This window comes from Dromaius novaehollandiae, chromosome 5, assembly GCF_036370855.1.
Source record: "Dromaius novaehollandiae isolate bDroNov1 chromosome 5, bDroNov1.hap1, whole genome shotgun sequence".
Taxonomy (NCBI): Eukaryota; Metazoa; Chordata; class Aves; order Casuariiformes; family Dromaiidae; genus Dromaius; species Dromaius novaehollandiae.
Window position 1 is genome coordinate 22073684 of NC_088102.1, and position 111869 is coordinate 22185552.

At 39.0% G+C, this 111869-nt stretch overlaps 1 protein-coding gene across 9 annotated transcripts; it reads right to left on the bottom strand.

Annotated features, from left to right (window-relative positions):
• Window positions 1-40926: 40926 nt before the first annotated feature.
• On the bottom strand, window positions 40927-104391 carry FLRT2 (fibronectin leucine rich transmembrane protein 2). Of its 9 annotated transcripts, none has more exons than XM_064512222.1 (3): window positions 102949-104391; window positions 90078-90204; window positions 40927-47932 (listed from the first exon to the last, which is right to left on the bottom strand). In XM_064512222.1, exon 3 carries the CDS (start codon window positions 47510-47512, stop codon window positions 45524-45526), a length of 1989 nt encoding a protein of 662 aa, XP_064368292.1. In that variant the 5' UTR covers window positions 47513-47932; window positions 90078-90204; window positions 102949-104391; the 3' UTR covers window positions 40927-45523. The 9 variants fall into 9 exon arrangements, with proteins under 9 accessions (XP_064368292.1, XP_064368293.1, XP_064368294.1 ...); XM_064512223.1 differs by lacking the exon at window positions 102949-104391 and adding an exon at window positions 101228-101425; XM_064512224.1 differs by lacking the exons at window positions 90078-90204; window positions 102949-104391 and adding exons at window positions 59690-59915; window positions 99965-100595.
• Window positions 104392-111869: the final 7478 nt, after the last annotated feature.

Sequence of the window (111869 nt, forward strand, 5' to 3'; positions counted from 1 at the left end):
TTTCATTTAAGACAATTCATAATTTCACCCAGAGTGTCAGACAATCAAAGCCAAATTACATCAACCAAAAATATCAACTATAACATAGTTGATATACGATGCAATATTTATAATCCTCCTGGTGCGAAGGTATATCCTATTCCTATCTCTATTATTCTGTCTCTTAATCCTGCAAGTGCTCTGCAGGTGAAGCTCCTGGATGTAACATCCAAAGGCTCAGAATATACTTACCAAATATCTTAATATATAGAAATGAAGCGAATTATGCATGTTGTTTTCAGGAATGTCAGATGAATGGACAGTGGGCTGTATTCATATACAAATATCTCATATACTTTTGGACTTGTTCACCTGCTCAGAATTCACTACACACAACCAAGCTGAGCCAGCAGAACCAGATAGCACTGTGAAGACTAATTAGCATGAGTTTAGAATCAGGTTTGCTGTTTTCCTCACCTGTTGTGAAGCTCACGGTCATAGGTGCAATGCTAGGTTCTAAACCTGAGCCGCCCTGGATGAAGCCAGCTACAAGAGCTACCCTGTATTGGGCTGCAGCTAGGATAGTTAAAATCTCCATCTAACATCAAACAGGGGTCTATTTAAGTATATATATATCTATTTTAATAACTCTTGCTGGATAGGTCCTTCATCAAATGACAGGATATTAAATCAGACACTTCAGATAAAATAAGATTTGGCATAGGAAAAAAAAAGAAAGAATATTCTTTGAAAGTAGGAAAAAAAATCAGGTGGGTAAGATGGGATTTTCAAAAGCATGGAGTGTAGGTCTCTGATTGCCCTGAAGTAAATATTAAAATATTCAATAACTTCTACTGGAGCAGATTAAGTACAATGCTGATCACATTCGTAAATCCCACTCATAAGTATTTTTATATATCTGAGAATAAAGAAACATAGTATGCTAATGGCTATTCAGTTATTCTAGGATTTCCTTAAATTTTATTTGTAAAGCATATGTGTACATCTATCCTATAAAATATTGGCTACGCCCAACTTATTTGCCTGGTGCTTGATAGCAATATAATTGAAATGATGACCAAATAGGTAAGAAAACCTTTTTAAGCACTTAACATGCTTTTTAATAAATTTCTGTTCTATTTGGAAAAATGCATTTTTTAAAAAAATGTTTCCAGCAATTCCTTTAAGCTTGCTTTGAAAATCCTTTTAGAGTAAATACTGTTGAATCAAACAGTGATTTTCCAGGGCGGACAGTCAGGGGATGCTTACATATCCCTCACTGACAAAACTATAATGAAAAGTGCAAAAAACATGCAAGGAGAAAATTCATAAAGAACTGCAAAAAATACACATTCAGACACTACACGAGGCAATGTTGAACCATATATTTCACCAATCTCACCTGCAGCATAGAAAACTGCTTAAAAGATGCTTATTGACATAGCTGGCAGGCCAATGTTAATAATAATAGTACTTTGCATATTATTATTGTTTACAATGTGTTAGCTAATTATATGGTATAGACATAAGTGTAGATACAGCCCCTGAGAGTGTAGCTTTAATTAGGCTGAATGGCAAGCTCAGATTTAACAGTTCAAAATAGAACTAGATTGAGCTTGGATGTGATGTGAAGTGACAAGGAAGTACCACCAAAAGAATCACGCTGCTTTTCAGCAAGGACAGGGAAGGATGCAGGTGACGCCCTCCACCTCCATGGCAACAGAGCTGAGGTAAAAATGTATTGCACGTTCTGTCCAGGATGCCTGTGTAATAAACTTCTTTTATATCAAATTAATTAATGCTGTGTGCAAATAATTTATTTTCTCATGTAAGAAGTAGAAATGAAATAGTAGGAGGACAAACTGTTGCACTTTTAGTTAATGCCGGTGGAATATGGGTCACAAAACCAATCACATCCTGGGCAGAGTAAATTGCCATCATAAATAATAATCCATTCAATGCCCCTCACACAGAAAATGTGAGAGTCTCACAGAATGTCAATAAACTAATTGTGTTTGAACAAAAAAAGGGCGAAATTTCAATAGAAAACTGCAGACAGAACTAGACAGGATCTAATTATAAGGTTTTAATGGAAATATGAATCTGATTAACTGCAGTGTAACAAATATTAAACCCAAAGCATCAACTAAGATAGTCTTCTGAAACTTTCTTACTGATTGGAAAGTTAGAGGGCAAAACAAGGAGAGATTGAATAAAAAGAATAAAATAACAGAAACCAGAAATCAAACATGAGAATTATTACATCAGAGTAGACTGGCACTGCACCTACTCTACTATCCTGTCCCTGAAGAATACATAGGACAACCCTTTTTCTTCACAGATCTTATTTTGGTCTGCAGTGGATGCCTCTCTGCAAGGCCAAGAATACACAGAAAGTGAGAACTGTATGTGTCAGTGAAAAAGCAGAGAGGCAAAGAGTTAGGACTAGATCAACATGTAGCTTAGTCCATCTTCTCCAGCGTAATCAGCTTCTACTGCCGAAGTAGCTAGAGCTTGCCCTTCATCTACATGTCGCTGTTTACTAGACCTTGATCTGTTTTGCCAGAAGTCAGTCATGAAGAAGTTAGGATGTGGAAAACAAGAAGCGGCCACATTTTTTTGTGTTCTCCAATCAGTGTTTAACAAGGCTACTTGTGTCTAAATTAATGTCCATGCACCTTGTAATCAATTATTTGGATTTTCTATAGAATCATACAAATATTTAGCTATTTAGCTCTCTATCCATCTATTTATCTAATTCACTAGTTCTCTCTGTTTACCAGTGCTAAACTGTGAACTTTGCTCTGTCATGGTAACACTGCAGTTCTGGTTTCATCGAGTTAGAGGTGTATGCTATGGTTTTAGGGCTTGGACAGTCAGACACAGCTTTACGACTGCTATTCAGAATCCTAAGTGCTTTTCCAGGTGTGATGTTTTGTTAATAGAGTGAAATTATTATTACAAAATATTGTAGGAGGGTTTACAACATATTGTCTCTCTGTAAGAAGTCCCAAGTTTCCAATTTTCTTTGGCCTCCACATAACATTACAAGTATTATCTAATTTTTAGTCCTATCCCCATTAACGAGAACTCTTTAGGCTTTGCTATTTGCCAGATTTCACTCATATATTGAATATTTAAGTTTTGTCTCGTTTCTCTGTAAGCGTATTACACTGCATTTTTCCAGGGTGAGTTAAGTATCTTAATTCAGTTAAGTGGTCCCACTGAGGTCAATGACCGTATTTTCAAAAGAGCTCAGGTGTCATATAGGTATCAACATGAATTGTCTAGATTTTCCAAAGTACTCATTGTGCCAAAGTCTACAATGATCTTCTCATTGGAACTTCAGACTTCTTGATAACCAGGTCTTAAGTAACCACAATTTTTAAATCACTCTCTTCTCTACCCTGATCAACTTTATTCCAGAGATTTTTCTGTCCCCTAAATTCTGACTTGATACATATGCACAATGCCACAAAATCAGTCTTGAATCATGTGCTTTACCATATAATTTACTCCCTTTTCAAACATGAAATTAATGTACTAAATAATTCTGACTGAAAATCAGTGCTTTAATCTCTCTTAGCTTGATGCTCTACTGCATGCTCTCTATTTCTGTCCATGGAGCTGTGGCTCATCTTCAGTCCAAGGCTAAAACTGCTCTATTAAATTGGCTGCAAGATGTTTTTAACTTCAATCCTTCTAATGCCAACTGCTACAACAGTTTCCTAAATATCCCAGCGTTTCCTTAATGCTCAGCATATCTTAAATTAGTATTTATACCAGTCACCCAAATGCAAGCATTGAGAACAGCAGAGACAGAATTCATCTCAAGCTGCACCTGCTCCTAATGATATTTTATATCAAATAAAGGAATTTGATAAGACTGGATCCAGACCCTGGCATATGTTATTTGATTCACATGATTATTTGCAAAACATTTCTTTTTAAAAATCAGGTATGGCCAGTTATAATTAAGGAAGCAGAAGCAGTTGCTTTTAGATTGTTAAGAAATAAAGCACTTAGAAAGCTGTTAAATTTCAGTGGCTGCTCACTGTGAACTTTGTGTTGTTCTGTCAATATACTATTCCTTAAGTCTTGGCAAAGAAGTTTTATCTAACAGTAAAACAAAAATCTAAACAGCCCTGGAAAAGTGTGGGTCATGAAAGAGCTTGGGTTCAGCTAGTTCTGCCTCAGCTAAGCCAAATATTTTCTGTGATGTTACACTGCCACGAAGCACATCAAATTCGTGATACAGATGACACTAAGTAGCTACAGGGAATGTCAGTCTCTTTCCTGAAGCCACAATCAAAATGTCCTATGACCCTAGAGACAAAGGACTAAGGATTCATGCATTGCCAAATCTTCTCTGGAGCATGTAGGGCAAAACAGGGGCATACTGGGCAAAATGCCAGGAAGAAAACTGTGTTTACAGGTTTATAGATCCGGAATCTTCAGAATTATGTTCATCCAAAATTTTCAGGACAGATTTTGCAAGCCACTGTATACAGGAGAGAGAAGATCAGTTTCATTTACCATGGTTCACCTGCTTCATCCAAAGTCCTTTCACTTTCAAACTGAGAGAAATAATTATACTATTGTATAATACTGTGGTGGAATATCAAGTTGCATTGCAGCTCAGGTGACTGAAGTTTGCTTTTTACAGCCTGGTCATGTGAGAACAGCTGTTCATTTGAGTTTAAGCCTTGGTCTATACCTGTATTACAACCCACGTCCAGTTTACTCAGCTATAAATAGATGTCTTGTTATTTGGGCTGGGGAGTCAAAGATGGTCAGAATATGAAGCAAGGCACAACACTCCCTTGGGTGCTGTTGGTTACAGAACCTGGGATGCTTTATGGCTTTCTAAACACGAATGAACTTTGACCATATGCATTGTAGCAGTCAGTATCTTCAAAGGACTGGCGGTATATTAGCTCTCATTCCTATCCTATAAACTAATGAAGTAACACCATTCCCAATTTTTTAGCTGAGGAAATTGAGATAGCGATAAGGAGTATACAGGTTCATGGTTTTCTGTAAAAAGTCATGGAGCTCAAATTGTGGAGAAGCTGGATCTTGTACCCAACTTTGTGTTTAGTAGCTGGGGGATAGATTTTCTGTCACTTATAGCTTCTCCCTACTTTGGCGGTATGTGAAACCAAACACGGCCTCAAAAATCTGAATTCCAAAGTGCCTGTGAGAGGCAGAAAGCATCTGACAACTGAATTCTACTTACATACTTATTTGGCGTTAGTGATAACTCTTGCCATTTCAATGGCTGAAACTTCAAGGCAATAGTAATATGCTTTCAGCTGTGGACATATAAAGCGTTAACTTAGAAATGCAGTAAATGGTATCAGTCCTTCATTGTGATGTTAAATAATACAGCAGACAAAAATCAATACATATGAATACATTATAATGCATTTTTATAGTGAAATCATTTATTTTGCTTCTAACAGGGGAAATTTCATTTTGGCAAGACAGCCAAGGATCTTCAGAAGAATATATGCAGGGGATAACCAGTGGAGGCAATGGCACTTTATGATTCACCCTCTTCATCTAACCCATAGTGCATCTGAATGCAAGATTTGTCTGTATCATTTAAGATTGCTCAAAGCCCTGGAAATTGTGTGTGGTGACTTTGAACCGAGATACCCTCTAGTGGTTACATTTTCAATATAGAATGGAAATCACTTGCTCCTCAGAATGGAGTATTTACCTAAGAACTAAAGAGATGAAAAAGAGCATTCCCTCTTTTCCTTTGCCTCTGTATCAGCAAGGGAAAATAACCTTGGGTTTCTCTGATATCTGACAAGTTAATTGCATTCCTTCTTTTATCGCCTCAAGTACAACACTGGGAGGCTTTCTAGTCTCTTGGCCCTGTTCTGGACAGATACGACAAAATTTAGTCTCCTGAAATAGATGTAAAATCGCCTTTTGGCCTGTTTTCTGAGAAAATATTTTTGACTTCATTTCCTTTGATGTCAATGCAGAGTGGAGTGGATAAAAATTATTGCAGAAATGTTTTCTATAGTTGGAGTAAAGGGCTCGCATCTAGGGCACTGGATTTTACTCTCAGGTCTATCACTGAATTTAACCTTTGACTAGACATTTAAACATGCCATGCCTCAGTTTGAAATAGGTGTAAAAACGCTTGCTTCATTCACAGCATTTTGATGAACATTAGTTACGTACTTGTTAAATCTGTTAGGTTTGACCACAGAGTCAATTACATAAGTGATGTTCATCAAATGCTGTGAATGAAGCAAGTATTGTTACGCTTATTTCAAAAAAACAAAGAAAAAAACCCACAAAAAAACAGCAGTTGACACTAAAGTCTGTTCAGAGATGAGGCTCTCTGAAAAAATGTAGCCAGGGATCTTCCTTGCCTTTTTTTAGGATGTATATATTCCTGAGATTGTCAGGGGATCCAATCTATCTCTATCACACAGGCAATTTGGTCCTTTCTTACCCTAAGCTGCCAGAAGTTATTTCAGCCTCCAGCAATGACTGAGAGAGAGAAAAAAATAGCTGCAATTCTATACCTTCAGCTAGCACAATAAAAAGTTCTCATAGGATAGCAAACGTCCTCTATGTACCACTTCAATGCCCTGTAGCCACTGAAGGTAGCATAAGGTAGCTTAATTAAGATAATTTTCATTTACTTCAGTATGCTGCAAGTACTGTAGACATGATTCACCTACTTGTAACAACCAGCTACCTGTGGCATCTTGTCCATGTGTGAAAATCATGTAAAAACTCCTGATCTACAATTACGGGTGATTCACAGATATCATCAGGCAGAGACTTCTACAGGGACAGGCTGCAGCCCCTGACGTAAAGATAGCTTGTGGGGGAGTTTCCACAGCAGCCCACACTTTGCTTTGGCAACCTCTTTGCAGCCCCACCCTTCCTAAGGGTTTCAGGTCTCTTGCTCTTCTAATCCAAATCTAACCTTTTTGTCTGGGTAAATGTTGGGGGACCGTGTCTAAGGCTCAGTCTTCAGTTAGGTGTAGGTTTAGGGTTAGGGTTTGAGTTAGGGTTGAGAGACAGAAAGCCAAGATCTCCATCTGGAGTAGGGCTGGAAAGGGGCTGCCGGAGGACAGGTCCCTTTGCAGCCTACCACTTCCTTTGGCATGCCCTTTCCAGCTCTGATCCAGCTGGAGCTCTGGGCTTTCTGTTGCTCACAGCCGTAACCCTATCACTAAACCTTACTCTAATCCCAGAGCTAAGGACACTGAATTTCACTCTGCAGTTCTTGGGCACATGTTATTCACCAGGCTATGCTGTGCATTGTGATAGTACCAGTCGCCTCTCCTCTGGCAGCTCTGTTTTTATACTGAGGTCCACAATCAGTCCTCTCAAAAGGAGAGATGTTGATATCTATTCTGAAGGAAAAATCTGAGTTCTGGATCTTATGAAAACAGAGGTTTCCTGTTGCTCCTGGACTGGATTTAGCACTTTTTATTGGCTATCTTTAGGCTTTTCCCGCTTTGTGTGTGTGCAGGGAGAGGGTTAGTGAGGAGGGCAGATTGCGCTGTGACTCAAAGGTAGATGTCTCCCCACACGCACTGTAGAGGAAGCCAAGGTCCGTTATTCAGGATTTGGGATTCTGTTCCAGGTGCCATACAGCTGGGCATTTCATTGTGTAGTTTGCAGGTGAATAAATGTGTTATTGGAACATAAGTATCCAGGGTCTTTACGAATTCATTCCTCGACGAGACCGCAGACTTCATCTCAGATAGGCGATCTGAGTACTGGCACTACTGACACTGAAAACCATGGCTGACAGTCAGAAGAGTGACTTTAGTGATGAAAGATTCCCTGTCTCGTTATGTATTCCTGGGTACCCAGTCACTAATAAGTTATTTAATATACTAAGACCTTCACTCTGGCAGGCATTATTCTGAGCTACATTTCTCCATTTTTTTGTCTGTTTTTTCAGATAAGAGCAATACATTTGTCTTACATCATAATTAATCCAAATTTTTGACAAAATTGTCCCTTGAAAAAAGTTAATATGCTCTTACTCTAGCCTTTTAAACATGATTCATTTAACAACCATGATATTAAAGCTCCAGTTACGTAGTTCAGTGTTTCTGTTGCATAAGAAACATACGCATTCATTTTATTACTGAGACGTGCCTAGAAAAGAAAACTTTATAAAAATGTAATTAATTGCACACTTTAAAGGTCACTATTAATAAAAATGAACATGTAGATTAATAAACCCATAGAGAGAATCATTAGTGATACTTTCAGGTATTGTTAAAACCAAATATCCTAAAATGCAAGTACAATGCATTTTGTCTGAAAGATACAGCAGATTCCTTGTCGCCTGTCACAGAGGAAAGACATTCATAACTTAATGTGGCTACCTCACTAGTTGAATTATGAGGTGATAGAGAGAAGCTGCTTCATAAATTTTAGTCATTTTAGTTGCTCATAATGTATCCTTCAGTGTTTCATCAAAATAATCCATTTTCCAGGGTTATTATGAAGCTTCTTTTATTCCCAGAAAGAATGATGACTTTTGGGAAATTTTTCACTTTTTTTCCATTTCTCTTTTTTCCCACTTGTCATCCTGAAACTGTCACCAGAGAACATTAGTATGGTAATAGTTCAAGGAATGGCAGAAACATCATTAGTACCCAACTTGTCTATTAAGAAGGAACTTAGAACTGCTAATTATTCCCAATCAAAATTGTTATTAAAGTTAATCTACTTGGTTTCCCACTGCCTTGAAAATTTCAGGTCCACCCACCTAATCTTTCTCTTTTTCTTTTATTCCATAATGGAAATAAGCTGTTGGATATGTATGGTTGATTTCATTTACTGTTGATTCAGAGTAAGAATCTGGTACACTTAATCTGTAAGTAGTCCCAGAAGTCAAAATATAGGGAGTTAATGTATAGCAAAGATTTCCAAAGAAACATAATCCCAAAATACGTTGGCCCTGACTCTTATTTACATAAAGGCCCCTTTACACATTCTGGCAGCAGCAAAGAACCCTAAAGTGTATTTAAATATAATTTATGCCCACTCTAAGACTTTTTATGCTGCCAGGACTGTGTAAACGAAAATCAGGTCCATTATGTCTGAGCTTTTTTTTTTTTTCTTTCAACTGTTGTATGGTATATATCTTTAAAAGCATTTCTTTATGTCTTTGTAACTCCTACACTATCCTTTCCAAAGACATTAATCAATGCCAACAAAACAAATCTGGGATTTAAAAGCCAAATAATTTCTGGAGTTAAAACAGGGAAGAAAAGTTAGGATTATTGTGTTTTGTGTATAATAAAAACTCAGTAGATTTTATGAAATACAATCAATTTTAAATGCCTTCCTTGATTTCTCTTTTAGTCTTCTGCGAAGCTATGATGTAGCATGTTATATACCAGGGAGATTGCTTTTGGAGGAGGAGGAAAAAGGGACTGGCTGAAAGATGGCTGGCAAAAAAACAAACTTGTAACCATTCTTAACTGTAGAGCGGCTATGGCTGTTTTATAGTGAAAAATGAAAATCATGGAAAGAACCATGTTAAGCAGCATGTGTAGGATGGCTGTTCATTTCTCTTGAAGGACATATTTTATAGGGGCAAATTTTTAAGGACTCTTTTAGGTTTGCTCTGATAGCACATGCTTGGAGCTCTGTGGAACAGAGAGGCCAGGGAATTGCATCCAAAATGTAATAACTTTGGCCTTAGAGTTAATTGAAGATAAGTAACAATATTTCTATTTGACCGCAGCCCAGTTCATGGGCAAGTTGCACATAGCTTGAGTTCAGGGATATGTACAGTCTCCTCTGAGGGTCTTTTCTCCAGACCTTCTCTTACCTGCAGTTCTGGGCCTTGGCCTTACCCCATTTTTAATTTGTTTTTCCTTACTTTTATGCCAAGATTCCAATGGATTCCAGCCTTTTCCTCTGCAGCAAAATCCTCTTGTTTTCATTCCCAGAGGAACCTAAAGCCATAGAAAACAGAAGAGAGCTTAATTCTTTAAGGAGAAACTTTTTTTCCTGCATTAATTTGTCACTGAAGGCATTAGGTTCCAAGTCTGTGATGTACTGAAATTTCCCTGTTATTATCTGAAACCTATAGAAATTGAAAACCTTCAGTGCTCTTTGGCAGTGTGCTCATACTTTGAGATTACTTCAATCAACTCCACAAGCGCTGGCAGCAAAGCAGTGTGTCCTATTGGTAACCTTGATTTGTACCGCTGTTGCAAAGAGCACAAAATTCTGGCTCTGCCTCCTCTCCCTCTTTTATCCATTATTCCTGTCTTAACTTTTGCTTACCTCCCCGATTGCCCATTATTGCTAAGACACCTGTGGATGTACTATGTAGCTAATGAACCCTCTGTTCTGGCAAGGACTCTTTCGGGACAGCTAAATGCCCATGAACACCAGCCAGGTTTGAACTAAAAGGAAAGTTTTCTCCAGCCACTGAAGTGGACTCAAGTCCGTAGCTTCCTGGACTCAAGTCTAAGGAAAGTGAGCACCTTGGCTGTTTAAACTGTTGGTGGTTTGTGTTCGTGTCTTTGACCAGCAAAGGATAAAGTAAAACTTAGATTCTTAATCCCATTATCTTTCTTGGATTTTCTCCTGACATTATTGTTAGAGATCTTACAGCAGTGAGAGAAAAATTGATGCTGCCGACTATCACGAAAAGAGTGTGGAAACATTGCCTCTAAATACAAATGATTTGTATCCTCACAAAGACTTACAGAAAAAAAGTGTTGAAATGCCTTGGAGAACATCCAAATGGCAGTGTGAAGTGGAGGAGAATGGTAAACAGTCAACCCAAGAACAAAATATTCAGACATAGTTATAAAAAAAAATAGCTTTATGTATAAATCAGAAACATCTAAAATGTAGGTTCTTCTCCTATCACATGGAAACTTTACTATGGTTTGTGTAATATGAGTCTGTTCTTTTTTATTTTCTCTGTCTCCCTTTGATTGTTTATCCAAAAGATTTCTTTACTGCTTTCAAAATTCCTATTTCAATTACATTTTAAGTATGAGGATTCCAAAAGTATTTGGACATCAGTAATGGTTGCTATCACTACTGGTCTTTAATCATCAGAGATAAGCATATATACAACATGACTGGACTTGAATTATTTTGTTCAATATGGACCCAATTCTACCCTACCATTCAGCTGGCTGGCTTCAGTAATACTCCCAGTTAAGCTTGCAAGACATTTACTTTCAAACCAAGTGACCCATTTTCCTGTATTTCAAACTTATAATAGTTTGTATAAGGTTTGTATTATTTAAGTACAATACATTACAAGTATTTAAATATGGACTTTTAAGATTTAAGTGTCGTTGGCTTGAACCTTATTCCATTTTAATTGTCAAGTTGATTCAAACCCACAATGAAAGCCATTTAATGTGTGGTGCAGTTGCCACAAATGAGGGAATGGTTCTCAGCTGTTTTGAATGCCCCAAAGTTCATAATCCCTAATCACCATTACAGTTCTCACTTTATCTGACAGTATTGGTTCTATCTGACAATGAATAGCTGAGGAGACTGGATTCCTATGCTACTTTAAGGTGATTCACAATGTTTCTGAAACTTAGAGAGTGAAATGGTTTAGACAAGCTGATACTGCTCTTACTGTATTTTCTCCTATAAGAAAAAGGTCCTGGATATATTTCCTTATACTTTATTTTTGACCATTCTGGCAATCCCTTAGCAAAACATTTATCCAGTTTATTAAATATTACATAAGTAGGGTCTGTGTACATAAGCTTTTTGAGTGAGTGGCTGTCAGAGTCCAGTACTCTCTGATCAGGTTCTTTTAGATATTCCACACACAGAGAGTGTAATGTTTAGTATGAAAGTTTACTTTGAAGGTATTTGATGTTACACAGGATTTTTGATTTAGCAGAGTGATACAGCAATATACAATACAATCTCAACACAAGTGAATACACTTAGCAAAATATAGCAATTGCAATATACAGTTCAACCACAACAACAATGTGATTCCCATTACTGGTCTCTATAATATGTTCACCATCGCAATGCTGGATGTCCTCAGTTGCCGGGAAGGAATACGTGGGTTGAAGCCAGCTCAAGCCCATTGCTCACTTGGAAATTCTTTTGCTAGTTGCTCAGTTTTTATACTCCATGTTGGGCTGAGCTACCTATACACTTCCCCCCATGCTGGTCTGGCTAACTCAGGGAGACATTCACACTCTTTTGATAAACTCAGGAAGAAACTTTTACACCAGTTGATCCACTCAACAGATACAGCTGCTTATCTAAAACAAAGGTCACCCTCTGGTCCCCTTTGGGCTGAGACAAAGTCAGCTTTCTGTGCCACAGCTGTGGTTAATGAGTGGCACCTACATTCCTCCTGAGCTTCATGGGCACCTCGCCCTTGCCCATCTCCTCTGAGCCTTCCCCCATTGTAGGAGTTTATGGGTTGGTCACACTGATGGAAACAGGGTTGTTCTCATTGATCAGGTCAAGAATTGTCCCTAGTGATACCTGACTCTTTTTTCAGTGAACCTCAAAATTCCTTTAGGATGATTATCGCCATTTTTGTATGGGCAAAACTGAAGCACAAATAAGGTAATTCACTGTTGTCTGAGAGCTTTAAAGTTCTGCTCATAGACATGCCGTTGTGCTAAGCACAGCACACTATACAACTGAGAGACGCAGCCACAGAGGCAACTAATAGATTCAGCCAGACTAAGGAGCACAAATAAAGAGTGAAATTATTTATTAACATGATGGGTGGTTTTCACTCATCATGCCCACCATTGTGGCAGCCTGAGTTTTAAGGTTTCTTGTAGGTATCATGGCACAAAAGGGTTTCAAGTGGAGTATCAGTGGGAGAACACTGGTTTTGTGAATCTTTAGAGAAGAAGTATGAAGATTAAGCAGGCACAAAGGAAGAAAGCATCTAGCTGAAATCTGAGGAGTGGACACTGAAGGGTCACCCAGGTGACTAGAAGTAAACCCAGAAACTGTCAGGTCTTTAGATTTCATCCTTTCTTCAAATCCATTAAGCCACATTGCAGAACAATCTCCTGAACTTCACACAGGAAAAACAGAAATAATCAGCAGACCTACCAGGGCAATGCTTTAGTTGACGAAGGATTTCTTCTGTTTTAGTGATGTAGTATACATCACAGCTAATATAGAAGGAGCTACAAAAGTCTGGGAATATCGGCAGAGTGAGAATCAGAATGTTTAAGACTGAGTGTGAACCCAAAGCAGCCTGGTTATTGGTCAGCATTACTTATCATCAGTAGCTCTCTAGACAGATATTCAAAAACAGATGACATGGTGCTGTATGCAGTGCAGAATTACAGGACTGCAAGCATAGACAATATGATGTTACAAAAAATTAAAAAATAAACAAAACCCACAAAACCAAACACAACCTTATTTCAAAGGCACAAAAGTAACTGATATAACAGTTTTAGTGCTCTAGAAAAGAACTTACTTACTTAGCAGGATAGGTGAACTCAACCCAAACCATACTATAGTTTTGTCAGATTACATTGTTCACAATGTGTTTGTTCCGATACTAAAATTGAATGTCGTCACTTTATGCTAGCAAATAATATTCCTTCAAAGCACACAGAGGTTCCAGGAGAACAAGGTTTCTTCCCTACCATTAGGAGGAGAATGGAGACAGGATCTAAATATTTAAGAGCACAAGCTTTTACAAGTTTAGCTAAAATAATACAGATCTTACCTGGACTAAACTGAAGCAGGTAGGCTACATAACAGTTTAGACCCTGAGTCTCTCGCTACTCTGCAAGCTTTCTCCTAGCTCTCTGCGAGCCAGACCCGCGCAGAGAAGGAGCCGTTGCAGAGGGGAGGGCCTGCGAATCCATACTGCAGCCAGGAGGAGGACCGGAGAAACTGCTGCGTGCAGCAGCAAGTCTGCTAATCTTCTGGCTCGCTGCTCCAAGCCGATGAAAGGCTCTGAAGGATCTGAGCCCTCTCAGCATTTGCTTTGGAGAGTTGAAGACTCATTACCTCCAACTACAGATGCACCATTTTATCGGGGCAAAGACCCTTTGTGATATTGAGCAGAACCAGAAATCAGGTCCCTTATAACAATGTTTACATATTTCCTACAAGGCTCGTTTCCCCTTGTAAAATGCACATCTCATTTTCCCTGACGTGTGACATCACAGACTTTCGTAAACGTCTTTCTTTTACTATCGTCCAGGTGTAGGTGCTCACCTGAGTCAATATATCTAACACAATTAATTGAAATAAATCTATAAATTTTGAACAGCTGCAGCTTTGTGGGAAAAAAAATGCTTTATGGACACAGATCTATTGTCACCCCCCGCACAGTCACATTTTCACCTGCCCACATAAACACACAGACAGTCATCGTACACGACTCTGCAGCCACTCTAGATAGCCCTCATTCCACTTTAAACCACCTGTCAAAACAGTCATCTAATTAGGTTAAGCTGTCTGGCTTTGTGAAAAGGTTTTACTGTACTCTGTTGTCCTTGGTCTAAAATTAATAGTTTGACCAGCTTCTAAGGGGGATAGGTTTTTGCACTTGTGAAAGTCAAATTAAAGCCACCTTTGCCAAACAGGATAAAAAAAAAAAAAAAAAAAAAGATCTTGGTGTTTGAAACCTTGAAAGCAGCACTTCATTTATTATAATCTTTTTCTAGTGCCAAAACACAAATTATGTAAAGAAATGAAACTGCAGCTGCAAGGAAGCCAAAACTGTAACATGTAGCACATGTCACCCTTGCAGCTGGTAGGGCAGTTGCAAGATAATGAAGAGATCGGAGCACTTGCACTTCACTCTGCACAACCTATTTATTGGCCAAGTCACTGAGGAAGACCGAGAGCCTGTGCGCTTCACTGTGATCTCACTTACACTTGGCTAAATGAGAGACCTGATTCTTGTGACTGTCAAGGTAACTTTGTGCTGGCCTTGTGAGTCACAAGCTCCCTGAATACCAGCTTAGCTGGGAATTGGAAATACTTCAGTGATACTGAACCATCAGAGTAGCCTTTTTGTCAAGTGACAGCGCTCAAAACGAGGCAGTGTAGGAAGAAGGGAGTGGGGGTAGGTTGTGATTACATCCTGGTAACTTCCAAGGAATACAGAATACTACCTCCAGAAATAAGCTTATCTCGGTGGGAGCAAAAATGCCCAAATTCCCACTTTATTAATTCTAACTTGATCTGTCTGGGTTTCCTTCAGGCTTGTGAGGTTTTTGAGTAGAATTGGAGAAAAGCTTCCATTTATTATGGTAGTTAATACTGATGTCACTTGCTAATATTTTTATTACAGTACTATGTTGAGGGTCTACTTAGAATGTGGGCCAGGATCTATGAAATTATTAAAAAGTTAACACAATCATTGAGGATCCTACAATCTATTTAAGAAAGAGGTAGGAAAGGAAGGGAAAGAGGTAATCAAGTAAAGCTTAACTGACTATGCATGTGCAGGTTTTATATTTTATTTTAGTTTTGTACTAACTGATTACTTATATGCACTGAATGGTTAGATTTTGGCTGATTTATTTAATTTTATGGTAACTTTGGTCAGAAATTTTGTTTTATGTGAATGATAGCACCTACAGTGCCTCGGTCGTTAGGCACTTCTCTAACTCCATCTTCAAAAAAAAATTACAATTGGCAAAAATTCATCTTCTGATAGTTACCCACGCTTTTTTCTTGAAAAAAATCCTATTTTCATCCATAATTCTACTTAGCTGATATCAGTTTTATGAATTCAAGTAGAGTTATACTGCAGCAAAGTTGATCTCATTGCTATTAGGCTTTTGCTTGCTTGTTTTTTTTGCTGGGAAAATGGCTGAATCGTTCTGCTTTGTAAAGTCTTTTTTATAGACTACTATACCAGGACTTCTTGATGTTTTTTGTTTTATCTGATCTTATTAAGATGATAAAATGTCACATTTTGATATACTCTCTAAGAGGGCTTTGCAGAAAGGGAATTTCACACACACTATGCTCCTAGGCATATGCTACTGCAGTTTGTGTCAGGTCTGATGCTTTTGTTAGGCCCAATGACCACACAGCTACAGGATAAGTTGGTCTAGTGAGCTGATTTGATGGACAGACATATCCCAAAAATAAATAGTTCTGGTATTTCTATGGAGAAACGTGCCCTCAAAATTGACTTTGAGTCCTGCAAATCTTTTTAAAATTCCATGAGAATCTGTATGATACCTCTTGTGTGGAAGACATAGGTCTTTCCCTGCAGCATCATTTCCTAAAGGAACAGTGAAAGCACCAACTGCTGCTCTCCTTGACCTGACCTGCCAGCATGTCGTACATTGAACACACTAGCCACAGAGGAGAGGTCCTTCAGCTGGCCACACTTCCATCCTGTACTTTTCTACCCATGTGCACCACACCCAGGGTCAACAAGTTTAAATCAAGCACCTCAAGTTGCTATCCTGCATGCTCCAGGCAGCTAGCTTTTGGGCACCCATTCTCTGGTCATATATTTGGCTTCACTGCTATACTTCAGAAAGTGATACCATTTAGTGACACCACTTCTGTCATTTCCTCACTACTCCATTGCAGCACTCTCGTTTCAAAGTAAGCAGTGTATTTCTAACATCATTTTATACGAGAGCTTTAATAAGTTCATCTTACTTTCAGACCGAGGTTGGATTTTGGTTTGGTTTCCTTTCAGAAATTGAGAACTGTGCTGGAAAGAATAAACAAGACAGGGATTTGTTAGAACGCTTTTCTAATGTACTCCATTCTCAGCAGCTCAGCTCATCACACAGAAAGTGACCGAGAACCTGTGTCCTAGAGGCATTTTCTGTTCTGGATTCAGATAGGGACAATGCACTACTTACCTAACAGTGCATGAATGTAAAATAGCAATTAGATTTAATATAGCTGAATTTGTGAGAGCAAGCAATCCAGTCTGTGCCTGAGCTGCAGAGTAAAACTCAATTTTCTTGTATCCCCTCTTCACTTGCCCAAACAATCAGCCCAGTGGTGCATAACCTCATTCATTTAGCAGAAAGTCTGTGCTGGGTGGTATGATGACTCAATATCTTATTCTTGCTATTTTCTTATATCCTGGCAGCTGTTGCACTACTGCTGCTAAAGTTTTAATTTTGTACTGGTTCATGGTGTGATTGTTAATGCTTGTTCTTCATCAAAAGTGTAATGGATGTGAACAATAATCGCACAGAGTTAAAAGGGGTTAATTGGGCACACAAGCTTCTCTGCAGGTCATCTACTTGGCTACAAAATCCAGTGACACTGCGAAAAGCATCTTCTCAGTAAAAATACAAAGCCTCTACATAACACGTAAAGAATACTGACATCATTCTGACAGCTAGAGTACTATGCTCAGCCGTTATTGCCATGCAGAATTTTTAATAAATATCTATAGAGCACTTAATTCATTTTGTTAGTGCTCATTTTTATGACAGTGAAAGACAGAGGGAGAAAAAAATCTCCCCATAAACACCTTGCTCTTAGAGCATATGGCATGTATTTTATAATTCAGTGAATGCAATGGAAAAAGACTGTGTGCTTGCATGTGCATGTGACAAAAAGACGGAAAGAGAGAGAGGACAAAAAAAGTTTCTCTGAATTTGCTGGATTATCTGTAGATTCTTTTCTCTGTCACATTTCATCCATCTAATTTTCACTTCACAGGTTTGCAGGAAAACAGTGATCAGTGCCTGAAAATCATAAGGCACTGAACAAGCACTTGGACAATGCTATATATATGGCTGTAGCTACTGCTACATGAGAAGTTTGCTTGGGCATTCAGCCTATAAAGGCTCCCTGTCTTGACAACCCTCAACTACTGTGACTGATGGCACAGGGGCAGGTGCTGACACTTCTCACAGTGTGAAAGGCCTCATGCTATGCATGGACTGACATTAGTGGACTTTCGGTGGCATCTCTGTGAGTAAAGCACTATGGAATGAGAGTCAAAGATTCAGATTCTGGTCCATGTTATAATCTAAAATGAAATTGCATCCTTTAGCCTTCTGTGGATGTCAGAAAAAAAGGATATATTATGTAACGGTGCTTAAAGGTTGGAGTGACTTTGCAAAAGGGGAACATGGTTTCAGGGATCTCCAAGTTCAAGGCATAATAATACTTGCACTCCTTAGCTGTACAAGAAGCATTTCTACATTATTAAGTTTATAAACAACACTACATAAGACTCTTGCGGGGGAGGGAGCTGATTTCTGTATGCATATGGGTAAGCAGCTGCAGCGTGGTTGTTTACTCACACGTTCACTTTCCCACCTGAGAGCCAATCAGATGAAGAAGCTACAGACAACATCCATGATATCTAAAGATAAAATGTGAGTCAAGTCAGTGGATGTGAGTATAAACACAGCAGACAGAACTACACTCTGTACACACATTAGAAAGGATTGTTGTAATACAGGTACAGGAGCTCTGCCTTTATTAAAGAATTTTGCACTAGAGGAATTAAGTGCTGCAAACTTCGGCCTTTGGTGCACTTCAGAGCAGCAACGCAAGCTGGCAATGATGCTTTTAGTGCATTTTCTCATGCATTCTCATTCAAGCATCCCTCTCTGTTTTGATACAAAACATCTGGAGTAGGGATTTGAACCAGAATATTGACATTGACAGAGTTTTGTTGACACAAATTTCCTTAATATACACAAGGCCTTAGTAATTTAGGACATTTAGTTCCATCCAAGGTAAAATCAGTCAAAGTGCTCTTCATGAAGTAATTTAAAATATTATGAAACAACAAAAAAAATGTTGGGCACTTTAACATTATCCACTTGTATGCTGTATATATTTTTTGCTAGAGTAAATCATGGAATAAGTAGCAAGTCACTGGAGGAATCCCTGCTTGTTTCACCGTATGCTAGAACTTATGTTGGCAGGATTTGTTATATGCCTCAGCAGGGAGTTACAACTCATAATAGCAGTCAGTGTCATTTTACTCACTTTCTTTAAGCCAGCACTCTCTGAGTATTTTATAAATGATGATTAAAGCTCGCATCCTCATTGGGCTAATAATAAAGTATTATCTGCCTATCATACAGAACTGATGTTTAAGAGAAAAGTGCAGAGTCTGGTCTTTCAGTTCCCTGCTGTAAAAAAGTCAGGCCAAGATAGCTCTGAAGAAATGTTTTTTTTTTTGTTGTTTTTTTTTTTAAACAGTCCTCCTGGGTATAGCTCCTCTTGTATTAGAGGTGCAAGCCAACGGTTAATAAAGTGGTTCATGAATGTGCAATGTCTTATTTGGCTGTAGAAATGATGCAGCATCTTCAACGTACATAGACTGTGATTGTACTGAAATGAAAGTAAAAGGACATGATCGGCTTGACATCTAACCAATTGCTAAATATGAGCTAAAACTGGTTCTACAGACATTTACAGGAGGCTGGCTGCTTCTTCAAAATTGTATGGAGATTACTTGCAGGTAAATCAGATATTTCTGGCTGATTCCTGGCAGGTCATAATCCCAAATTTTTTTCTGCTTTGACCACTTTGAGGTTCAAAGAGTTTAGATACAGAACCATTCCTTTCCTACAGAGAATAGCTGTTCTATCTGTACTTGTACAAACATTAAAAGGGTGAAAAGACCTCATGTTCTCGTCCTCTCATGCCATGCTGCATGCCCACACAAAGAACAGACACTATCTGTGCCTGGAGGAATAGGGGGGAACCAGAGAGAAAGAAAAAAAAAAAAAAGAAAAAAAAAAGGAGAGAGAGAGAAAAAGTGTTTTCTGTTCTGTTCACCTACAATAAAAAATGTTAGGTCTCTGCAGATCTGATCCCCTGACACTGCTGTAAACAGATAGGATTGTGCATATATAGACACACTACATTCATCTGATTGTGGAGGCTGTTTCTTATCAACTTCAAAATAACAGATATTTGTTGGGTGGTACTGTGAGAAAAATAAAAGATTTTAGGAATCTTCCCTTGAAGTAAAGTTATTTTTATGAATAAGATAATTACTTAGCATTGTTTTCTAATATTTTAATGTATGCTCAAATCATAACAACAGAGAAAATTTAATCCTCTCTAATGTCTGCAGTATGCTGGACTTCCTCTAGCACCTTCAGTTCAAGTCCTTAAAATGTCTGTCCTACGTAACTGGAAAATTGTAACAAAAACTATTAGTCAGTATAACAGCCCTAAAGGTAAACATGGATTAACTGTTAAAATATTCTGGAGAATAAATCTTAGAGATGGCTTTTATCTTTCAGATTTTTTTTTTAGGTACCAGATACAAATTCAGAAAAAAATATTGAGAGAGGCTGAAATAAGTAAATAGAGAAGATGCAGCTTCTTTTTACATGTAGTCACCTTTCGGCAAGTAGGGCTGGAGTGACTGCATTGTGCCAAGCACTCAGAGGGGCCTCCCAGGGCGTCCGGAACAGAACAGCACAGAAAAGCCTGCCCTGGCATGTGCTGTGACAAATCACCCTTTCCTTGGACAGTACTACGATGAGTAAGGGTGAAGAAGTGGACCTTAAAATCTCTGGCACATCCATACCTGAATGTACATTTTTAAATGATGAACTCCCAGGGGATTTATCTAGTCCTCTCTGGGTTATCTGCGCAGTGATGTTGACTCGGGCTGCTTACACAGTTAGTGTTTATACAGTGAAACTTGTCTGAAGTTCTGCCCCGGAGCACGGGAAGATGTGCTGCTTTGCAGAGACGGTCTTTAGGTAAAGGTCAGATAAAATGGTACAAGAAACCTGGGGGATACTTTAAAGTAGTTCCTTAAGAGAGGGAGCTGTTTACTGGACATGGGATTCTACATGAAACTTGCACTGCTTTTTATAAAAGTCAGGGTTTAGGTGAGGTGAGCTTTCAGCTGGGGGAACGCAGACTTCTCTGAGTGGTTATTCCACCTCCAGAGGTGCCTTGAGTCAGTGAGTCCTCAGTGTTACAGGCCAGGAAAAAAAAGCCATTAGGCTCCAGCACAGGATTACTTGCAGATTTAAAAAAGCAGAGGATCTGAATAAAAGTAAAATTAAAGCTCTTGTCATCAACACAAGAGCAGGTGTACAAGATAATAATATGACAATTCCTCTAGTTATTTCCTTTGTAATATGCAGAAATAATTGGTGTCAGCAGAAGAATGCTGTCACCAGTGCATAAAGGTCCACCTCATGCTCTTCCTGAGCTTTTGGCTGCATGGTGTCTCAGCTGGCAGTGCATTTTTATGGCATTCTCCTGTAATGAAGGAATAGCATCCTAATAAATGTTCTTATCTAGGCTTAAATGTGAGCATCTTCCTTTGTATCTACGTAAGCCTTACTTCCAAGCTCCAGTGGAGTTGCAAAGCTCTTCAGAGCCACGGACAACAGCTCAGTGTGACATTTAAGCGGACTCTGTACTATGCTTGCTTGTACCCTGAGTGGCCAGAGACTAGCCTTTATGCCATTTGTACATTCTGAGTCACTTTTGTCTGCCTTTGAAACTAGTGTCCATAAAATGAAAGATTAATGAGATCATCTGCAGCCATCCCTCACGCAAATAACATTCATCCCCTCATCACGTTGCCTCTACAGCAGTGACATTTAGCCCGCTTCACACAATGCTGTCTGATATTAGAAATTGTGCAGGGTCACTTCCCCCAGCCTCCCTGTCCTAAAACTCTTGCACCTGCACAAAAGTAAGTGTGATTCAGAGCCAGTAGGGATTTTTGAAAATTCATTCCCCTGCATAAAGTGCTCAGCCGAAATGCTTACTCAGAGGAAAAGCCAGAAACAATCCTTCTGCTAAAGATCAGCTCTTACCCTTGAAAGAGTTAATTTCTTCCTATTTTTCACAATGCTTCTTCCTATTTTTCACAATGAAGCTATTAAAACACTCTTTAACAAGACACAACAGACTAACAAAATAATTATTCTAAGAAGACTAATTTTCCAAAATTATTTCCTGATTTTTTTGCTCATTATTTTGGTTTTTGTTTTTCTTTTTTCTGAAAACTGATACTAAATATAACATCTACATCTGGCATAGAGGGAGGTTTTGTAGAAGAAGAGAGACAGAGAGACAGAAAGAAAGAAAGAAAGAGAAAAAGGAAGGAAGGAAGGAGGGAGAGAGGGGAAGAGAAACTGCACCATCCTACTTACCCAGCAAACTCTTGTGTTAAGTGATTTATGTTAAAGTTGCATCCAGCTAAATGTTCACAGAGAGTGTCTATTTTGATTATGAAGGAAACCACAACTCTGCAACTCATAACTCATATAGCTCCTTTTCTCTTAATTAACTATTTACCTAAAAAACATCTGGTAACCTGCCATGTGCAATCAACTCACGCTTCAGTTGTTCATTGTAAATACTTTGTCATTGTGATATCCAAAAGGCCCTTTTTAAAGGGGGAAGGAAATTAATCCATGTCCCATTGTTCCCCCTTGCATAAGACTCTAAGTCCTATGCTTCTTCCCTCATCTGGGAATTTCTGTGGTGCAAGACAGAGCATGCATTAAAGTAGAGATATTTTAATGGATTGTTAGTTTTCTTACTGGAGATTTCAGCAAAGGAAATATTTTGCCGTGGTCACTGGTGAGCACAATATGTATTAAGGGATATGACACAGATGTTTTTACATGGAAGTTGTTCTGTGCTCCTACAAAATCCAATGCTTTAACTGAGAAGCTAAAAAGAGACTAATTTTAGGGCCTACTATTTAGAGCATTTGCCTTGGTTAAAGAACAGCTGGAAGTTCAAGTTCTAGCCTTAATTCAGACCATGAAAGGTAATTAGGGTCCTCATATGCTCTCTGGTTACCAGCAGTTATTCTATGATAACTGTCCTCTGTTTTGGGGGAATGTGCTCTCTCACTCCCTCTCTCGTACTCTATCTTGCTCACTCACTAAGTCTGCAGTTGGAATGCAGTAAAAACATTTCTCAGCTAGCATGAAATTATATTTTTTACTAGTTTTTGACATTTCCATGGCCTGTGGTCACAGCAGAATTTTCTCCATAAAGTGATACTATCTCCACATGAAAAAAACAGAACTGAAAAACAGGCTTAGCAAGAAAACATGCTAAACGTTGCTGACCACACCCTTATATCAGGAAAGGAGGTGAATTGAGACAGCCAACCAAGGGGAACAGGTGGAAGGGGATGAGACTCCTAACTGGAGTATAAATGGTCTGGTTCATATTTTTTTAAATAGCTTGTGTGATCTCTAGTGGCCTTTGCTCCCTTCTGGGTCCCTGTGTCATCGTCACCTGAACCTACGGATGCAGCATCATCTTTACATGGATGTTAGCTCTTTTCTGAGGGAATCAGTTCAGCCAGAGGTTTGGGATAGATCTGACTATAGTTCTTTTCTTAAAACAAACACAGCAAAAAATATATTTTTATTTTAATAAACATAACAGCCTCCCTTCCAAGACAGAATCACAGCATAGTTGAGGTTGGCAGGGGTCCCTGGAAATGGTCTAGTCCAGCCCCCTGCTCAGAGCAGGGTCAGCTAGAGCAGGTTGCTCAGGGTTGTATCCGGTCAGATTTTGAATATTTCCAAGGATGGAGACACCACAACCTCTCCAGGCAACCTGTTCCAGTGTTTGACCACCCTCATAGTATTTTTTTTTTATGTTTAAACAGAATTTATTGTATTTTAGTTTGTCCCCATTGCCTCTTGTCCTTTCACTGGCTGCCACTGACCCAGCTAATGAAAGTTTTCATTAGTACATAGAAGTAATATGCACAGTAGAGATAGGTCAAAATAAAAGGTTTAAAAATTCACGTCCCCAACATATTTTTGCAAGGTAAATCTTTCCTGCATTCTTTCTTTCAATCCAGCAGCTTTCAGGGCCTCTTTGAGCTGTAACGAACTCTGCACAGCCCTCTGTCTGTGTTTGTTTGACTTGGCTGTGTATTTGCTTCCTACTCCTCTCAAGAGCACCCTCATCTCTGCTTCTCTTGGATGCTCCCAGCTTGCCCCTTCTCTCAATCTCCACTGACCCCTCACGCACTCTGCACCCTCCCTCACTTCCACATGTACAGTTGCTCTTAAAGACGCATAATCGCACCCTCGGTCTCCAAAGAGATCCAAAATTCAGCAGTTTGAAAGGTCAAACAGGTGGTCTTCTTCCCTGCCATTCAGCTACAATTTTTTTAACGGAACATAATATACATAACACACTGCAGAAAATGGACAAACAAACCAGATACCGTCCATTACTACAGTGTATGGCGAATGTTAGGTAAGGTCGATAAACATTACTGCTAGCTTTTCAGTATACTGGTGTGCTTAGATTAGGCTGGGAAAACGTCCAAAACTCCCTGTGAAAAAGATATATTAATCCAAACCAGGATGGTTTGTGTTTTGAACTTAGTATTGCATTACACTGCGAGCAGATAGTGGGACTGTTGTACAGTGGGGTATACCCTGACAACTGACGTGTAGAAGGTATAACCCTCTATTGCTTTTGCTAGAGTAATTATATGTATTCAGATGGTCTATCAAAAAAATTAGATGTTAACAGACTTAGCTTTATAGCTCTTTTACAGTGGATATTACTCTATTGTCCTATTTTACACAGGCAGCAAATCCAAGTCAAAGACAATAATAAAGATCATTATAGAGCTACCACATGCACTAATCCTAGAGTTTATGTTACAGTGAAAGTTTGAATGACTTGGCTAAAGCAACACAGGAAGTCTGTAAGAGAAACAGGATGATATTCCAACAATTTTTTTCCATATTTTTTTTAACCACAGGGTCTCCATCTGCTAATGAAGAAATGAAAGATTTAATTCCACTGGGTACATCCCTATGTCACCAACTTTGATTGGCTTTAAATAACGAGGATGAGGGTGAGAGAAGAATCTGACCGAAATGCTATCAGAAAAGCTTAGGTGAAACTGGTTTACCTATATGTATGAGCAGGAGCATTTCCTGTACACAAGAGTACAAGAGTACAAGAGTATTTCTGAAAGTACAGGTCTTTTGCCATCACAGAAAAGTTACAGTAAACAATAAAACAAATGAAAAACCAACCCAACATTCATCCCGATCATTAAAATATATTTCAAACCACCAGCTGTTGAGCTAGCATGGGTGGTTTTCAACCTCGAGGGATATTAGCTTTGACCCTTTGGGCCTTTTGATTTAATAATTTTACAGTGTGATTGAATTCCAATATTCAGGTGTCTGGGAAGACATGGCTGGTGCTGAGCTGGTAGTGCTCAGGCTGAGCAGATGGCACGCACTGTGTCTGGGAAAAAGAAGCTGATATTTCTCGTTAGTTATGTTTGCACTGTGTTGCAATTAAATAAATGCAGCAAAAATACTCACCTAGTCTTTTGTTTTTGTTTTTTTAAAGAAAGCAGATTCCTCATCTGTTTGTGGGAGATAAGCTATAATGTATTTTTAAAGTACAGTTTGTATCTCTGCTCAGCAATAAAGACGGTTTATAAACGATATCCCTGCCATAAGGTAAGCAAAGATAATAGACCTGATTTGTAGGCAGCATATGGGCCCTTGGATTCAATTTATTCCCTTTTTTATTTCTTGTATTTGCCTAAGGCCTCTGTTCTGTTTGTTTGGGGTTTATTCCAAAAATGAATCTTAAAGACACCTCTTCAAATTATGTATTGCTTCTATTATTAACAAAATGTGATTCAGACGTCAGTTAAATTGTCCCCAACATAGTCTTGAGAGAGACAAAATTAACATAGCTCTAGCCAATTATTGCGCTAATTCTACAATCATTAATAGAAATATCACACAGCTGAAAAACAGCTTCTGAAATTTAATCATGTATCTAGAGAAGAAGCATGGTTCTTTTTTTGGCTGATGTATAAGCATTAAGCATGCCTTTTGGATTATGCCTCTTTTTTCACATAGCATTTTTATTTAACACAGAAGTATAAAGCTAAATTAGTATAGTTCAAAGAAATCTACAAAACAACTTTGTGAGTCCACTTTCTGCCTAATTGCTGAGAGAGATGCCAACATCCAAACCTTCTAAAGGTTTCTAAAATCTTCACTAAGATGTTTCTAGCCCTGGAAGAACCTAAATTCTCTCTTGGTAGGGACCACTGTGTTTTGGGAAGTTTTGTCTGCTTATCAGATAGCAGTACTTTAAAGAAAAGAATTAGCACTTCCTTAGCTTTTGCAACAAAGAAATTTGCCACTTAGATCAGCATTTGCTAATGGATTCAGTGGTCTCTTAGATTTAATTTAAGTCTTAATCCTAACACAATCAGCAAAAGCTCAGTCATGTCTCTTAAATGCCACTGCATCCATCATCACCGGAACAGTTTAAGATGCCACAGTCGCTGCCCTTGCATTGTTGCCTGATATTATGCCTCAAATGGAAGTTAAAACTGAATCACAGTAACTGATGATGTGTCCACTTGAATCCGTTCTCAGACTAAAGTAGGATAAGTTACCTTATATTGCTTTCACTTATTATTTTGATTAAAGTAGTTTTGCTCTGAAATGGACAAAATACACTCATACAGTCTATGACAGCAGCTCAGTTCCAGAAAGAATAACTAACTGCATTTTTTGCTCTCCTTTGAAATCTTAGTTCCACTGAAGTCCATTAGGACTCCATTCAAATTTTCTTTTTATAAAATTCTTCTTGATTTCCAAGGCATGAGGATTCTCTTTACTGTGTCAGATTTTACCAGACAAATAAAAAATTATATTTTTTTCCTTTTTCTTCAGTGCAAAATAAACCTACAACCTGCTTTCCCACTTCCTGTCTGGAACTTTTCCAGTAACTGAAGCCTCAGTGCAGACTATGATTTATTTGCCACAAATAAGGCAAAAAATCCCCCAAACTATGATTTTTTTCCCTTTCAGATTAGCAGATAGAATATAGAAATGCTAAATGTCCTTAGCTACCAGGCCTTTAGAATAATCAGAGAGGCCTTATGCAATACATAGAGGAGGTCAGCGACCTCTTTTGGTACTTTGCCTAAGGGAGAGGTCTTGCCTTTCCATTTTTATGTGCCAGGTGACTGGATGAAATAAGAACCAGGGCTGGGCTCTGAAGAAAAAAGAAATCTATAGTCAGAGGCTTTTAAATTTTCATTGATCCTACTTCAGGAGAACAGCGACCAGACAACGGGCCATTGTCTCACAAGTCCATTGCTACTGAGTGTTATGATGAAGCTAAGTTCTGCCAGCCATGAGAAGATCGAAAAAGAGACAGCTGAAGGTTCGATGGACGATTAAGTGCCTGTATCCCATCTGGGTCTCTAGAAAGTTTCCTTTGTGAAGAAGGATTCCCCTCTAAATGAAAATTGGTGTTGATAACTGTAAAGCAAGACATGAGGGAAAAAAATCAAGCAATTACGCACAAAGAAAAATTCAACTAGTAGTAGTCTCGGCAGAGCTCTTAAAGTTATTACGAATTTTTCTCTGAGGACTTCAGCTCAAAATCCACTCATGATCAAATGCAATTTCTGGAATGAACATGAGAAGAACTGAGAAATGGTCAGCATGCAATTTTTTGAAGCTACATTGCCCCAGCATCCTGAGTAAGTTTCAACAAGTATATACTAAAATACCTGAAAAGCATCAAGAATGATAACAAATATGATTAGAGATAAACATCTGAGGAGAGCCCTAACTGGATTAGTTCTCTTCAAAGTGAAAAGAGATGATGGGGACAGAAGACAAGGAATATGATAATGGCTTGTATTATCATGAATAGCATGTTTCAATATGAAATGATTAATTGCTGTTTTCCTAACATAATAAGAAAGGGACACTCAATTAACTCATCAGCCAGTAGGTTAAAAACAAACAAAAGATAGTATTTCTTTCACAGAATGAATAACTAACTTACAGAACTTGTTGTTACAAGCAGCCGCAGATGCCAAAACAAGAAGTGGGTTCAAAAAAAGAACTAGACCAATTTGTAGACAGTAAGTCTATCAAAGGATGGCTAAATACACTAGTTTAGATGTAACCTTCAGTGCAGGAAGTCTCTGAGATGCAGATTGCTGGAAGCTGGGCAGCATAGAAAGGAAGGAACAAACTATAATTTCCTTGTTTCTTACACCCTAAGCATCTGCTATTAGATGCTATTTAAGAAAGGATATATGTCTTGCTATAGTGACAGCTATAACAAATGGTATGAAAAAAATAAATATGCAGTTCCAGACAGGTAAGTACAAGCTGATCAGCAACAAATCTTTGCTAAAATTTAGGGAAGAGAAGAAGGGTTGGTTCTGGAGGAGAGGATGTGATCACAAGTTGAACATGAATCAACAGTGTAATGCTGTTGTGAAAAGCAAAATGCCAAACTGGAGCAACATCTGTAAAAGTGATATCATTTTCTGATTTCCTTAGCACTGCTAGTATCTCAATACGTATTTTATGTCATTTTATGGTGATACACTTGAAGAAACAAATAAACTACTGGGAGAGAGTCACGAGGAAAGAAAAGAATGATTAAAGACATTAGAAACATGAACTACAAGAAATGATTGAAAGATCTGGCCTTGCTTAGTTATGACAGAGGCTAGACATACTAACAGTTTTTAAAATGTAAGAGGTCTTGCAGAGCAAATAATAGATTTTATTTTGCTCTCCAGGTCCAGAGTTAGTAGGATAAGAAATAGTTTCAGCAAGAGTTTAGATTGGGTGTTGGGAAAATTTAAATAGCGGTAGAGGTGTTTCCTTGAGACATTACATGTTGCACTAAGGCTTGAACACACATCTATCTGGAATGTTATGAAAGCAGGAGAGAGGGAAGAATTACAGGGTTTAAAACACCCTCCCCAGCCTTTTTTTCAATAATTATATCTGCATATGTTTCAAGTTCTGTTTCAGGAATTTTAATCTCAGCACCTAATCTCAGTAGTTGTACAATAGTTCAGTTATGACTTTAATTATAACATTTCCAACAAAATAGCTTTGTTTGTTTTCTTGCTGGAAAGTGCCAGTTCAAGGCTTGTTATGAATTGCTCCAGTGTCCCTCAAAGACTAGTGTGGGGAACACTTATCCCAGGCCATTATCATTCCAAAGAGCTGATTAATGTCATGTCTGGTTACGAGCGGGTAATGAATGGCAGGCACTTTTTCCACCTATAAGCTTGAATTAAGTATGTTTGTCAGTTTGCAAGTTGATATCAAATAGAAGGTTTTGTACCTGGAGATACTTTACATTGGAATGTACACATTTAGTCATCAAAGGAGAAGAAAGCACCTTACTCCTTTAAGAGTTCAAGAAAAGTTATTAGGCAAATCAAGCACAAGTAATTTGGCATTTCCAAAGAATCAAAAAACTAGTCTATAATTTAATAGGAATAATGTCAAAGCTATATCCTAGATCATTACAGATGAACAAGCTTTGGGGAAGAGAAAATTATTCTGGAAGGGAAGCCCTAGAGGATTCCAAGAAATGGCTGGCTCGAAAAGTTCTTAGGAAAAGATTCACACTGACAAAGCAAAATGAAGAAAACTTCAGCATTTCTTAGAAAGAACTTTTGATGCTGCAGTAGGAAGCTCTCAGAAAGTAGTTATGCAGAAAGACAGAGATGCGTTTGGGTGAGAGAGGGCCTCCAGGTGAATATAGGAAATGTATAGAAAATCTGGGGTTAATGTAGCTAAATTAAGAGTATTTTCCTTTTGTCACCTGTCTTTTATAAAATTTATAGTATTGTTGTACATTTTAGAGGTTTAAATGCCTTTTATTTGCATTTTGTCACAATCTAGTTCAGACTGTGATCATTAAAATACATATGGTTAGCAGCAAGCCATTCTATGTCAACAGATGTGGTCCTTAAAACAGGGGTCCTAACAAGTTCACAACTCCCCTAAATAATGATACAAGAAATTCAAAAGGTAAAAAAAAATATTCCATGTAAGCTACATAGATAAGAAACTATATCACAAGAACATGAGAGGAAAAAAGTATTTTTCAGTAATAACTGTGTGGCAGTGTAGTAAGCAGGACACCTGAAACCTGAAGATCCCAAGGGAATTGTGCAAGAGTGCTATAATCAAGGTAGTTTGTGTTCCTACTGCCCAGCCGCTTGAAACAGTCTATTAAACATGTAATAAAAAGTGTTTTGAAGGTATAGTCAGGGAGAGGAATTCAGTTTACTGAACACGTAGGAGAAAAAAGAAAGTTTTAGCAGAAGGTTTTTGTTGGAGAATAAAAAATTGTAAATCATAGGGAATTTGCAAAATAAAAAAATTCTTTGCCTGACTAAGGACTTCTTCACTCAAGACAACAGTTATGGCTCTAGCTATAACTGCAAAGAGAGAAACGACCTGTTGCTCCTGAGAACAGTTAAGTTTATAGTCCTGGAAAAGACCCTGAAGAATGAGAGTGCTGTTAATATAATATGCTTGGAGGGATCTGCTGGGGTAGAGCAGGAATTTATCCTTGAGTGGGAAGGTGTAGAGGGCCTCTCGCTAGTGGGAATTCTGCACTATATACTTGCAAGCGTGCTGCCTGGAAATGACAACTCTTCTGCCATGATTAACGTAGAATGGCTAAAACTAGACAAGTTGCAGATACAGCTGCCACTGTCAGCAGGCCCAAGGGAGCTAAGGACTAGGATCTGCTCACTGACACAAATACTGGGAAGTCTGAGGAGGTGTGGGATAAGGATCAGCCCTGCTGAATGAGACCACCCTCAACACATAAATCACACAGTGATTTTATATGCCAGGAAATGAACTTTTTTGTGTAGAAAACTTCATGCTAATATGCCATTGCAGGCAGAAAATCACAGAGAAATTCCTCATGGAAAATTGTGTCTATGCAGAGAAGTACCACAATGATGCGGGGGATTGTCAGGGAGAGACCTGTAGACCTTTATAATTGTACAATACTTATACAGCTACTACATTACTGTTTTCATTTAAAGACAAGACTGCTTCTGAAATGCTCAAGAAGTGATTCTTTCTCATCCTAGCAGGTTGGGTGAAGTACGTACTGCTGCAGTTGCTGGGACCAGACCACAAAAGCTGACAAGGATATTTGCTTCATGGGAATTCCCACTAACCTCCTTTCTCATATGGTCAAAAAGCCACTTTAAATGGTCCTCATGGTCATTATGAGTGCATTTCCAAATCAGACTAGATGGAGAAAAATACCCTGCCTGTAATCCTAGCAAGAAATTCTGCTACCTAACATCTAAAAGCAGCTGCTTTTTGTAATATGGAACCTGAATTCTTAACACAAGTCCTGTTGGATCAATCTCCCAAGAGAAATCTTTTCAGATAGAATGACAAATTTATGATCCTTAAAGAATTATAAAATAATGAAATTGGCTTCCTATTACCCAGAAATACATCACTTAATAGCCATTTTCATCAAAATGATTAAAGTTAAATTGCAAATACTTATATATATAACCAAAAAGATTGTGATAGCAGCATAGTGTTACCTTATTTATTGTCTGCCTACCACAAGTTACTTCAGGAGTCTACATTGTTTATCAGTTTAAACAGCTTTACAAAATAAATACCAGAAGTCTTCAGATGTCAGTGGAGATTTTTTTTTGTGAAAATAACATTGGATTGAAAGAAGAACTTCATATATTCAGAGGATTATGTGGTGATTTAAAATCCACACTAGACTTGATGCAACAAAATATGATCAAAGTCTGAAGGAGTGGTACAGCTGGAATAGTTGCAAGAATTCTTTTGAAGGGGAAGGCTTGCTGTTAGTCTTAATCCTTGCAAACTTCTTTAAGATGCAAAATTCTTGGGGGGGAGCCTTTAAGGAAATGAGCAGGTTAATGAATCGACCTACAATGTCAGGAAATGGCACAGTCAGGCTGTACCACAAACTGTGCACATTAATAGTTTGAAAACCTATTACAGACGGAAAGAGGTTATAAACATGGCATGCAGGAAAGAGAAGGGGTCCCAAACTCCTCTTCTGCCAGATTTACTCACCAATAAAAGGGAATAGAAATAGAAAAATTTCTTTCAATAGAAAGAAATATTTTTGATAGAATATCAGGCTTTGATGAAGATATCCTATCAGACAAAGTTGCAGCCAGGAATATCAGGTCATAGAGTTTTGAAAAGCAACTCTTTGAGCATTGCAATTAAGGACAGGGGCAATATTAAACAGCCCTGGTGATATTATAGGAACAATTTGGAAAAATTAGTTTTCATACAATTTGCCAAAGGCTCAACAAAATAACAATTTTTGATTTATTTCTTTTTTTCAGAGTAGATAATTTACTAGAAACTTAGAACAGCTTCAGCCATCTCAGCCAAACTTCCATTGGATTTGATCAGCTTAAATTGGTGGATTCTGCTCAAACTGTTCACATCTATATCCATTACAGATAATATGGGGATCCATGCCGAATTTTCGTTTCAGAAATCAACCATACAAGAGTTGGGAGGACTGCATTATTTTACCTGTGAATATTTTGGTGACAATTGTTTACAAAAGCAGCTGCAAAGAACACACACAACAGGTTGGATTTGTCTTTGAAAAACTATATTCTGGTTATTAGAAGAGGATCGGAAGCAATCACAGTTAATCACTTGGGCCAACAGCCTGAGGAAAGCAAAAGGGGAGGGAATTATTCCCTTGTCCCAAAGGGAAAGACACTGCAGATTGCGTTACTGAAAGCCAAAAATCAATGACAAAGAAAATTCTTTGGATGGTGGAACCATGGCGAGGAGTGTGAATCTTGTACGTGTCAAGTAGGAACCAATTTTTCTTATCCAGTTTTACAGGAAGTTATTTCAACAATATTTTCAGCATGAATAAATAAATGTGACATTCACCTCATAAAACTGTAGGAATGAATGACTCTGTGAAAGTAGGACAGTGCAATAAGGTCACAATGAAAATGTGTTGTTGTTTTGGGTTTGTTTTTTGTTTTTTGTTTTTTGTTTTTTTTCCTTTCTTGGATATTTATGGGAAATTGCTGGAAAATGTGAAGCTTTCAGCTTTTTATCTTGATTTAAGATACAACAAAATTTTGAAATTTAACTATGCCCTTTCAGACTATAGTTTACTTTTCCTCCACAGTTCTAGGCTTGACTTCAGTGGAATGACTTCTGATTTAGCAATATAGCAATGAAATCAATATTATATCCTCCTTTTGGAAATTGTTTGTTTTGATAACTCTTCATATTTCTTCATCAGTAGCACAACTAACAGGTTTGGCATTTTGCCATCTTTTTTAAATAGTATCAAACAAAAATATGTAATCGAGATTTTATATTTTTGTTTCACACTTTAAAAGCATCTTTGTAAAAAGGTTTGAAAATCAGTCCTGATTGCCCTCCCAAATGTTCAGTAGCAAAAGCAAAACAAGGATCTGACAAAACATTTTAAAAAAATCATGATTTTTATACTTAATTTGAATATTTGATGGCTTGACTCATCGCTTTTGTAACCCATGGGCTTGGTAATACTTTCACTGAATCAGTTCATTCCATCCTGGATGGAGACATTCCCTTCCCCAATTTCCTGATCCAGCAAGGCAGAGTTAAACTGCATTTTTGTTTCTTAGATGATACGTGAAGTTTTAAAAATTATTTAACATAATGGTTTTTTTGTGTGTTTCTAGAAGTGTTGTTATTAGTTGGAAGTTTAAATAAATTCAAAAACAGAAATGTAAACATATTCCGAAGCACTGAAAATGGCTTGCATTCAAGGCTGTGATATACAATATTGAGTATTACATAGCTTTCAACAAAGCTTCTGTTGAGAGGCCCTTCAAACCATGGGTTAATTAAAAACTACGTTTAGATCTTAACATCTTGGGCACATTGCTTTTATTTAACTTATGTCAAAGTACAGGCTATAAGGTTTCTTTGTAAAGGATTCTCTCTAAATGCTTTCATAAATACTATCCAACCCTTAATGTTTTAACAAGAGAACCATGTGATGAACATGGGGTGAACTACATCCCCTGTTACTATTTTCTCCTATTTATTTCTCTTATTCCCTTCTGGTTTTACAATTTTCAACCTTTATGCCTAAGTGAGGCTTATTCAATCACTCTGTTTTTATAATATGTGGCACTGCCATTAATACAACTCCGAGTGGAATTTGTTTCGTTTTCTTTCTGCTTTATCATTGCAATGCACTGTTTTTCCCCACTCAGCATGGTCTACAATTATTTCACAGATGGTTTTCTTGCAATACCACTTCATTTTGTGTCCTGTGTCTGCCCATTTGACTGTCACCTGTAATTTTTTTTAATTCATTGGTCATTTTTAAACAAGTGTAAGGTCTTAGAGACAACCAGATGCTCACAAGTGTGTGAAAATTGAGTATAAAGACTCTCTAAATGATGCTTCACAAGGAAAGCTAGATGGAGCTCAGCCAGCTGGGCACTGCACAGTCATGCACTGGCTGGCTAATCACTACATGTGTATCTTTGAATCACCTAAGCCATTTTTTGCCTTTTACCTAACTAGCTCCACATTTAAATGGTGATTGGTAACATGGAAGGAACTTGGAGACATCTGCAAGCACAACCCAGGTATTGCAGAGGTGGACACTCAAGCAAAAGAAGGCACATCATGGAAACAGGAGGGGAAAAGGAAGGGACAGAAGAATGGAGAAAAACGTGGGCATACAAAATTAATTCATAGAATTTCGGGTTCATTAATTGTCCATAAATCACTTCTTTGTGGAGGGAGAAGCCCGGCTGTGAACTTATACTTTACAACAGCTTGGAGTACCTTTGGGGGAAGAATTCTGTGATATCATCACTCAAAGATACTACAAAATCAGAGTTAAATAAAGGAGGCAACAGGGAACTAGGAGGAAGAAGAAAGAATAGGAAGAAGCATGAAGAGAAGCAGATACAGACTTGCAATACTTCTTTATGCTTGGAATACCACATCTTCCACATACCAACTGTGTGAACACCAGGCAGAAGGGAAATTACTGAAGTACCAAAACTAAAAAGTTGCTAATAAACAGACTTTTTCTTTGACAAAAGAAAAACATTTAAAATAACTAACATTTAAATCCGGTAGCATAGTAGAGAGATATTCTAAGTCAAACTGAGCACAGCTTTGGGGAATATACTTTAAAGAACCCTTACCAGGTAAACTGACAAAATGATCTAATGCTGTTTATAGACATATGTACATGGATCATAAGGTCACAGAAATGTGTCTAGAATTTACTCTTCCATCAGTTAAAAACTTAATTGTCTAAGCTTAAAAAAAAGTGGTTTTGTATCATTTCTGGGCTGGAAAAAAAGGTCACATTCAAGAATAAAAGTGAAAAGGAGTATGGGGGACATGCAGCTGAGCAGTGATCAGAAGCAAAGCAGTATGTTCTGGAGTTTGTTTTTGCTGTATTAATAGTCTGTTTTGAAAACAACTTCAAATTATTCCATTTGATCATTGAACAAATGAAAGCAACACTAGCAGGCTTTTCTATCAAATTCTATTGACATTTTCTTCAGCTTTTTTAAACTCCAACTTCCGGAATTTTAGAGGTGGGGTACAAATATATATTCAATTATGTTAGCTATTTGAAAATTCAATAGAATTAGATTCCAGTGATTTAAGATGTTTTTTTATGAAGGTTTACTCATTTCAGCACTATCTATTCAGGAATATATTTTCTTTAAAAGTAGAAAGTCTGTGAACTGTAAGTAGAGGCAATAATAATATAAAAATGCTTTCTTTTTCTCTGCAGGTTTTCCTCCTTTAAAAGAGGAAGCATTTTCTTTGCTGTGAAGGCTAGTTGCTTTTAATCACCTAATGACACTTAATTAGATGAAAACAAAGCCCATTACCCACTATAAATCTACAAAAACACCCACTGCCTTTTCCTACATCCTCTTCTGCATTTAGCTTAACAACCACACATAACAGTCCTGCTATAAACTGACTCTTCAGCTGTGCTTTGTGCATTGGAAAGTGTATTTCAGAATGTGCATAGCATTCACTTTCATGGGCTATATTAATCTTCTACGTATTATTTAAGTTGTAGTGCACAGGCTCTCAAAGTACACACATTATTAAAAATATGCTCTCACTAATACTGACAACACTGTTCTTAAAAAAAAAAAAAAAAGAATTATATTCTACATCTATGCTGTCTTTGTGAAGCTTGAGTGGAACTGAAATGACACCTAAGTCCAGAGCAAAGGATCTGTACAAGGCTGAACTAATCCATATTTATACATATAGAAATACATAGCATATATCTGCATATATGTTTGTATGTATGTGTGAATACATATATATGTATAAATACAGTGTGCTTGTGTCAGTATGTTTTTCTGTGTATGTAAAAATGAGTGAAAGACAAGCGGTGCAGTAGAAAGAAACAGAGCAAATTACTTCTACAGCAGCCTAAAAATATAGGCAGTCAGAAAACAGATTTTCTTTTCATGTTTTCAGTCATAAATGTAACCACCTATGAACAAGTTTGTCTTGCAATGGCAGCAAGCAGAACCTGTCCTCTAAGCCAATCATGCTAGAGAAGGTTGATGTGATATAGTAGAAATGATGTAGATGGAAGGGAAAATTGAGAGATCTATGCCTCTGTATTTTCGTGCTCTGGATATGAATTGAATTGATACCACAGTAGGAAATCATTACCTTACGACAAATGGTTCACCATACTGACAGCCTCTCTAGCTTTGCTAGGAAATCTTCATCAGACCTGCAGGTATAATGGCTCTGTAGAAACTTTTTGCCTGTATTGTGACATAAAAACGATAGTACTAGCTGTTTAGTTTCAAATGTTTAGAAAGGGATTAACTGGACAAGAAATAATGGAGAATAATAATAATCATTCAAACTGAAGGTAAGAGGGTCCTTCAGTAGATCTCCAATCTTACCTCTACCCTGCTGATCGCATCTGCTGTGGTTTAGAATTTAGTTTGTCTTGCAGCTACGAATAATTTCATTGCTAAAAGCAGAATCAGTAAAAATTTGACCTTCCAAACTTGCCTGGTCATATTCTCTATCTTGCATTTAGTGCTGAGCCTAGAATTCCAGAACTTCCAGAAAATGTCTATTAAAGGCCCGCAAAATGAAATAAAGTTCAAGTCCTCACCTGCTTTTATAAGATTGGGTTGTGCTTTTTGGTATAGACCTCCAAGAGGACATACATCACTGAAGGTACCTAAATGGAGTTCAGTACTGACCATAAGTCCCATATTGTGCTATAGAAGTTCTGTAATTTCCTGAGTCCCCTTATGAAATGCTCCAGCTTTACAGTTTCCAGCTTTCTTGTCAGCAAAAAGAAGTGCTGTGACTCCAGTTATTTCCCTTCTGTTCTAGCCACCTTGCTATTTTAGGGAAGTCTCTGTGAAGGAGCTGTCTTCCTCCTTGGTCATTACAGCAGCCAGTCTGAAGTGTGTGAAAGAGGAAGAAGAAACCCATTTCTCCCCTTCTCTTTGTGCAGCTACTGATGATAATCTGTAATAATTCAACCTATAAACATGACGTTCCTGTAATCACAAATCCCAATTTATCCAGTCTTCCCAGCTCAAGTTACTAGCATGACATACTGGACTTAACCTAAATTGGATACGAATATGCTTTAAAATAACTTATATCTGTCTTTTTAAATCCTAAGTCTACTGCTAAAAGGAAGATGTAGTCTGACCATTACTATCATTTTAGCAAATACTAATATAAAATTGCTCTGCTGACTCTATTCCATTTTCTGTATGTTCTAAATGTTGAATTATAAAGAGTAAAGTCAAATCAAAAAAAACAAAAACTTAATGAAATATAGAGAACTACAAATTTGTTATGAGGCAGTAGTATATATATAAAGTAGACTTTCCCTCAAACTTATCATAGATGACAAAGTAAATTGGTGCACGGAGGAATTTCCAAATGAGAATCATGACCAATTAGATCTGAAAATACCATGGACCTGATGCTACTCCCTATACTCGGGCAAAAAAGAAATGATTGACTTCAAGACTAACCTATGATGCAAATGTAAGTGAAAAGTTGCCTCAATACATCACTTGTGAATGGGATATAGTTAGAATATGGGCTTAGTAGGAACCTTTGATATGAAAAAATTCAACACTTTTATGAGAATTTTTATTTGCTTAAAGTACTCAACTGTACAATGTTAGAATAACTATAATCATTTGGAATGTCTCCCCCTTTTCAGGTTTCCATTTATTTATTTTATTTATTTATTTGTATATGTATTAGAAGTGGATATCATCTGAAGAGTTTGAAAATTGTAAGGTAAATTTAAAATCATCTCACAAATGTGTATGTGTGTGTCTTTTCTCATGTGTATACTCATTCAGTAAAGAGAAGTATCTGTATATTCTGTCCATGATTATTATAATTCATCTTCAAGAACAAAATCTACCTTTCCTTCACCACAAGCACATAATTTCAAAGAAGAAAAAAATGCAACATTCCATTCTTTAGAGATTTTCTTCTATCCCCATCATAAATAATTTTATTATCTCATGTGATCACCTGTTCAATGTCTATAGCAGTGGAAATACTGATTTTGTTCAAGAAATAGGCCATTTTAATGGAATCGTTCTGGCAGTTGTGCTTTTCAAGATGAGTTGTGTCCACCTTAGCACCCTAACTATTCATGACTGAGACTTCTTGCTTTTACACAGAGCATGTTAAAGCTGTAAATACACAAGTAGATTTGAGTTGGATCTACCATACAGTTTATACACTTTCTTCATTCTGCAAGGCATTCTGCACTTAGAAAAACAGGATCGCCTAGTCAACATGACTTTGGTTCTCCAAAATCCTTGCGAGAATAAAATTATTTCCTTGTATATATGAGTCCACTCAGCGTAATGTAAATAGGAGGCCCAGTGCATGGGATCAAGATTCTTCTTATTCTGAATGACACATCCTAACTATTGTGTCTTAGCCAAGCCATGAAAATATAAACATACAATGTGTGTGTTCTTGCTATGCTTAGTGGCCTGTTTGTGGCTTCAAATGCCCATACTTTGTGTGGCTTGGACAATGTTGCTCAGTATGTATTTTTCTTCCCCATTTTCTGTACAGTGTTTGTGTTTCACTTCTCCCCTGGCCTTTGAAAGAAAGATATCAAGCTTATAATGGGATAAGTAGGCAAACTGCCTTATTTAGCAATTTGATTCATTTCATATAAAGATCCAGTGCTACATGTTGTACAGTGTATCATACTGGATAGTTTATTATCCCTCTCATACATATATATATATTATTTATACAAATATGCTGATTTATAAGGGAGATTAGTGGAACTAGGATGTACACTAAGAGTGTACTCATTTGCTTTAGGAATGCAAATTATTAAAAAAGAAATCAAGTGTGTGCATATCTCTAGCTGCATAATGTAAGTATTCTAGTGACACTTTATTTGAGTTTTTCTGACAGTGGAGTGCTTCAACTAGAATTGAAATTTATGTTTCATGCTTTAATGACCAAATGCACTGTCTCCATATGGTGCCATAATTCTTCTTAGATAGAAGAACATTTTTAAAAGTTAAATGTTGAAAAATTTTAACTAAAAAATGCTGAAAAAAATACCCCTACATGTACTTGCTTTGGGTGTTCTCTATACACAGCTCCAGGAACTTTTACACACATGCACACGTGCGTGAACAGTTCCACCCAACTGACAGACACACTAATCACCTTCAAACTATAAAAAGTAAAGAGATTTTGAAGTTTTCTTACTACAAAGATTAATCATTTGGGGCTGTTCAAAGATCATCTGATGAAGCAGCCTGTCAACATTTTTTTGAGAGAGAGAACAAAATCATTGCTTGAAAATTATGATGCATTTGCAACTATTTTTTGTCGGAAATATCTAAATGCTCACCAGCACTTATTGTTTACTTTACTTCTGCTCTCCACAGTCCCATGGTAAGATAAGAAAGTAGCTTAGTTAAAAGGGTCTGAACTGGCTCAGAGGAAATGGCAGGTTCAAAGAAGGGTAAGGGTAGCGTAGATGTGCATGAATTGTGCAGCAGTCATCATTAGTTTTACTTCATATTCAGGGTTAAGATAGAGAAAGAGATAATTTATAGAGGAACTGTGACACTCAATAATGTCACATTTCTAAGCTTTGAAATGACACAGCTTCTAAGATTCAATATTTCAGGCCCTGTCAAGATCCAAAATTAGTTCTTATATACACTACTAGAAGGGGAAATTTTTTCTTCTAAGTACCTAAAGCATCTCTTTACACATACTGTATATATTACCATATATATTAGGTATAAGGTATATAAAAATTTATTAAGGCCCATGTCTGAATGTTGTGCATTCTGAAGATTCAAGAACAATTTTGAAGGGAAAATTGGAAAAAAAATCACATTTCTTTTCATGGAAATAATAGAGTAAATAGATAATAATAGGTAAAAGGCAGGTTTAAGATTGACAAGGATGAATGTAAATTGCATTTATCAAATGACTATGCAACTTCTTAAGCATAATAATCACAGCTTCCACATATATATATTTGGTATAAATGTATGCAGAGTTCATTATGTGTACCTATTAATTTCAAACACTTGATTACAATCTTTTCTTCTCTTACAGTGCTTTCCTATATGCTTATCAAAATGAAATAATCTTATACAGATAAGATTAAATCTCAGGAAAAACTAAAGCAACAAATGGGTTAACTCTTAGAAAGATAGAAGATGAAAAAATTTGTCTATTAGACTTTGAAAAGAGGGTGGACAGAACACATAGGACATGTAAATGTGTTTTACATGGAACATGTAAAAATACAGAAGTTTCATATTTTTGTCTTTGTTTTTTCACTTTCAGATATTTACCTCCTCATTTTAGTTAATTGGCTCATATAAATACAGCAGGATTTTTGTATTTTTTTAAATAACTCTTTACTGAGTATGTTAACAAGGTAATATATAGTGTATAGTGAGGTTTTGAAGTTAACAATGCGTGCAACATGGCAGATTGCAGAAAACAGATAATGCAGACTTCAAACCATCTATTTTTCCATATTAAAGATAGAAAATATACCAAACACAGAACAGAATCAAATGTGCATGTCTCAGTTAAAATCAATTTTATGAAAGATCATCTTCATATATTTGGAACAAAGTGATCATAACAATTAGTTTAGTAGCTTATCTGTTTCTGAGAGGGTCAGAATTCAGCTCTCATGAGGCACATTTCCACAGAGCCCCAGTATAATCAAAACTTGCCAAACCTCTTTTGTACCAGTTTTCCAGATGGACTACTAGCCAGTGTCCTTTTGAAAAGAAAGACATTTTATGCTGTACAAAAGTTTAATGCCAAATGGTTCAAAATTGCCTGTAGTGTCATCTGGGATGCAAAATGCCCTGTTCAGTAGAGTTCAGGGAAGGAGTGATCATCAGCTTCCTAGGATTATCTCTGTGTTTAGAAGAGAGCATCAGGCAGGATTTGATGAGGCTCACAGCCAGTAACTTTTGATTTTGGCACTCATTTCTGTTTTGTTTTTCCACTCAGCTGGAAAGATAAGTCATAAATAAAACCATTATTCTTATGTTCTAAAGAAAAACTTTAATATCTCCTTGTTAGAATTTAAGGTGAATGAATACTATAAATGAAGAATTCAATGGGAATTAACCACTTCACTGTCAAAAGCTGAGACTGAACTTTCACTGCAATGTCATTAATAAAGTGTCTCATGCAGACCTTTGAAAATTATACCAATAATAAGATATTCATAAAGTTCTTTTGCTTGCAAATTAAAATAAATATTTTTCCCAGAGGGAGATTTTTTCTCATGAAAAGAAAAAATGATTGAGAAAAGAAATAGCAGAGCTATTCTAGTATCAAATAGCATAAACTATTTCGTTTTTCTCTTTTACATCACATCCATTTTATTTTTCTTATTGGCCAACTGGGAAAACGCCTAATATATTTTCAGTCCAAAAAATCCAAACCCTAAATATTCTTATGAAGAAACTGAATAATAATGTCTCCAGTGAAAACCTTTTCACATAAAGTCCCTGCATCCATCAGGTGTTTGCTTCTGCTAATAGGCAAGGAACACTTGTTATAGTCACAGAACATGTGAAAATGGGGACCTGCTTGTTAACGAGTCTTGTGACACTGGTTTAACGTAATTTCACGTAGACTCTCTCACCAACTCTTCCATACATTTATGTCAGCCATTAGTGGTATACAATGAAAGATGGGTCAAATTTTGTCTGTGAACCACTCATTTGCCCACAGGTCCAACAAACCTGTGCAAATTAGGACCTGCAAGTGAATATTCTGGAATTTCTGATGGGTTGTATATGCATACATTTGGAACTTCTGCTCCATACTTCCCTTTAGTTTCTATCTGTGTTTGCACTAAGTAAAGACGATCGCATTTTTATGAAGCCCAAGGAAAAAGCTACTGATATAACTTTGACTTTACATCATCAAAAGATCATTGTCCATAATAATTTTTCCAAACTTTGTCCACATGACTTCCAAATACCTTTCTTAGTGCAAACTGTCCATTATCAACTTATTTAGGTGAGTCCTGAAATGAAACCTCAGCTGTTTGTGCTACTCTGACACTTTGTTTGAAATTTCCCAAACTCTGCTGTAGGTTGAAGTCCATGAACTGTTTTGCATTTGGATAGCAATTAGAATTGGAAGAAACATTTTTCCAATGTAAAATATGACTTTTTGCTTGACTACAGCTATGCACTTGTTTAGACAGTGCTCCCAGTTCTCTCCATGAATTTTGGTATAAGTGGTTTAGCATGTTACTTTTTTTTCAAAAGTGTATTTATAGAAAAGGAACTTTGTCAGTATCCCATACAAACATATATGTTCTTCTTCATACTGAAAAGAAGCATAAACTATGCTATCTTTATAATCACTTTGATTTTTGATCTAGGTAAACCAGTAATGCTCCACATATATGTATATATATTTAATCATCCAAGATCAAATCAAATAATTTGTGAATGCCTCCTGTTTTCACCTTATTAGGTCACTAACCACATTTGTTTTCATCAGTTTGGGCTTTTGGGTCATTCATGTACTGTACAGCTGAACTTCCTGAATAAGTCACTTGCTACAAATAGGGCACCTAGCTCATCTTGAAACTATGATATCCTGAGGCCTAGAACAGATGATGTTCATCGAGGAGGATAAGGATTCCTCCAGCATCGGTCATTGAAGTATGAAATGCTAGTATGCATGTACATGTAAAGGATGCCTTTTGAAATCAAAGGTACAGCTAGTTATTTTAGTGAAATTAAATACCACCTCCACACCCCATGGCTCTACTTAATCTCAAACAAACTCTTATGTATCCAGCATGCAATGGAAGCGTGCAGAAGCACAACTATTTGCTGCTTGTCTTACGGGTTTTGGAAGCTAAAATATTATCAAACAAACAAAAGTATCAACCTTCTCATCATACTCTCAAGTAAATAGGTCACAGAGAAAACACTTTGCATAGACGTGTCTACCTAGGACTACAGCATGTGAAATCATATGGCAGCCTTTATTCAGCAAAATTTCAGTGACTTTACTATTACAGTAGCCACACAGGTTGCCTAAAATACCTGTTATAGCTGGAGAAAACAGTGAATATACAGAATATAGCGTGGAATTTCAAACTGTGATTATAAAAGGTGTTGAGGGAGGATGCAGTTCCTTACATAATGATTGTACTTTGCCATCTATCACCAAACAATTGGATTCATTTTGCCGTTGCAGAAAACAAGTGTTATCATGCAATTTGAGAAACTGCACACTCATAGACTGCTGCAGTTCAAGAATGGATAGAGTGAAAAAAGCAAAGGAAAGGATTAAAAACCTCTCTCCCAACATAAGCAGCCTCATGAAGTGAAAAATCTAAGCATTTCATAGTGAATGCCTTTACTTCCAGTCTACTTCTAATTACTTTTCCTTGTCCCTAGCTCGTCACCATACAAAGTTTTCTCTTTGGTTCCCCACTCCCTTATGAAAATTTTCTCTCTCTTATTTCCTCCTTGTTGTGAACTTTTGCGTTGTCCCCAACCTCAGGAGAAAGTGAGACACATCAAAAAACAAACAAACTGAAAAAAAAAAAAGAATTAAAATCCACCACTGAGCTGGTAAGAAATCCAGATCTTTTGGCAGCCACAAAGTCAGTGGAGTTGCTGGAACTTTATATAATTTTGAGAGCAGCATCATGGTTTAAAATAAGCATGATGTTTTGCATAGTGCATGCAAAGCTCAAGGACTCAGAAGTGATTCCAGCTGAAGAATTTTCAGGAATAATAGAACAAATTATAAGCCCACCTGCTGCTTTTAAAGTACAGATCATTGTGGAAAACTTCCAAAAAGCTTAAGATAAAAGAAGAATAATTTGGAGGGACAGCACATACTTATGTTCTCAAAATTCCTCAGCTAATCACAAGCCTAGTTAGTGGCCATCTCTATACACTTCATGGAAAAAAACAAAACAAACAAACCAAAAAAAAAAAAGACTTTATACACAATTTCCCCTGGTGAATATATTTAAGTTCATAATAGGCCTGGAAGCCTTTCCAGTAATTAAAAAAAATCCTTTTCTTTGTTTTCTCTGTTTGTTTGTTTCTTTGTTTTTCTTACCTCTCCGTACCGAACATAACTCGGATCCCTAAATCAAACAGGGCTTGAACCATAAAAGTAAATGGCAACCTTTCCATTGACATCATATTTTGTATCATGTTTTCAGTAATTTGCACTTTTATATTGCAAATTCTAAAAGGATTCTACAGAGCTAAGAATTTCCCTTGTTCAGGCCTTACCTGAACATGCTGTGTCAACAAATGCTGCTCTATTAAAGAAAGGTGCAACTTAATGACAGCTATCTGTTACATACTGATAACCTTCATCTCCCACTGAGAAGGGTCAGAGAATGCCTAAAGCTTCTTAATCATAATGAAAAGCGGAAACAGATTCTAACATAAAAATATATACTTTGGGGGGATATTGTCAGAGTAGCTTTTGCACATAGGAATCAAGGTCACTTTGAGTTTGACACTGAGTTCTGTCTACCTTTTCCTATTCCAAGTATATTGCAGAAAAACTAACCAAACCAAAAACAGTCTTTCTAGTAGCACTCAGAACTCCAGCTTTTACTTGGAGGTAGGAAATACAGAACTGATAAAGGGGAACAGAATTATTTCAATTATTTGAAGCTCAACAGCAACTTATGTCTTTGAGTCAAAAGAATTGTACCCATCTTATCTGAATTGCCTTTGTCTATTCCTAGTGACCCGGTTTTAATATGCACTTATTTTCCTGTACTACAGGACACCTAGGAACTTAGATCCCTCAGACAGCTTCGACAGCAAAGTGGTTAATGTTTGAAGAATGAGTCATTCTTTCCTTTGCCATGACATTGGGTTCTTATTGTACAACCCTGTACAGTACTTAGCAATATTTTTTAAAGATTTAAAAAGCAAAGAGTTACAAAACCATTTGCATTTAACTTGAAATAGAAAAGATAGCACTTTTTTTAAATCCCATTATATAGTACACCGTATAAATTACAGAGTATTCAAATGCATAAATGCATCTGTGTAACATTTATCAAATGTAATTTTTTCGTTGTTATTGGAGGGTTTACTTTTTCCAGAGTTTTTTCTCTTTGTCCTAGGTACCCCCATCTCCCCTCACTATCACGTATGACAGTGCTCCAGATCTGAGACATTGCTGTTGCAATATCGCATGTTATTGGGGATGTGGCAGTCTGTGTAGTTAATGCCCCCGTTTGGGGTATAAATGGGCTGCAGTCTGAAATCTCCTTTAAGGAGCTGATCATTATTTAAGGAGACAATTTGGAAGCTGGTTTCCGTCATCTCCAGGATGGAGTTGTCCTTCTTGGTCCCTGCCTCGCAGTAGTCGTCTTTCCGACGGCCTCGGTTATATTTCCACTTCTGGGAGGTGTAACGCCCCTTTTTGTGCATATGCCAGCAAAAAATGCTGAGCAGGACCACGAGGACAAATATCACTGCACCCCCAATCAACCCTGCCAGCAGAAATGGGGAGCCCAGGTTCTGAGAAGTCGTCTGCTCATGGCTGGAGGGGATGTTGCTGCCATTGTTTAAATAGGAAGCCTTGGTTGTGGCTTCTGAACAGACAGTGTCTTCTCCAGTTCGGTAATTGTTATAAGCATCCAGTGGAACCAAACAAATCCGATACGTGGATTTGGGCTCCAGATTTACCAAGCTTAAGTGTTGATTCTCACCACTAACTATTCGCTCCTGAACAATTCCTCCTACCAGACTATGGCCCATTTTTACCCATGTGAGTTTATATGCCATCACGGTAAAAAGAGACATCCAGTTAACTTGGATGCAAGTGTCATTCACAAAATGGATGGAGAGCTGAATCCGTTCAGACATGGGAGGTGTCACCTTTTCTCTGTCCTCTCTGTCAGGCACAGTGGGGAGTGTGGCTATGGTGGGAGTGAGAGGATTATATTTGCTACTTGGGGGAGGAACTGATGAGGTGGGAACCAATGCAGTTGGCATGGTTGTAGCTGAGGCAGGGGTGATGACAAGTGGCAGACCAGGGGTGGTGGTGGGGCATGACAACATATTCATATTGAGCTCCCTGACTGCCATACCTCGGACCTGTTCTGGTCCCTGGCACATAAAACCCCGTACATTGATGGAAGCAGGAATAAATTTGAGCCATTCAGTGACCCATTTAATACTGCAGTCACACAACCAGGGATTATTCCTTACAGTGAGTTGCCTCAGGTTGTGGAGATTATCAAATACCCCTTTTACCAACATCCGAAGCTGATTGTTGGAAATATCAAGACGCTCCAGCTTGTGGAGGTTTGAAAAGGCTGTAAGTGGTATATGGGTTATCTGGTTGTCCTGCAAGTAGAGCCTTAGTAGATGTGTACCTGGAAGATCAGGAGGAGGGTAGGTTAGTGAATTCCGTACTATTGAGAATTCCTTGAGCTTGGAGAGGTGGCTGAAGGTGCCTTCAGCTATGCCTTTATTAGTAAGGAGATTACCATCCACAATCAGACGCTCCAAACTGGTAAGATTCTGGAAGGCCAGGTCTGAAATGACAGCAATTCGGTTTTCATCTACTCGCAGTTCTTGTAAGTCCACTGGAAGGCCTACTGGTACGCTGCTTAGGTGATTCTTGGACAAGAACAGAAGCTTGAGGCTGACAGCTTCCCGAAATGCACCATCCTCAACACCAACAGTAGAGATGGAGTTGTCATCCAGGTGCAGCTCTTCCAGCTTCAAGAGCTGAGCTAGGGCAGCCCGAGAAATGGTCTGAATGTTGTTTTCCTGCAGGTGGAGAACCCTGACATTCTTGGGCAGGTTCATGGGGAATTCATCCAATTGGTTGCCATATAGGTAGACTGTGTGCACAGACTGGACATTGTGCAACTCTGCAGGAAATCCAGCATTATTAATTTGGTTATTATGGAGGTAGAGGACGGTTACACCCTCTGGTATCCCAAGAGGCACTGAGGTCAAGCTTCTCTCATTACAGTAGACAAAGTTTCGGTCACAGCGGCACACTTTTGGACAGGCCAAAGTTTTGGAGACCTGCATGTAGAGCCCCAGGGAAAAGATAAGCCATGATTTCAGGAGAACAGCCCAATCTGTGGGCCACATTCTAGTCCACGAGCCCATTTCTAATTTAAAGAAATAAAGTACCAAAGTATGAAAGAATTGATAACAATAATAAAGCACAGGTAGTAAAATCTCAGGTCATTAGAATTGGCTTTAGTTTATGTCCAGTGTTCAGGCAAGAGATAAAGTCCTGGAGGCTAAGTATAAAATAATCCTTGTCTACCTCCTACTTCCTATAAGAAAGCCACACTCTTATTAGCCAGGGTTACACACTTTGTTGCCTTCCTCCATGTGTGCTGAAAGAAACAATAGCTGTGTCTTTGCAGGTGAGCAACAGGTAATTTAAAGCTACCAAGAGGTGTCTGTATGTGAATTGCTTGGTGGGAAAATACTTCCTTTCACTGAAGTCTGTTGGTGTTACAATCAGCTTTCTTCAGTTGGCAAAGTCCTCATATCAGCTATCTGCTGGATGCAGCCAGCCTGTTAAAGAAGAGAAAAAGAAAAATCTGAATAATACGAAATGCTTAATAAGGAAGATCTAGCCCATTAGAAGACTATTCTAAGGCTGCACTCTTTATGGCATTCTGGAAAAAAGGTATTAATATTAAACATTGGCTTAGTATTACTATTAAGTAGTCTTGAAATAGATTGATTCAAAGTCACCACCATGATTGAAGGACTTTTAGTGACATCACTGCAGGCTAGATCAATCACTCCAGTCTTTGTTTCAATCACAGTCTGTTTCAAATTCTAAAACTTAAACACTTTATTGGAAATTTTTGTTTAAGTATTTTTTTTCTTTTGCAGAACCACTGACTTTAATGACAGCTAGGTCACTGATGCCTAACAGAGTAGATCTGTTACTATGTAACCACACTCCATGTTTTTTCATTTCCTACCATACTCTGGAATGTTCTGCGTCTATTCTGTATGCCATTATGTATATTCTCCTCCAACTTAATGTATACTGCCAGATTATTGCACCTCACTACATTGAATTAGCAGCTTCTGAGGGGAGTCTTTTAAATAAGTATGGTAACCTACGAGTACAAGATATCCTGCTGTAAGGCATATATTTGCTAAAACTATCATCTTGATATTGTTAATGATGTGAACTGTGCTGTCAACAGACTTCAGAATTAGCATTCCACTAAATGAAAGTGGTTCACATCTGCTAAGGTATTGTTTTAGGATATCAGCACAGACTCTGGCAAAACCATAGCAGTTTTGCTGGAGAGCATTTTCTTTGCAACCATAAAGGTTAGGTACTTCTTTTAATTCTCCTGCAGAGTTGTCTGTGAATGGTTTCTTAAACAAATTTGTTAGCTCTAGTACAGATAAGTTTTTAGTTGTGTATTATCTGCTTTAAAGTGTACTTTTTAACTTTCACCTTCCCTGATACTATTTATTATTCAGATTTATAACCAAACGATTCAACTTTCTAAAGCATGCAATGAAAGACACTGCAATGTATGATGTTGTCTTGCCTTGCTAAATGTTGTTTCAAATGATTGTAAAAAAATTGCTGCATTTTAGGTACTTGAACCTAAAATGAAGGTTATAAACCTTGAAAAGTCCTAAGCATCTGTAGATCTCAGTGTCTTTGACTGCAGTTACATAAGCTCAGTATTTTTCCACTTTGTTGGCCCAAATCAAAACTCATTGGTTGGGGCTTCAGGAAAACAGAGTTCCAGTGAACAGGAATCAGCGTTAAAAAATCTATTTTCCTTTATTTAAGCCATGTTGGTCCTTTCCATCCTTTCCAGAAGTGCAAGTAATGTAATTAAGGAGTACATGTCATCTGAAAGCTTGTTCTTCTGCCACAGCTGTGCAGTTTATATGTCCCAAATGCTGCTTATGTGCAAGAAATGTAATTTGGTAGTACATGGCATCTGAAAGCTCATTTTTCTGCTGCAGCTGTGCAGTTTATAATATGTCCCAAATGCTGCTTATGGAAACCCCATGGATTGAGAGTGTAGAAACTCTCTTTAGGAGTCAAACTCTTACAGCCTTCCAGTAGGAATCTTTGCACTTGCAGATTACTATATTTATTTAGAAACCTCACACAGTATCAGCCCCAAGGCTGGAACAGCTGGTGAAAAAAAGTGAAACCCAGAAAAGTCCTATAGTCTATTATTATGCATCCAAAATGGTAAATGTACCATATGCCTGCATTGTATGCTGTCCTCTTCCAGAAACAGTAAGATTAGCTGTTCAACTGCTTCAGGCTTTCCCTCTCACAGGCATGTTTCAGTCAAGAGTAATTTTGTTTCAATTATGTGAGATGACGTGATAGTGTAGAGAAACTCTAACAGGATTACATCCTAACAAGAGCCTAAGTGTGACAGTGTGTCCGCCTTTAATATGGCCTGTCTCCCATCTAGATCATACTGCTCTGATCTATTATGACATTTGCCTTTTTAAAATAAGAAAGGACACGCAGAGCCTGTTCTGAGATGCTTGGGACCATACAGAGCATTAGTGGTTCTCCCACTCCTTTTCTGCAATTGGAGAGAAGCTGTCTGTACCTCCTAATAGTCCAAATATCCTGCACCGACTTCTGTTTTCATTATAACTCCAGTTGCTTTTTGGGTTTAGTTTGACTCCCGAATATGATAGAAAGCCCAGCGGAAGATGTGTAGCCACAGGCCACAGCTCCTGATTCTTTCAGAATCTCCTACGGAGGCAACATCATATTAAAAGGGGCTTAAAGAGGCACATTCACTTTACTCTAGGCCTCTGCCCAGAGTACCTCTCACCTATGTAAACCTGGCATCTGAATAAAAGATTTCATTCCTACCTAGTAAAATGAGTCAAAACACACTGCTATTAGAACTCCTTTGACCAGGCAGTCATTAAGCATAGCAGCACTTTGGAAGCTGGCACTCCGAAGCTTCTCTCCTATTTTTTATGGTTACATGGGTTTTGCCCCTAGAAATCTTTTAAAACTTTCCTATGGCATATTTCTCCCCTTTTGCTGCTGAGAAGATGAGTCGTTTTATTAATGCCAGTAACCTAAGCTACATCTAGCAGTGCTTAATAAACTAAGACTATAAAACTCATAGTACAGAAAATATGCATTGTCACTCAGGTAACTGCTTCTGATTGTATTAAGGAAGAGCACAAGGACAAATCTAATAAGATATTTATCACTTCAGTGTTGACTGTGATGTGGCAGAGGGAAGGAATAGGGAAGCAAAGATAGAAATGAATGTGTTTAAATAAATTATTTGGGAAAGGCTTTCCCTCAGCATTCTTTTACAAATGTTTAATAATAACTCATAATAGTGGTAAGAATTGCAGCAGTAGTATCTTTCAGCAAGACTCAGGGACCCTAATGCAGGAGTTATGTCCCTGTGCTAGAAATCTCTCTCCCAAAGACTTAAAAAAGATTAGAGTCAAACAACCTGTTTGATTTTAAAAAGTAACACTGTGAGGAAAAAAAAAAAAGAAGGCAAATTCCAGAAGGCTAGAAAATTGAAACTTTATTCTTTAGCTAATTGACAAGACTGACTGCATGTAGAGTGATTATGCTTTCTCCCCATCCCTGCCATGCTGGCCTCCTAAAGGGAAACTCTCTATTTCCTTATCCTGTGCATTTGATTTATATTATTTCTCACTATATCCTCCTTGGAGAACAAGCCATGCCTTCCAAGCATCTGGCATGTCTCCTGCGTTACTGCAACTGGAATACTAAATCCTAGTAAGATTTAGGGAATGATAAAATAAGGATGAGAGAAGCAACTGAAATAGAGGAGAACATATGCATATGTTTTAGGTGGCCATATTTGAAAACTTGGCTTAGTGGTCTGAGTTCCTGAAATCAGTGGAAATTCTCCCATTCATATCTTAGGAGGAGTTTCTGATCAATATTTTTATCTCACTGTCTTTCTTCAAGCCTTCCTTATTTAAATTCCCTTTTGGCATGACTAGTGCTAGCTGAAGTGGAACAATTCTCATTTTGTGTGCTAGGTAAAGTTTTCAAATTTGTTTTTGTTTGACATAGGAACTGAACAACTTCTTTCAAATTTTTTGATTAAAAATATTTATACTGGAACATCAGGCAGCAAATTGGGACAGTAAAGTCTCCCCCACACTAGTCAGAGGTATCCACACAACTTCAAGCTTCAGTCACCCTGCTATACATAGCCAGGAAACGATTTAGCTTTAATTATCAAACATGTTCCAATAATAAATATATTACTGAAAATGTTACTCATCCATAAATTTTTGGTATCTAGCAAAAAAGAATAGCAGCTATTTTATATAACTCTTTCCTATCTCACTGACCAATATTGTTTCAGTGTCTGTGTCTATGCTGCTTTAAGAAGAAGCTCTGAAGCTACTCAGGGCCAACCTCACCGCCCTTCACACCGCAGACCTCCAAACATGCAGTTCCAGGTGTAGCAGTCAAGGTCCCTGAGGGTGATTAGGAAGCCATCAATTTTTAATGGAGAAAATGCAGAAATAGGAATCGAGGGAGGAAAAAAGAGTATGGAGCCTGCATATGGCTACTTATAACCCTGTGTTAGAGATGCAGGAGTTACTTTGCTGGGCTCCTGAGTCAGGTTGTCTGGCTTTGTTAGTCTTCTCATGTTTTACATTAAGGCTGTTAATTTTTTAGAGGCAATAAAAATAACAATACTTGGCTATTCAGTCACTCAAGAAATCCTTAAAAGAACTGAGAACAGGACCTAGGAATCCTAGGTCCTATTTCTATGATATTCTAACCACTAAGCACCATCTGAACCTGAGCACCATGCAACAAAAATGGAAAGGCAAGCAGAAACAAACACAAATAGGCATATCTACCATTTCCACTGCTACCAGTTGATGAATCCCATTTAGCACAAAACCATTCAGCATTAATTTACTTGGCTTTACTGCGGACTAAGGTCATAACCAAGTCATAATCTTACTCCATATCATTAGCATATACAGTAAGTACAAGGCTATTATGTATGGAATTGAATGACAACCAGAAAAACAAATCCAATTCCGTTCTTTGGAGCCTAGCACAGATAGTGCTTGAGAAAAATGTCCCTGTGTTTCTATCAGCTGATAACAAAAATAATTATGAAATAACACCTGATATATCCCTCTTTTCTATATAAATCGAGTTTACATCTACACATGAATGAACATTATGCTTTTTTGTACTGATTAGATGCCTAAGGTGATGGTTGACTGTGTATCTTTCTCTGTGAACTATTCGGTTTTGAACTTAGCGCTGAAAATTCTTGCTGAGATGTTATAATCTCTGCATTAAAGGCACAGAGAAAATGACAGTATTTCTCAAGGAGCCATAGTGCTTTCACAAGAAGCTTTGTTGCATGCTTAATGCTGTGGCTGCTTTGTGCTTATGGCTGTATTATGTAAGAATAAGACAGGAGGAAAAGGAGAGACTGATGCTAAGAGAAGTCCTGTCTGTGGTCTCCTCCTCTCCTAAAGTTAATATTGTTGTCAGGATCACGATGAGTAGCTAGTACTAAAAGGAAACCTTAAAGTTCCTCTGTATAGTGTTACAGGCACTGTGAAGTCACTATGGATAGATTTTGGCAAGAAAAGACGTTATTGTCTTTGCAACACTGTTATCAGCATGACTTGGCAAATTTACATAGTGAGCTCTTCTTTCGTATTTCCTTCTTTCTTCTCTACATTGCTCAGGACATTTCTGGGTTTGCCCCCCAGTTTGCACTTATAATTACTCTCAGAAGCTCAGATCAGGCAGCTTGCTGGAGGAAAGTGAAATGGGTTTGGCTTTGCCTTGGTACAGAAAGGAGAAAGTTCACCAAGTGGTACATCTTGCAACAAGGTGAGTGAAGACTATTCTCCACTCTTTTCCCACTTGTTCCTCTCTAACTTCCCTCTCCTCTCATTCTTTTATCGCTTTCCAACTACATTTCTGCAAATTATGAAACAGAGACATTTTCCAGAAGCATGCTAGCTTCAGGAAATCCCTTTTTAAAAGGCCTAATAGTATAATCAACCAAAGCTTTGTCTTTGGAAATCTGGGCCCTGTTCAGGTTCCCACCAGTCAACAGGAATCTGACAGAGATCTATTCCTGATTGCCAGGAGGGGGAGCTAAGACATCAGGCAACTTTCTCTCCCGTCAATAAACAAACAAACTAATAAATATGGGACTGGTTTTTTTCCCACTGTGCCCTTCCCCGCATGCACATGAACACACTTCTCTTTGCTAATGAAAGTCTGGGATCACCAGTGGTTGCTGTCTTGTTTGGCAGTGTTGCATGCCTGACAAACCTTTAGAGAAGGATCACACTTTGTTTCTGGGAAAATTATTTTTTGTCTATTTAATGACCATTGTTTCCAGCTTGGATTTTATTTGCATCATGGTTCAAGACTGCTCTCTACCTGTGGACTCGTCTACAGAGTGTAATTATCATATAGACATGAGGAGGCATTTAGAAGGGAGGGGGAAAAAAAGGGGAAAAAAAGGAGAGAGAAAAATTTGGAAGGAATACAGCTCAGCTATAGCAGAGTTTTCTGCTTTTACAGATTAGTAGGATACAGTTGCAGGTCAAAAGAGAGAACAAGCTAGACTATAACTCCCTGACATGACTATTAGAGCGGCCACTGTATTTCAGCAGGCAGCACTGAAGTAACTACAGGAACTATGGTATAAACACTTGAGGTGAAGCCAGAAATTCAAAGCTGCCATTCATCCTGCCGGACAGCGTGCTGTGCCACACTTCCCACTCAGATCTGCAGATTTGTCCATAACTGGGTGTAGAAGTTCAGATGGCGAATACAGCCTATTTGGACTAAAGAATTATTGTTGCTGTGTTTACTTTAACAGTTATTTATTTATGATAGAAGGAAGTTATTCATAAAACTTGATGTTGCATAACTTCGTACAGGCTGTATGACCTGTGGTAATTAATAAAATAGCAGCTACTGCAGCCTCTGAGCCCAAGAACACATCTGTTTCCATTCTGTGACAAAAGATTCATTCCTACTCATGCCCACAGATTCTCTGTATGACAATACAATTTTTTTCGTAAGTCAGTGTATGTCAGGGGATACAACTATTTTAGTAATAAAAACAGTTTGTCCCTTTTAATTTCAGAAATGAAAGTCTGTTGAACACCTAATGGCAAATATCAAAGAAACAGCACATTTCCTACTGCAAGCTATATTAGTAGACATTCCTCTGTTATCTACCCAAACTTATCTGTTGCGTTGGCATACCATCCAGTCCAAGCTGAATGCCCATCTGCATAGAATCATGTTGCACAAACCTTTGCTATGACCTTTTTAACTTCTGGCAGTACCAGAGGGGCAGTTCCAGAAGGCGAAGACTGCCACTAAGGACTTCCTGCCTATGGAGTCCTGAATTCTAGTGTAGGAATTGTCAAAAACAGCTATTTCAGCTAACTGCAGTTGTCAGGGTAAAAGGTAATGAAGACACAAATGGCAAATTGCAAAACAAAATCTGTAACTGCTTTCATAAGTAGACAGGACTCCTTGGGAGTAGAAAACATGCAGAACTCCAGGTTTTTAACTAACTTGAGCTTCTGAGTTGCCTAGGACTTCACGGCAGCTCCAAGTCTGTGATAGCACAAGCATCTGTTTATAAGGAAATATCTGTATTTTCATTAAAAAATTACTGATTGTTGTAAGTCTTAGTCCAGATGGTGACCATCATGATATTTTCGCTCCAGCAGGCAAAGAGGAACACATGATCACCTCCAGGACTGATATTAAATGGAGTTTTGCATCTACCAGCAAAGGGCTATTGGTGTCTTTATTAACCTTCCCCCAAGGCCTAGTCTGATTTTTCACCAGTCTAATGCCGTACTGTTCATAACTTAACTAATATGTCAGAAAGCCAGAAAGACCAATTTAGAATGCTGGTGAATTAATTCCTTAGTCTTTCATGCCTGAAGAGCTGATTTCATATCTCAGGTGAAATAGCTTTGATAGATCTCATCTAGGACTCCATAAACTCAGCAATGTAATATGTGATGATGTAAAGCTGGATTGAGAAAGTTGGAAATGGCAGATGAAAAGAATCTTACATGAGGAGCTATCTGGAACATTTCAACAAAATGCATTTTCATTAAAATATATGGTTTCATTGAAGCCAAAATGTTTCATGGAGATTTGTCAGTTTTGATTATGTTTTCAATAAAAAATGTGCCTTAGGTCCAATGCTTTCTGATCATTTATGACCAGAGGGAGAGAGAGAAAAGGAGACAGGAAGAATAAAAACTTGACCATTTTATGCAAAAAAGTAAGTTTTGACACAATTTCATTTCATGAAAGCATTCATAAAATAGTGTTTACGTTCCATATTTTAAAACCTTGAAAGTTGTCATGAAATGGAATTATCTGCCTCTGGACAGTTCTACTTAACATGGTAAAAGGAAAAGAAAAAATCCTTTGTTTGCCTTCCTGATCCTTTTCCAAAGGGCTTACAGCTTTCTGTGACAAAAACTGGACATGTCTGTTTGAAAAAATTAATCATACCAAACTAATTTAAAATAATTCCCCTTTCAGAACATAAATGCTCTGTGCTGTGTTTAGCATAATGCATTTTGTACTAAGAAAAAATGAAGGCAACCTGCTGTTTCTTAGCAAGCAAATTGGTCTCTACCTATAAATTATTCTGCACTGTGAAGCAAACAGTTTGTTTTTATCTAGCGATATGTGGGCAGCCTGGCAAAACGTCTGTGGGTAATTTGAAAAAGCTGCTTTTAGTGACCTAAGTGACTAAACATTGCTTCTGTGGAGACAACATCTTGACACATTTTCAATGTGTTGCATGGTGCTACATCATTGATGAGATTCTGCATGGTGTCACATTACCTTGTGGGATATCATTCATTTAGGATCTTAGGAAAATGAGTACGGGCTGCCACTTTCTTATCTCCTTATTTGTGGCACATGGCCCAGGGAGAAAATATGGCACTAGCTGCTCCCTGATCTCTGAGGTACCTTGATATAAATAAAGCTGTAAGTGTCATCATATGTATATCCTTCCAACAAAGCCAGATGGAGATAACTCCTTTCCCTTTTATTACTTAACATGCTGCTCCTTCACAGTGTTAAGAACTATTCCACAAACACTGCTAAGGTGCTCTTAAGAAAGATTAAGAAAGTTGCTTGCACCCTAATTGCCTCTAAATATTGAAAAGGACCCATCATCTATGCTACAGGCATTATGGGACTGCTGAACAGGAGATACTTCCCAGCTAGAGACCAAATCTCACTCTTACGACACAGCCTCTGTAACAGGCAAATGTAAGGTTATCAAAAGAATTTTTAAATCATTGCCATCAGATAACCAATTAACAGGAAAAATTAAAAGGATAGATGAAGAATATACAGCTACGCCTCTGAAATCCCTACTCAGCTGAATAGCTGAATTATTTATCAACTGTACAATATCTCAGCAACAACGGTGTCTGATAAAGGTCTGGATTTTTTATCTTTTCCCAGCAATGCAACAATTATTCTTTTCTGCATGCATAGGTGGAGAAAAGCACAATATTCTCACTACTCCAACAATGACACTAGAGCGCCTTGTACAGGAAACACCTTGTGATCCTACATAACATCAGAAACAAAAATAATAAAATAATAAGCCTCCCTCCCAGACCTATGTTATAGCAGTACAAAAACACCCAGCATGCTGTGGCATTGTCATAAAATCCACTGTTTATCTGAACACCAGTGAAAGCAGTGATTTCCATTAGAGTCCATTGAGAAAGAAATACCAAAGAGGCAGTAGGGGAGAACAGATTACCAATGATATGGACCATTTACAGATTATTCTTTTTTCAGTTAGTTTTATATGGGCTTGCCATTTATTTTTTTGCTCATTTTCATTTGCTGGAGAGATTTCCCCATTTCAGCCAAGTCCAAAATACATTATGAAAGGATTTCTGTAACTCTGTATGATAGTCCCTATTTTCAGCGAGAGGGTCCTACTGTCTTTTTTCAATATTGATGGCCAAGCACATGTCCTAAGAATGTACACATCTGAGGAATGAAAGGGTTGAGAAAAATATGATAGGTGGCGGGATGAAAGAACTTATTCAGTGCTGTGGGGAATGTCAGTACAAGGCCCGATTCTGGCAGTGACAAAATATTCTTCGGCACATTGTTCTTCTTTGGTTTTCCTTTGGTGAAAGGGATAACACTTCCTTTCCCCAGCAGTCATTCAGATAGCCTATTTAATTTTAAAGTTCTTTGAGAAGGAGAGGCTGTGTGGATGGTACAGACCTTAACACAGGCAAGTTTCAGTTTCAGGTACAAATGTAAATAAGAAGAAGCTAGAAATTGTAAATAGACCTTTTTAACTCAGTGATTCACAGCCTTAGTGTTAAAACCACAAGAAGATCACGAAAGATCTTAAAGGGTCACAAAGTAATAAGTAGAGGCAGTGTCAGCCAGCAAAAGTTCTGCTCCTGCAGAATGAAGCAGTATAGATTACATGTTTAAACACTGACTGCAACAGTTTACACCAACCAAGGAACTATTAGCTGCTTCTAATTTCTGGCAGCAGCTCAGTTACCCTGGGAAGAAAAGGCAGAGCAGAAGAAGAGCAAGTGTTTACATCTGCAGCTACTGATGAAAGCCACTTCTCAGTCTTCCTCCTGCTCTACTCCTTTCTTGAAGGAGCAGAGATGCTGCTAGTTCAGGGGGTGCACAAAGACAAAGCAGAGCCAAATGGATGTCGCGTCTCCAAAAGCTGTAAATGTGCTGCTGCAGCCAGTTGTTTTCCTGCCTCATGTTGCCTCACGTTTTGCATGCTATGCAGTATGGTAAGTGTTCTGACCAGGATCATAAGAAAGGATACAGTAAGAGCAACAGGTAAATATCTGATTTCCTTTACAAGGTACTGATTGAAAGGAAATACTCGACCATGTATATGTGTTTATGCAGAAGCAGCTCACGGCATACTAAACCCCTGGTATTCAGTCCTAAACTTTCTAAATGTCATTATATTTTCCCAATAACTGCTTTAAAACTTTTTTTAAAGAGCTCTACTAGGCTTATTTCACTTTGGAAGTTCAAAGCTTTCACACTGAATGAATCCTGACAGAGATAGAAGAGAGCACAGAAAGCAATTCAGCTTTGTTTTTCCACTTCTCCTCTTTGCCTTTGAGGTCCGTGTGTGGTTGCATCAGTGAGATCAAAATTGCCAGCAGGCCCACAAATGACACCTAGCAGCAGTAGAGTGAGAAAAACAGTTAATGCTTCACAGTGGGTTATCTTTAGCCCTGTGCAGACAGCCAACAAGAGACTTGTGCACCACTTAAACTCTCTTAATAGCTTTTAAGTGGGTCCTAAGAGGTACAGAAGCCTTGCATTGGCCTTCAGCCCAAGAGCAAATTCCATCTGACATGTGCCAAGGCATTTCAGGCAAACGGGCTGTTTATCAGTGTGTTGCCTTGTGCTACTTTTCAGCATAGTCGTTATTGCAAGGTATCAGAGTAGTATTCTTATCAGCATTTTGTGCTTATACAAAACTAGATATCTCAAATGAGTTCAGGAAGGCAAGGAGGCAGTGCACAATAAAACCTGAGAGAGGGCCAGAGGGACAAATATAAAAAAATGTGAGGTAGAGTTTTAAGCTATCCCATGGGCAGCAATATATGCCTGCTCAAAAATCCAATTATTGTTTTCTTCTGCCTGCAGAGCAGTATATCTATTCAGGTCACTGCATGAATCAAATACGACACTATTTTTCGTTTGCTGTGTAGACCTCTGGGTATCTTAAATGGACTTCATCTGAAAATCTGCTGTGGGATTTGGGGGTTTGCTGATGTGGTTTTTTTGACTGGACAAAAAACTGAGGCAGGCCTCTGGTCTAAATGTCTTCCTAAGCATGAGAGAACTGGGATCTTGATCTATGTATACACCAAAATGTTATATACTGTAGGCATGGGGTCTTTATTTATACTTCATATACTATATACTAGTAAGGCGTACACTTCTTGTAACTCGCTGATTTAGGGTGTAAAACCAGTGTTAACTGTAAATCCAGCTCACAGTATTTTCAACTCTCTTACCTCTGCTAGTCTGTTCTAACCTCCACACAACCCTTTTGTATAAGGGGTTATAAGATAAGGGGACTGAAAAGCAAATCAGCTGCAATGTCCAAGGAAATATTTCTACAGCACAGAGACATAACAGCAGGCCTAGGCTTACACCTTCCTGTTTCATTTCATATCAGACACATACTGGCAGAAGTGGAAAGATACCTGTGGAGCAGATGAGGAAGAAACCAATGCATTATGGATAGATGAATGGCAGCAGAGCCTATAAGCATCCAGGAAAAGGTTTCTGTGAATTGCAGCAGCTGCAGATGTTGCTTAGAAAAGTAAATTTTCTTATACCACAAAGATATCTTTACTTCACTTCTCTCTTTGGGCTACTGTGCCTGTGTTGTGCTACTCGGGAGGTACAGCCTGAAGAACAGAAGAGGCACTGAAAATGAGAATAAATATTAAAAGGAGAAAGTCACCTGAGTATTTTCAAACACACGAACACACAACCTCATTTTGGATTTGTCAGGAATTTATCAGACATTCCATTTCAGATTTATCTAGACTTCTCTGCTCCATTATAGCAAACAGTTGTTTTGAATTCAAAAATTGGTGTGAAATAATATAGCACAAAAAATCAAACAATTGCAGCTACTCCAGAGGATAACAGATTTACTGACTCCAAAGAGCTTGAACTAGCTCAGTCCAGAGCAGTGGAATCTGTTTACTGTATACTATTATTTTAGAAATCCTTTCCTTGCTAGCTCAATCAAAATGAACTGCATTTCCTAATACCATACTTCCTGAGAGATACTGCCACATGCTCTGTCCAAACACAGGCTTAAACCAACCCACCCTGGCAGCAATTATCTTCCAGGCTTTTGAGCCTCTTGGGAGATATTGCCCTCCTCTGTTCCAGTGAAGCAGAAAACCATCTTGTATCCAAGAGGAAAGAAAAATCTGTTTTCACATTCTATGCAAATATTTTAAGCATTACACTCCCCCCCAAATGTATTTTACTCAAATCTTCTGCGTAGGAATTATATGAAGGGGAAAGACTTTCCAATGCAATAGAATTCATTAGTATTATTGCTAATAACCAAATATTTTTGAAGCATGGTTAAGGACTGGCTAAGCATCCAATGTTTAAACACATTCACTGTGGTAGTGCTGGTCACTTTTTGAATTCCCTTCCTGCAAATTACTGAGCTACGGCTATGATAAAAGTAAATTTAAAATGACCTGTATATGCACCTGTAGCAGATTAACCATAAATTCACAGACACTGCTCTTCACTGGTGGAGTGCCTGCCTCATTGTCCAACAATCAGGACTGAATCAGGAGAATTCCTGTAGGCAAATCATACCCTTTTTTATACCAAGAGCCACTGAGATTCATCAAAATTAGTAAGATATCAGTTTAAAACAGACAAAAGAATGTACTACTTTACACAGCGGATAGTGAACTGAAATATGCTGCCACAGGAGTCTGTGGAGGCAAACAGTATCAGCAGAATCAAAAAAGGATTCAACGATCCCATGGGCAACAGGTCCTTAAACAAGTTCCCTTAAAGAGAGGAGGCAGGGATGCATCTTCTGCCCTCCCTAGTTCCACAGTTTGGCAACACTACTGTGGACAGACAAGGGGAATGGATGGCAAAATGCAACTCCGGCAATCTCTTATTGTCAGTGTTGGGGACAATATAAGAGTGCTGAACTAGATAGACCACTGGGCTATCTCACTTGGGATTTTCTAATGTTTTTAGTGAGTCTGATTGAGCACAACAGCGGAAATGTTGCACACACTGACCTGTCCATTACACTTGCAGAGTATTCCAGTCAGAAATTAAATACAGTGCCATCCCATAATGTATCCGATAGCTTAAAAGTCACTGACACAGCTTGAATTCTGCATTTTGAAGTTTCAGATAACTGCTAATAACCATAAATAAAATATTAAACCAAAACTGGTCAAATAATGTAGACCCAAAGCAACTGTTACTCACTCCTGGGCATTCCAGATGCAGCAAAAAGGAAGAGGGCGAGCTCACTGTTTTGTACTGCTTTTGAGACCATGAGTGTTTAAAGTGAGAACAAAAATAAAATGGTGAAATGATGATGCAAAAATGTCACAGATGCTTCCAGTGCTACAGTAAGCTCTAGCTCCCTAAATAGCAATGTCTTGCTTTAGCTTTAGAGGGCTGGAAAGCTTACAGAATGAAGTACTGATCACTGAAGGAACTGAAACGTATCATCATGGTTTGGACTCATGTCTTCAATGATCTTTGAATCTTTCCTGTAGAGAATAACCCAAGCCACAATGTCTGTATATAGAATTGTACTGCCTTGAAGCTCCGAATGTTTTGAATCTAGGGTTTCAGTTTGAACATATCTAATTTTTATTTCTCTAAGCTTTGCAGAAACATCATTAAATTCTTTTTTAAATTCCATTTCTATTCTTTGTATGATATAGATGGGATCTTTCTTCTCAGTCTCCTGCACAGTCTTTGGAGTAAGAGGTCATTGGACCAGCAACTATATGAAGTCTGTATAAAGTCTGTGAACTTGCTAGGTTATGTCTTTTTCTTTTTGACTGCTGGGAAGATTGTCAAACAGCGTCCTTTGTAAAAACAACCACTTGTTCACTTCACCTTCTTTGAGATATATCTTGAAAGAGCCTTATCTTTCACTAACCTAGGGAACCCATAAGTTCGGTTGAGCTTCAATGTAAGGAAAGTTTAGCCAAAATGTTACCTCTTTCTACATTTGATACTTTTGACAAATAAAATTTCAGGGTAAATACAATGATAAGAAGAAATAAAACCAGAGGAAATTCACACCCTTGCTTCTTTTGATCCTTCACTCAATTTCTTCCCATCACTATTAATATCTCAAGGACCATCCTAATGAATTCCTCTCCCTTTTTGGTGGATAAACACTTCAAAAACTTCCACCCCTCTCTGCCATTGTAAACCTAAGCGATAAGAATTGCATTATTTAAAATTTGTTTTCTAATGATCACTATTTTTGTGCTGTTTGAATGATCTAAGCCACATAAAATAAATTCCAGGGATGGTCTCCTGACACCTATGATGGTGACAGTCAGTAAATGTTTGCTAACAGGAAACATGGCCTGTTTATTTTCTCTTTCCCTAAAATGTGTAGTTACAAATTTGCGGTCACAATTCCATACTTCTACGCTGTATTTGCAATCTCTGTCTGTAATAGTCAGCTCAGCTTTTGTGTCAGCTACTGCAGGAGCATGATCTTCTAATGTGAGCATAGCCATGAAGGTTCAAACACTGCTCTGTCTCTAAAGGATAATTGTATCCTGAGACCTGGTGGCCATGGTAATACTTGTCATTGCATACATCATCATTCACCTCCTGATCATCCTTTTTAATTCAGACTAGGTCAGTAGTGTCCAGTCATTAGTCACTGAAATGGATGATGAGTATGATCAAAAATGCAACAGTAAATTAAGGCTATTTCTTAGAGAAAGTAGTCTGAAACAGTATGAAGAGGAGAGAGTTGCATGTAAGGCATTCATACTTCTCTTTCCTGCCTCCAGCACCGAACCTGTGACTGATACTGAGCCAGCAGCAGTGAGGCAGACCTGTAAAGAGGCTGCTTGGAGAGACCACTGTCTCAACAGTGATAGACAGTTCTACTTTTCAGGCTTTCTTCTTTTTAGAGATTATCTTTTCCCTGCCAAGCTCTTGGGATGAAAGTTACCTTACTGTCAGAAGTACTAGAAGAAAATGAGATAAAGCATCAAAGTGAGACCAGCCTTCTAATGGATGACAAGTAGAATCCCCCTGCACACAGAGAAGCTCTAAATGGTGCTGTTTAATTGCTAAATTCATCTATGTTCTGAGAAATGCTGTGGTGGCCTGGAAAACCTTTAGCAATCACATTTGCAAGTACTATTCACATACCTATAATCACAAAGTCTTGAATCTTGTGGGAAAACAGAAAAGCTCAAGTTCTTCCAGACTCACAAGATTCCAGGAGAAGAAGCCATAATAAAAATGCCAAGTATCTTTAGTTTCATAATAAAATCAGAAGAACTGGCAAAATTGCAAGGCAGGACAAACAAACAATAAGGTGTAAAACCAGCAGATGTGTTTCTTAAGCTTACTGTAAGCATTAAGCAAATATGATTGATTAATCCAATTAATCCACTTGGCTTCCTACTTGAATATTTATGATAACTCTCTCTCTCCTGAGCAAAATAGAAGGTAAAATGAAGCCAAGCACCTAAAAACAGCATTCTCCATCAAGCTGCCTGGATAGATTGTCTCAGATATCTCACCACAAAGGTGATGAAAACAAACAAGATAAAGTATCCTCTGGTGGCTTGTGTTCAACAGGCAAGGAACCAGGTTTATGGCAGTACCACAGGCTTCATCAAGCCAGTGTCACAGTAGAAACAAAGGAAATTTTGTTTTTAATTTCTCAATTTTTTTTAACTTTTCAGGTTTTGCATTCAGGTAATCAAAATAAGGATTCCAAAGTTCAGGCCTCAAATGTTCATGCGCTGGTTTTGTGAAGGTATTTTCTGGCAATACAATAGATAGTTTATTATATTCATCCCACTGCTCATTTGCATGCGTAAGTTTGGGATTTGAGAGATCCGCATTCGGAACTGCAACACTAACCGTGTTTCTGACCAGATGGCTGCCAGCAGGTGACCGGCTAATTCCCCAGTTCATTTGTGTGTTATGGGAACACAGGACTGGAAGTGACCTCCTAGGTCACTGAGTCCAGACCCCTGCTATCACAGGCAACGATGTCACTAAAAGGTAATACATTAGCTAGGAGCTGATGTATAGTTTGCTCTTCCTGCTGTGAATCCTTTAGTGGCCCTTCCCACTTTCTCCTGGGAGATAAGGCCTCGTGATTCAGCTGCTTTTGTTCTGAGGGTTAACTAACAATCCCTTGCAAAATCACTGCATGACAAGCATTACTAGCATCCTTCTGGAATTCAGAAAGTATTTTTATATCTCAGTTTAGATTTAGAAACTGAGATTCTGTGGCTGCGTATTTTGCGTTTGGCTGCAGACTGTATACAGTGTCGTAGCAGCATACAGGAACTACACAAAACCCTAAGTCTCCTTGGACAGAACTGCTCTGGCACAGACAATATCAGAAGCAGCTCAGCCTTTTCTAAGAAATGTAGGATAAGACCCAGTATATGGGATATACGGGGGTAAGGCCTAGGGCTTTAGGATCTTACGTAACTGTGCTACATTGGGAGGTTATTCTAGGCTTCCTTCAGGAGGCCTTGTTGCACCCTTGGAGCAGCCCAGAATGAGAACAACTCAAAGTCTGTCTTAAATCTCCCTTGGCCTTTGGGATTGGTGCTGTAATGCTAAAAAAGGCAGCACCAGATCTTCCTCAGAGAGTTAAATTAAGTTGCTTAAGGGTTGCAAAGTGAGACAGGAGCAAAAGTAAAATTAAAAGTTACAAGTTCCTGTCTCCTAGTCTGCATTCAGTCAATGAAACCACATGTTCTCTCTGCTTAGACATCCACCTTTGAAGACATGGCCCTTAATGGCCTGAGGTTTGACTGTTTCAGCTTTGTTATTTTGGTTTGTTTTTTCCCCTTCAGCCTTTACTGCCAACCTCAGACAGAGTCATTCAATGCAAGTATAGAGAAGACGACTGGTGTCACAGTGGGGAATTCAATTTAATGAAAGCGCTTGCAGAAATTCTTTTGTTTATTGAAAGCATTTAAATGGACAGTATGATTTACAAGGTTACAAGGAAACAAGTACACAGCTTCCCCTGATGCTGTGGCTAAGACAGCTTGGAAACTATTGTGCTGTGTGACAGAACAGCACAAACACACACTGCTGAAAACCACACTAGCTATTCAAATCCATCTTTGTTTTAAGTACCAACTATTAAAGTGACCATGCTGGTTTTACCTTGTTCTCTCTGACAGTGGATGACAAAAGTCCTTTTAAATGCTTAAAAGTTGCAAGTCTGAGTTTACTGAATTGCAGAGGGAATTTGTCCTTGTAGGTTTTGAATGGCACTGTGAAGCCAAAGCCAAAAACACACCTCTAGGTACTGTGTCACCATGCACTGTAGAAGGCAAATATAGACCTGGAATATTGAGGCCCACATGATATCAAAGTGTCTAGGTTTTACTGCAGCCAGATTTTAATGTAGCCTGAAATGAGAGGTGTTTGAACTCATGTTAATTACTTCACCTTACCAGCAAAAAATTTACCTCATGTTGGTAATACCAGGATACTCCAGGTAGGCAAATTCCCTCTATCTCTGGATACAACAAATCACACTGGCAACTCTGTGCCAAGAATAAGGTTTTTTGTCTCTTAATACTGCTTGAACTTGTATAGCCACAAATATCAAATGAGCCACCTTACTCTTCAAACTGAGATTAAAAAATGGGAATAGCTAACTGATAAATGTCACCTCTTATTCTGCTCCTGGGATGCTCTTGACTCAAATATCATGATTTTCTAAACTGTATTCATTCTTCAGAATGATACAAAGGAATACTCTGCTAATTACAGCAATGAGACAGCCTATTATTGAAGATGTCCTTCATATTGGCAGTTGGTCACATTAGTCATATGGAGGAGCTTCTATTCTCAAGGCGGTCTCATTCTTGCAATCAATTTTGTGGTGTACATGCTCACAGAAAAATATTTAAGATGAAATCCACACAGCAGCTTACGATTCTCTTTTCAAAGCCCATTCAAAACTCAGTCACACAAATATGCCCAAACACCAAGGAAAAAAGGAATGTGAATGCAACTCCAGTTTTCAGGAATTTCTGCTTCCAGGGCCAAATTCTCTGTTGTTGAAAACAAGTCATTTTATTGTGCTTTGATTGACCAGCAGAGATCATATGTAGCCTGACATTAGCCTGACAATATTTTGACATTTCCAGCCAACGTCTGAGCAAGAGATCAGACAGACATTTAAAAAAATGTAGAAAAAGGAAATGCATATTTTTTTAGCACCTTCAGTTCAGTTCCATGCTAAAATTATCTAACATTTGTGGAGAAATATTTATTTTTTAAAACCGATGCCACAATCTGGTAGTGAAATTCAAGAATGTGAATGTTATTCCTCTCTTAAAAAAGAAAAACAATTCTGATTTCATTACAGTGTTGCACACTGATATTTTAGAATATCATCTAGTCCTGTTTGCTTTCTCAACAAAATTAGAATTATAAGAATATAAAACAGACTTTGCTGTGTATACTAGTTATTTTATGGATTAATTTTAAATATTTGAGTTTGATATTTATTTTTGACATCTATTTTATATTGGAGGGTGGATTTATTTGTGCCAGTCTGTAAGGATATGTGCTCCTTTACAACAGAAACCAGAAGTGATTAAAGTGATAAAAGGACATGCTCTATAATAAAGCGACAATTTTGAGAAACTAGTACAAAATTATAGTCATGGATTCCTTTGCTGTGTATGAAGCTCCATGGCTCTGATTCTACTCTACTGCCTTTGAAGTCGATGGAAAATTTCCCATTAGTTTCAGCTAGCCTTTTGTTTTATTTTCAAAAGTACTTTTTAAAGTTTTCCGCGTCCAAGTTCCCATGATTTAACCTTGGGCATGATCTTGAAAGAGTTTTTACGCACATGAGTAGGCAGGCTTACTGAAGTCAATGAGCCTGGAGGACTGGACCCAACATCACTACTTACATTGTTATATTCTGTTAACTGCATGGAAGGCCAATCACATCACTTGATTTTTCCATCCCGCTTTTTAATTCAGGGTGTACATCTTTGCAGTTTATGTAACAGTTATGTTATTAACAATGGAAGCTCACAAAAAACACAGTTAATACTTTGTGGAATGACAAGAAGATAAAACTGCAACAGAGTACTTTCGGCACATTAGGAAAGAAGCAAAAAGGCAATTTTCTCCAACTTTCTTGGGACTGTTCTGAGTGACATTAAGCGTAATAAACAATATTTTGAAGAAGGCATCTGAAACTTTGGTTTCCATAAAGTCAGTTGATTCTGGCAGGCAATTATTGCTACATCAAGGGATTCTTTAAAGACCTGAATAACAAACAAGATAATGGGTGCCATCAGTTTCATAGGATATTTAATTGTTTAATTCACTTCTCAAAATGAAAATTTAGCCTGAAGTTTCATCTGGTGATGCAATGCACCATCATGCACTGTGTAAAATCTAACAGCCATGGTTTGATTTAATTTGAAGGAACGATAAAAATGCAGCTACATGTTACAGCAGCTTTGTTAATGTTTGTCAGCCAAAACTTTAACTTATTTGAGGGCTATTTCTTTTTACTTCTACCCTCACATCATTCCACAAATCAACGTAACTCTATTTGCTGTCAGTTAAATTTTCTAAATAAAGTGTTTTTTCTTCTTTTTTTTTCCTTTTTTTTTTTCTTTTTTCTTTCCTAAAGAAGAGATCATTATTAACAGTGAAGTAGCCAGGAAAAAAACAACTGAAACAATGCATTGAATATTCTTTCCTCTATTCTGTAAAAAGAAACTAAGCGGTTTCCCCCATAACACACCTTTATATTTCCATCGTTCCTTTCCCTTTCTCTCCTCAGGGCATTCTACGTTCTTTCTCCCTCATCTCCCCTGTCCCTAAGGTGAAGCAGAGTCTAGTCCAGAAGAAGATTTTTGTGGGTTTCAGTGAGGGGTGGACTGGCTTTTGCATATTGTTCTCTTTCTCCCATGACTGATATGAATTAAATGGTATCCACATTTTTGAAAGGACAGTATGTAGTTGGAAACAGAATACTTATTTGATTACTAATGGTTCAAAACAGAATTTCTAAGGGTTGTTTTTTTTCCTCTTGAATATCAAAGAAATTGATTGCTCCAGCAGCCTTAGCTAAGTTCCCCTTAGATTTGTGAACTGAACTTTTTGTTTCCTTTAGTGTGCTGATATTTCTCCAAAATGGCACCAATGAAAAACACATAGAAAATAAATCCATTTTCCTTGTAAGAGATTCTCTGTGCTATACAGATGGATTTCAGGATGTCTGGGTTCTCCTCATAGAAGATAATAAGAACATTTAGCACTTAGAGCAAATGTACTTTTCATCTCCACAGTATAGTAGAAGCACTGAGTAATGAAACTCCAGTCCAATACAAAAACAGTAAATGGATAATTAAGAAAACAGTGAACATTAGAAAACCTATAAAAACACAGACAAGCAGCTAGGCCAGTTCATTAAGTTCAGCCTAACTTGATTTCTGCTGTAACTATTATAAAATCCAGCAGAGACCCCCCTGCTGAGAGCTGAATGTGCAAAGAATCTCTTGGCCTACTGATTTTAATAAAACACTTGTTTAAAATGTTTATTTTTAATTAAATGTCTGGGCTTGGGGATGCTAGGTACCCAAGAAGTAGTACTGGATACCCAGGAAGTAGACAGTACATACCTGAATATGTATGTGTATAATAAAACACAGAACATATAGAACAAAGAAATAATGAGGATGACTAATAAACATCAGAGATATCAAAAGATATTTGTCCCCTCTTCATGAACAGTTTAGGGTTTGGTTTTCTTTCCCCCATTGTCTGCTGGAGAATGCCCACAAATTGGGAGAGGAAGCACCTGTACTTCGCCCTGTATCCCCTGGCATCATTTCCCACTGTTCCTAGCAGCATTACAGTCCCTCAAGCACACGCTTGGTATGTCTTAAAAACATGCTTTGAGTTAAATTGATTGTCAGGTTTGGATTTAAATACAAATGTTTTCCCACTCCCAACTGTTTTAGGAGATGGTGCATTATTTGTTCTCCTATCTAGTACAGGTAGTGTTTCACTTTGTAGGTTCATATGGGAATTCCCTTTAATAAATCCACTGCATTTACAGAGGCTGCTCCTACTCTTGAATCCTATGTTCTTCCTATTGTAGGAATTGTTTTGACTTGTGATCCTAAACAGGGCTTGGGTAAGTATTTTCTGGCTTGTAACATATGATAGTAGGCAAAGAAATCAATGTGAACTAATTACTTGCTGTATGATTGCCAGGCTCCTTCCAATAATTTTCTATCAATACTAAGGATACTGGAGCAGAATCCGTATTCTCCTCACATCTTTACTAAACATACCAGGAATATAATGCTGCCATAAAGAGTCTGCAAATCCCAGGTTCTCAGCCCTGCTCTGTGTGTGATACTGCCTGCTCTGTTGCTTTAAGGTAGCTCTGATACTTGCAAAATTTAGAGGCACTTCAGACTTCAGACTCTGAATTCTTCTGGCTGGTAGCAGCCCCTGCACAGCCATTCACCATCTGAGAACAATTGTTAGCAGATGCCAAACGGTTGCCTCTGGTAAACGGTTGGCTCTGGCCCATCTGACCCTCAGGGTAACCAATTTTCTGTGGCCAGGCTGGTGATGGAATAGTCAACTGGGAATGTGCAGTACATTTCCTACTACTTTATTCTACCAGAGCAAAGGTGGACAGCAAGACAAGTTCTGAATATTTCTCTGTATTGTAACCAGTATATACAATAGAAATTACTGAAGTATTCAGTGTTTTACATACAAGGAACTGCTCAAAGAATGCTCAGTAGGTGGCTGGAAATTAAGCTTGATGACCATGCAGACTGTTCATCCATGGGCAAAGCACGGAGAGCTTGCTTCTTCCCCATTTTTCCCCATAACAACAGGTACGTGGGGGGCCGGGGGCAGGGGAGTGATGAGGGTACCTGGGCTCTGCTTCATGTGAGTCCTTTAGGAGGGAGGCTTTTTTACTGACAGCTTATGCATAGCACATGAAGCTCGCCCAGCGAGACTTACTCTAGCCTCTGGCTGCTGAGATTTGCCACCTGTTCAGTTCTCAGAGCCGGGCAAGAGCTCTTCTCACATGTCGTCACTGACACTGTTGGGAGGACAGGATGAGGCCATATGTCAGATGCAAGTTTTTATGAGGAAGGCTCAAGCATGTCCCCAACCTCAGTGATGGGGCATTGAGCATGCATGCCTCATCTTGGGCTAAAGGGGAGGGAAGGGCATATGTATATGTGTGAAGACCCTGGCCTGCATCCTCACCCTATTATAGTCACTCTAAAAAAATGAAGGATATCCTCAGAACATTACCAGCAGTTTCTGATAGTTTTGAAAATGTATAGTCTGTACTTTGTCTGAGAATACTGCTTGTATGCTCAGAAACGAGAATAGAAATGACGAAGTTTTACAGTTTGCATTACAACCGAATCAGAACTTGAATTACATGGGACAAAGCCTTGGGGCTATCTCTCGGCTAATATCAGATTCCTACTGTAAATAACAGAGATATGAAAGTTTGTGAAGGAAGAGGTCACAATAATCCTCTGTAAAGAAATTGCTAGCTAACCTAAATATAGAACTTGCAATCAGCTCCCACTATAATTATTGAATCAAAACCCGGATGGGAATAATAGACACAAAAAAGAAAATTCTCTAACTCTATTTAACAAAAAGTTAGAGGCAGCTAATACTATGACTGCATTCCAAAAGCAACTGGTTGAATATTTTAATAAAGTTCCCTGTTTTCAATCATGTAATCATAACAATGCTAATGTCCAAGTGTTTTCAAACTGTCAAATTATTATTTGTACCATTTAAAGACTGTGATTATAGAAAGAAAATAAGACACTGATCTCAGGAAGGACTCAAAAATTAATGAAACTTGGAGGTATGGCAGTCAAGCTCTGAGTGAAATCAGGAAGTTTTTCAGACTAAGAGCTGTTAGTAGTGTATGCAACACAGCAACACTTGATTTATTGCCTTTTTACATCTAAAAGCATGTTGTAAACATTAACCATTCACCACAAAAATTCTATAGGGTGTGTAAATATTGTAGATAAACTAATTGAAGCAGAAAACTGATGATGGTGTTTTGGAGATTCTGAACAATCACAGCTAGATTGATTTCTAATAGGATTTTAGGTGTTTAGGAACTAGACTGGTATTTATTTTCCAGCAGTGCATATTTTCTGTTCGAAAATGCTGAGTCAACAACATTGAAAAGCTTTGAAGGGCTACACTGCCTTCACTAGATTTTTAATTGGAAATTGTATTTAACAGCATGAAGATATGGTTGATGCATGCATTATTAGTGCAAACCAGCATCTTCCTACTGCTGACCTGGGACCAGACCCAGTCTGAGGGTTGATTCCAAGCAGTCTCACACTTTTTCTCAGAGGGAACAGATAATCAGCTAATACACCTCCTCCTGGCCAGATGACTGTAGCTCTCCTGTTGCTCTTTGTGGCCATGCAGGAAGAAATGGTGGATCTGGATACTTGCGGATTTGGATTCACACTTCCTTCTGGACATGTACTCTGGCAACAAGGCATCATAGCCTTGTTAGCATAGCCAGATCTAGGTCTCACAATGATGGACAACCTAATTTGAACTAAAGCATAAAACTGAAAAAAATATATTTTAGTAAGCCTGAAATTAGATACCTTTGAAAAACCTGAATTCTGCTTTTCATCATCATTAAAGAAAAAAAATATATTTTCAATTATAAAATTAAACATATCTATCATTTCCACAGATTGGGGGTTTTTTGAGCTGCAAACAGAAAATAACCAGAATTTAGCGCTAGGATGGTAAAGATTTGTTCCAAAGCAGTAAGGGTCAAATGCAATTAGCCCTAGCTTCCACATTAAAGTTAGGCAGATCCATAATGGTTTCTGCATGATCTGCTCTTAGATTCAGTCTATAAATGTTTAGAATGGAAATACTGGCCTGAAAAGAATACAGATTGTAGATGTGGTATCAGAATAATATAATTATGAATAATTATTTTATTGAAAACCTTGGAAATAGGATACAGGACCCCTCAGCCTTTGGCATATTATTTAATATCTGTCTCAGTTGGATCCAACTGTCATTGCCAGCCGATGGCAGTTCTGTATGAAATAAGTAAGTACATTTTAGCAGTTATCACTGGACAGGTGTGCACAGCACAAAATCAGAATTGCCATTTGCAGTAACTTGCCCCTTCTGAGACCAAAAAAGCAAATAAGCATGGAGATGAAATCATTCACTTATTCACAGAGTGGTCCCTCTAGGCTAAATTGAGGGATAGAGTGAGACAATATGTATGTGTGGCAGGAGGATAAAAGAACGGCTCATGCTTCCACAGTGCTTGTGCTGTATTTCTTTTATAAATAATCAGAGGCCTGCATTGTTCTAGGCTTTCAGTCTGATAAACCAACACTACAATAATTAATTATTGAAAAAGGTGAAAATAAATCTTTGCGAGTCAGTAAAATGACAAGATGGGTAAATACAGATTAATGTATAAGCATCTTAGTGTATTTTCTACTCTGCATCAAAATGGGAAGCCATTTAAACATATTTACTCTTTTCGTTTTTAATGCACTATCAAAGAAAAAACAATCATCACAATCATGCAAACAAAACATTGCAGGGAAAGTTCTTTCATGCTGCACACAGGTTTATCTACAGTCTCTGTTAACTTTAATAGGAACCCTGTGGCTAAATCCCTAAACCCTGTAGCAAACATTTACCCTTTATAATTTAGGTAAGAACTGAAATGATGGTGGAATAAAACCTAAAAAACAGCAAAGAAAGAAAAAAAAGTGGAAATCAAATAGTAACTAGAATTGCAGTAGGGGACAGCAAAAACCCTGCAGAAGTTTGTAAAGGAATGCTGTTCTTGCATTCTAGCAGAGTTCTCAAAAGATAAAAACAGAGCTGGTGTGAAAAGGAGTGACAGAAGTCCAAACAGCTTAAAATGGCTCACAGCCTAGCATCAGCTCCAGGAATAGCGGCACGCACCTCCATGCTGGTACAGAATGGAAGATACAGTATTATTTTCCCGGGTTGAATCAAAGTGATACTTTCTGTCTGTATACTGTGGTATGTTACTGGATAATTGGCTTCTTGGAATGAAATTATCTGGCCTTGTTTGAGCAAAGGGAACATGAAAGAAGATATATTTGAACACCCTTCTAGTATCAAGGATCAGCTCAGCTTTGAAGTGTGCTTTTTCCAGCAAACAAAAATCAAAATAATGTTGTAAACCAGACAAGATCTAGTTATAACTGGCTGTATATTAAATATCATTCTACAGTGTAAAATTTCAGTCTTTTAGTTTTCCTCTATCCTTTCACACTGTATGTGCACTGAAAGAAAATGAGACGCATTCAGAGGTGAATTGCCAGTCCTGGCAATCTAAACCAATATACCTTACATAACTTCTGTTCCCTTATCCCACATCTTGCAAGTTAAATCTCATATCACATCAAACCCCCTATATAAGACTAGAATTTGATGTAAACAAGAAGTAAGATTTAATGAAATTATTCCAAGAATACATTTGGCCCAAACTGTATGGAATAGAATTTCTTCCAGTGAATGGGGAAAGAGGAGCTGAAAATCTAATTGACTCTCTAATTGACAGAATCTAATTACTGTGTTATCGCCTTTGAATTTAACTATAGACAAATAAATATAAGAAGGTATCATTCCACGCTATTTGACTGCAGAAATAGAGTTATTAAGTGAAATGACCATCTGAAAGGCAGAAAAGTATGTAAGTTTAAAACAGTCTGACTCAGTGTGGCTGTGAACTTCTTTTTCTCCAATACACGGAATGCAAAACTATTTTGTATATGTAGCAGAGCTGTGGTGAAGGGTAGGGTGTTCATGCAGGGCAAAGAAGAAATGAATAAAAGATTGCATTTACCATGTGCTCTAGAAAAAGGCCAGTTGCTTGAAGAGTTGAAAAGGAAGAATTAAATTTGAGGATTAAGTTAACAGGTAAAAGATTGTTCTCTGAATTAGAATTGTAATTCTAAGTTAAGAAACTCAGAAATGGTCAACATTTTTGTGATACATTTTAATGTTTATCTGTGCTGCCCATTGCCAGCAAGTGAACCCTTCTCTATTTATTCAAGTCACTAACCACACATGATTTTTCACTCCCCTTTCAGCTGTAGTGAAGTTCATAAGTTGTAAATTGTAAATTGACACTCCAGACAGTTTGATTCTCTAACAAGCCAAGAAGCCTTGGTTTACTCTGCCTCCATTCTAACTGTCTTCTTTGCATTTGGTCATTTCTAGAGTTAGATATATTTCTTTATGAATCAAGAATCAGTAGAGTCAAATGACTAGGAAATGACAAAGACTGTATTTCACAGTAACAGATGTATCTTAAAGGGATTAGAAAAAGATTGAGATTTAGGATCCATACAGCAAAAGGAGTTAGAGTCATCAAAATAAGAGAGTAACCTCTCTCCTGGAACAACTAAAGAATGGTTCTTCCACTTTCCCATTAAAATATGCTATTATTAAAATAAAAACATTGATGTAGAAAGACATTATCAGGAAACTGTGAAGGATGACCTGCTCTTCAAAGATATAGGATCTAATTTTTCTTTCAATTAAAATGAAAAATAAAGAAAAATCATCATTAATACCATAATTTTGAAAAAATAATGAGGGTTCTAATGAAAATCCAAATTTGTGTTTTTTGCTGTTGAGATACAGTAATAAATAAATTTGTGTATGTGTACAATTTTTTCCTGAAAAGCTTTTCCCTTACTTCTAAATCTGATACAAGCTTACCCAGAGGAATGGTATTGAAGGGGTTAAAGACATAATATTAATGCTACACCACACCAATGTCAGAAATTTATGACGGGATGGTGGGTTCCAGTGCCAGAAGCTATGGCACAGGAGAGAGTGTTATTATAACAGCATGATTCTCTATGAAAGCCTGTCATCTTCTGTTCTTGAACCTTTGCTAATGTACTAAGGCGACATGCCCAGATAGAAAAGGAATGTTTTTCAGCTGTTATGTGGTGGCTATTAATATAGTTACTATTATACAATAAATATGCTGCTACTGCTTGCCATCATTTTAAATTGACAAAGACACAGGAATCTCTTGTGAAAACATTCTTTCTAAAGGGCCACATCCTTCACGTCTTATTTAGATGACACTCTTTATAACTTAGCTCAGTAGAAGTTTTCTTTTTAAGAATTTTAAGCCCTTGAGATCATCCAGGTACAAATATCATACTGCGTCAAACCACATTCACTTTGACTGGCAGGGCCTACTATAAGACACGAGTTCCAGTTTTTCTCCATTACCGCTCTTATATTCCTTTTATATTCCTGTAACATGTCTAACAATACCATAGTCAGATCCAGCACATGTGTTCAGCAGAAGGAAGACAGAGATGCAATTCTCAAGATTATCACTGGCTTACTGTTATGTCTGACTAATAGCCCTCACAACTCAGAGTGAGTGAATAAACGATTTAGCACTTGTCCCCAGAATTACCTTTCTTTCTGCTACCACTCATCTAGCTTTACCCCAAAGATTTCCACATTTCTTTCAAAATCAAAATGAAAACAGGCAAACAGAAACTTTCTATCTGGTAAAGGGAACTTGTATACAAGGTGTTTGACCAGTTGCACGTAATGTTATTTTGGCTAATGATTTCTTACAACATCATTCCCAAGGGCTATACAGCTAATTCTATGGACAGCTTTATATAGTTGTTCTTAGCTTACATATGTGTCCTCCTAGGCAAATTATCAACAATGTCAGCTCTTGAAAAGAGAATACTGTGTCTAACCTACTCATCAAGAAGGAAATCTGAATCACCAATATGAGCTGATGCATCTTGATCATCCCAGTCAGCTGAGCCAGTCAGGTCACCTGAGGCACTGGGACACTCAAAGGCATCGAGGTCGCTCACACAATCAGCGCAGTGAGCTGGGAAAGCAAGAAAATTCTGTGGAATCAATGGAACTTATACAAAAAACAAGTACAGAGAAATATTTACATCACTGTATTTGAAATTCCTATATGTCTATAAAAATAAAGTATTTCTTTAATGTTAAATCAAAGTAGCTGTTAATGCTTTTTATACTAAAATTAAAATGTATCATGCATGCATACATTACTGCTCATATTTGAAGTACTGCTTCAGAAGCTGTAAAACTAGTTATTGTTTGTACCTGCCCCTACACAATTCCTGCTCAAAAAATTTACCACCCACCTTTCACGTACCTTGTTGCTTTCACTCACCCTGATCTATTTTTCTGCCAAGAACATATGAAGCAAAACTTGAAAATTCACTGGAAAATGCAGAAGTGTAGCTTTATTTTCTTTCTACATAAAAGAGAGAAAGAGAGAGAGAGAACCCTGTCTCCCTGACTTCCTCATAGCTGCAAATGAAAATAGAAGTGACTTTAGATGATACTGAAGAAGATCTCAGCAGAAGAAGCCACTAACCACTGGTCCGAGCATAGAACTGCAACTTGTATGAGCACATGCTGTAGAACCAGAGGAAACATACTGGGTCAGTGAATCCAACTCCCTGCTATCATAAGTAATCATGTCATATAATCCCATTCATCTCATTTGAGCTCCATCTTAAAGCCCTTTTTATGAATTTTCAGAATAAATATATTCATAGCTAGTTTCTATTCATTTGTTCTTTTGCAACCTTGTCCTTTAGTAAAAATAGCTCATCCCCCCTCCATTTATTTATAGAAAGCAATCATGCTTTTTCCCAGCTTTTATTTTCCTAGGTTAAGTCAAGTTCTTTCAGCCCCCTCGTGTAAGATAGGTTCTTCATTCCCCTGATTATCCAAGAAACTGGTCTCTGTACCTGCTTCAGTTCAAACTCATCTGTTTTGAATATGGACAAGAACAGTCTCTGTGATCTTCCATATAAAGTCTTAACCATTCCCACTATGAAGCATCAAAGTTTCATTATCTACTGGAAATAATTTGCCTCATACATTCTAAGACATTTTCCTTCTTTCATTCTCTCTCTGTCTCTCTTTTCTTCCTCTTTCTCGCTTTCTCTCTCTCTCATGGCGAAGCCATACAAATAGTTCAGAAGTGTTCTGTGGTTGACTCATACACTCAAGTCTCCCTTCCCACTTTGTTAATCAACAATAGAAGTTTATTAGTACTGGATATCTCAATTTATATCACTGAATTTCATCATTCATCTGTTACTCCTGTGTCTTATAACTGTCAAACACTTTTCATATATTATTATAGTCCTCTTCTGGAATGAGAATTTCTCTCAAATTTGTGTCATTGGTTGATTTTATTCATAATAAACTAAATCCATAAATGAAAATAATAAATATGGTCAGCCACAAAGATAATTCTTGAAGAATTCTGCTAATAATATCCCTTGAGACAAATGGCTCCTTTTTTAGCTGTCTTCCCTTTAGTTGTTTCAGATTTAAAGAACTAACTGTTTCTAAGTTTCCCAAGTCTCTAAGTCTCTTTCTCATGCTAAATGAATAATTTCATCATATCAAATGTTCTCTTGAAGTCCAGACAGCAAAGGTGCACTGTATCCTAGAAAACCATTTATGTTACTAAATATACCTATCAGGTTAGTCTAGCATGACTTCTCCGTTTTTATCTGATGCAAATTGCATGCCATTCCACTTTTCATGTATATCTATATTCTTAAATATTTATTTCAAAATGTTTTTAAAATCCTTGAGTATGACCAAGGCAAAGCACCAACAACCACCATAACAAAGATCACTCCTTTTCTTCTTCTCCTTTTCATATGTTCAGTGTGTGCTATTCCCCAAGCATGAAGAATGCTTCAGAAGTTACTCTTTCAAATCTTCTAGGCTTCTAGGGTGAAATTTATGTGTCCTTAAGTCTTGCTCTTTTCTCAGATGAGGAATCTTCAATTTTTAAATGTATTTTCCTATTAGGTACTCTGCCTTTGCATTTTTCAGTGTCATCTTTACTGAAAAACCAGCAACGGAGTTTAATTCATGATACTGAGACTAATTTAAATTGCTTCACAGGAATCATAAAAACCTCTCTTCATCTGTTTCCCAACAATAGGGATAACATTCAAAGCAGGGTCAGGAGGTTCAATTTGTTTATACTTATGCTGTGCTTTGGAAATGAAAAGCACCATCTATGGCATCATCATATTGTCAGTAGATGACATTGTAATCTCAAAACCTAAGTGTCAAAATGCTGACCCTTTGGGATCTCTCACAGGTTCTACTGGATGAAAAGCTGTCATATATTTAGATATTTTCTAGGAAAACTACTAGCTGAAATCATTACAGTCTTCCTTTAATGCTGTTCTGCTATGATAATAAATTATTATAGTGTTACTCATGTTACAGGCTAATCCTGCAATGGCAAAAACTGCTACCATTTTATTACGCTAGTGTCATAATTCATGAAAGCAAATGAGAACAGAAAATGCTATATCGGATAAAAATTCTGAAAAGAAATGTATGTGGCATATATAATATTTATATATGTATATATATAGATATATATATGCATATATGAGAAAAATCTTTATAAAATATAGCTCGGTAATATAGAATAGCAGCTCAGATAAAGGAGCTTTAATCAGTGCTAAACCTGGTAAGTAGACACTGAAAAGGCTACAGGGTATTAGACAGATTGAGAGGATTAGTGCTAAAAATACATGAAAAAGAAGATAATACAAAGTTTTAAACAATTCAGTAAGTTGCAAGATCCAGACTACACTACTAAATTGTTCCATAATGAAAATGTATGCTAGACATGAGGGATGGGAGAATAAGGGCAATTAAGCTCAATCAAAGGCAGTGGCCACCAGAGGCTTCAAGAAGTCTTAAGAACCAAAAGACTAAAAAGAGCCTAAAGTCTAGCTGTCCACCTGCTTGTACAGAAGTTTCTCAGTTTCTACCTAGCTCTGCCTAAATGATTAATGACTGTCTTATTCACTCACTTACAAGGGCACATATCCTCATATTTGTAAAATATTTTGTCTTTTGTAATGTTTCATTATCTGTACAGATATCTGATACCTGTCCAAATCATAACTTTTTTGGCTTTATGGATATCTTATGGCACTGAATTCAGTAGGATAATTCTTAACTGCAGAGAATGTAATAATTTTAATAAATGTTTGCTGATTTTTTATAGTATTCTTTGTATAGATCCTTGTTCTGATAAAATGAAAAGAGTACTTTGGAATATTTAATTTCTCCCCATCTACATAATAGCCTATGAATTACAGTATTACCTCCGTTTAGTTATCTCTCTTCTCAGCTAAATATTTGTAATTTGTCTCCTTATAATATTGACAACTTTTTGTGCACAAAAATACAGGTTTCCTTTAAGAAACACTGGAAACTGTCTTTGCTGTTCACTTAAATTTTGAAGAATTTGAGGTGTCTAGATTTTTAAGTGACATTTCATACAAAGATCATCTTTCACCGACGTGTCTTAGAGTGTTTCATAGACAGTAGATGATTCATCAAAGAGGCTTTTGGAGGAAATTCTGGGATAGGTCATGTTTTTAACCAGAGAGGACAAAAGGTAAAATGACAAGACCAAGTAAACTCAGTGAGTCAGCAGCAGAGTCAAAAGGAATAAGACCCAGGAGTGAAATCTCAGCTGTTTGAAACCAACATTTTTCTGCAGAATCAGAATTTCAGTTCAGTCTCTGTAATATGCTAATCCCTCCTCTAATCACTAAAGCACAATGGTGCTAAGTGGCTCCTCAGTTACTAAACTTTAAAGGTTGTTGTGCTATTGGCGTTGGTGATAGTTTTTGTCCACTAATGTATTTCTACATGATTTGACAAAATTATCATGCATTATTATGTATTATCTCATGCATTATTTCAATAATATAAGCTTAGGCAAGTAGCATGATTTAAAATTTACCTACACTATAGTCTCTTTAAATAGTTCCAGCATAATATCAACTTATTACAGGGAATGAAAATGACAGTATAAAACCAAAATTGAATCAAGTAAACTATAAATAAAATCTGCATAGAAAGCCAGATCTCATTTCTGGCCATTTGCACCAAAAAGCATGACAATAATGTACACTATCTGTGTATTTGACCTAGAAATGCTTTAACAACTTTTGTTTATTTGTAAGGGATTCATACTAATAAGCAATGATAGCATTTTCTGTCCTAAATCCTGGAAAACTGTAAAACAAAGCAAATATGAAATGAAACCATTCCATTTTTGTTCAGTTCAGAGAAATTCAACTCCTCCAGCAGATTTAAATCTTCCAGCTTTTGACAGCAAAAAAGTTGTTCTGGTATTCCCTTAAAAGAACTTTCTTCATTCTTTCTTTTTTCTTTTTATTATAGTTGATAAGCTTATCACAAAGATTTGCAGACACCAAAACTCTTTTAATGTTTTTGCAACAACACTTAAAAATCAGTGAAATCTGAGCCTGGACATCCTCAATACCTTCTTGATAATCTTAATGCTTTTGGCTTTTTTGCAACTCTCCCAAATTTTGCTCAAAATACTTGAGAAGTATTTGAAACGGAAGGAGTGATGCTTTGGTTTAATACTTATATTTTTAACCAATGCAGATGGGCATATTTTCCAATGCAGTTTTACCACTGACATTCAATCTGGACAGCTACAGTTCTCACATTACTAAGATAATGTTATTGCTATTAATAATATTAAAGAACCTCTGAGTTTGAAGGCAGTGCATAAAGCTGCAGATGGCTGCAGAAAGGTCATTATTTTTATAGATAAAACATTAAAAGTACTGGAAATGCCATACATATGACTTTGTACTGCTGTATGTTTACCTTCAAAAAGCCAGAAACGAATTTGACAGGAAGTGTACTTGAAAGAAACCTAACACTATATAAACGACACTCTAGTGCAAGCTAAGCTTATGGCAACATAAATATTGATGTTATTAATGCCACCTAAAGTATGCAAGTACAAAATATACCTCCCTATGTTGTGTGCAATGTAGCAGTTTCTGTCTGTGAGGCATTACTTATTTTGCAACAAGATTTATTTTAAAATGATTTATGGCATTTAAGTCCATCAACAAGGAAAAGAAACTTGAGGAGGTGCACAACTGTAGTTAGACTGTAATCGGAAAAAGAAAATTGGACTCATGCAGAATTCAACAGCATAAGTGATCATAGTATCTTCTCAGAGGTTTCTATGGTATATGATTATAACTGTTGGCTGTAACATGTGTACAACTTTCGTGTGAACATGGCTCCCTGAAGTGAATGGAAATTTGGGCATTCGTAAGAGTTTAGCTAATTGGGCCTATGTATATTAGATCTGGAATAAATACATGACAAATCTTATGAATAGGCATCTGGACAAAAGCTCTGTCAGTGGTCAATAGACTCCTGTTGCTATTTCACTGCCATGTGTCCTCATTATCTTCTCAATTACTCACCCACAGCTCCCATTGAAAACAATGATACTGCAGTCCAAGTATTCTTTTTCAATGGATAAGATATGAATCCTATGGTAAGATTCAGTCCTCGTCATTTCCTTTCTCCTTTGCCAAATGACCAAACTCAGTTAATTAATTAATCTTCAGAGTCAGGAAAGCTCCCTTATGCCAGCTGCACCAGCCCCTATCACTGCAGGCATCTTTCCAACACTAATCCATCAGTGCTTTGCCAAAGCTGGTTTTATTTGTGCCTAGAAATGAGACTGTGTATAAGATCTTGCTCTTAGGAAAATGCCCTGATGTTCTGCTTAGTTGAAACAATGAGTAAAAGAGGAAAGATGCCATTCTAACAACGGAGACAAATATCATGATTTTCAGTTTCTCTAAGAATATTCAGCATGTCTCTCTGATTTCTATATGATTATCCGGAGGCAAACACTTTTAAAAATAAAAACTCCTGTTAGGAACTGTGAAGAATTTGAGATCGAATTTTACATGAAGTCTATATGGCAAAACACACAAATGAGTCTTGGCACCTAGTTCTACAAACTCTTTCTTTAGGTCATCTAAGTTCAAGGTTATTTTTACATGTTGTTTGCTGACAGATGCTAACATCCACTGACACTGAATTATACAAAAAAACTGTATGTGCTAGCCGAGATTCCTAGGGTCTTTGATAATATATTTTGTCTGACTTTGGGGTGTGTGCTTCCCTCAGTATGCCTGTTCCATCAGTGCACTGAGCAGGAAGAAAAGAATATACCCTTGCCAGGTGGCTTGTAGGACTTTGCAGTAGACTTAAAACTAGTAAGCACATCGTAAGTTCAGGGTTTATATGTGGTCTTCTGCTGGATGGATGATCCTTTGCACGAGAAAAAAGCATTAAGAGCTCATAGACATGTTAAAACTTTAACAGCTACCCAATGACGTGTTCAAGTGAAATCCTAATAAGGAACACAAGATACAAGTCTTGGTCACACAGGTCCAAAAGGAACACAGGAAAGGTACTTACAAGATGTAATCCTGCTCTTTTTATGTCAGCGAGAAATACATCTATTGATTTTGCTTAGGGTCAAAGCATCACCTAGGGATCCAGGAACTTACATCAAACAGAGAAGTGCATGGTTGCTCTCAGCTATTTTGGCGCTATTAGCTATACAAGTGCCTAAAGGTGGACTATATTAAAATTAAGCAATTGCATATGACAATGGGCTAGTATCAAATTTCTCTTTTCCATTCCAATCAAAAAGTTTTTGGGGAAAAAATAAGTAATTCTGCATCATTTTAAATATTTTGTTTTACCAAATGACATGTTTTGTTTTGATTTAATTACTCCAGAATTTTCAACCAACCATGCGCACACTATCAGAGAGAAAATTGATGACCTTGTGCTGAATCTAAGAGGAATGGCTTTGTCATTAATGTCTGACATTTTCTTTAATCTTCACTAATCTAGAAAGCTAATCTAGAAATCAGCTAGTCTAGCTGACCATTCGTTCTTTGATTCAAATCTTAAACTAGTATAACTCATCATTACTTAATTGAAACCAAGAAAATTATCTCAGTACAGACCAACTGAGGAGCAGATCTATGTGTTCAAATTACAGAGCATACATTCTAGCATCAAACTGAATCACACTGGGCTCCCGGGTTGCCCATTTCTCCTGTGTATGCTCAATACACTAATTATCAGATCATCTAGTTAGCTGCCATAGTTTCAGGGCACTGGTATCACACCCACTACTATTTTCTCACCAGGAACTACTTCAGAAGAGGAAATTTCAGACCTCAGACTTTCTAAAGAAGATATATAAGAGAAATTGCTTAGAGGAGCCTCAGATTGCCAAAATTATTCCAATAAACATTCTTCATTTGGGAAATTAATTTGGGAAGTTTTAGTACAGAAAGTGACAAGTTGTGTAATTCAAGGAAACCAAAACATTGAAGACACATAAAAAGGAGATCCTTTGAAAATAAATTTTAATTCCTCCCATGTCTCTAGAAGGAAAGTGCTTTTGACAATCTGTATCTTGCTATTGTTCATTTAATAATTCATATCAACATTTACTGAGGGAGATTGGTCTTTGCTTTAATTCTTATTGTATGCCAGCCAACCTGCTGCCCATTCTTGTGACTTTTATTACTTGTTGCTGTTATTTTGTAGACTGTGCAGGTAATACTGTTACAATTAGAAAGAAGCTGGTATGAGAAAAATTGATCTTCAGAAAGGGCTTGTATTTCAGACTGGCTCAGATTTATACTTTAGGATGTATTATATTTTTAAATCAAATCTTTCTCACTCGAAAACTAGCAATATAATAGATGATGTTTCTTGTTCCTTCCAATGGAGACAGCTACAAGTCATGTCTGTCTGTTTAAATATATGTGGAGACCCTGCAAAATGGTTATCATATTCAATACCAATCGACTTTGACTGGAATCAAAAGCATGCAAAGTTCTGCAGAACTGGGTCTCAGCTGTGGAAAGGGGATGGTTTCTCAAAATTATTTTTGTTCAGATTGGAAATAGAGGGAGCCAATATCATATACAGCATAAAATGGAGGCCTGCATTTCATAAGAATAGTAACCTAGTCAGTACTGGTGGGGTAAGTGAAAAATCAAAGCAACGTCTAATGTTTTGGCATGGAATGACTGCAAAATGCTTACAGCTGTATTATTCTTAAGGTTTGGGAGAAAAAAAACAGTCTCATGTATTGGTAAATTCAAGTCAATGGAGTAAATTCTGCTCAGGAGCAATAGTCTATACCCACCAAAATCATCACGAGAAAATATTCCTCATTTACGTTGCTATAATGGAGAGCAAAACTCTGAGAGAACAACCATGGCACCCTCTAGCTAACTAAAGATCATATAAGTTCTACTGATTATGTGCATACAGCTCTTTCTGTAGAAAGTGATACATATATATAGATAGATAAAAGATGTAATAGTAATAATAATAGTTCCTTTGTTACAGTAATCTTTAGATTATTGTTGTGCCTTCTGAACAGTCTCACAGTATCCTGCTGCTATGTACTCCAAATTTCCCTTTGGTTTGTATGTGGAAAAATTCCAGACAGTGAAGTTCTACTTTCCCAGACACAGATACTTTATTAGGAATTATCTGATTATTGTAACAGTTTTAATGCTTGCACTTGGGCTGGAAGTAGATAGTTGTTTTTCTGGATTTATTTTTATTACTCTCCTGGGGCCCACACACTCCAGTGGCAGAATGACCACATGTCGAGCACATGTAGGTGTTTCTCTACAGGATAACATGCTAACCATCAAAATAAGTCAAGAAAATTGGCCCAGATAATGTGATAAGTTTTGCTGCTTACAAGACACCAATTCTTTTTTACCTTTTATTTTAAAAAGTAGATGGTACTTTTAAATTTCTCTACTGTTTAGTATTTTAATGAAAATCCAACATACTTAAAAATTGAATTTTTGGACATTCCTTTTGGACCAAGTGTTCTAGCTTTGATTCTGTTTCCAAATATATTGTGGATTTCTGCACTTGCTTTTCAAGTTCAATTATGAATGTGGAAGGGTGTGGAAATAAGCAGCTCTTTATAGTTTGCAATTTGTTTTACCAATGCATTGATATCCATGCATTGATGCATAAATCATCAGCACCCTCCACTTCCAGCTTTTGGTACAGTTCTGCAAATGCACTGCATTTCTGATTTTTTATAGTTCTAACTATATTTTGCAGTGAGAGTGTCTGATGCAAAGATCTTCTTTCTGCTTTACCCCATGGATGAAGATTTGAAACAAGGGGTAAGTCACTTCAGTTTTGGCTGCGGAGAGCTAAAATAATTCCAGTTTTCAGAAGAATGAATCCTGATTTATACTAGAGAAAATCTATGGTGGACCTGTGACCAGTCACACACTAGTTTTTTTTTGCTGTCTGAGCTCATATTATTCCATTTCCCTCATTGGAAGTGGTGCTTCATGAAAAGACTTAAAGAGTACAAAATTGTTAGAAAGATCTTCTTCTGTTACAGGAAAGTAATATGTGTTCACGTGATTTTACTTCCAAGGTTGCAAGGCATATAAGAGAAAAAAATAAGGATCCCTGTGTGATTGTCAGCAATTATACGACACACACACACACACACACACACACACACACACACAGAGACACTCATAACAAGTGGAATCCTCCTAATGGAAATTGCCTGATAACCAAGCAATATACCAGGCTGATGAATTCAACTTTTATAATTACCTGGGAGAAAAGAACAAGAGTAAAGGGAAGGGGAGATTTGGTTCTTGTCAGCTCTAATCTCATTTCGACACAGTGCAAAAAGATAGCTTTGTACCTATATCTAATAGTGAACCCGTAAACTCCTTCCTGAAGTAGCTCTCTCAGATAAGAGATGTTGAAAAAGATAGAATCATAGGTGCATGAAAGTACAACCTTTTAATCTTGGTGGGAAGACCCAGGTCTCAGCATATCTAGGGTTTTAAATGTTAGATGTTAAGATACTAGTTAGAAAGAGAGAGAGCAAGGGAGAGAGAGGTACTGTATATTACATTATAAAGGAACAATCCATTGGGAGTTCCTTTTGCAACACTATTATTTGCTCCTGGAATATGCAGAAAAATTGATGTCATTTTGCTAATTACTTACCTAAATTGTTCATGCATGTGAAGTCAGTGGAGTTATAATCCATACGGTCATAAATAATCATGGGTACAACACTCTGCCCTCTCTCACCCTCAGAGGGGAATTTTAAGCTTTGTAATTCTGACTAACCAGGTCTCCTGTTGCGTATATTAATAATTCTCTGCATGAAATAAAGTCCTTTGATACTATCAAACACTACAGAATTCTATTGTAAAGACATCTTTCACTAAAGTTTTATAGATTGACATTAGGCAACTATAGTGATGAGCAGAATATAAGATCGAACAGCATATAACAGAACAGAAGACAACAGAACAGAACAGAATGTGGCCCATTATTACTCAGATTGTTTTATGTCTGGTTGCAAAACACCATACTAGTTTCTACAGAGGAAACAATGACTTCAGAACTGCTATGCTTATTCTTAGACACTAACAGCTTCTAGGGTACCACTGAAAGTTGTGCTGGCAAAAGACAGTCAAATCACTTATTAAAACAGAGCACTAGTCACCAGTCAGCAATGCTACCCCTACTTTTCTTCCCATCTCTGTTTTGAGGCAACAGTGTAAAGTCTCACTGTATATTCAAGAACTAAATATTTACCAACAAAGCAGCAGTACTCGATTATCTCCGGTAACATTAAAGCAAATTGCTCACACTGTTCGTATCTTACTTAGCCAACACCAGGATCAGAATATGGACACCTATAGGCTTAACTGAACTAAGAAAGTGGCAAACTGATAGAGGCCATCTGTCATTATTCTCCCCATTCCTGTAGTAGAGAGTTCCTGTAGCAAGAAAAAGTATTTAATTCACTAAAACTTATCAGTTAAAATTTAATGCAAGTGCCAAATATCTAGAGTTGCATCGATAAAAATGTTATGCCTGCAGTCTTCTGACACAAGCAGATGAAGGTTAGGCTGGTAAATTTTTCAGAGCCTTATTACATGCCCATGCTGATCACATGCACATGAAAAGCAAGATTCATTAGATATAGCAATGGTGGAAAGCCTGAAAAATGTCACGGAAAAAATGTCAGTTGAAAACGGTATAGCATTTGCTATGAGATGGATATAAAAAATACTAATTGAAATACAAATAGACACCTCAGTAAATTATATAACCCCCATTCCACATATGCACTTGAAACTCCAAACTATCTAGTAACTAAAGCAGTGCTGTAAACTTGACCTTGACAATCTTAGGTACAAGCATATTATTATACCACTTGTTAAATCAGGAAATGAATATTTACTTCACGTAAGAGATTTGAAGAGTAGGGTTCTCTATTAACTCAGAGGGAACTAGGGCACAGAAAGCCCAGTATCAGCTTCCAGACTGCAGTCCCTTCCCCTTATTGCTGAAGAAGGAAGGCTAGCCTTACAGCTATGGCACAAGCAAGTTTTCTGTCTTATGTCATTCAGGTGCAATAGGGTGGTCTAGCCCTGATTTACACAAGCACTTCACATCTAGTATCAAGCAGCTCTCCGAATCTGCTTGTGTGGCAGTGCTTCTGATCAAGTGCTGTTATTAACTCTTTGCTCTTCCCATCTTTTCTTTGCCTTGTCCCTTTTTATGTCAAAAAAAAATAGTGCAGAGGTTGTTTCTGACTATGTTTTTTACACGGGCTTGTACAGTGTAACTTAGGCTCAGTTCTGTTTTAGAAGAAATAAGAACAGACAAAAAAGAGAATGTGGAGGTGAAAGAGTAGTTCATCTTCCTTACCTAACAAATCTTTTTCACCTCTGACAAGTACTGGAAAAATGAAGCTCAGTTAATAGTGGTGGGTTTGCTTGAGTCCACCGTTCATTTCATATAGATCACCGTAGACTATGTCTGGATTTCAAACAGAAACAGAAAGGTTTTGTATTCAGTGGGAGAAGTGCTGTGTCATCCTGTCCCCTCTTAAAGCTTTAAAAATATTGCACTTTTTTTTTTCTTTTAATTTGTCTTAGACTGTGTTAGGGAAGTTGGATCAGAAGCTGTAATACCATTCTTGAGAACAGAGAAGAAATGATGACAAGTAAGAAATAATTCAGGGCATTCTTTTATTTTCCCCTTGCACTTCATTTCTTTGGAATACCTAATAGAAGACTTGCAAATCTGACAAAATATGAGTTTCCTCCAAATCCATAAGAATGATTACTTAAAAGATGTGTCCTGGTGAAGTTTAGTGCTTGTGAAAATGGAAGACAGATAACAATGAGTGAAACATAGTACGCAAGTTCCCTGGGGCAGTTCTGTCAATACAGTTCAGTCCCACACCTGTCTTGAAACTATTCACAGAGCTAATCTATGCAGTAGTTATTCCCATGTGGGCAACTATCCATGAGAGGCTTGACTGAGACCAGCCAAATTCATTTGACTTGTGTTTTATTACTCACAGGAAGTTTGATCTGAAAGAACGAAGGGCTAACACGTTAACTCTTACAGTGCCATCTTCCCTCTGTTTTTTTCTTCTCTTTTGCAGTCATGGTAACTGGATTCTAGTCAGATACTTTGCCAAACTCTCTGCAAGATTACCTTGCAGCAAGTATATCAAGTAGAGTTACATATTGTTCCAAGTGCTATCACGGCCAGAACACTTGCAGAGAACGCAGAAATCACACAAAAGTTGCACACTCACTGACAAAGCAAGGACATTTATCCCCAGTATAACCTTCCCCATGAAGGATCAGTTTCCTTCATCTTCAGTGCCCATACTTGGGCTGCTGCTGCTGCTGGGCGTTTAGGGTGCCTGGGAGAGGAGCAGTGCGGACCCTCCCACACGCACGCACACACACGGAGTTTGTGTGACCTCTGGCAGTTCAGGCCTTTGCTGTGCACTGCTTTTTGCCACCTCGTTCTTTTTAGAATTCAGTGTTGAATTCTGTCCTGCCTTCAGCTGCGAGGGGAAAGGACACGCTGCGAGCTCAGACCACAATGCAGAATTTGATCAATGTCTGACCTACCCAGTGATTTAATCAACAGGACAGCATGAATGCTCTAATGACACAGGAACAACATCACAACTCTATATGTTGCAGTGCACAATGATCATTTCCTGCAGCATGTTACTTAAAAGCAGGAAAATAATGACACACTTCAGTGCCATCTGCCCCCACTGTATTGTCCCCTCGTTTTCCTCTGATACAGTCTTTTGTTATATAGTAGAAGCTCTTTCAAATGAGAGGTCTAATGGCAACAGATATCCAAACAACATAAAAGCTGCCAGGACCTATATTTTAAATAATGAAGAATATTCATTATCCCCCTTTGATTTATCTGTGTAAAGCGGACTTTCTGTGTATATACCCACACCTGAGAGAAACATTTGAGACTAGTTACCTCACTAATAGATATCTCCATCCCATCTTTACTCTATATCCCAGTTTTTTCTTAAGGTTAACGCACACAGTTTCTAAGATCATGAAAATGAGGACGTGGAATAATATTAGGAGGGAATGCAAATTCAACAGCCTGTCTCACCAAACCACCAAGGACTCTGTTCTGCAGCTAATACACTCTGAGATAGCATTAACTCTGCCTAATAATTCCCATGTGCTTTTTCCACAACAGAGAAAACTGGGGGAACTTCACAGATCTTTTCTCCCCTCTCAGCTTTGCCTGGATTTTACATACCCCTACTTCTCCCTCCCGTGGCAGCCAACCATCTCCTTCTCTGATTAGTAATAGCTTAGATTATTAAAACTGTGATCATTAGGAAATTCTGATTTCCTGTTGCACTGGAAGTTAATTATTTACCTTTGCATTTCATTCAGCCTGGAGAATTCTGATTGCTCACTTTCATCCAGTTTTTGCCCAGTTATTTTCTAGTCACTTTCTCTTTCCTGCTTTTATCCTGCCTCTGCACAATGTTGCAATATTTGGTCTGAAAAAATAATACAGGTAATATTTAAAAGAAAATAAAAGCTTCCATCACAATTATTACTTATCTTAGTTTTGATAATATCTTTAGGATACTTGGTGTCCTAAATGCATCTGACATTATAGTCGTAACAAAATGAACTTCAACTTTAAAAGAGAAATCCTTCTTAGCTGAAGAACTAACTAAAAATTCTGATTTTGCCTCTGCTACTGTGTGTATTTAAAAAATAGAGACAGAGAACTGTGTTACTACCTGAACATAAATATATGTCCATAAAGGTACCCTAGATGGTGGAAGGGAGTATAAATTTTGTAGTAAGGCTACTACTCCTTGCATTTTTTCACTTCTACTTGCAGGAGATACTCCTTTAGCATAGCACTGAAGGAGTTAAAAACAATGCCTTTCTGCTGAGCGTGTTTATCCTTCAACACAAGGCAATATACAGGGCTATATTCAAGTACCCCTCCCCAAGATCCCCGAATAGTTCTTCACAAGATCTAAGCAGCCTGTGAACTGAGACTGATGTCACCTGAAATTTAAAGATGTTTATTCTCTTAGTGCTTAAAGAGGATCATCTTTCCGCAGCAAGTTGGCTAGACTGTAGGATGTCTTCTCTTGGTCAGCACATGTATAACCAGACAATCATTCAGCAGCTTGTAAAATATGATTGCATATAAGATATTGATGACCTGAGGGAAGTTCTGAATATCAGAGGCTCATAATTAGAATACCAATGCATTTGATCCAATAGAGTTTCCATCAATGTCACCGAGATGAGTGGTTATGAATTTCAGAGTCATCTCTGCCCATACAGACTGATTTATGCACTTTCAACTCTGGACAAATGAAGGGCAAAGAACTACAGCCAAACTGTTCTACCTAGAGAACTCCTTATCCTTAGATGAGCTTCTGAAATTTATAATCCTCCCCCCGCCAGGGTTCAAGATCAAGCTCTTCAGTTGGTAACTCATGATCTATTTATGCTTATGCCATCCATCCACTTTCAGTCATTGGGTCCTCTTATCTGTAAATCCAGTCACAACATGTAGGATGTGTGGATCTGCTGATAAGAAATTTTTGCAGGAAGGAGAATCTGGGTAGATCAACAGTTCTGTTGCCAGAGCTGCTGGCAGCAACTCTAACATCTCATTTATTCCAGATTTATAAAGGTCCACCGTGCTGATCTGAGGATAGAGCTGAGTGTTTGACTTGTGTGATAATACACTATCTAGTTGAAAACTGTATTGCGTACTCAATATTAAATTAGACAGATACTGACCAGATTATCCAATCTGGGATAGAAAACAGCCATCTTGTTGGCACTGAGATACCAATAGTTCCTGTTTTGTGCTGTTTTTTATATAACTAAAAATTAGTGCACTAGTGTAGAGAGACAGATCCAGCACCTTATAACGAGCACTCAGAAAAGATACAAACCCAATTGCATCATTCTTTTCAAAACTCTATTGAACACAGCATTACTTGTGGAAATAGTAATCTATTAACTGTGAGGGAAAAGAAGTAGAGGAGAAAGGGAAACAGACTAAAAAACGCTCATATACTATTTCCATTTCAAAATTCTACAGTATCACTGTAGAATTGCCCTGCCATATAGTTAAATCAAAATAATAACGGAAGGTGCTAAATAATGAGTCTGACAAATCAGAAGGAAAGAGTTTGCTAAGTGATCCTTTGCCACTCAAATTCTATCAGAAAGCTCTTTTAGATTTTGCTTATGAGTTCTGTCCTTGCATGCGTGCATGTGCACATTTAGCATTCTGAATATGCAATACCAAATGCATATAAAAGAGATTTTGATAGGGCACAACATGGATAAAACAATTAGAGTGACCTTACTGTCAGATGCTCTGCCACAGAGGCTTAGGCATCTCTAGGCAGTGAGGGGACTTGGCTCTGTCTGTGGCATTCAAAGTACACATTCTGAAAAGAGAGATGTCCATTGTGCTGCTTTATTGCCTAGGCATTTTCAAAGCTATAATAGTACACAGTTAAAGTAATTTCTCAAATAAAAAAAGACTTCTACCGGCAAGATGCATTTTACAATTTACTGCTGAACTGCAGCAAGAAGCAGCTCTTCACTGAGCAGTATGGCATAGGGCCAGAATGAGCTATTTCAGAAATCACTGTTGGGCATATATCAATTTGATACATAGGATTTAGCAATACAGTTGGGAATGACGCTGTGTGTATGTGTATGTGTTCATGTTCCGTTAAATTTTAAGAGTTTCTAACTGTATACTCGTCTTCAGCATGAGGCAACCTGTTTTTAGACAGCTAAATTTGTTTTAAAGAGGGAGAAATGTATCAGGCTGGATAACAGAACTATTTTTTTTTGTTGTTTACTTATGATTTTGTGATGGAAATTAATTTTCTATGGGTTGTTCAAAGGCTAAAATGTCTCAGATGAAAACTTTGAAAACATTTAAAGCACAAATGAAAAATTTATGAGGAATATACTAGAGAGCTGATTGTGAACTGTTGGGGAGCCTTGTATCTTTTCCACCTCCAGATTCTCTGGTTCAATGAATAATGTGGGGGCTAACAGTAGTGGATCAGTACAGCATGATGCAATATGTATGTAGAACATTAACATATTAAATCAGAGTCCTCCAGCCATCTGATTCACAGTATATGTTTCAGGTATTGAAGTGATAAAGTTTCAGATTTTTTTAAAAATACCTATAATTTGTTTTGAAATAAACAGCAAGCTTTCAACTGATCTGGCTTAAGAAAGAATGTTTAGTGTAAGAGAGTTTGCCACTCACTCCAAACCTCACTGGTTAAAGATAAGAGTAAGCTAAATCTAGATCAGTCAATGGGGTGGCCTGCGAAACAAGACAAACAAGCTTGCTAAACGGGGTACACTTAGCTTGTTTCAACGACACTGGAAGCACCACCTGGAAAAAAGCTCTCAAGATCACAAATGAAATTATAAGGTAATACAAAGAATATTTCTTCATTTAGAGACACTCCACATTGTTTCAACTAACATTTCAGGCATGCAACAGCTCACTAAAACCATGTCACCAAAAGTATAATTCATAAAGTGTTACACAGATCCGATACACAGTCTACACATAGGTTTTGTAGGAATATAACCATGTAAACTGTGCCCTTGACAAATACCTATGCTGCTACAACCCTCATATGGATGTAGTTCTAATCATTTAAATATGACTTCTACCTATATAGCTTGTTTTCACATGCACACATGAAGAAACTACTAATATTCATTAGTATAACCAGAGACACTGACGGGGTTGTATCATCTTCAATTACAGCTAAATGACATCACTTTGGGGTATTCAAATTATTACTCACATGAGTAATCCCTAAACATGAGAGGAGTTCCTGAGAAATTAACTTGCCAAGGAAAGAGAGAAGGACTGAGTCTGGAATCAAATAAATTAATTTTAAAAGCAGTCTTTCATCTGTGAAGTTCTGTTTAGTAAGCATAGGTAGATTTGCTACAGATTCTTTCCATCAACCTTGGGAGCAGTCCCTCTTGGGAACACCTCAGCTTTTTACTCAGCTCAGAAACTTCTGACGGAATGAAGAAAAACATATGGTTTTCTTCTGGTTTGATTTGATTTTCAATTCACTGACAAAAAAAAATTGTGATAATTCTTTAATGAAAATTAATGATGAAATAGCAAAGCATGCTTTGAAGGGTCTGTGATTACACGTAAATTCATAGTTACCTGTATATGTTTCACATACATAGATTATATGTACTATATATATGAAATGCCTTTCTTCAGAACTGTGTATAAAATCTCTTGTTCAGTCAGTAAAGTTTCTGTTGGTTTAAAGAAATAAATATTTCTTGTTTTACTCCTTAATGGTGGCATTGAGAATGCCATACACATTTGAGAACAGTTCTATTACTATATTTCTTTTTCTTTGCAGGAAAAGTACTTAGGAAATCTCGAGAGGAAGAAATGTTTGTAATTCTGAACAAACAAGCCTGTCATTGGTGATCCTACGACTGCAGTTTGACCATGGCTTAGTCCTCCGTGACCTCTGTGGAGACCGGGATGCGGACAATGCTGATGCTCCCAGAAGTGCTCGGCCACGCACAGTGAGGGCTGTGTCCTTTCCCCTTTTCCCTGTGACACACCTTGGCCGGCTCTTACGGAACTGCTCAGTGGGGTGACAGCGACTTATGTGACTAAGTGATGTAGGGCTGGACCTACTGTTAAGAAAAGCTTTTCTCTCTAGTTCAACTTTCCCTATTGGTTTTGATTAAGCAGTGGCAAGAGCTGCCAGTAGTTGCTGGGAGTGACACTGCTGTAGGGCGCACACTGATTTCCATTCTGAAAAGGAGCAGATGATGCTTTCTCTTCACAGCTCTGGCCTTTCCAGCTTTTAATGGGTCATGCAGTATTTCTGTACAGTTTATAACATTTACTTTGAGAGAATAGTCTAGCATCAGCCTGCCTAGATGGTGCTGAACATGGAAGTCACTGGACATGATGGTGAACGGCTAATGAATCAGCAGAATGAAATTATAAAATCTTTTGCCCTAATCCTGTAATTATCCCTCAAGATCCCTGACGTTAAACAAATTTTGTCCAAATAGTATAGTTTGAGATGAACTCCGTCATAGTGAGCATATTTTCAGGAAGGAGCTGATTTAATGTCTATATGATTTTGTATTTTGCAGCTATTACCCACAACCAGTGAGCCATAATAAGGTACTTTGACCAAAGAGCAGAACTCCTTCCCCTCCATCCAAATGGTTTCACTAATACTTTCACAAATAAATGACAATAAAAGGAACTAAATGTCCTTTTCTGTAATCTCTGGCTCAAGATCTGTCCCCACCTGGCTAGGGTTTGTAAAATCAGACTGCAGAGCATGACAAGAATCTCTATAGATTATTGTCCCAGCTACGTTTCAAACTGATTCTTTTGCTTTGATTTTTTGTGACTGCAGTCGTTAACCAGTAACTGTCACAAAAAATTACAATGTTAATTTACCAGGTGAATAGCTAGCCACTGATTAATAATTATGAAAGTGGCCTTCTGACTAGAAAGTCATACCAGAATATTTTCAGTGACCTTTAATACTCTGCTTCATAAGGGCCAGATTCTGCAAAACGCTGATCGGTTCCTTTCAGAGGCAAGTCACGTTTCACTTGGGGCCAAAATAAAATCATCGCTTTGCAAGACCCAGCTTACAAATGATCTGATCCTGTACATCAAAAGCTTATTAAGTTTTGTCAACAAGGACCGAACAACCAGTCTCAGTGATGGCACACCTTCGACCAAGCAACAATTCTAGAGGCTGCATGACTCCATAAATACACTTCACTTAAATTATGCTAGAGAAGGTTTCTTTTAATAAATTAATTAATAAAGCAGTCACAGCTTGAGGTAAAATATACAGGAGATTGTTCCTAGGTAGAGTTCAGAGCCTAAGATTTCTTTTTAAAAGAGATATTTTATGAATCTCTTTATGCATCTTTAAGTTTTCAGGAATGCTGAACAGAACATGATGGATTTATTTTAAAATGTTGCTAGTATTTAGTTTTGATTCAGTTTAAAGGGGCATGCCAGAAGAAGGAATCAAAGAGGAAAAAAAGATTGTTAGCTGTGTAAAACACCAGTAAGAAAGGAAAGGTATAATCAGGTCCTAACAATTTATACCTGTGGCTAAAAAAATCAGATTAAATTGTATTATTCCTGGGACATATTGTTTGATGTGACTAGAATATAATTTGTTAAGCAGAGAATAGTTTTTATTTCAGATGCTTGTCTCCTGGGTATTACCTATCGATTAAGGTTTGGGTTTGTTTTGAATAAATGAATAAAACATCTTTGTTAAGAAACATTTTAATGACTATTTTTTGTGGTTATTCTTCTTTAAAAGAAGTCAATTACTTGAAAGGAGTAGGTTACACATAGCTCTAGGCAACTAAAGCTTGTATCTTCAGTGCATGTTAAATTAGCCTTCTTCACAATAACAACTGTGTATAATATACTTTCATATTTTTTAAAGACAAATAAAATACAAATATTTGTTTTACTAGAAGAAAAGAAAATGCAATTTTTAAACCTTTGGGGTAAGTTCCAGTTCTTTTGGTTTCTTGAGGAAATAAATAAATAACATTGACAGAAAGGCTCTTGAAAAGACTGCCCAAAGGGGAGGGAAAAAAACACCTAAAAACACCGTATTACCAAGCACTAAGGTAATCAACTACAATCTGGGAAATGTCAAACAATGGTATTCACCTACTCAAAAATATTGCTGATCAAGTCCTCAACTGCCATTTACAATCACTAACTAAAACATGGAATATAGCTGTGGATATAAACAAGAGACAAATTAGTATTGGGAAGCTGGGTTTAATAATCCCCTAAAAGAGACCATCTGTTTATAAAGACCCCCTTTTCCTTGATCTCTGACATGTATTCCTAATATAGACACAGCTGGATTTTTTTCTACATTTTTTAAACACCCTGCTACTATAAAGTCTACTTATAGTATATCTGGTCTGAGTGTTTGTCTCAAGTTTCAGTTATTATGTAAGCACTCAGGGGCAATAAAATTTCACATACAGTCAGCCAGCTTTAGAGTAAGTATTAAACCATCAGACGAACATAAATGCACTTCTTTTATTATTGATGTTCAATAGCACTCGATAGTTTTTATTTTTCTGATTTTTTTTTTTTGCAAATGTTATCATATTATCAGTGTTTCCTGGAATAGCTATCTGACATTAGAGTTCCAGTTCTCAATACACATTTGGAACTACAGTTCAGTTTTCTTGTTTTCCTGTTTAAATTGCTAAGAAATCATGTTGTCCATAATGGATATGACATTGGCAACCTGGTGAGCCAGGCGATTTGCATGTATAAAAAGGCAAAGCAATTCATAGCTTCTGTTTCCAATCTACTATGGTGAAGAGAGTAAAAAAGAAAAACAAAAAACCCAATGACTATACACTTCTCACAGATAGAGGTCACTAATGGACTGGATTTGAATCAGTCTGGTAGAAGCCTCAAAGTTATATGAAAGTAATCTAGTGAAAAATGAACTCACTTTGAGATTAAAGAGGTAAGAGAAATGATTAAGAAATAAAGCTCTCATCTTCCTGGAAACAATATTATCTTAAGTGTACCTTCTTTCTAGTCCTTTAAATAAAAAGTGCAGTACAGGAAAAGCCTGATGGTGATATTTGTTTGAACTCCTTTATGTTTTCTTGACTTGGTAAGACTAAGACTATCCTTCATTTCTATGGGAAGGGTAGGGAAGTCAGCCCTAATGACATCCTACACTTTAGATACTGCTATTTTAAGCAGTCAAAGACAAGCACATTCTTGATTCTCAATGGAAACCATAGCCTGTGTAATGCAGATTCCAACTGAGAGTGTAGGGTTGCGCAAAAGAGATACGTCTACGTCCTAAATCAAACTATCCAGCAGGCCAGGATATAAATGTGACTTGCAACAGTGGCTCAAATTAGATCCAGATTCTCCAAGCCAAACACAGATAACATCACCTTATACAAAATACAGGGTGCATGTGTGTGTGAGGAGTCTTTCAAGAATGCTGAGTGCATTCCAGCACCATTTTTTCTTGATACAGCCTTGGACTTTGGAAAACACTGATGACTGGTCTAGTCACAGGTAGTTTTACAGACACAGTATTTACTCAGTGATTTGACTTGCTTCACATCTAGTATTCCAGGCCTGCGCTCTCTTACTTTTAGCTACCAGTTTAAATAGCAAATCTCCTACAAATGGTAAAGATGCTTGAAATTTCTCCTCCTGCACCATTTTCAGGAACAAAATCATCATTAACATTTTAACATCACCTTTCACACTTAGAAATGGTGACTTTCAAATAACATCAGTTGTATCTTTTTGGTGAGGCAAAGATTATGTCTCAGTGATAACATTGTATACATTGGCTCTTAAGGAAGGAAGGAAAGATAGGTAGGCAGGGATGTAAGTGCAGTACCTTTAAAATGATTTGAAAAAATGCCAGGGTGGATTTTTCCCCCTTCCAAATATATGTATTTTCGAACCAATTAATGAATTTCCCCTGAAAACGAAATTATATAAAGGTACTCTTGGAGAAAGACCACGTCAGAGAATGAAGCAATGAATGAAGTCCAGGGAAGGTTTTTTTTTGTTTGTTTGTTTTTTTTTTTACCTGAGTAGGGATCAATCTCAACCTCTAAATTGGTTTTATTTTCCCTGCAAGCACTGAGAAGTTAGATGCAGTAAATAAACCTCTCTTTAACACACACCCTGTCTTTCTGTGTGCTTGTGTGTCTGTGTGCATGCCTGTGTGTGAGAGACAGCGGTCTGACTTGCTCTAGTATCTTTTCCTGCTTCTCATGCAAGGAACTTCTCCCTTTCTATTTAGCTGAGCTCTGCATTGCAAAAAGCAGCATCTGAAGAAATCTAATCAGTACCTTCCACACACAGTACAGGAATTTACACGGATTTGTGCCTTGGATTTATGAGCTTATTGTAAGCCTTAAAACAGATTTCCTCCATTAAAATTAATTAAAAGCTCCTGTTGACTGATTCCCACTCCGAAAAGAAAGTGGAGGGCTTCTCCCTTACTTTGCTGCTGATTTTTTTTATCTTTTAAGGGGTTTTATCTCACGTGGTAGAGAGGTCTTTTCAGCTGCTGGACTTCTGTTTCGGGATGTGCTTTTTTTGTTCGTTCTTCCCCTCCCCCTCTCCGCATTATTTATTATTATTTTACCAGCGACCACTATCTAATTCAGCAGGTCTATGAGGGGCTCCTTTGTATTCAGAGTCCTGATCCAATTCCCTTCACCTCGCCCCCCCCCACCCTCCGAGCAGCCCCCGCTGCTGCAGCTGCCGACCGGGTCTGGTGGATCCTCCTGCCGTTCACACTTCCCCGCTCCCCCCGGCCTCCAGATTTCTCAGCACTCGCCGGCGCGGAGCTAAACCTACTTTCTCTTTCGAGCAAGGCTCATCTTTTAAAGTTCCCGTTTCTTAAAACCACCGCCCCGAGAACAGCACTAACACCGCACGCACTCTGCCAGGCGGCTGCCCCGGCCCCGAGCGCCCCGCACGGGCTCGGGCGCCGCGGGGGGGCCGCTGGCGGCACCCGCCTCGCGGCGCCGCGATGCGCCCGGGCGTGCGGCCACCGGGGGCCCCGGGCGCCCCGCCGCAGCTGCGGGCTCCGCTGACAGCCAGGCCGGCACCAAACAGCCGGGAGACCCCAGCACTTGCCGCCCACCGTTCATGAGCCCGTGCGGTGCGCGCCCGGTGCCCCACGCTCGCTGACACAGGTCCCGAACGAGGCGGCTGCGGTGTTTCCCACGCAGCACCTGATCCCGGCCGGTCAACTCGCCTCCGCGGGGAAGGCAAAGCGCAGCGGGGCTCTACACCGCCCGGGGACTAGGATTACCGGGAGGGAGAAGAGAAAGAAATGAAATCCCGACTGTACCTGGCGGCGTCTGGGAATCCCTCGCCGGCACCGATCATAATCCCCCTCCGCGCCTCTTGCCCCCCACACCAAAACTTTTCCGCCGCCGCCGCTCCTCGGTGGTGGCCGCCGCCCGCCGCGCAGCGCGGCCGCCCAGCGCCGCTCCCGGCCGGCCCCGCGGGCCCGCTCCCCGCCGGGGACCGGAGCGACCCCCGCGCCTCCCGCGCCTTCCTCCCTTACGAGGCAGCTGCATCGTCCTCCCCCCTTCTCCGCCACCTCCTCCTCCGGCGCGCAGCCCGCGGCTCTGGCATCCCCAACGCACTTTCTCTCCTCGATCCGCTCGCTCTTCCCCCCGCCGCTCCTCCTTCTCCGGTGAAAAATAAATGAGAAGGGATGGCGGGTATGCCTGGTCTTTTTTTCTCTTTCTTTTTTTTTCTCTCTATGTCCCCTGGAGGTGGTAGGAGGATCACATGAGGAGCAGGCACAGAGAACCAGGACCCTCAGAAGTCGGAGGAGGCATCGGACACATATATGTGAGTATATGTGCGAGCGTGTGTCAGTCTCTCCAAGTCCTGCGCCTGCCTTCAGCCGGGATTGCACGCTGCTCCTAGCAGTAATGATGCCTCAGATCTGACTATTCCCTGCTAATGTAAGTCGTGCCTTTTTTTGCTCCCTGCCTGACACCCCAGGGAGATGTTTACAGTAATGAATTCAGTTGATAGCCATCTCTCTCTCTCTCTCCTGGAGTCCCTCCCACATTTCTAGTTTAAAGAATGCTTGGAAGGCAGGGCTGCAACCTAGAGCTTTCCAAGAGGCAAAGTCAGGCTAGGTTTTCTTTTGCTCTCCCCCCCCCCTTAACCCGTTGCTCCCTGAGGGCAGTTTAGCGAGCTCCGTCTCCCTGGACTCGCCCCCCGCGTCCCCGCTCGCGGCGAGGGGGCCTATGCGGGGCCGCGCCCGCGGCGGGGGCGTGCAGCCCCGGACACCCCCCCCCGGCGGGGGCGCGCAGCCCGGGACACCCCCCGCCCCCGCGGCGGGGGCGCGCAGCCCGGGTGACCCCCCCGCGGCGCCGCCGAGCCCCTCTGGCCGGGACTGCGCGAAGGGAGGGCGCGGGACTGCGACCGGGGCGCGCTCTCGCCGCCCTTCGCAGCGGGGCCACCTCGGCTCCGCTGCTCCGGGGGCTCTGGGGGGTGCCGGAAGGGAAGGCAGGCAGCGAGCTGAAAGAGCAGCAAGCCCCCGAGCTGCGCCCCGAGCCGGGAGATGCCCCCGCTAGCAGTAATTACAGCCGCGCTCTCCACCAACATGGCGTTATTTCATGTGCAGCCGCCGCCGAACCCGCCCCCTCCTCTCCTCCCTTCTTCTCTCCCTCTCCTTTTCCCCGGCGAACTTTTAGGTAGGCAGTAGCAGCACGGAATAAATGTAACAGGATAAAGGCAAGTCCAGCCCTCGGGGAAGAGATGGACCTCCTTTAATATTCCGTCTGATTTCTATGATCACTCAGAAAGACTAAAACTGCTGGAGAAACCACCTTTTCCCCCAAAGTGCTAACAACCTTCCCCCCGCCCCATACTAATGTCTCCTTCAGCACCTTTAGAGAGTGTGTGTGTGTCCGTGTGTGTGTGCGCGCCCGTGTTTGTGTGTGTGTGTGTGTGCGTGCGTGCGTGTCTGTGTGTGTGTGTGTGTGTGTGTGTGCGTGCGTGTCTGTGTGTGTGTGTGTGCGTGTGCGTGTGCGTGTGCGCGCGCGCGCGCCTGTGTGTGCGCATTCCAGGTTGTCTGCGCTTGTTTCGGGGTAACCCTTCCCCCGCCGCCCCGCTGCCTAGTAAGCTCCTGCCTTGTTCTGACAAGTCCAGGTAAAGACAGGACTATGTAATTCCGAGGAGCATTTGAGCGATAGGATAGAGTCGTCAAGGTAGGACGTGGGGTGTGCGAAGAGATGTGAAACTACCTAAAACTCCTCCATTATTAAAGAAAACGCACAATACGACTTTTGCTGCGAGTTACTTTAAGAGAGGGGATGGGGAGGGACGGAGGAGAGAAGAGGCGAGCTGATCAATGCCATGTGTCGAGGAACTAGAAGAGGCAGCAGAAACGCCTCGGGGTTTGCTTCCCCCTCACCCCTGGCTGCACACTAGCTTGGATTTTCTGCTCAGCCGTACCTCAAAAGCTGAATCACTCGCCATTGTCCCGCACCTCCTTCGCCACTCACTCGGGGAGGGCTAAGTTATCCCCGGCTTCAGAGGCTGGCTCGGCCGTGCCGGGGAGCTGGGCGCGCAGCCCGGGGCGGGGGTCAGCCCGGCGCCGTGCGTGCCCGGCGCGGGATCCTGCGGCCCGGCCGCCCCCCGCCCTCCGAGGGGCATAGGAGTGAGCCGGGTTATTCATAGCGCGCTCAGATGCCGAGCCGCGCCGTGCTGCCTGCCCGCTAGGAGAGGTTGCCCCAGCGCGGTGCCGCCCAGCTCCTCCGCCTACGCGGATGCGAGGGGCAATGGCGGGGGGCGCGGAGGGGGAGCGCAGGTAGCCTGGCATTTCTCGGGGGACTCGGCGAGACCCCCCGCTCCCCCCCATACCGGTGCCTCGTGGGGCCGGGGTCTGCTGCAGCACCCCGGGATGGAGGGGAGGCCGGTGCGCTCCGCACGACTCGGCCAGCTCGAGGGGGAGCGGGTCTGAACGGCGCCGGCCCGCGGAGGCAGCCGACCTGCCCGGCAGGGACGAGGCAGCTCTCAAGTGGAGTCTCTGCCCGCAGATCCCAGCTGGACCCCAGGAATGAAAGGAGCAGGAGCCCCGTAGGGGTCCAAAGGCGAATGAACAATCTCTTTCAAAGGTTGCTTTGGGTCCTCATTTTTAAGACCTGTCTTCTTTTGCTGTTCCTCTTTTTCTATTTTTTCTCCCTGCATACTTTTCAAAGCACCTCCCTGCACATGATTTATACCTCCTTCCCGAAGCTGATGGACAGCCGGTGCAATTTACCCTGACAAATTCCCCCTTCTAAACCTTCCTCATCCTCTCTCCACCCGTCCTTTCTTTCTCTGCGTTCCCGGTATTAGTATCCTGTCGATAACACATAAAACAAAGCAGATGTGGGCCGATCACAAACATTTCTGCCCCCCCCCGTCACGGAGTAAAGTGGGAACGCTAAAAAACTTCTGCAAGGCTGCAGGCTGCTGCCATGCCCCAGAGTCTCAGAGAGAGACTATCCCTCTCTGCCTCCGGCCCCCTACTCAGCCCGCACATCAAATTAGAGGAAGATACTCAGGACACACTTTGGTCAAATCAAGATCGTGTCAGTCGAAAAGTGACTTAACTAGCCATTACCTGCTTCCGCTGAGGTAGGTCCTTCTCGGAGATCACCCAAAGCCCACCGGGTCAGGCAGGTTGAAAGGGGAGAAGGTGGCAGAACCGCTGGGCTCCGGCATGGTATTGTTTTAAGGATCACCACCAAGGTCTCTTTTTTCCATAGCTGCCAATGCTAACCATCACCCAAGGTTGCTCTCAAGGCAAAGAGGAAGGAAATTTGCTTTCCAAGCTGCTGTCCAGCCGGTCATTTAGCCCTGGCACCCCACTGATGACACTGAAGAACGGCCGGCTCAAGTGGTTAAACGCCTGGTAATTTCCTTTCGGCCCTTCCCCTGGCGACTCCGGCGCAACGCCACAGCGCGATCTTATCGACGTGTGATCATTATTCACTGCTGACAACCAGAGATGCAGAGCTCCTAAGTGAGGGTGACAGATTTCAAACGTGTGGCTGCAGCGTACCGAGCCTTAGACATATTCTTCCTCAAACTTTGCCTAGCAAGCAAGTCAGCGGCTTAACCCTTTACAGGCCTTTCTGTCGCATGGGCACTGAGACCTCAGCCCGTGTGGGAGTGCTCATTTGAGAGCAATCACAACACACACAGTTGCTTGGCTGAGGACTTCTCATTACGTGCCAGTTTCTATTCTTGGTTATTTTCAATTGAAACAAATCAGAAGCATCAACTCTGGGGAGCAGTTGGAGAGCTGGATATTTCTCCTCGGTGGTTAGGGGCTGGAAAAATCCCCACAGCAAGGGAGATCTCTTGGGGACTTACCTGTGGTCCCTACTTTGTCAGAGTCTGGTATGCAAACTGTCATACACAGCACTCTAAAATCTCTCGCACATGCATACACAGAGCTTCTGCGCTTTCCTCAGCATGATGCAGCTGAAAGTACAGATCTGAAAGTGCTATTTCACTCAGACCTTCCGATTCAAGTCGTTTGCAGGTTATCAATAACAACAGAGAAAGGAGCAAGCCAGAAAGAAATGTATTGCCATGGGGAAAAAAAATGAAAGTCTTTTTCACAGATGCACTTTGTAGTCAAAGGAAATATTTACCACCAGCAAACTCCAGCATGTCAGAACATGTTTCCTCCGAAGCAGAAAAAAGTCTTAAAATGAGAAAGCAAGCATGTGCAATCCAAAGATGAAATGAAATGCACGAAACCTTTCCAAACTCAATACCACTGGCTTGGCGCCTGATGGAGAGACGACGCTGTCAGCACTTGTAACACGAAGATGTAGGCATTAGCGAACTCCGTTGGTTTTCTATTATTCATTTATAAATATTTTTTTCAGTAAATTATGCTGTTTCTGCTCCCTTCTCTGCCTCCATAAAGAGGGGGGACCTCTAATTGCAGCTGAATGACAGTCGGAGCCTGGATGTGGGATGGTCTGCAGGGAGTTCCTTCCAGAGCCCCAGCCTTGCAATGGTCACACAGCAGAAAGGACACAGAGGCAGGCTGGTGCGCACGAAGGGGATCTGATTTCTCTCTTCATTAAAGGTATAAGATAAGACCGGACAAAGACAGAGAAGAATCATGTAATAAGCAAATGGTCAGAAAACATTACTTGCTTCCCCCCCGACATTTCTAAGTTTCGAAAAGGCAGACAAACCTCCTCTGAGAAATACCTCCTCTCCCCCTTCCCCCCCCAAAGAGCCTTTATTCTTGTCCTGTTTATAATAACTGATGACATAAGTGGAGAGGGTGATTAGGCTTGATCGATTCAGGTTACACAGTCAGGACTACCGTTTCCACTGTCCCGCTTGCGTGCAAAGTGGCAACCTCGTAAACTGGAAGCCCCCGCAGCTGGCTGCGCGCGGAGCCCGCGGCGGGCGGAGGGACGGGCGGCTGCCTGCACGTCCTCGCGCTCGGCCAAGGGGGCAGCAGAGCCCAGCGCTCCGCTCCGCCGCCCGGCAGCGCCGCAGCCGCGCTGCCGCCTGCCCGAGGGCTGCTAGCACAACTGCCTGGCAAAACTTCCCCCATTTTCTCCCTCCACCACGTTGTGTTTAAGCTGCTCCCCCCCTTCAATTATTAATCTTGGCTATAGTCTGATTACTTGTAGTTTAAACATTTTTTCTCTACTATAAATGTGTGGAGCGTTTTTTTTAACAAACTGCTTTGCATGGTTGAAAGCCCGTAAACTGAAAGGAGAATATAGAAATATATTCTCTTTAAATTGTCTGTGATCATACAAGATGGCTAGCCTGGAGTGATGGTCCAGTGATCCATAATACAACCTCAATTATTGTAAGAGAATGTGAAATAGTATAACATTAAAAAAATCACAAAAATAAAAGCGACCTTTCATCACAAATGTCTTTTTTTCAGCTGTATTGTTAGAACGATATATGCAGCTTGCAAGAGACAGGGTAGAAGGAGCTAGAAGTATTTCTGTAACTGGAAGGCTGGTCTAAAGCATACTGAATAATTTCTATTTGTGTCAACAGACTTTGGATTAGGCCTTAAATTCACACAGTAGACAGAATGAAAAATTACAATATGAATTCTTCACCAAATTTTTGGTAAAATTGGGAAGGGAAGGGAAGGGAAGGGAAGGGAAGGGGAAGGATAGGGACAAGGAACTTTAGAAAATCTTGATCTTAGATTGATTTTGTCTAGCTTATTTCCTGGCTGTATTTAACGGACACAAAAGCATATGTGATGACAGACCAATAGTTTTTCAGTCATGATTATATTCTATTTTGAATTCTAGAAAAGATGAAGAGTTAAATGTGTTCTATGGCAACTTAAAACAAATGAATTACTTTGACTAGAACTACACTAGACTAGGGAAAAAACCCACACTCAACATATTTTCTCTGAGCTCTCACTTCTATTGTGAGCTTAAAATGTAAATACCATATTGGTTCTGCAACCAAGACTTCAATACAATTTGTGATATGACTCTCAAATGGTAAATTTCTACGATTTTGGAGTGCAGGGATTGGATTTTATTTCTAAATAAAATTAAACAGTAACAAAACAAAAATACGTCATCAGCCTGTCCTCATTTTTGAGTGTCTCACCAACTCTTCTTTCCCTCCTCCTTTCCCCTCAGCCGACAACGCCTTCTGGTTTTTGACTTGTATGTGTTTTTAGGTACCACCTTGTAATAGTATGCATAGTGCCTTGGGGTGCTGCACTTCATAGCCTTGACCTAGTAGAGGCTCTCCTTTCTTTACTCCAAGGGATTTCTGCATTTAGCTTTTGACGGTATCATGACAAACTGTTTCTAAGAGTTGCCTTTGGCCATCCTTCACAGATGTGTCCCAGGAGACAGAGGAACCTGGGAGTCTTGTAGATCTCTTTTTGTCTTTAAGCCTGAGGAGGATATTTCAAAGTTTTCTGTTTGCAACCTCTTTGTCAAGTTGATTTCCAGTGAAACCAGGAAATAAGCTGGTCAAAATTTGCTGAAAAATCTCACTTTTCCTTTCCTTATGAACACCTTAGAGACTCTTGTCAAATATGGTTCAAATCACAAATAGAGCCATCTAGATGCCATCTGATGGCAGACACTTTGGAAACAGATAAACAGGTAAGTCAGGAAGTCTTGACTATAACATTTTATTGTACTTTAAAAGCAAAAAAAACACCCCTCTTTCTGACCATGCTTTGTGACCAAAGTAAACTATGACAAATCATGTTGCATGTTGTGCTTTCTCATTGCAAATAAAGAGATCGTAGAGAAGAGAAAAATTCTACAGATAAATTGTCAGTTGCTCATCTTAATTTTTATGCTGAAAACAGCTGCACATATACAGAATAATCCAGCCAACAATTAATTGCATCTGATCAAATTTAGGTCATTTAAATGGCTAAATCATAAGGGGCATATGAATGTGGTGGTAATTTAACATTGCTATGCGTTGGCTGTTTTTTCATGTATGCAAAATATGAGGCAAAAAATGGAAGGACAAGAAAAGCATTTGGCTGAAATCAACACACCTGAGAAAAAAAGAAAGCTTATTTATTATTGCCTAACTGCTCACCACAGTGGGACTGGAAAGCGTAAGTAAAACTTTGTGAATAGCATAAAAATGATCCAGGTAAGTTGTTTCTTTAACAGACTCTAAACAAAATCATTAAGGTCCTTTTCACCATCACAGCCAGACTTTGAAATAAAGGAAAATTTTCCATCCCTGGTTCTGTGACTGAACCTTTACCCTTTTGGAAAACAATCTACACACTTCGATCAGACACATACTCTGGCTGCACTATATAGAACTGAAAAAACACCTCCGTGAAATTCACACAGCATTCATTTATGCATTCATCCCTCTTCTTTCATTTTAAGGGGAGAAGGCTAGAAGGCGGGCTATCAATCTACTCCAGAAACAGCATCACTTGCTGATCACAAGGCCATCTGCCCTATCTCCCAAGGGACCTCAAGAGCTTACTCAGTCTAATTTTCTACCGATTAAAAAACTGATTCATTTGTACTTCTTATCCACAGATTCAGCAGGCTGAACTCATTCTTTCACTGCTGTCACTGTTAAGTTCTTTCCTGCAACTTTTTTTGTTTTCAAGGGGACTATTACAATTATGGAAAGGTCATTATAAATGATGTAACAGGATCCAGTATCCTCTCAGCTCAGTAAACACGAAAGGACAGATTTTATAAGTGTGGTGATTTACAGAAGTCAGAGAGGAGAAACTTGTTTTAAAATAATTAGCATGGTCAAAGTTTCTCTTGCAATACTGTTTAAAGTGATAACATCAAAAAAAGCTAAAATGCTGTGTTATTATAGACCCCAGTTCTCCTAGCATAACTCTTAAAGCTGATTTTATTGACTTCCATGCAGAACCTCACATAAGACTAGCAAATTGTGTTCTAAAATGTATCAAAAAACCTTGAGCTCTATCTAGTAACAGTTGTTAACCCTCCTTCAATTCTAGTATAAGCTAATTATATGTAACAGGATACAAAAAAAGAATGTAGATTTTCTATTGAAACTTACTGATTTTTGCTTTTTCTGGATTAATTCCTTAATTATGACAAAGAGGTGATGCCATTTTGTGAAGCCTTTTCTAACCCTTCCTGTTTGCTTATTTTAGAACGTATTGCTGCAAAAGGGATAGGCAAAAAGTAAAATCAGATTCAATTTCCTTCACAAGGTATAGACATTACCTTGACAATCAAGGATCAAGAATTGGGGGCTACATTATTAAACCTCCAAACTCAGAAATAAATGAGCAACAATCTCTGCATGCTGCTCTGTCAGAAGGTCCTATTTCCAATGGCTATTACTTGAGGGCAGAAAAGGTTGTTACCATGGTACAGACTGATCACCGGAAAGGAAAGCAAAAAAAATCCAGGCAGAACGACTAAGCAGATGGTATCTGTTTTGCATCCTGATAAATTGGCACTAAGCTTTCGGGTCTTTGAGAGGATTTTGAGGTAGTGAAAATATCTTGTGAAACCATTTGTCTTGCTCTTCAGCAGTACAAAGCACCCATGTCACAGATTTGTGGACTGAGGGGGATAAAAAGGTTGTCAGAGCAGTCAGCAACTCTTTGAGCAGTTTCAAAACATAGGGCACCAGCTTCATTTTGTTCAGTCCTAAACTCATTCTCAGGGTCCAGTAGTTAAATCTAGAGAATATGCCACTTTTAATAGTTTTGCTGTAAACAGGTCTTGCCTTTTAGACTTAGAGGAACTGTTGGTAGAGGGAACAAGGATCTCTGAATAGATCTGCCAAACCAGCAAAACATTCATCACCCACCCAGGTAAATATTGCCTGCTGGCAAAGAAATAAAGGGGTGTGCTTTAATGAGGTGTGTGTACTACCTGGAAGCAGAAATACCCTGCTGAAAGGTATGAGGCTACTTACTGCATCGAGGCTATGAAGAATACTTTATCACTAGCATCAGCCAAATTTGTCTTAATTTAATTCCTGTACTACAGAAGAACTTGGAAGGGTTCTGAGTTTTATCGCACCAATGGAATACTGAAGGAAACAGTCTGGTGAGAAAATCTATTTGCAAAATTGCACCAGGATTACCAATTTAGAGTTTGTTTAATTCAGGTAGGAATAGCTGTTAGAAAATAATAATTCTACTTCTCTTAGTTTTTCATTTTGCAGTGTCCACAATTCTCAAGACCTTGAACAGTCCCTAGGGAATGACCTGTATCAGCTTTACATGTACGACATGCATTCAGCCTGTGATGAGTCCTGATCATTTTATATAAAAAACTGCTGTACACATGTAGCACATGAGAAGGTTTTTGTGGCTCATATCCCAATATTTTTTATATTACCTTGCTGAATTAAAAGCAATACTTGGTTCAGTCTGCTTCTTTGCTTTTGACTCAAAGGGAGTCTTCCTCAAGTCACAATGACTTTTGTCTTCAGTTAACTCTGCTTACTTGGTCGTGATACTTTTCGCCTAGAATCAAGTATGGGTTTATTCGGTTAAACACACCGCATGCAGAATGTCCTCCGCAGAGTAGTTACTAAGAATAGTCAGGAATATGCCCCCAGGACAAACTGAAACTTTTACTTATATCATAAAATGATCTTCCTTTCTGTACTTCAGGCAAAAAGGAATAGTAAGAAGTTATAACTATTCTTTTTGGTAGAGTTAGAAAAGGCAGTGAAGCTGTCCCTGAAGAGAATAAAGAAGCTTGAGTGTGTAGTAGTTTATTGGTAACTTTTAGAGAGTCCAAACAAAATGAGTTTTCAGGAGAAAGAGCATTTTCAGGAATTGACCCATCCATTTTATTTTCGAAGCATGTGCATTGTTGTCAGCATTCATTCAGCAGAGGGATGGACTTCTGCAAGCTCAGAGGCAAGTTGGGTTTTCACCGCAGGAACATTTTAAAAGTTTTTTTTATGCATTTGTTCAACACTGTTAAACTCAACCACGATTGAACAAACAGGCTAATTATACAGTTCCACTGCCATTGTTCTCAGATTTCTCTGGTCCCTACTTCTTGGCTATCAAATTTTGTTATGGCCAGTCTTGGCTTTTACGTGATTACCAGCTTACTGTCCAACTCACTGTCAAGCAGCAGCAGAGCAGGCTGCTCCACGGAGGACAATCTGGGAGCCAAGGGTGACCACAGGCAGAGGCGGTACCACCATGAGGGCAGTCTGCTGGTAACAGGGTCCGCTAACAGACCCAGGAACAGCAAAGCAGCCAGTCTGCCTCAAGATCCATCCAGGGAGCCTAGTTGGGCACAACAGCACGCAGAGCTGGAGACAGGGCTGTGACACACACCCACCTGCGCCAGGTATAAACAGCAGCACTTCAGCTGCCGGGGCTGCAGCACTGCCCTGCGTGGGAGGCGGCAACGACCTGCCCTGGGCTGGTTCCAGCTGGTTCCCTAACGGACACAGCCCGCTGCGGAACCTTCAACCAATCAGAAGAGCACGTGGCCCTGGCCCCCCCCCCCCATAGCCGAGGCCTATTCGGGTGGGGGGTGAACAGCACTAGGAAGGGGGTGTTGTTGTGGGGGCCAGGGTGGGAGGCACTCTGTGGGGCAGGGGTGTGCCTCTGAGGGGCTGTGGCCTGTGCGGGTGCCTGCTGGAGCAGATGTGCCTCTGAGGGGCTGTGGCCCATCGGTGAGCCACGTTGGTGCAGGTGCAGCCTGAGGTGGCTGCTCAGCAGAGCTGGAGAGACTGACCTGCCTGCGGCAGTAGCTGTTGGAGAGCATGGGCAGCACATGGGCTGGGCATGGCCTGGCGTAGTCGTGGTGGCTGAGGCTGTGGAGGAGCTGCTCCTGTTGTGCCGTGGTGTACGGAGGTCCTGGTGTGAAGGGAGCTGAGAGAGCTCTTGCGGATGGAGAGGTGGCTGGGAAGACCTGGGATGGGCCTAGCTTAGAGCTGCCGCCCTGGTGGCCTGGAGCTGTGGCCACCTCTGTGTGTGGGACCTGAGAACACCAGCCTGGAGCTGCGGGTGGCGGTGGCTGCGACGCTGCTGGGGAAGGAGCTGCTGTGCCGCAAGGTGCAGCAGGGCTCACTATGCGCCCCCAGCGGGGCTCCAGGGCGGCCGGGATGCTGAGCTGCGAAGAGTCCCATCAGGCTGATGGCTTGCTGACCAAGGCATTAGTTGGTGCCCAGCGTGGGGCCGCTGGAGAGCTGGGAGTGACTGGCCTGGGGTGGGGGGTGGGGGCCCAGCCCCTGGGGTGAGGGCGGAGGACTTTGCGGGTTAAAAATAGAGCCCTTTCTGGCTGGTGGTTAAGCTGACCTGCGGAAACAGGAGCACCTCACCTGAGTGTGAGCACTCAACGGACCTTCACTCAAAGCGAACTTAAATGCAGGGTGCTTCCAGCTGCTGCTTCAGGGAGATGCCCCTGCAGTGGCTATGGTGGTGCTGGGAAACCGGATCCACTGGGATACAGCTAATGGCTCCAGAGAGGAGAGCTTGGGGACTAGGCCACTTGCAAACGCCTCCCTGCACAATGAAGGAGGGCTTGGGGACCAGCTGCTGGAGGTGTATGTGGAGCAATGGAGTGATCCTGCCGATCCCAGAAAGGAGATATCCCTGTGAAGAGACAGAGTGTCCAGTTTGTAATGACTGGATATTCAGACCGTGGTGTGCTATTTAGTCTTGGCTATGTGATTTGCAGGGACAAGACCTTAAGTTTATTATAAGAGTTCAGATTATTATGATGTTAAACTGAATAATATAGTCTGTAGAAACAAGGGGTGGAGATGGTAATAGGTATCTTCAAACTGTTGGACCTTCTGCCCCTAATGGGGTTAACCATGATAGTTTGGCTCCCAAGGGCATGGGGTAGAGTTCTACTGTGTGTGTACACACTGTAACAGTGCCAATCCCTATTGTCTGGGAGAAAGTGTAAAGCTTATAATGCATGGATATTGAGGTTATGATGATAAAAGTAGTGTTTACAGTGGATGTATATTCAAACCCTCTCAAATGTGTTTCTCGGAGGCAAGGGGTAGGATGTTTTTGGCTTAAAAAGCAGGGTT

What these genes read in the sequence shown, in the direction of transcription:
- FLRT2 (XM_026111219.2), bottom strand. Translation starts at nt 47,512, where the DNA reads ATGGGCTCGTGGACTAGAATGTGGCCCACAGATTGGGCTGTTCTCCTG.